General features: G+C 37.4%; 3 protein-coding genes across 4 annotated transcripts; all 3 read right to left on the reverse strand.

The window, feature by feature from the left end:
* Nucleotides 1-14,816: 14,816 nt before the first annotated feature.
* On the reverse strand, nucleotides 14,817-34,807 carry ptk6b (PTK6 protein tyrosine kinase 6b). The gene is made up of 8 exons (XM_059333285.1): nucleotides 34,267-34,807; nucleotides 29,032-29,153; nucleotides 26,531-26,694; nucleotides 24,640-24,805; nucleotides 20,018-20,179; nucleotides 17,271-17,452; nucleotides 17,027-17,180; nucleotides 14,817-16,454 (listed from the first exon to the last, which is right to left on the reverse strand). The coding sequence occupies exons 1-8, from the start codon at nucleotides 34,641-34,643 to the stop codon at nucleotides 16,261-16,263; spliced, it is 1,521 nt and encodes a 506-aa protein (XP_059189268.1). The 5' UTR covers nucleotides 34,644-34,807; the 3' UTR covers nucleotides 14,817-16,260.
* A 2,578-nt stretch (nucleotides 34,808-37,385) lies between these two features.
* srms (src-related kinase lacking C-terminal regulatory tyrosine and N-terminal myristylation sites) lies at nucleotides 37,386-63,921 on the reverse strand. Its single transcript, XM_059333286.1, has 8 exons — nucleotides 63,082-63,921; nucleotides 56,285-56,406; nucleotides 51,301-51,467; nucleotides 45,375-45,522; nucleotides 43,698-43,856; nucleotides 41,786-41,967; nucleotides 39,979-40,135; nucleotides 37,386-37,962 (listed from the first exon to the last, which is right to left on the reverse strand). The coding sequence occupies exons 1-8, from the start codon at nucleotides 63,462-63,464 to the stop codon at nucleotides 37,763-37,765; spliced, it is 1,518 nt and encodes a 505-aa protein (XP_059189269.1). The 5' UTR covers nucleotides 63,465-63,921; the 3' UTR covers nucleotides 37,386-37,762.
* A 13,319-nt stretch (nucleotides 63,922-77,240) lies between these two features.
* LOC131970991 (nucleolar protein 4-like) lies at nucleotides 77,241-91,605 on the reverse strand. Of its 2 annotated transcripts, none has more exons than XM_059332248.1 (6): nucleotides 90,026-91,605; nucleotides 88,161-88,352; nucleotides 85,280-85,468; nucleotides 80,932-81,045; nucleotides 79,714-79,939; nucleotides 77,241-78,307 (listed from the first exon to the last, which is right to left on the reverse strand). In XM_059332248.1, the coding sequence occupies exons 1-6, from the start codon at nucleotides 90,296-90,298 to the stop codon at nucleotides 78,069-78,071; spliced, it is 1,233 nt and encodes a 410-aa protein (XP_059188231.1). In that variant the 5' UTR covers nucleotides 90,299-91,605; the 3' UTR covers nucleotides 77,241-78,068. The 2 variants fall into 2 exon arrangements, with proteins under 2 accessions (XP_059188231.1, XP_059188230.1); XM_059332247.1 differs by having other exon boundaries at nucleotides 77,241-78,316.
* Nucleotides 91,606-107,740: the final 16,135 nt, after the last annotated feature.

Genomic DNA, 107,740 nt, shown 5'->3' on the forward strand with positions numbered 1-107,740 from the left:
CCAAATGGTGTGTCTCCTACCACGGCGCTCCGGGTAGGGGTAAAACATGTTACTTGCTGTTGCCAGCAGGGGGCGCTATGACTGTGTGTCAATATTGACATGCGGGTGTGTTGTGGGTTGGCCCCTAATCACATGTGTGAAATTTGGGACAGATTGGACAATGTATGGTCAAGTTATCCAGTCTGGTGTGTTATGGCGAGACACCATAATTTGGCGGCATGCCACGCCCACATAGTGTGACCGTGGGGAAAGATTTGAATAACTTTTGATCCCAAAGGCCTTGTGATGGTACCGACCAAGTTTTAAGTTAATCGGGTAAAATCTGTAGGAGGAGTTCGTTAAAGTCTGCGAGGTAGAAATGGGCCAAAACGCTGAATGTTGCGATATTCAAACCAGGATGGCGGACTTCCTGTTGGGTTTGAGGTATGGCTCCAAGAGGCTTTTTGGTGCGTCTCCACATGATTCATATGTGTACCAAATGTCTTGTCTGTACGTGAAACCTACTGCTGGGGCTAGGTGTAAAACAAGTGAGTTCCTGTAGCCAGCGGGGGGCGCTATGACTGTTTGTCAATATTGACACGTGGGCGTGTTCAGGGCTGGCCCCGCATCACGTGTGTGAAATCTGGGACAGATTGGACAATGTATGGTCACGTTATCCAGTCTGGAGTTAGATGGCGAGACACCATATTTTGCCGCCATGTCACGGCCACATATTGTGAAGGTCAGTAAAGGTGTTGATAAGTTGTGTTCCCCAAGGCCTTGTGATGGTACTGACCAAGTTTGAAGGCAATGGGATTAAATCTGTTGGAGGAGTTATGTAAAGTATGCAATGTGGTCATTGTGTGAAAGGGGGCGTGGATAAAGCATAAGGGGCGGGGCTTGATGAAAGATGGTTATTTAGAAGTGTTAAGGGCTGGACTCTGATGAAGCATGAGAAGTTTGGAGCAGATGGGACAAAGTATGTAAAAGTTATAAAGATCTGTTGTTTTTTGGCGAGACGCCATATTTTGCCGCCATGCCACGGCCACATAGTGTGAGCGGCGGTAAAGATTTGAATAACTTTTGATCCCAAAGGCCTTGTAATGCTACTGAGCAAGTTTGAAGTCAATCAGAAGAAATCTGTAGGACGAGTTCGTTAAAGTATGCGGGGTGGAAATGGCCAAAAACAGCAGTAAACGGCGTGTTCGACTCAAGATAGCCGACTTCCTGTATGTTTTCGGGTATGGGTTCTTGAGAGTTTTTGGTGCGGGTGCCCTTGATACACATATGTACCAACTTTCGTGTGTGTACGTGAAAAAAACCTATATTGTGAGGCTGTTTTGAAATTTTCAAGGGGGCGCTAGTGAGTCATTTTGCAACGTCCATTCCCGCGAATACCAGAATACGTAAATTTCACGGGAGATTGACGTATATTCCAATTTTGGTGAGTTTTTGAATATGATAAAGCCCCCAAAAAGGCGATTCATTTGGGCGATGAATAATAATAATAATAGACGGATGAAAAACAATAGGGTCCTCGCACCTTCGGTGCTCGGTCCCTAATAATTCCTTCAATTACAATAGGGTCCTCGCACCATCGGTGCTCGGTCCCTAATAAACGGACCAATTTCAATAGGGTCCTCGCACCTTCGGTGCTCGGTCCCTAATAAGAAACGGACCAATTTCAATAGGGTCCTCGCACCTCGGTGCTCGGTCCCTAATAATTCCTTCAATTACAATAGGGTCCTCGCACCATCGGTGCTCGGTCCCTAATAATAATAATAAACGGACCAATTACAATAGGGTCCTCGCACCTTCGGTGCTCGGTCCCTAATAATAAACGGACCAATTACAATAGGGTCCTCGCACCTTCGGTGCTCGGTCCCTAATAATAATTCCTTCAATTACAATAGGGTCCTTGCACCATCGGTGCTCGGTCCCTAAAAACGGACCAATTTCAATAGGGTCCTCGCACCGTTAGTGCTCGGTCCCTAAAAACGGACCAATTACAATAGGGTCCTTGCACCGTTAGTGCTCGGTCCCTAATTAACACGTTATCATGAGAAAAAAATATATGAATGCATGGCCGTTCACCTAATAAGGTAAGATATCTATCTACCCACCCTAGAAGAAGCAGCAAAAACTATGTAAGACAACCTGTTATTGTCTAGGGCAGGGATTCCCAAAGTGTGGTGCATGCACCCCTGGGGGTGCGCGAGCTGCCGCTAAGGGGTGCGCAAGATGAAAAATGTAATGGCGGTCTGATAACACAATTAAAATTTTTCCCCCCACACAATAAAGAAGTGTAAATTAACATTTTCTTTGTAAAATGTAAAATCAAAAACTGTGATATTAATTAATAAATAAATGCAGGCTATTCAAAATGCACTTCATCTTCAAATGAAGCGTAGAAGAAGTTATCTTCTTCCATTTTTCCAACCTGTGTTATTAATGATGATTATGATGATGATACGATTATGACGGGTTGTTTAGCTCCACGCTCATTTAAACTTGCTGCAATTTTTGTTCAACGCGGCTCAAAATATTATAACATTTTCCCCAACTTATGTGCTTTCTGCCTCTGATCCCGAGCCTGTCATCACCCTCTTTGCTCTTAAAAGTGTAAGCTTGCACATAACTTTGTTGCATTATATTGAAACTGTGTTCAGGTTAATTCAAATGGTGATTATTTTATTATATGTGTTCTCATTTAAGCATGATTAAACATGCCGCCTTCAATATGGCTATAAAAAAGCTTATTGCATTTTGTTTTTTTTGAAGGTGTGGGGGATTGGGGGTGTGTCAACACGGTTGGGACATAGAAGGGAGTGCGTGGCTAAAAACGTTTGGGAACCGCTGAGTTAGAGTAAACTGTTTTCAGTTAAGATGTCTGTGTTGGAGGAGGGCGGGCTTTGGTAGTTTAGCAACCAGGTGGCCAGGTGGAGTCGACCAATCAGAGCAGAGCAATCAACTGAAATTAACTGACGGTGGAGACAGTTCCGCCACACTGAGCAGCCAGAGGTCGACAAACTGGAAATTCTGGCCTCAAATAGAAAGCATTTTTGGCAAAACCATAATACCTATCATTGATCCGACTTCACTTTGAGTGTCCTCAGTTCTTCCTGAACGTCTACATGTTTTTTTTAAGAAAAATGAAAAAATTGCTTTGTTAGAGCAATCTAAAAAACTGTTATATCTCCTTTTTTCAGAAATCATCCTGCGTTTTTAATATGGGAGCCAATGAGGCAGTTGGTGCGTGTTGGTGGCGCTTCTGTGCGTCCTACGCCCAAACTATAACTCTGACAGCTTTACCAGAGGATTGTGAGTGAGAGGACAAATTTGCCTACGTTTCTATGTATGAATTATTTCTGTACAGTGAAATTTGCGGCCTGGAGCGCAGTTTTCAAATTTATTTTTTGACAATTCTTTCTCTCCCCCTACACTCTGCTTGATGACATCACCAATCTAGACTCTCCATAGGGTTACATTGGGGGGATTTTTTTTTATGTGTTTTTACCCAATAATTTGAAAACCATTTGTTGAAACCCTTAGAAAAGTCATAGCACACTTGTCATGGGCGAGCCGGTCTGTTTGATACCTTTTTTGTGTATGTGTAGCCAAAACTCTGGGAGGAGTATTCGACCGAAAATGACACGGAAGAAACGGAAGAATAAGAAATAAGCCCAATGCTTTTGCAAGCAAGCACACAAAATTAGGAATGTGTTAAGACATATACAGATCGTGGAAGTTATCTTATATGGATATATGTAACAAAAATATGAACATGAAATAAAGTAGTATACATTTGTCAGTGCAGATGCTTAACAGGAATGTAGTAAATATATAGTGGATGCCTTTGTTACATGAACTTGCTATTAGATTTATGTTCTGTTAAGTGGGTCAGATATAACTGATACATTTTATTCTGATTCTGTGGAGGGTTTTGGCAGGTAGGTTTGTGACGACTCAGATCTTAGTCAACCCTCAGGCTGTTTTTTTTATTTCTTGTGTTTGTTTTAGCCTCTCCTGTCCTGCTTCCCTCAGGCCATCAGCTCAGCTCTGTTTGCTTTCAGATAAAAATTCCTTTTTTTGGAGACAGGAACCCTCAAAATATTTGTTTTGGTGTTGAAATGGTCGGCAGCGTGGTGTCTGACATCCATGCTTTCATGGAAGCAGCTGGTCATTCAGTTTTACAGATAAGATAAGCTCCAGTTCCAGGGATCATGGTGCTGTTTTGAAAACCTTGCTGCTCTGGTTTGGGTTTGTTTTTGTTATTTGTGCTGTAAATACACTTTTAACTGTTGTCCTTGAACATAAGCTGAACCCCACAACCTGCCGGGGCTCTAAATGGATGCTTTCTTCTAAAAAAAATCATCATAATTATACCATTTATCACAGCTAGAAGCTGGAGGAAAAAAAATGTCAGATTTTTAAATCATGGATGATCCTTAAATATGTGATGAACACTTGCCATAGGAAAAATTCCCAATCTAACCTCAAAATTATGATATGTAATTAAAATAACTTAATCCTACATGTTTCATATACAATTTTTGCCCAAATAAAGCATTTGCACTAACCAGATCCTGTTAAAAACATTAAATTCTGCTCCTCAGAGACACTGTGAAGACATGATTGATTCTGCTGAGACCAACGGTTACGTAACAAATATTCACTGAAAATCTGTTTACACAGAGCAGAGAGGAGAGGACAGGAGAGGCTGTTTACATAGAGCAGAGAGGAGAGGACAGGAGAGGCTGTTTACACAGAGCAGAGAGCAGAGGACAGGAGAGGCTGTTTACACAGAGCAGAGAGGAGAGGACAGGAGAAGTTGCAAATGTAAACAGTTTAATATGCATAGCACATGGAGTGCCAATATTTTTTCCATATTTGTAACACTCCTGGGCACTTGGAAAAGTACTGTAGATTAAACCTCTAATTATTCCATTTTTTTATTTGTGTTTTTTTCTTATTCTTATGATATATGCCATTATAACTGTGTTATACTGCACAAAAACATCTCTGTGCTTTTTGCCACAATCTTGCTGTTTGCAGGTGCAGGATTTGTATATATTGTGTTTAAAAACAAGACCACAGTGAGTCAAACTCGACAGAAGCAAAAAAAAGGGTTAAAAGAAATATATTTATCAGGATTTTGTGACGCAAAAGCTTTATATATGTGCAAATATTATCTAAAGATAAGAGAAAAATAGAAAACCATCTGAAAGTAATGCAGCTGCGTAGACACATACATGGGCTTTGTATTTTGTATTTATTTGTTTCCATGTGTATTGTTCTGTAACACACTATAGTTACAAAAAGGTATTGTCATTCTGTGAATAAAATAGCCTGTATGTGCTGGAAAGATGAACATTTCACAGCTCAGAGTGTGGTATTTCATATGTAGGTGAGCTCTCTTCACACTCTGGGGATTATTGAATTTTCTTTCATGCTGCAGAACGGCGTTTAACAGCATGTGGAGGACGCTTTAACATTTTAACAGCTAATAATTGGTTAATGAAGGTTGACTATTGGTCATAATAAATTAAAAATTTAGATAATTTCAATACTGACTGTGAACAACTGTAGAATTTGGGTCACAAGATCTGTGACCAGATTTAAAATGTATGTAGAAGATGACAAACAAAATCTGACTAGATAAACTTAAAAATGCAGGGTTGCACCCAGTCCCAGTGTAAACTTTAAATTCATGAAGATCCAAGGACAGGAGAAACTATTTCTTATGTGACCGTTTTTCATTTCTGTGTTATATAAGAGGGACCTAAACACAGCTTATATAAGGCTGCTTTGTCTATGAGATGTAGGGGAAAGGTCTCTGCAGCCCACTGTTGATTCATCCTATAGAGTCTGATCTCCCTTTTCTTCAATCACACATGAGACCATGTGGCTCTCTCTCTCTCTCTCTCTCTCTCTCTCTCTCTCTCTCTCTCTCTCTAAGTAAAATAAGACTTTAGGAGAGAAATTAAGGGGGAGGAGAGAATTGAGTATGGAGGGAAGACAGAAGGAGGGTAACGAAAGAAGGGAGGAAACATGAAGAGGAAGAAGGAAAGAAAGAGACAAGGGAAAGAAAAAGAATGAAGGAAACAAGAAGGAAAGAACAAAAGGAATGCCTATGGAAAAAAGGAAGAAAAGCAAACAGGAAATATTTTAAGGAAATAAAGAAAGTAAGGAGAAATAGTCAAGGAAATAAATAGGAAAAAGAAATAAGAAGAAAGAGATAACTGAGGGAGGAAGGGAAGGATGAAAAGGCAGAGAGGGCAGAAGAGAAGTAAGGTAAAAGGAAGGAAACATGAAGAGGAAGTAGGAAAGAAAGAGACAAAGGAAAGAAAAAAGGAAGGAGGAAACAATGAAGGAAAGAATAAAATGAAAGAGGGAAAGACAAAAGAAAAGCAGACTGAAATGCAGTAAGACAGTACAAATAAGTAAAGAAGTCAGGAAAGGAAGAAAAACCATATCAAAGAGAAAGAAAGAAAGGAGAAAATTAAGTAAGGAAGGAAGGACAGAAAGAGGGAAGGAGACATGGAAAGGAAGAAGGAAAGAAGAGAGGAAAGAAAAAAGAAAGTAAGGTGGAAACAAGGAAGGAAAGAACATAAGAAAAGAAGAGGGGAAACAGAAGAAAAGAAGTAAAGGATAAAAAGTAGATCAGGAAAGAGGATGAATAAAACAAGTAAGGGAAATAAGAAAGAGAGGAAAAGGGACAGAAATAAGGAGAAAAGGAAAAGAAACAGTAAAGAGAGATAAAAAAAAAGAAATTAAGACAGGGAAAAGGTGAAGGAAACAGAGAAGGGAGGGAACAATTATTGGAAGAACAGAGGAAAGTTAGGAAGGAAGGAAGTAAAATAAGGAAACGTCATATCCTGAAGCTCTCAGACAGAAATGTGCAGGAAATGAGCCCAACATCTGCAGGTTTCCCTCTGAGGGGGCATGACTCTGCAGGTTCTGGCTCTCATGTGGCTTCTGTTTATGCCAGAGGGTCAAGTGACATCCAAGTCAAAAGGTCAGCAGCCGTTTTTACCTCTCAGACACACAGAGACTTCTTTTTAGCTATGTGACCTACATCTGAGGTGGTCATAGATCAGGGTCACAGCGGGGTAAACGGAGGGTCTCCTTCCATCAGCGTGACTGTGCAGAATTTTCAGCTACACTGAGATTATCAGTAATATTATTCATAGCCTCCTAGTTATAGATAAAGTCCAGCTTCACTACCTCACACATTACCCTCATAACTCCAACAAGCTGTTTCAGGGAGTTTTTTTCCTCACTGTGTCCTTGTATTTCACATATAAAATCTATATAACATAAGATATATATATATATATATATATATATATATATATATATATATATATATATATATATATAGATAGATAGATAGATAGATAGATAGATAGATAGATAGATAGATATATATAGATATTTACAATTTTTTGACAAGATTTTTCAGATTCACAATGGCCAGCAAAGTTAAAAAAACAAAAACAAAATCAAATTGATGCAGAAGAGCCAGAGATACCATCTTTTTTATTTTATAATATCTTTTTTATTGTTAAAAGGACCATGGACAATAATAAACATAAATGTTGCTATTTGATGCATTGCACCAGACAGAGCTTAAAACTAATTTCCATCTGCAGGTCCTCGGCAGGTTATGCCATAAAATTCTTCTTCAAAATGATCAATGGGTCATAAGAACAGGATCCAAAGATGCCGTCTGTTCAGCCCAATGAGGACTGTTTGCCTTGTGCATACATCATGTGCAGTGGTGTTACCCAGGCTCGATCCAGTTGCAAGTTCCCCACTTGGCCAATAGCTTGAATTACTGCTTTCCTACTTTACTCTATGTACTGCATTTTTAAAAAGGACCAAAGCTGCTATTGCACCAAGAGAAAAACGGTTATAAATAGTAATGTGAGGAGACCGAAGCAATTTTTCTAATTTGTGTGCTGACAACAATGTCAACAAGCATGACTCCAAGTAAATTGTTGCAGATTGCATGGACTCAAGCAATGGAGGAGAATTTAGTTGTGCATGGTATTAATATCATTTCTTATGTTGCTTCTGGCATGCTTATTCTCGTGGAGAACCGACATGCTCCTCTGGGATTCCTCCTGGTCACAGATCGTGCAGTGAGTGACCTTCTGCTGCTGGTCAGTCATGTGGTGTGAAAACCACAGCGACTCAAATCTCAAAACAACAACAAGTTGCTGTGTGCACAGGACTGTAAAAGTCCTGTAGTGTGAACCAGGCATAACACAGATCCTTCTAGAGACACTAAATGCTTTATTCAACTTCTTTTCATAGTACCAGCACCGTAAACAGACTTTTATTTTTTGATGTTGCAGTTTGTAAAAGTAAAGACTTGTTTAAAACTCATGTTTATGACTAGCTTTGCTGCCCTCTGCTCTAATGATGAGCAATCAAGATAGCGGGTAAAGTGTTATCGTAGCTGATAAAAGCTGTGTCAGTGACAACTGTTGTAAAGCTGAAATACCATTTCTGAGAGCTGCTGACACAGAAACATCGTTATGTCATCATTTACCATCTGTTGATCCTGTGACTGTTTGTGTTTCATGCCCTGGTTGGAAAATATAATATTTTGAGAGAATATGTGTCTTAAAGATGTCAGGACGGGAATGTTTGAAGGATAGTCTGAGTGTAACTGGAGCTGAGCTGTACTCAAGCCAAGAGCTTTCCATACAAGTCACACACCAAAGAGCCAAAGGGCAGATGATTACACTCTCAAACAAGTCCAAGTGTCATAAATAGATACTGCTGCTTTGATATGATGCAACAAATGAAACAAATCTGTCACATTTTAAGACCTTAGCTCAACATGAAAGTTAAAAAGTGATTGGTTTAGTCATGCTTTAGTTTATTTTCAGAGGTTTATTTTTTAGCAGCAAGAAACATGACGCACAAATTAGGTTATAATCTGCTTCAAAACTTCACCAGGTTTTGTATTAAAATGGCCTCTCTTTGAGTTTATGAATCAATTTTTAAAAAAATAAACCTTCCTTTCTCATCGTGTCTTTCATAATAAATAATATATTTCCTTGCAGTTTGCACATTGTGTTCAAACTATGCATCAATGAATCATTGGAGCATTATGTTTACTCTCAGCAACAGGCTGGACACCAGCTCTGTGAGTGTTTACACTTAACAGGAAGTTCACATGGGACTAAAGTAGCCAAGGTCAAGATTATTATAAGGACAGTTTCATATTTCTGCCTACACTGTTAAAAACTATGCATATAAACGAGCGAGAGAAGTTTAAAAGTCTTACCTTTACTCAATGAAATCAGGTGTTTAGATCCAATGCTTTCAGTGTTCAGAAAGTTCACATAAATCCAGAAATGTTGTAATCAGAAGTCAGCAGAAAGCAGGGACACCGTGAAAAACAGAGGGACGATATTGTTGATGGATGGAGGGATGATGGAGCATCAGGAGACTGATCAGTTTCTTGTTGCTTCTCTTTTCTTCTCAGCAGCGAAGTGCGTCTCCTCTCCGCACAACACAACTCCCTGCAGCTTTATTTGCTGAGGAGGCAGACCTCTCCCCTCCCTCACCCCTCCCTCACCCTTCCTTATGAGTCTATTACTCTCTCCAGTGTTCCTTAGCTGTTAGTCTTGGTCTTAAACTGGGGTTTTACAGGAGAAACAAAGATGCAGTCACAAAAATAAACCAGAAGTCTTATGGCACAGACACACTATTCAACTTAAACATTGCTTTGCTCCTCACAAGACATGACTGTCTGTCTTATTAAGGGGGTATCTAGAAGTTGTTGGGGTTTGTACATTACACGAATGATCAGTGACAGGACTATTTGCTGCAAGACATTTCACAAGGTGGAATTTCCAACAAGTCAACAAAGCAAACAAGAAGCATTACGGGAAATAGAAGCAAGACCACACAACGTGGAAAAACTGTGAAGACTAACATTGGTTAAAAAAAAAAAAACATCTGTAAATCAACAGATATTTTGCAGCCAACTGAGAAAACATCCCTCCATACACTTTTTAACATGAACTTTAAGCCAGAAGGACGTAATGCACGGACCTGACCATAGCCTTGATTGACTGCAGTGGGATTCATAATAACTCTGCTTCACAGGCTCTGTAGATGCAGAAGAGCAGAAGAAGATCCGGGTATTTTTTATGTACAGAAGTCAAACTTTTGCCTTCATGCTCCACTGAGCAGCTTTCATAGGGAATAAGCAGAAGCAGCCTCCGAAACCGTATCAGCTCTTTTTTATACATGCATGATTCAAGCTGGTTGAGCTCTGATTTGCAGCAAAACACCAAGGAAGAAAAATAAAAAAAGTATGGAGCAGGGAATGGAAGAAAAAACAAATTTTCACAGTGCACGATTTTGGCTTGCAGACAGATCCAGATATTTCACCTACTTGATATCTCTTAGCTTCCTGCAACACATCAGCACATCTCTCAGATCATGTCTTAAAAAATTCACACAAAGCGATATTTGCTCATCGAGTAGAAAGTTTTGCTTTGGCCCTCAAATCTACAGGTCATAACAACGTTGCAGTCATCAAAGTAATTGCTACAGTAATAAACGTCTGATAGATTACTTGAAACTATCAAGACGTACTTGAAACTTTTCCAGGTAATTTTGTGGTGATCTCTTATTGGATATAAGTCAAACAACTAGAATGCTGGTCTGTGAACTGTGAAGGATGTGAACAGGCAGTTTGGGGAGCGATTGTGTTTGAGCTATTCTGGGGGTTTGATTATATCCTGTACGATCGCCTGCCTGCTCTTGTCTCAGAGGGATGTTGCTGTGGCTCCCGAGAACAAATCCCACATAAGGAAACTTTGGTGAATGTCAGAAAACGGCATAAGTGGTCTTTAACGTTTTCTGAATGAGAAACTTCTGTTTACTGTCAATACTTAAGACTGCTGAACAGCTTTTTACTCAAAGCTCCTCTCTCTGGAAACAGTCTTTACAACTCATTACTCACTTTCTCTTTGGCTGCTTTTTTTGGTATTTTATCTATTAGATGAGAGTGATGCAGCTGTAGTTACATGTTCAGTAAATAACAGATCGTACCTGAACCCCTGTTAAGGACACAGTGGGGTGAAAAGAGCAGCTGGAAAACAGGAAGAGCAGGTTTCTGTGGGCACATTTGTTTCCACCTCACATGTTTGACTTTCAGAGAACACAGTCGGATCATTTTACATCCTGGAAAGTTTCTTTTTCTATTTTAACCTTCAGAGAAAGATGACCTGTTCGGTGTGTTCTTTCCTGTGATTTCTTGTCTTTAATTCCTGCTGACCTGATGAATGTCAAAGTTAGAAGTTACCTTTCAGAGTATCAATTCATCCAAATGACATTGAAAATATATTTTATTGCTTCCAACTTGCTCTACCTATTCATGCAGATAGTTTTGCTTTTATTTCTCCATGTTTTGAGCTCTAAATTTATTAGATATTTGCGTCAACCCCAGTTTTATTTATGATGCTACTGAGGCTTAAAAACTGCACATTTTTCTTTACTGTACCAATACACTGTAGAACAAGAGGAGCAGATACATGCATGGTTTACATTGACTAGTAGGAGTAAAGATGATTTATGACATTATGGCCTCAGGTTTGCACATGTTGGCTATTGTTACACTAAGAAAAACATTATTTTTAGCTTGCCAACCTACATTTTCCATTTTTGTTGTGGGCACAGTTTTAATAAAACAGACAACCACAGAAAGAAACAGAACAGAAACAAAACTTCTCTGACGGACTAATCATCCGTATTGAGAATTTAAGTGACATCTGGACAAGTCTTCCTACTTAAAGATGTTATAAATCACAATAGTTTTCAGTAATTTCCAGTTTCTGAAACTTAAATGTGCGCCAGATTTTAGTTTTTGCTTTGTTCTGCTGCAAAGCTCTAATGTTCTTCCTTAAAACCAGAAATTGTTGTTCCAGTTCCAGTCCAGTAAAACAACAAACAATAAAAGACATGAAATGACACAGTAGAAGTAGGATGCTCCACTGTGTGCCACACCATTACACAAAATGTGACACTCATAAATCAGTTGACAGATGCACATGTGTGCCCTGCTGTGTTGTGTTTTTCCTCACCTGGTATGAGGTTTAGTCTGTACAAAGGTTTCTCTGTATAAAGGTCACAGGAAACTGGAGTGGCAGGGAAAAGAATCTGGCAGGAGGAGGAGACAAGTCTGTTAAAAGATTCCTGCTTAAATTACCTCTGTCTGAGATCTGAGTCTCCTCAGACTTTCTTTAAATACAAGAAAAGGCTCATTTCTGTTCAAGCAACTACTTCACTTCAAACCTTTTTGAGTTAGGGTTGTAGCACATGATGCCCTTCTTAAAGTTTTTATTTTTATTTACAGTTTTTCCAAAGCTAGTTAGTATAAAAACTCATTATGCAGATGCAGGCATTTCAGAACTGTATATATTATCACCCGTTTTGATTATCAGATGATTAAATGGAGCATTATCAGCAGATAAAATTCCCATAATGGGTGAGTTGGGGCCTAGTCTGCCTGCTGGCACTGGACTGATCTCTGGACTGAACAATCTTTTGTTATCAGTCCAGTTAATGGTTACATGCTAACAACTAACATTTAGTTAAAAGGTTGATAATGCTACAAAACTACTTCTCTAAGGTTAGGTTGAACAAACAGCCGACTTTCTCCCAGGAGAATGGGGATCGAGTCCAGTGTAAAACAAAAGTAAAAAGATTTTTATCGTTTCTTGTGGTAGTCACATGACCCTTGTAACTACCTCACTTCCGGCATTTATGTACATTTATTTTACTGTTTAAACTGTCTTTGATAACGCCTTACAAGGAAGTAGGTCAGTGGTTTTGTAGCCTAAATTCACAGAAACTGCAGCTTTTCTAACAACCATGCATGTATGTTTAATCACGTATGTGCTGTTTTAAGAATGCGCCACTGTATCACGAGCTGCAATTCATACATACGTGTTGTAATGGGTGGTTCTGACGACCAATTCTGATGTTAAGGTTGGAGATCTTGTTGTGTAAAGATTGTTTAAAAAAAGAGGATTGCAAAGTGACATAGTTACGTTGGTCACTTAACATGATGTCTACACAATTCTACAATGTCATTTAGCAGACGCTTTTATCCAAATCGACGTACAAATGAGATGTGCGGATGTTTACTCATGTTTCGTTCAAATGACATCAACTTTCATTTTGACACAGGACACGAACCCTGGTCTGCTGGGTGAAAGCTTTGGGTTTGTTTGATCCATCCACCTTCCCCTCCATGCCGCCCAAGAGTGACTTTTCGTGCTTTATACTTTGTTTCCCTTACTTCTCCCTTTGCTTTCACTCCTTTACGTCTCTACAGCCTTGGCGTTGTTCAGAACTACCACAGCTTAACAACACACATTAATATATAAGCTCAGGATGATAACAACCTACTGGCCTACCAGAAGGTGGAGCAGCCCATAACAATGGAAGAGAAGGACTCTTCCATTGTTATGGGCTGATAACATTCAAACTGGTTGATCTCAAGCCATACAATATAGTGTTTCTCTGTCTTGATTCTTTTTTGTTGTGTGCATAGTTTGTGCAGAAATTGCGGGGATTTTCTGTTTTAGCATGGCACGTTTTTGCGTTGCATTGGTAAAAAATGGCTTTAACTTTTCACATATGGTGAGATTGCTTATATTCATTGCAGAGATCATAAGCTAAATGTAGAAAATTGTGCTCCTTATAACTTCTGATCTCCATTCTGTTCATCCCGTGCTTCACTCTTTGTTTTTTTGCAGTAAAGAGTTAGGACACAGTATTAAACAGACTCAGTTGTTATGCTATAATCAGTGTGCCGTCTCAGGGTGAGCGGGTTCAGAGCAGCTGCCTGATGGGAGGAACACTGGAACTACAGGCGATGTAGAAAAAAGTTTTGGCTGTTTTCCCGTCGGAGGTGGGACACTCCCAGAGCTCATGATCACACACTGAATGTGGGTCGGACTCTGTGTGTATAGAGCAACAGTTGCTACCAATTTTCCTGTAATCTGACACAGTTATATATATAAAAAAATAGTCACTATCTTTGCAGCATCTAAAGGCGTTTGACCTGTTTGGTGAGTGTCTTGCTGAGGTCACCGGGTCCTCCATGGGGTAAACTGAGGGTCTGACTCTATTTCTGACCGCCCCTCTATTCATATGGCTTGACTGGGTGCCATGACTCTGCAGGAGTCAGATATAGCATACTACAACACATTCCCACACATATACAGTTTGGTTGCAGCCGCACTGAACCAACAGACCTCAGGGACTGAGACAGTTGTGTGACTGTGGCTCTTGTGTTCTCACCCACATGTGCTTTCAGGTGTGCGTGTGAATGTGGGTGTTTAAGTGCATGTGTGTACTTAAACAAAGTAATTAATCAAGCAGCAATTGGAAGTATTCTCATTTTCGACCTTCTTAAAAATGACTATTTACTGCTTTTTCTGTGTTTTAAATAATTTTATACTGCATCTTTTTTGGATTCTACAGTCACCGTGGGCTAAAACCTACTATGGGGATTTTTCAATATTCTTTTGGCCATTTTTGACTAAAATTTTACAAAAAGTAATATATTAATCGATTACTTCAAATGATCACCAGGTTTTTTTTGGCTAATAAAGCTGCTTGAACTTGAACTTGAACAGCAGAAGAAGAGGATATTGGTTTCAAATGTTCAGCATTACTGACCCAGTTAACTCTAGCAGCAGGCAGGAGGGAATGCAACACACACACACGCACACACACACACACACACACACACACACACACACACACTACAGATTGATAAGAGTGCATTTCGTGTCATAATTATATTATTGATTGCACATTAAAAAACAGGCAGAATGCAAAAACAAGTCTATACAGAGGACTGTACATGCAGCAGAGAGTGATCATGCTGATCTATGGCATCAATTTTCATGTTAAAGCAACTAAGAGAAGGCAGGACTAAATGTGAGAAACTGTTGAAATATTGGAGGTGTGAGTGCTGCAGGAAAGCTACTGTTGAGACCAATTACTGCAAAGACAACTTCACTAGTTAGAAAAGAAAAGTAGGGTTCAGATCCTGTGACTGTGCTGCCCCCTGGTGGCCAAATGTTATTACTGCATTGATATTCTTCTTGATACGTCATGACTTAAAATTAATAGTTTAAACTGTTTTAAGACATTTGCTCTACTTTCATTTCAACCAGCAAATGATAAATGGAGACTGTCAACCAAACCATCAGAGCTAGCTTTGTGTAGCTTTTGATTATATCATATGATCTTCATCAGCAGAAGCAGCTTATCTTCCTAATTTCTTTTTTCAGTGTTCATCCTTGGCCGTGGAAACAGCCATTGACAAAGTGTGCGTTCATAAGTTGACTTCCAGTGATCAAAAAAAAAAGTTTCACAAATTGTACGGTTATTCTGGAGGCGTGTCAGGTGTCAGATGGTCACCGTTCTCAGTTTCCTGTGCTCAGTTGTGCTCATCACAACTCCTACCTTTACAACTTTACCTTTCTACTTAGACCGTAAAAATATACCAGGGAAAATAAAAAATAAGTTTGTATAAGATCATAGCCTTCACTTGTAGAATTGTATTATTTAGGACACTTTTTTTGGTGTTTCGAAGTTAATTAATTAACTTTTACAGTCAATAGAAAGTGATTTGATGCAAGATGAAGCAGTTCACATACTGGCTTCTCACGCTTTGCTGGCAGCTGTAAACCAACAGAAACCTCTTTGGAAATAATCCATATTTTCTTGGATTGAAAACACAGAAATACATGTGAAACAAACAAACAAACCCTTTAAGTGGTTTTAAATTGTAAAAATGCTAAAACATCTCTGGTTCCAGCCTCGACAATGTGACGATTTGCTGCTTTAAAAGCTGAATAAATGTTTGTTGCTTCCTTATTATCTCTGTTAACTGGTTAATTGTATTTATCTAAAGACCATCTCAGTTTCTTTTCTTTTTTTTTTTTTTTTTTTACCACAACCCAAAAGATTTGAGATTTTTCTATCACGGATGACTTAATAAACCTGCAAATGTTCACATCATGCAACAGGAACCATAGAGTTATTCATGTTTCAAATGGTTTCAGCTCTAAAAAAATCATCAGATTCAACGATAATGAAAATTATCAATAATTGCAGACCTAGTGGACTGAATAAAACACATCAGGCTCTGTTTGCATGATCCAAGTCTTTCTTTGCAAAAGCCTGTAAAACCAGTTTGTTAAGAGTCTTCTCCAGTGATCCGGATCACTCCGTGTCAGACTCCAGCTCGTACGAGCTGCTGTCCAGTTTAACCTTCAGGGTCTGGAAGTCTGGCCGGTCGGCGGGCTTGAAGCTCCAACATTTCAGCATGATCTTGTAGAAAGCCTCTGGACATTTGGCCGGCTGTGGCATCCTGTAACCGTTGGTAACCTGTTGGTACACTTCCTGGTTGCTGAAGGCTGAGGGAGAGCAGAATCAAGGTTAAATATTGACTTCTACTAAAATACCTTCAGAAACACCTGGATGCTTCTCGATTCGCGTGCAAACTTTAGTCTGTAAAAAACGATCTACTTTCACATCAACAAACAGTTTATGAAGGTTGATATTTTGTTCACACTGTGACTGCAGACTTCACAGTTAAACCACAGGCGTATCAGGCCATGTATAAAGTTATTTGTTAAACTTTCAGTTCCCTAAACACTTCTGCCAAAATGGTGCAACTTTATCAAGAAATTCTTCATCTCATCATCTTGTGAAAACTTGCAGTCTATAATTATATTCATATACCTTGGACATTGAAATGAGCAGAAAACGTTTTCAAGGCGGCTACAAATGTTATATCTACTGTAAAGTTATTTATTTCTCGATCCTAAGTGTAGATCCTAAGTTCTGCTGCTCTGATCATGCAAATCATGCAAACCCGTTCATGACAGTTTATAAGATGTCCTGGTCTCATTGCCAGGAAAACATTGCCATTAGTACTTTATTTAAAGACTTTTTTTCCTTAAAAAAAAAAAGTCATGCCACCCACCTGGGTAAGGAACGCCTCCGTAGGTGATAATCTCGTAGAGCAGGACACCGAAGGACCAGACGTCGGACTTGTTGGAGAACTTCCCATGGCTGATGGCCTCGGGAGCGCTCCACTTGTAGGGAATCTTTTTGTCTTCAGATATGTAGAACGGCTCCTGGATGACAAACCTTTGTCTTAAATAGCTGCAGAATTTAATTTGACTTAAAAGAAGACACCTGATAACGCTCCCTTCCTTCTCCCTCACCTTGATCACTCTGGCCAGTCCAAAGTCGGCCACCTTACAGATGTAGTGCTCCCCCACCAGGACATTCCGAGCCGCCAGGTCTCTGTGGATGCTGTTCTGCTCCTCCAGGTATGACATCCCATCAGCCACCTGGGCGCCCATGTCGATCAGTGACGCTGTGCTTTGATTCTGCCCCTCTGGACCTGAAACAGAAAAAACAGAAATCAGAGAGAAGGCAAGAACAGAGACCCGGATTGTGGTGCATTCACATGCTCCTGGGATCATCCCATTTCCTGAGTTGGGAAATCATTCTTCTGACTTTGGTGTGTTCATGAGCTATAATTCATAATGTGGAAACAAAACGGACATTACAACAAAGATATGTTACATTTTATTGCTCAGTGTTAAAATAAGGCTTTCTTATCTGTTTTTTACACTATTTGTAAGATAATGAGGAGCATTTTTCATATTTTTTAGACACCACATGAATGCAGCAAAATGTATTTTTGCAATGTTAATGAAAGTAAAAAATAGTTAATCTGCTCTGTAATTCAGATCTCTGATTTAACAACAGACAAATAAACTAACCAAAACATCCTTGGTAATGTCCTTGGTAAAAGTAACAATCAGCACAAAGAATAAGTCCCCAACAAAGTTTAAAAAACAACATGTACTTTACAGTTAACAAGTAAACCTTTATTAATAATAATAATAATAATAATAATAATAACTTTATTTATATAGCACCTTTCAAAAATGAGTTACAAGGTGCTGTACAACAGAAATAAAACATATCAAATACAATTTACTGACGACAAAAATAAAACCACAAAAATAAATGACATTGGACTTAAAAAAAATTAAATTTAAAATCACCATTCTCAACAAGGTAATCATACAATGATAATAAAAGGAAATTAAGAGAAGGCCAATCGATACAAGTATTTAGAAGAGATTTAAAAGAAGCCACTGAGCTTGCCTGCCTGAGATTGCTGGGCAGGGAGTTTTACAGCCTTTTGAGATCCACCGGCACAGCTTTGCTTATGGTCGGGAGGTCCCGTCTCATTAGACGGGACCTCACGACCATAAGCAATGTCTAGAATGTCGTGTATATAGGCAGGAGCCTCATTCAGGGCTTTAAAAACAAGTAATAAAATCTTAAAATCAATTCTTAAACTCACGGGCAGCCAGTGGAGGGCAGCAAGGGTTGGAGAGATGTGGTCACTTCTCTTTGTACCAGTTAAAAGCCTGGCAGCAGCATTTTGTATAAGTTGTAGCCTACGGATATGTCCCTTACTGAACCCAGAGGACAGGGCATTACATTAAGTTTAAGTCCTTTTTTGCAATTCCAATAAATGCAACTTTCAAAGTGCTACGGTCACACTTTTAATTATAACTGTCAATATCTATTCTTTCATTCATTCATTATCCTTAACCGCTTATCCACACTCACCCGAGTGTGGATAAGCGGTTAAGGATAATGGAGCCTATCCCAGCTGACATTGGGCGAAAGGCGGGGTACACCCTGGACAGGTCTCCAGACTATCACAGGGCTGACACATAGAGACAGACAGTCACGCTCTCCTACGGGCAATTTAGAGTCACCAATGCACCTAAGTGCATGTTTTTGGACTGTGGGAGGAAGCCGGAGTACCCGGTGAGAGAGAGACACGGGGAGAACATGCAAACTTCAGACAGAAGAGCTGCAGGCCGGAGCCACAGGCGACCCTCTTGCTGTGAGGCAAGAGTGCTAACCACAAGACCACCGTGAAGCCCTGTCAATATCTGTCAATATAACATTAACATACAACATAACTGAAAGAACGAAACTATGACATTTTATTTTAAATTATAATTTTGGCTTCCAACAAATATTAAACCAATTTTTTTAAAATAGGGAATATATGTTTAGAAGTTTTCATGAGGTTTATGGTGAACTAGAATTAGTTAGTTAGTGAATTAGAACATAATGATTACACATACACATTATGATTATTTTTATATATTTTGTTTAAACATTTATATATATTTATATGTAATTATTTTATCCATGCAGCTGCATGCTTCTTTCTTTCTTTAACTATTATTATTTGTGTAAATGTATATATATATATGTATATGTTATTATTCATGTGTCTATTTTCATTTATTTATATACATATTTTATTTATTTATATTTTACGGGGCGGCTGTGGCTCAGTTGGGAGAGTTGGTTGGCCCCCAACCGAAGGGTTGGTGGTTCGATCCCTGACCATCGCAGCCTACATGTCGAAGTATGCTTGAGCAAGATACTGAACCCCAAATTGCTCCCGATGTGCTGTGTTCATCGGTGAGTGAATGAATTCCCAATGGTGGCAGGTGGGACCGTTTAGGGTTGCCTCTGCCACCAGTATGAATGTGTGTGAAAGGGTGAATGAGCGCAGTCTGTAGTGTAAAGCGCTTTGAGTGGTCGCAAAGCGACTAGAAAAGCGCTATATAAGTGCAGGTCCATTTACCATATATTTTTATTTTATCCATGCATATATTTAAAAGAATAAATAAATTAATATTAATATAATAATATTGACCAAAATAGTCATGCTTATGATTTTTGCTGTAATGAAGCAGCCCTACCATAAAAGGCAAGAAGAAACCAACCACAAACAGAAGCTCTGAGCCTGAGTCATTACACCTGACGGAGACAGAAGGAGAAGGAGAAGAAGAAGAAGAAGAAGAAGAAGAAGAAGAAGAAGAAGAAGAAGAAGAAGAAGGTGAGGTGAGGTGTGTACCTCTGAGGAAGCTGAGCAGGCTGCCTTTCTCCATCAGCTCGGTGATGATGTAGTACGGAGCGGACGCCGTGCAGATGGCGAACAGAGAAATGAGATGACGATGGCGGAGACTCTTCAGGATCTGAACTTCCCTCTGAAATTCACGATGGTTCAACTCAGAGTCTGGAGAGACGAACGGAGGCAGGAAGAGGGAATTATAAACACAGACTGAGATTTAAAAAATAAGAGGAACAGAGATAAAAGACGAACAGAGAAGGAAGAAACAGACACGAAAGAAGGAAACCAAGGAAACCACAGTAAAATTTTATAAATGAAACATACTGTGGGGTTTTCTGTGTTTCATAAAGAGGCACTGACCTCATTTTAAACAGAAATGTTCATGTAGTGCAATGATATTCCCCTTTACATGTGCATCAGCGTTGTGATTGTGCGCCAGAAGTTTTATATGGTCTTTCTTTACAGTTTCAAGCCACATTTTTACAACTAACTTTTTTAGTTCTTGGTTGGTGACCAAAAGTTAGCAGCATCTTGGCTCGCAGCCCCTCCAATATGCCCTTTGTATGCCATACAGCAGCAGAGAAATACAGATTTTTTACCTGCTTTAGTCAGTGTTTTTACTCATTTTAATCATCTGGTCTGTTTTTTGGGGAGAGGACCTCTGTGGATTATTCTGCTTCTGTTAAAAACCTCCTGAAGCTCTGTTATCAGAGAAACAAGCTGAGAAAATATTAACAGCAGCTCAGCTCACAGCCCCTCCGGGATGCTCTTTGTGTGCCAAACAGCATTGAAGAAATGCAAATTTTTAACATGTTTGTTTGGTAGAGCAGGAGAACTCTACAGATTCAGCTTCAAGGGAAAAAAAAAAGGTTGGATATTAAGATTATCAGGGAAACGTTAACAGCAGCTCAGCTCGCAGCCCCTCCACGATGTCCATTATCTGCCAAACATCATTGGAGAAACATTAACTTTTAAGGTGAAACTGCTTTGTTCAGTGTTTTACTGGTTTAAAGTGCTGGGTCAGTTTGTTTTGCAGGGAAGGAGACCTCTGTGGATAATTCTGCTTCTGTTTAAAACCTCCTGAAGCTCTGGATCTTAAGTTATCAGAGAAACAAGCAGAGGAAACCTTAGCAGCGTTTTTGCTCGCAGCTCCTTGAATTTGTCCTTTGTATACCAAACAGCATCAGAGAAATACTGATTATTAACATAAAAACGACTTTAATTAATGTTATTAATCCGATTTTAATCACCTGATCTGTTTGTTTGGTAAAGGAGGAGAACTCTGCAGGTAATTTATCTTCCAGAAAAAAAAGGTTGTATATTTAGATTATCAGAGAAACATTAACAGCAGCTCAGCCCACAGACCCTCTGTTATGCCCTTTGTCTGCCAAACATCATTAAACAAACACTGATTTTTAAGGTAAACTGCTTTATTCAGTGTGTTTACTGGTTTTAGTCGCCTGTTTTTCTTGTTTTGGAGAGGAGAAGACCTCTGTGGATAATTCTGCTTCTGTTAAAATCCTCTTGAATGATGAACACCGACTGCAATAGTCGAGGTACTGGTACTGAGGTACGAGATACTGAGGTATTAACTCATTTGTTTATTAAGAATGATAGACCCCTAACGGAAGAAAATTACATTCATTGATTATTTACTTTGGAAAGCAATATCTCATCTTTGTTCCTTTTGCAACATGTTTGTCTCAGGGACCTTTAAATCCTATTATTTAGTTTAAGATCCTTTGTTTTATTACACTGGTAATAATATAGTGATAATAAATCTGAGTTAGAAACTATTGATCATAAATAGTAATTCACAAAAATCTCTTTCAGTCTAAAGGTATGCTTCGAACAGGAATTACGAGAAACATAAACCTTTAGTTCCTGTTAGGAGGAGTTTTACAGTATTACTGTACAGTGAGTCAGCAGGTTTATCAGATAAATGAACAACTCACCTGACTGCTCCCACTTTACTCTCCACAGGTGTTTCTAACACACACAACATATTTTGAGGTTATTTAAACAATGGCGGGAACATCGAACATGAAGAAGGTATTCTTGGTTTTTATGTTAACACACGCTTTGTAGCAAAACAGGATGATTATCTACTCAACCAGAAAGTAATTTTAGTTAATGTTGCACAACATGGTGGAAGATTTTTATGAACAATACAACTGTGTGTCACTGTAATTCCACACATAACAACGCTGCTGCAAGATCATCATTACATTGTCTCTCATCAGTTTCACACAAATGTGGTCGAACATGTTAGTGACAATGGATTTTTGTATTTTTGCACAACACAGGAAAGAAAACAAAGTCAGGTTCATCAGTACAGTAACTCGAGTACTGTACTTACAGCAGCTACAAGGAGTTTTACCTGGTTATGAAACAGTCTCAGCTTAAAACTGATGCCTCTGATGGACAGACAATAGCAAACGGGACAATCAGAAAGAAGATTTCTTTGTTCTCCTTTGTTAGCCTCAGTATCCGGAACTCTCAACATGACGTCGGATGAAACAATTTGTGGCATGCAGACCAGAAGAACAGCTGTTTACATTTTCCCAGAAGGCAGCGAGTTGCACATTAGCCAGTAAGAAGGAAGCTGGAGGGGATTTTCTTCTTCTTGAGGGAGTTTTTGATATTTTTTGGCAATGGCTGATAAAGAAAAGTCACCCCTGGTTGAAGAGATGGAGAATCTAGAAGCTGCAAAAGTACTGAGAGCTCAACACATACACTTTTTAAAACCTAATTTTTTCTTTGGTTTCCTGCACAGATGCAACATGCTTCTTTATTTGGGGGTAAGAGGGTAATCTCAGGTTTGTCCTGGTGGTCGACGAGGTTGCCGCTACGCAAAAAGTGCCAATGGAAAAGCCCAATAATATATCTATTTTATTTATTTTATTCTACCCTCTGGGAGGAGGTACAGAAGCCTAAAAGCAGAACTAGCAGGATGAAAAACAGCTTCTTTCCCTGGGCTGTCAGAACTCTCGACACACACACAGGATACATTAATTAAAATGTGCAATAAAACGGACACATGCAATACAATTGATATGTGCAAGACATACAATCTACCTCATTTATAATTTTGTAGCATTTTCAGTAGTTATTTATTTATTTTTATACTTATTTATTACATCACACAATCCGTGTTCTTGTTTCTGTCCTTGTTTTAGCTCGGTAGTTTTAAATGTTTTACTCATATTGTTTTGTGTTATGATTGTCTAAACTATTTATTCGACCACCTGTCATAAAAACGAGAAAACATTAATATTTTTAGAAATCTTTCAAAAGCCAGTTTAAATCTAAAATGTTATTATTATTATTTGACAAATAACAAACTGAATCGACCTTTTTATAGGCAGATTTGAGCCGGAAATTAATCAACACAACATTCAACAACTAAAACTAATTTTTCTGTTTAGGAATGCAAGTTAATAACTAATAATGCAAGTAAATAATTAATAAATAATTTGACTCTTAACCAAGAAATAATAATGTGCTTTACTATTTTTACAGTTTATTTGTTAAAAAAAAAAAAAAAAAAAAAACATTAAATTTTAAAATTCATGATTAACCATAACAATAATAATTATATTCTAGGCTTTGGGTTAAAGAGCTTCTACACACTGCTGTATTAACCATTACAGAAACATAAAACATGATTTGGGGAATTACTAATGCTGTTTGTGGCACAAACTGCTGCTCTAATACATTTGTTCAGCACCGTATGTGTCAAACAAAATGCAAACCTCTTCATAAAAACATCTCGTGGATAAATCTCACAGTTTTGTTATATTTTTCAGTGAAAGTTGTAGTTAACTGAGAAGTTAAAACCTTCTGTTTGCTGCATTTGACTGAACTTCCAATGCCTTTTGTATCACACAGGCATTTTGCATGGATCTTTGACTCCCAAAATGGCCTAATTTATGTTTGTAGACGCCAAACAACTGCTCATGATCAGAACTAGAGGTGGGGAAATTAATCGATACAGCATAGTATTGCGAAATTTTGCGTGGCAATATTATATGGATTCAGCTGTCATTTTCCGGGGGGGGGGGTTTCTGGAGGTTGCAGTGGGCTCACTTTTAGGAAGATACTAGAGATACTGGTATACTATGAAAGATCTTAGGAATCTATAGTCAGGATATCATATTGTGTAAAGCCTTTTTGTGTTTCATTCAAAAAAATTCAGAGCAGTGAGGCTTAAAGTTGAGGGAAGTTTGATAAAATGCTGCAGTTGTTGTCGTCCATACATTTATCCGTTCAGTTCAGTTTGACTGAATACTTTATTCGTCCATCTGTGGGTTTGACTTGTAGTGGAAAAATAAAAAGACTGTGAGATGAATAGATTGAGAATTTTCTCTTATTTGACAAAACAATTCTCGATTGAATTTAATTTTGTGGACCCAAAATGCCGTTAAACAGTTAAATTGCAATATATTGTATCACAATACTCACCATATTGCAAAATGCTTAAAATAGCAATAATATCTTATTGTGACTCAAATATCGGGATAAAATCGTATCATGGGGCCTCTGGGGATTCTCAACTCTAATCAGAACCCCATGTGTTATATTAAATGGAGCTTCATTAGATGGAAACAGAGAGAATGAAATACCGCTCTTAATGATCTTGATGGCAACGTTAATGTGGTTTTTCCAGCGTCCACGGTAAACGTCCGCGAAGTATCCGCTGCCCAGCTCCTCCTCCAGGCTGAACTCCTCCTTCGGGAGCTCCCAGTCGTCCACTGTGAAATGATTCAGGTCGGAGATGTTTGGCTTTTTCTGATGGAGGAAACAAATGTAGGTCATAAAGAGACATGAATAGAGTTTATACACTCTCATCCATGCATAGAGACAGGATTTAAATGGGTTTTGTGTGCCTGACACACTAAATATTCTGTGATCTATTAGTAACTCATAAGAATAAATGTAAGAGCCATAATGACAGTATGTGAAAAATGTGGAAATGCTCTTTTAGATTGATTGTTTGTGATGTCACAGCCACTTGGGCGTCAGTTGATTAAGAAGCGCAACATAGTTTTTTGACGGTCCGTTCATGATTGACTCTTGTAACTTTGTTTTTGCTTTTTTAAGTAAAGATTTTTGAACATTGTTACCTGGTCAGAAGATTAATTACCAGTCAAACTTATTGCTGAAGATTTTTTCTTTATTGTGGTGGTAAAGAAGATTATTGGACAGATTGCTGCTACAACAAATAACTCATAATGATTTTTCTTCATTCAACATTTTTGTTGATGCTGGTGCTGCCTGCAACTGATGTTACTTTTAATTTTAATCTGCCTATTATTTTCTCAGTTATTTCAGTTAATTTTTATAAAAGTTAATAAGTTTAATAATTGTTACAAAATATCTGAAAACAGTGAAAAAAGAATTAGTATTTTTCAATATTTGACACATTAAATTCACCAATTTAAGGCAGCAAACTGTAAAACCTACTAATAGCCTACTTGCTGTCATAAAGCTTTTGTTTTTTTATGTCACATGTTCATTATTACATTACTTATTACTGCATAGTGTCGTAATTCCTCAAAATATAAGGTCAATAAAAAGGCGACCGTATTTTCAGTTCCGACAGTAAAAAGCAAGAGTCTGACCTTGATATATTGTGTTTCCTACAGGTTTGTATACTTAATAATGTCACAAAAACTCACAAGAACAGATATTATTGGCTGATATTAACCCATCAAAGGCCTATTAGCATCGCCCTATAATCTGTCTGATATGTGCCATTACGAAAACTTTTTAGCACAATATATAATGCAGAAAATGTTGCTTGCCATGACTTGGAAATGTTTTATTTTTTTTATAGTCAATTGGCTGAAACTGATCAGTAACTATTATTATTTAGCTGTTTATTTTATTCCTATGTATTATTTATTTTCTCAGTTGTCAATTAGAGAATTGGCTGACAATGTGCTTGTATAGTAATAAATATGAAATAAAGTTTCATGTTTCATAAAGTTTCATGAGAAAGTAGCTCTCTGGGTGCATTTGCAGAGTGGTGGAAAATTGGTGCACAATCCACATAAAAAGTTGTATTTTCATTCCAGCTCAAAACATTATTTTATTGGTTATCGATGTATTATCCCCCTCTGAGATCAGCATCGGCATCTGTCTCAAAAATCCCATATCGGTCGGGCTCTTCTTTAGCCCAATATGATGTTTGAAACTTTATTTATTGAGGATATTTTAAAGTTTTCTTCACCTTCATGCGTGAATATTCTTAAGAATTAAAAGCTCATTACTCTTTGAAAGGGGGTAATTGCATTATAATAATTTTCTATTATCATTATAGTGGCATACATTGGTCTTAAATAATACAATAACATAATTTATCACAATCATTTCTTGGACGTCTGGAAACACATTGAAGCTTATTAATGTACAACGCTGCTCTACGTGAGTGAATTCTCTGTCCTCACTTCTTGTTTCCATATCAAGAGGAACAAACAAACAAACAGAAACAGAGCGTGTGGAGTGTCCTACCCTCTTGCAGGGGCTTCCCAGCATGCCGCTGGTGTTCAGGCTGTGTACGCCGTAGTGCTCCACCAAGTCGATTAGAGAGCTGAACTGGTTGTGGTGCTCCACATAAAAATTAGTCTCATCTGCTTGGATAACCTTGAAATGCTTCACCCGATCGTTTGACTTCACTGCAGAAAGATTCAAGCACAAGTTAAAGGAGTCAAACCTCAGTTGCATATTTCTGCTTTATATTTCTTCTAATGATTGTGGATGTCATTTTTTGCAGGTTTGGCTGTTTTCACTTTGGAAGTAGGTTATGTTGATATGTGCGGATTAGTACGCTGCATGAAATTATGGAAAACATAAATACTGACATTTTGTGTGGTTACGCTTGTGCTGTTGATCTTTGAAAGGACATCAGTGTTAAGTATCGTCATGTGACTGTAATACACAGACGGGTAGTGACAAGGAACCAAAATATGTTAAACATATGACATATGTTTTCAAAGTGGTCCCTTGACCTCTACGGGTAACCACAAATCTCCTCTTTACAGACATGTATTTTAAAAAAAATGTCTACCCCTTTCAGCCCGCTGGTAGGCCCCGGTGACTTGGGAAAGGAGTGAAATAATGCTCCAAAGTGACCTCTGACCTCAAGATATCTGAATGAAAATTGGCTCTCTGGGTACCCACATGTTTCATCTGTTTCATCTTTATAGACATGCCCATTTTATGCTGATATTATGCTGATGTTATTTTCACTTATTGCATATCAATTAATTTGTCCCTAAACAATCTGTGAGTTGCATAAATTGGGTATGAACTGGAAAGTTGAGACTCTTGTGGATTCAACAAAGTTACTGACATTCCCACTTTAGGTTCTTCATTTGTCCTCTTGTATGTGAATATTTCTGCACACTGGGGTCCCTAAAGAGCTGTGTGAGCTGCATAAATATCTGAGTGAAAATTGGCTCTCTGGGTACCCACAAGTCTCCTCTTTAAAGACATGCCCACTTATGCTGATAACATGCAGTTTGAGGCAAAGAAAAATGTTTTTTCCAGCAGTAAAATGTGTTGTTTTGTCCTCTTGTATGTGAATCTTTTTGCATCATGAGGTCCCTAAACAGTCTTTGAGCTGCATAAATTGGGTCTGACTGGAAAGCTGAGACTCTTGTGGATTCAATGAGCCCAATGTTCTTTATGTGTGATGATGTTAGTGAGTGAAACTTGAGCTCAGTGTATAAAATGAGCTGCTATGACCTCTGGATAATCATAGCCTCATGAAACTTTACAGCCCCAAACTAGAGACCTAGAGCATTCAGAGGATGGATGGGAGACACTAGATTCACAATAAGTGAGCAACACTTATTAACAGTGTTGCCATACAATCACAAAATACACAAATCTACTAAATGTCAAAAGTTTCTGAAACCAAATCACAGCATGGATTTTTCTCTGCTGTTCTAAAGGTCTTGGTGTCTGTGGGACACTAAAGGTCTTGGTGTCTGTGGGATTCTGGAGGGAGTTTTCACCATTTTTATTAATCCTTTAGGGTCAAAACTGTAATATAATCAGCACCTAATCTGGTTAACTAATAGTATCAACCCAGCCATAATTGAGCATCATAAACTCAGTATAATGTTCTAAACCCTGACACACTAATTATAATATAATACACATATATACATGCCCAGCTCTTGTCATAATATTTAGTACTTCCTTATTTTGTGAATAAAACTAGAAATGGATACAAGCTGTATGTGTTCGATCTGTCGAAGGGGAGGAACTACCTTTTTTACACCTGGAAGCAGTTTCCAGTTTAGTGTGGTGTAATGGTAACATAATATAAACAAAAGTGTAATAATTATCTGTTGGCAGACATGAATATGTTTATGAACTAGCCCAATACTACTCCGAGCCGCAACAGTAACACGAAAACTGAATTCCTTTTTCTAACTTTTCTATCTGTTTTAAAGGAAATGTCCAACATTCTACAAACAGCATTTATTTACTTTGTGTCTGAGTTTAATGAGAAGATTAAAACCAGCAGAAACTCTGAGAAGTAACCGGTTCCAGCCAGGAAATAGTCCGACACATGACCCTAAAAATCTGGGAACTGAAATGTGTCCACTTCCGTCTTTGTACTGATTAAACTAACATGATATAATGCATTAATGTGTGAGCTTCAGAGCTGCTGGACGGTGGATATTATCATTGAACTGGGCTTGCCATGTGGTTTGTTCATGTACTGCCTTAAATTTCCCCCCAGGGATAAATTCACGGTGTGCTTTTGAAAACCTCTTAGAAAGGTTTTAGTTTGCTCGTTCCTTTCTTCCCACAAGCTGCTTCATCTTGAGGCTGACTGTTGTGTTTTTTAAACATTTTTTTTACCCTGCACTTCTCCTCTGCTGCACTGTTTTTGAAGTGAAACTCCCTCATCTCTCACTCTATTTTAATCCACCGACAGCACACGCCTCTCGCTCTTTTTCCTCTTTCCTCCTTCAGCGATCTCCTTCTCATCTTACCTGACAGAACGTATCCGATGTCTTCTTTCTCACTCTGTCGGATGAGGAACGCTCCCTCGTCATTCTCCGGCGCCAGCAGGTGGCCCTGGGCCTCAAAGCGGTTCATTTTCCCAAAATACCACCTGGATCAGACAGAAAGCCACGAACAAAAGTGATTATTAGGAAGTTTTTCTCAAAAGTAATGATCTGAAATAATTACACGAGATCTGGCAATTTATTCTCCAGTGTTTTTAAATAATTTATGGTGCATCTGCTCTTTAAAATAACAAAAACCTGTAGCTGTGAACACCTGGGCTGAGTGCTGCTACATTGCTAAAAGTTATAATAATCATAATTATTTTAATCCATACGGAGATCACAATTATTTAACAGAATTACTCATTGACTTTAGTAACTCTTTTTAAGAGTAAATAAAAAATAAAAATAAAATCTTAAATAATCTGAAAAACAGAAAAAAATAAATGCAAATATATATATATATTGTATAATTTATGGAGAAAAAAATATATAAAATAATAATAAATAAATAATATATGTTGTAACATTATGGTACTTACACAACCTACTGAAAACTTTATAAATGTATAAAATAATAATAATAACTCAAAATGAAATAAAATATGTTGAACATTTTTTATCAAATATATTCAATTATATATTAATAATATATTCCATTCAGTTACAAAACAAGAGAATCATTGATATTTTTACAGAATGCAGTAAAAATAATCATTTTATGTTGTTTTTATGCTCATACACAAAACAAAGAACTCCCTCTGAAGTGAATGCATGCAATTATCTCAGCTCTGGATCGAATAAAGTGTATTTTCAGTCATAAGACTAAAGTCACCTGCAGAGCAGAAACTGCAGCCGATCTTTTATCAAACTTCTGTGGACTGTAAAGGAATTTGCTTGTGGTGATTTTATCTGTGCCTTTTGAGTTTGCAGTATGACGCTACAGACTAAAGCACATACGCTTAAAACAGTGTTCAAGATTAGAGCTGTTGACAGTGGAATTACCACGTAGGGCTGTAACCAACAGTGTGAGCTGCACAGCTTTTTCTGATTACATTAATTTGAGATCCAGGTCAAGTTGTACAAAAAAATTTACGAATGAATCAAATAATATTTTAAAATAATTCAAGTGAACATTATGTTATGGGTATATGAAGGCCACTTTAATGCTCAATTATGTCTGGGTCGATATGATTGGTTACATGGATTTTGTGCAGTTTAGCAGTAAATTTAGTATAAATGTGCTATTTTTGTTTTGTTTTTGAATATTTCTGCATACTGGGTCTCTAAACAGTCTGTGATGTGTGTTGCATAAATTGGATATCACTAGAAAGCTGAGACTCTTGTGAAAACTTGAGCTTGCCATACAATCTCAGAAAATACAGAAATCTACAAAATGTCAAAAGTTTTGGAAACCAATTTTTTCTATGTTGCTCCAAAGGTCTTGGAATTCTTGAGGTCAGTTGTGTCTGGATTGTTTCTTGATACCATTGGTTACATGGATTTGGTGCAGTTTAGCAGTACATTTAGTAAAATGTGCTTCTTTTTTCTCTTCTTCTTTTCTTCTTTAACATATAGCACTCCTGTAGCGATGACAGTTAGCTCTTAAAGTAATGTACTTACTTGATTCCTGTGGTCTATGTCTAGTACCATCAGGTTGAATGCACTTATTGTAAGTCGCTTTGGACAAAAGCGTCAGCTAAATGACATGCGTCAGCTAATGTAATGTAATGTAGTATAATTGTGTTATTTTTTGATTATTTTATGTGCATATTGTGCATCATGGGGTCCCTAAACAGTCTGTGAGTTGCATAAACTGGATATCACTTGAAAACTTGTGCTCACCATACAATCTCAGAAAATACAGTCGACAAAATGTCAAAAGTTTTGGAAACCAAATCACAGCATGGATTTTTCTCTGCTGCTCCAAAGGTCTTGGTGTCTTAATTTGGTGTTCTGGAGGGATTTTTGCCATTTTAATGCACAGTTATGTCTGGGTTGATACCATTGGTTGCATGGATCTGGTGCTAAATTATTTACGTTTCCTGGCTGGAACAGGTTACTTCTCAGAGTCTCTGCTGGTTTCAATCTTCTCATTAAACTCTGCAACACAAAGCAAATAAGTGCTGTTTGCAGAATTTTGTATATTTCCTTTAAAACAGAAAAAAAAGTAGGAAAAGGAGTTCAGTTTAGGTGTTACCGTTGAGGGTCAGTGCAGTGTTGGGCTAGTTTAAAAACATATTCATGTCTGCCAACAGTTCCTTATTACTAAGGCTGCAACTAACGATTATTTTCATTATTGATTAATCTGTCGATTATTTGAACGATAAATCGATTAGTTGTTTGGTCAATAAAATGTTGAAAAATATCAATCAGTGTTTCCCAAACCACAAGAAGTCGTCTTCAAATATCTTGTTTTGTCCACAAACCAAAGAGATATTCAGTTCATTGTCAAAAAGGAACAAAGAAACCAGAACTATTCACATTGAATAAGCTGAAATCAGAGAATTCAGACTTATTGTCTTTAAAAAACTAGTCAAACCAATTATTCTATTATTAAAATAGTTGACGATTAATTTAATAACTGATTATTGTTCGATTAATCGATTAATTGTTGCAGCTCTACTTATTACACTTCTGTTTATATGACATTTCCATAAGACCCCACCAAACTGACGCAATCTTGACAGACTAGGACTAGAACTACTTTTTTTTACACCTGGATGCAGTTGTATTCACAAAATAAGGAAGTACTAATATTATGACAAGAGCTGGGCTATGTGTATCATATTATAATTAGTGTGTAAGGGTTTAGAACATGAGTTTATGATGCTCAATTATGTCTGGGTTGATACTATTAGTTACAGATTTGGTGCTAATTATATTACAAATTTGACCCCTGATTATTAATAAAAATGGTGAAAACTCCCTCCAGAATCCCACATTAAGACATCAAGGCCTTTAGAACAGCAGAGAAAAATCCATGCTGTGATTTGGTTTCAGAAACTTTTAGTATATTTGTGTACTCTGTATGGCATCCCTTGTGTTGTGTTGCTGCTGAGAAAGCCCCTTATTGTGAATCTAGTGTCTCAGCCATCCATCCTCTGAATGCTCTAGGTCTCTAGTTTGTGGTTGTAAAGTTTCATGAGGCTGTGATTATCCTAGAGGTCACAGCAGCTCATTTTATACACTGAGCTCAAGTTTCACATACAAGAGGCAATAATATCACATTTTACTGCATGTTATTAAGTGGGCATGTCAGTTAAAAGTGAAATTTCGAACTTCCAGCAGCTGTTCACATGTAGGAATAACCTCACAGTGCACACTTCCCATTCTGTTGAAGCAATAAACAGAGAGAGAGACAAAACAAGAAGTGGTGAGGCTGACTGCTGCCGTGTGTGTGTCATAGTTTGCATCACTGCTAAGAGACACAGAGATGTGGACTGACATTATAAAAGGTGTTATTGACATTTCTCACAGTGTTGCTTTCAACAGAGGGCTGAGGGAGATGCATGTGATGCAGAAAAGTACAAAAAGAAAAACTGAAGGAGGAGATATGAAATTATGGATGTATGAAAGCTCACTTTGTAGCATGTTATGGACAAATGTCTGCATGGTTTTTCATCCAAAACTACAAAAACACAACATGAACATTTTAAATTTGTAGGAATGAGTGTCTCAGTTAATGGGAAGCTTTTGCTTGTTTTAGATCTCCTGTAGATGAATAAATAGCATCCAAATGTATTTTAATTAAAGTTATTGTTAGTTTTTTTTTTGTTTTGTAATGTATTTATTTGGGCTTTCTCATGCCTTTAATGGATAGGATAGTTTGAAGAGAGACAGGAAACAGGGGGCAGAGAGAGGGGAATGACATGCAGTAAAGGGCCGTCCGATGCGGGATTCGAACCGGGGCCAGCTGTTGCGAGGACTGTAGCCTCTACACATGGGGCGCCTGCGTAACCCACTACGCTACCAACCACTTTATTGTTAGTTTTAATAAAAAGACTTGCCTTAACTACAATATGATGAGTATCTTTGTCTAATCTTAATTTCCGCCACCAACATGTTATAATGTGACACATTATATTGCTGCCTTAAGATTGTAAATCAACCAGAACTGATAAATATTCATCAGATGTGAACAGGCTGAGAGTAAATGGTTGAAGTGTGCACAAATACACCAGTTTCCTGCAGTTTACAGGAACTGAAATGTTTAATTTGCGCATTTCCTCCTGTTTGACCTGTTTGATAGTGTTAATTATGCAGCTACAAGGTCTACGACGTTAAGTCACTACATAAAGTGTGTGTAACAGCACATGTTCACAGAAAGTTTTTTCAGAAATGCAGAAGATTTGAGCTTTACAAGGAAACTCAAGCAAAGTTCCACTTTTCATAGGTCAGGCCTGGACCAATATTGTTAAACAACAGCCAGGGTTCCATCCAAATTTTCAATAGAGTTTCCAGGTTTCTGATCATAAATTTCAACTGAATTGTACAAAAGAAAGTGCATATTATTGCTTGTTTCCATCTACAGCTGTTATGGGAATATTAGTTGGTTGGAGTTGGTTTATTGAGACAAGCAGTAGGCGGTGCCAACTCTCCAGTAAGAACAGCATTACACCATGACAGAAAAACAGGCTGAAAAGAGTGCCAGTCAAACTGTAAACAATGTAGAAAACTGGACAGAATTTGGGTTTGATGCATCCACTGAGCCCAACGCTGCGATTTTGCTGGTTAGGAGTTATAAAAGACTGTTTAGGGGTAAATATAGAACTTTTTACTCCACTACATTTAGCTAACAGCTTTAGTTAATTTTCAGGTTGACATTTAACATGAAAAATATGATTCATTTAAAATGATTGAGTAACCAGTATAGTAGACAGTTAAAATGAGCCCTACCTTGGCATCAATAATAATATTCCAATAGGCTAATATATTTGGAATATATAAAACAATCTGCATAACGAGTACTTTTACTTTTGATACTTTAAGTACATTTTGATGATACTTTTGTACTTTTACTGCAGTAAGTTTTGAATGCAGAACTTTTACTGCAGTGGAGTCATTTCACATACTTATTTCCAGCACTGGTTAGTTAATCAGTTGGATTCACTTTTTATGGGCCTAAGTTGCACAACAAGTTGCAACTTCACGTCTGACTTCAGTCAGAGTTGCTGAGTCAGACATGTTTTGAAGTCGCTATGGTCGGAAATGACTCACGGTTGCATCTCGAGGGACTCGGCTCGGCTCAGGTAGTTTTTGGGCACGATCCCGGTGTCGAGGACGCGCCCGTTGGTGTCGATCCTGCGCGCGGTCCACCAGTCTCCGCTGCGGCTGATGACGCTGAACAGGTCCCCCTCTTGGAAGGACAGCTCGTCTGCGTGCCGGGCTTCAAACGACCACAGCGCCGTGTAGATGGAGCCGCTCTCCGGCACCCTGTCCTGCGGTACCTGGACCGGGGCCGGTGCTATCACCACAGCGTCTCCTCCTCCTCCTCCTCCTCCTTCTTGTTCTCGAGGAGGAGGCTTTTTGTCGCTGAAAATCCTCTGCCATAGTGAGTCCAGACACGGGCAGGTTCTTTGCAGACACTCATCCATGGGTTACCATGAACGATCCGCTCAGAGGTGCTTCCGGCCAGCCTGCCTGAGCGCGTCGGCCGGCTACACCTGTCGGACAGGTAGACAGGATGGAGCGCTAGGAATTCACGGTATTCCTTCACAGAGACTTTGTTGCTTCCGGGTTTGTTCTGCCGAAAGTGTGACTCAAAGGATTGACAGTAACTTCCTTATGACAGGCAATAATAAAATGTGCGGAACCCCGCCTTTCAACGCGTCATAAATCTCTCAGTGCCAACAAGTTATTGATGGTCGGCAGAGATAGCAGCACACAGATTCCATATGCAAGACATATAATATACATTTATATGAACTAATGTGCTTTTGTACGTTTGGAGCAGTGGTGGAAGAAGTATTCAGATCCCTTAATTAAGTAACTAATAACCACACTGTGAAATTACTCCACTACAGTAAAAGTCCTGCATTCAAGAGACATAATTAAGCATGAAAATGGGCTTTAAATCATGATGTTCTAAACCCCGTTTATCTATTTACTTTGTTTTTATGACTAGATTTATGACAACTTGACTTTCTGTGCTGAGCTGTATCTCACATTAATCTTCAATTAAAGAGTTAAAGGCTTTAATTTTGCTCCTACACACAAATGTGTGTTACTGTAAATCAAAGATGAGTTCAATTAAATTCAGCGACAGTAGAAGATAAAAAACACACAGACACGTTTCAAAACAATACTTAAAATATTTTATTCTTTGCACTACTGGTGTTTGGTACCTGATGGCACTCAGCCTAAAACATACAACTCAGTCTTGTGATTTTGGTGATTATGGCTAAAGTTTCCTGAACTTGGCTTTGTTTGCAGTATATCATCATGCATAAAAGACAAAGTTGCATTGTTCTCAAATTGCATTGCATTGCAACATTGTTGTATAATTTTGTGTTGCAGAAATCCCCAACCACCCCACAGAAAAAGGGCCTTTTAGATACGGCTGATTCACTGTGCAGGTTTGTTTTTCCTTCATTCATAATTTTCTTTAATGAAGTGTAGTGTGTGGACAGTCTCTGTTGTAAACATAGGCACTCTAGTTGTAACAGGCCGTTGCTGTGGGCCCTTTCAAAGAGGTTTAATAACTTAGAGCCTGAACACATGGCTCTGTGGCTTTTCAAGCACTGGGTCAGCCCCCCAAAACTGGTCACATGAGGATAAAAACCATTCTAGAGAAACTCAGACATGTAACACAAAACCTCCTCATGTTCCTGTAACAGGTCGGCTGAATAAAATACTTTATGCTTCTGTTTAATAATGAGACTGACAGTGTGAAGCCACGCTGGAGACCCCTTGAGGCCGTAAAGGGATGAAAAATGGAAAGAAAACTTTGACTTTGATTGTAAAATGTTAACTTTGTCCTGAGCCATTTTGTCACATCAATCACAAACTCAGAAATGTATTTTCTCTGTAAAGCTAAACCACAACATGAACTAAAACTAAATGTGCTCATGATTTAATTTAGCATGTTAACATCAGAGGTGGAAGATGTACCCAGACCATTTACTGAGTAAAAAAAGTCTACAAGTAAAAGCCCTGCTTTGCAAATGTGACTTAGGTATTTTGATCTTTTACTGAAGTAATGTCAGTAATACCACACTGTAGAAATACTCTGTTTAAAGTAAAAAATCTTGCTTTGATCAGGGCTGCTGGTTGAGAGAGATCTTTGAACCTTAAAGACCAACTCAAGGCATTTAGTTCTCAGCTTTTGAGTTTGATCTTTCAATATTTTACTCCTTTTTTTTTAACATGATCCTCTAATATTTTATTGTGCTCTCTTTTTGCACATATTATAATACTGCCTTGAATTTCCATCACCATTTATTATTGTTTTATTGATGTTATTTTAACTTGCTGACTGTTTTAGCCAAATTTTGGCAACAGAAGTATTGTGGAAAACAATAGTTTGTCAAGCTGTGCAAGAGAATTAACCATCAAATTCCTAAAACCTAAACTGAATGTTTGCTATATATATATATATATATATATATATATATATATATATATATAGCCTTATTGATAACATGACATAACAATTGTTTTATTAATTGTCTTTTGGATTGTTGATCTTAATCAGCAAAGTAACTAAAGCTGTCAGATTAATGCAGTTAAGTTAAAAGTGCAACATATGTCTCTGAGATGTAGCCGAGTAGAAGGATAAAATAGCAGAAAATAGGAAATATGTTACTAAAGTTCAGTATTTGAGTAAATGTACCCAGATGCTTCCACCTTTACACTTGAGTTGAGTTTAATTTAAAAGTAATAAAGAGGAATGCACTCATTCCCTTGCTTTTTATGTCTATCTTCTTTGCAGACTTGCATATAATTTATACAGTGGAAGTTATTTGTTGATGTGGTCGATCACATTGTTTCATCTTAAAGTAGAGCTTGTGGGAGTTTGGTCATTAGTTCATAATAAGAGTGTGACTTTGTGGTGGAGTTACATGAAAAATCATGTGATCACCAAAGTTGTAATATTAATCCTTCGGGAAATGTGAAGTTGTGTAGAAAATATTGTTGCAATCACTTCAATCTGTGTGGAGATATTAGAGATATTACATAACTTCAGCTCCGGGGCCGCTAGCGTGGCTCAGAACCCAGCAAGCTCTTAATTATTGCACATAACCACATTATTTTTTAGCACTGGCTCTTGATTAACGTACGCCCTGACCAGCATCATTTCATAACATCTCAACGTGTGCATACACAGACATGGCACATACAGAAGTAATAAAATATCATTTATAAAACACAAAAAGGGTATAAAATTAAAAACAGTTGGTTCCGTGAATGTGCTGAGGGTTTCAGTGTTCAGTTTGTGTATTTACACACTTTTCTCAGGCTGATTTCAGTCTTTTACTTTTTGTCCGAGAGAGAAAAAAAGTGAAATAATTGTCATTTTTCTTCTTTGATTTGGTGAGCATCTTCTCCATCCTGAACATTTCTGATGCTCTCCTCCCTCTGTCCTTCACTGCTCGGTGTTTTTAAAGTACATATACCCTGTTGTGGATGTGGTTTGGGAGGAGAATATTCCTTGAAATTTCTCGCCCCCGTTTCCTTCCTTCCTTCACATTTGCAGTCCATCCTGCTCCTCTTCCTATACCTCTATAGTCTTGAAATATATCCTGGCGTAAATTGTGTCCAGCTGGCTGTGCAGAGCGTGGAAGGAGGGTCTCTTGGATGGCTCGGCGGCCCAGCAGTCCATCATGATGCGATAAATATTCTGTGGACAGCGTGTTGGACAGGGCAGCCGAAACCCAGACGACAGCAGATCCAACACCTCTTTGTTGCTTTTTCCTAAAAAGAGAAGGGAGAGATATAAAAACATAAGATTTGGAAGATTTTCACTAATTTCTTAATCTGTTTTTATTGCAGGCATCTTCCAGCATGCAGAGAGTCAGAAACCACAGCTGTGATAACATCAGGAACTGCTGCAAGGTAAAGGCAGCTCGCAACATAATGAATCAAGATATTCAGTTATCTTGGAAAGTGCATGTTAAAGTAAAAAAAAAAAGAAGTACTTGATAAGACTAATGTTTCTCAATATTTATCTTGTGACACATGAAAAGACCAAAACCTACTCTCAGATTCTGAAATATTTAATACATTTCTCTTGTGTTGTTCATCAAATAATTCCCCTGTATATTCACCATCTTGTTAAGAAAACGTGGCTGAAAAAAGATTAAGGACCTTTGCACCAGAGCAGCAAATGTGGATTAATCCGCCCCTGAAAATAGTCCCCAACAAGTGCACAATTTCTTTCTGTTTGAGTAACGTTTGCTGAAGTGCCCAGCTGTTTTAAAGAAATGTTTTACCCCTTTAAAATCTATACAAATTATATATCTATGATGCATTTTCAAACAACCACGAAGCAAATTTTCACGTTGGATTACTCAAGCAAATTTGACCGCAAGATAATTTGTGTTTATTTGCGTTACTTGCATGAGACACACAGGTGTAGAAACCAATATAGGGCTGGGCGATATGGCAAAAGAAAATGATCACGATATATTTTTTCAAATAGTCCAATCTCGATGATTGTCGAAATTTTTTTTTAAGTTTTAAAGTTCAGATGCTTACTTTAAAAAGCATCTGTACTGAAAACTAAAGAAACTAGAGATTAGTTCAATATTTTATTTACATACGAAGTAAATAACGCAGCAAATTAAATGCTTAACTGAGTTCCATTCAGTAATAACTTGTTTCTCTGTAAGTTTTCAGCTATGGTGCATTCAAGAGCATAGGACATATCCTATGCTCTTGAATGAACCATAGCCGTTCCGGCGCTATTGAATGCACCACACCTGTGTGTGAAGTGCCGTGCTGTGAATGTTAGTTTCCTCTCGATACAGCGGCAGATAGATTGTAATTTGCTCTTTCCCAACATTCACCTGTTCCTCCCTAGTTTATTGCTCCAAGTCATGGATGACATCTATTTCTCTGCCCTCAGCTCCGCGTTTAGTGGAGCAGGAAAAGGTCGACTCTGATTGGCTGTTGTCATTTCCGACATGTTTGATTGAGTAAATATGCTCACAGCTGATCAAGGTAATCCACCTGAAATTTATCGCGATCACTAATAACAATCAGATGATCACCCATGCCTATACCAACGCAGTGGCCAAAATAAATAAAAACTGTTGTGTATTTATCTTGATAAAATCATCCTGAGGTGCACACAGCTAGGTGAATATCATCACCATCTCCAGGAATTGTGTGTAAACGATGCTACTACAGTGGTGTATACCCCAAATTAACAGATCTTGCAATAAATGGATCAAAAGGATGCAGAACAAGCAGCAGCAAACAACTTTTAAAAAGCCTGTTTTCTGTATGCAGTTTGGTTTGATCGGAGAAGAATGTAAATGCTGACAGATTACTTGGTGTAGTTAAACATTTTCAACTTGTGTGAATTCAAAAATGATGCAAATATCACCCATATATAATATTAGTGTGAACACATGAATACTCTCTCATGGGATTTGCTGATAATTAGTCAAATAAAGGATATTTTAAAACTTTTCTCATGCTTTTTGGATAACAACAGGTTATTTAAACTGTATTCTCCAGTGACATTATTCTCTAACAGTAATCTTCTCAATGACAGCACATAATAAGCTGCAGGGTGTAACCACACACTGGTTATTAACACTCCTCTTCACACCCAGTGGCTCCTTTGTGTTTTACCACTCATGAGTGCATTGTGTAAGTGGGAGAGTTGTGCATATTTGTAATACTTTTCCACTGATTAATAAACACATTAAAACATGGGAGTCAAAGTTCAGGAGTTTATATAGCTGTCAGTGAGAACCGTACCTTCATAAGGCATCTTGCCGCGTGACATCATCTCGTACAGCAGCACGCCGAACGACCAGACGTCTGATTTCACAGAGAAACGCTGGTAGATCGCAGCTTCGGGAGCCGTCCATCTCACCGGGATCTTTGTGTTTCGACTGGCTGTATAAACACTGTCCTGTAGAGAGACACAAGATATATGTACTGTCACTTTAACAGTGCACCGTGGAACCTTGTGTGCTTCAACCAATATGTTGCCCAAAATATGATAAGGAGAAATGCCACAAGATTTTTTCTGATTGGTCTAAGAATCTGGTTTGGACTAGAGCGAGACAGATAAATCTGTTGACAGATATTATTGGCTGATATTAAACTATTAAAGGCTAATCAGTATCGGTGTATAAGCTGTCTGATAAGTGCTGTTATTGAAACTTTTTTACACAATATATAATAGAGAAAACGTTGCTTGGCGTGATTTAGAAATGTTTTATTTATTTTTTTAAATATTCAGCAATTGACTGAAACTGAACAGTAATGATGTTTAATTAGCTATTCATTTTATTCATATTTATTCTTTATTCTCTCAGTAGTCATTTATAGAATTGGCTGATAATGTATAATAATGTTACATATTATTAATACATTTTTTTATTTGAGAAAAATCGCTGCAAAATCAACATAAAAAAGGTATTTTTTCATTCCAGCTAAGAAAATGACTATCGGCCGCCATATCGGTTATGAATTGATGAATTTTCCCTCTAAAATCAGTATCAGCATTGATCTCAGAAATCGCATATCGCTCAGAGTTTAGTTTTGACACGTATCTTATAGTAGAAATTTGGAAACGTTTTTTTTTTTGAACAATCAAAATTTATATTTTTTTAAAAATTAGGAAAAACTAACATTATCTTTATTGAATATTTTCCATATATTTCTTTATACTGCATACATATTTATCAACCTTAAATTCATTATGAATTAATTAGAGCCCGACCGATATGGGATTTTTGAGAGTGATTGTGCGCCGATTTTTTACCAATCTGTAAATTTACCCAGAGAGCTACTTTCTCAAATGTAAAACTTTATTTAAAAGAAAAACTTTAATATATATTATACAAACAATGTTACACTGTCAGCCAATTCTATAAATGATCACTAAGAAATAAAGAATAAGAATTAAAAAAAAAGATAACTAAACATCATTACTGTTAAGTTTCAGTCCATTGCTGAATATTAATAAAAATGTGCCAAGCAACATTTTCTGCATTATATATTGTGTAAAAAAAGTTTTCATAACGACACATCAGACAGCTTATGCATCGATACTGACAGGCCTTTGATAGGTTAATATCAGCAAGTATATCTATATATTCAAACAGTTAAAGGAGTAAAACTGGATTTAAAGAGTTTATTTATCGCTAAACAAAACCTGTTCCTGCTCTGGACTGCAAGATTTGTTCACACGGTAAAAACCAGCAGATTTATTTACAGTAAATAATATTGTCTCTCAAGTTATGCAGTAATGATGTTTAAATATTACACACAGAAGCTTTATCTAAATTTTTTGTATGTCTATATGAGTAAAGATTTTCTGGTATTGTTACACACAGTGAATTATGCAGAAACAGACAGAGTGAAACATTAAGAATACATGAGTTTACACACGAACAATAGAGCACACGATGCATATTTAAAACCAACACGGATAAAGAATTAGTGTTGTTCTAAAATAAGAAAATGGTTTCTGACAGATGAGATGTCTCTTACTTACATGTGTGTTCACCTCTCTTACACACACGCACGCACACACACACATACAGCAGCGTACCTTGATGATCCGGGCCAGGCCGAAGTCGGCCACCTTGCAGACGAGGTCGTCCCCCACCAGGACGTTCCTGGCAGCCAGGTCCCTGTGGACGATGTTCCTGTCCTCCAGGTACGCCATGCCCTCTGCGATCTGACTGCCCATGTAGATCAGATGAGCTGATGTCAGCACCTGGCCTTCAGCAGCTGGGACACACACAGACACAGACACACACGCACACACACACACACACACACACACACACACACAGACACACAGACACACAGACACACACACACACACACACACACACACACACACACACACACACACACACACACAGACACAGACACACACTGTCAGCTAAACCTATGAACAGCATGGATTTATTTTTGATAACCAGAACAATAATGTAAAAAGTCTTTTGTAGAAAAGTGTTTTTTTGTTCTCAAACGTCACATTAAGTCCACATTTATGAGTTAGTAAATATTATTTATAGTGTTTTTTTAATAGAGGATGTAAAATTAAGTAATTTTAAATTTTAAGTAATAAAGGCTTAATTAATAAAGCAAAATAATAACTTAATAAGTAATTGTAAAAGATATAATAGAAGTAAAACAAATAAAAACTATAAAGCGTTTAAGGAAAGGAAATATAAAAGAAAAAATAATTAAAGAAAATATTAAAAATTCCATACTTTTTCTAAAAGGTAAAATGGTTAAATTATATGTATAGTTAGTATTAGATAGTAATAAATTATAAATTATTTAATATTTGAAGAGTAGGGGGGGTTATGAAAGTAATACGCTACATAATAATAAAAGCAATTTAATAAATAAAAAAGAAAAGAAAACATTGATAGTGTTAACTGTTAATTTAATTAATAACTTAATAATCTTAATACATTAAGTAAAATAATAAGTAAATAAGTAATTAAAATATAACAAAACAACAACCAAATAATAGTAATAATCATAATAATAAATATAAAAGAAAGCAATAGTGTAATTAAATTAAGTAAAATATTAAATAAGTAATTCATTTTAAACAGTTTTAAAAAGTAAAGAAAAATGCTACAAAAATATATTTTTACAGTAAAAAAATAAGTATAAAGAATAAAAATAAAATTTCTAAAATATCCTTTTAAAAAATAAAAAATAAATGAAAGTAATGCACAATAAAGAACAAAATAATAATGGTTTCATGAATAAATAGTTTTTTTTAATTAAACTAGTACAAATTAAATAAAAGAAAGAAAAAATAGAAGGTATAGTGTAAAAAAATAGGTTAAAAAAATGTCAAAGTAAAGGAAAAATAATAATAATAATTTTGTAAAAAAAAGAGGAAAGGATAAAGTAAAGTATTTATAGTGCCATACTTTTTGTCTAGTTGGTTGAAAATGATTTTGTTTGCAGAGTACAGAGCAGAGTAATGCTGCATGTAAACAGATTTTAAATGAATGAGTTTTTCTCTGAGCTGTTGGAGGATTTCAGTGGAAGAGTTCCTGCAGCCCTGAAGCAGATAAGAGCCATCCTGACACGCAGCATGAAGAATAAAAGCAGCTGCTGGAGTAAGAGACAGATCTGAGTCAAAGCCTCACACTCTGCTACTGAGACTCTCTGAGACTCGCTGTGATCAGAGCCTTTTGTTAAATGTCACAACAATATTTCTGTGCTGAGTGGAGCTGCCAGAACACAGATTATAATTCCATTTGCTTTGGATTTAAGAGGGGGAGAGACTTAACTGTCACTTGGCCTAAATACGGCTTCACAGGGCTTTCAAAGAAGAAAAAAAAAGAGGAAAATCTGAGGTAAGGGCTGAAACTCTCCAACAGCAAGAAATGCAAATTATTACAGCAACAGTGGAGTCTCAGGAGTTTAGAAACAGGAAATGGCACGTTTAGAGGAACTGAGAGAGAGCGAGAGGGAGCACTCACAGGCCAGGTAGGACTTGAGGCTTCCTTTGCTCATGAGCTCAGTCACGATGTAGACGGGCTCCCCTCTGGAGCACATGGCCAGCAGCTGGATCAGCTTTGGGTGGTGGAGGCTCTTCAGCGCCTGAACCTCCTTCACAAACTCGTCCTGCTTCGTGTCCTCTGCAGGAGGAGACGCACCAAAATCAGTCAAGTTGGACTTTATTTCATTATCACGGGTGTCCCTTTTGTTTAAGCTGCTACCGTGGGATCAGCCTCGTGTATATCAGTTAATCAATCAAACTTAATTTAAAAAACGCCTTTAAAACAGGTTTGTGTAGCTAAAACTGCTTCACAGATTTCACAGTTTTCAAATTATATATACAGATTATATGCTATAATTACAGCAATAGTAGCAAATAAGAGTTAAACAAATGGTAAATGGTAAAATAACGCTTCAAAGTTAAGCTATTTTTAGTGAGGAAAACAAACAAAAAACAGGCATTATAGGTACCAACCTCCTCTTGCAAATCACATGCAGTTTGAGGCAAAAAATTTGCTTTCTTCTGCAGTAAAATGTCTTATTTTTGCCTATTCCATACAGTCTGTGAGTTGCATAAATTGTGTATGACTGGAAAGCTGAGACTATTGTGGATTCAACAAACTAAATTTTAGCAAAGGAAAAACTGACATGCCCCCTTTATGCTAGTTTTTCTATATTTTGTCCTATTGTATGTGAATATTAATGCACAATGGGGTCCCTAAACAGTCTGTGAGCTGCATAAATATGGAGAAACAAGACACAAATCTGTGTTGGAACCCTGGCATCTTTTCTCTGTTTCATCTGATAAGTTATTGAATATTTGGGTTGTTTTTAGATGTGACATGCCCACTTTATGCACTTTATCAGATACTGTTTGGGGCAGAACCCATGCAGTGTTTCTCCTGCAGTAAAATGCGATATTTTTGGTTATTGCATATGAATATTTGGGCACCCTTGGGTCCCTAAACAGTCTGTGAGTTGCCTAAATCGGGTCTGACTGGAAAGCTGAGATTCTTGTGGATTCAATTAGCCCAATGTTCTTCATGTGTGATGATGTTAGTGAGTGAAACTTGAGCTCAGTGGATAAAATGAGCTGCTGTGACCTCTAGGATAATCACAGCCTCATGAAACTTTATAACCACAATCTAGAGACCTAGAGCATTCAGAGGATGGAGGGCTGAGACACTAGATTCACAATAAGGGGCTTTCTCAGCAGCAACACAACACAAGTGCTGCCATACAATCACACAAAATACACAAATCTACTCAACGTCAAAAGTTTCTTAAACCAAATCACAGGTTTTTCTCTCATGCACCAAAGGTCTTGGTATCTGAATGTGTGATTCTAGAGGGATTTTAAACATTTTTAACGATTCTCTACCAGTAAAAATGGTCAAATTTAGAACTAAATGCTCAAAAATTGCTGCAACAACTTATGAAACATAATTTACACACATATTTATGAGCAGAACATGTTGGCTCTGTGCTGAGCTGCATCTCAGATTAATCTTCCAGTTCCAGCTTTCAGATGATGAACACTTCTATGTGACATCTACTGTTGACCTGCTGTCTCTCCCTTAAAATCTACTACCTACAACCCCCAACTCTGTGTCCATTGGTTTAAATAAAAACTAGCCAGTATCTGCCTTCATTCGTACCTTGCTTCAGCGTCTTGATGGCAACTTTCCTATTCTCTGTGGTCCACAGAGCCTCCCACACCTCTCCAAAGTGTCCCTCTCCCAGCTTCTTGTGCAGCCTGAACTCCTCTCGAGGCCTCTCCCACGGCTCCATGTCGAACAGCTCCCGCTGCACAGAGACGACAGGGTGAGTCCACACAACTTTACCTCAGCACTGTTAGAACAAGACGAGGCTGCACAGCACAAACGCTGAGCATCAAGTGCATCCTGATGCATTCTGTATTTTACATACACAGCGACCAAATCACAGTAAACTAGGTCTCATTAAATAATTTTTTCTGGACACTTTGACTCACTGATTGTTGGTTTTCTGACATTATAAATATTCTCTTTAATGCTGGTTGTTTGTTTGTTGTTCACAGAAGACCCAACAGAAAAAGACCACAAGAAAATAAACAAATAATCGTCAAAATGCTTGAGTCGAAATTTCCTTTTCAAAATAATTATTTTCTAATTTTTTTTAAAGTATATTTATTTTATTTATTTCAGAAATTACAGATATTTAAAATCCCTCCATATACATAAAAAAACAGACAATTCAAATAAAAACATAAAGAAAAACATACATAAATAAAAATTGATTAAAAATAAATGAAATTTAAGAAAAAAAGATTTTTTCAAAAATGGCATCTCTATGTAATTAGAACAGATTCTCCTTGAAGAAAAATATTTAATTAAAAAAAAAACCTGGATCATGATGATAAAATCTTGAAATATGTAGTGAATCTTTTTCTCCACCTTTATTTCTTTATCTTCTTGTCAATTTAAAACAATTTTACAATCCCACTATTTTGCTTGTTCTTTTTTTCCAGTATGGACACAGTTGCAGACAGATACAGTTTCCCCTTTGTTGGCAGATCAGCAATGAGGTGAATTAAATGAATGAGTGAATAAAATAAATGAGCAACAGGCTGAATAAAAAGCAAAACTTTATTTATGACCAGAAACATCAGCTGCTACAAACGAAACATGTTGATGATCAAGTGCTTTAATCAACATAAAGTGAAATGAAATGAACAGATCAATGAAATGATTGGTTAAAAAACAAAAACATGAATAATAAATAAAATTGAAAAATCAGCCATTGTTCACATATAAACTCACTAAAGACACTTTGATTTCACAAAAAGGATAAATAATTAATAATGTACACAACAAATAGTTTAATAGTTGGGACACTAAATAAAAACAAAAAGAAAACAAACTGAAATAAAAAGGACATTTATAGAGAAAACCCTGAAAAATTATTCAAACTCCATTTAAGCAACGGAAAGGTCAGGCAGATAGTTTCCACTTCATTACAACGTTGTCTGACTTCGTTTATAATGGTGCATGACGACATAATCTCACTAATGGCTTTAAGTTTGACAAATGTTAAACACTCACAGTCAGTTAGGCGGTTGATGAGGCGTTAAAACAGCAGGATAAATCTGCTTTTAGACCCCGAACACTAACATCAGACCTTACTTTATCAGTGTTTATTGGCTGTGTAATTACAACAACAGGATGTTGTGCCAGGTCAATAAAAAGTGATTGAATGTGTCATTAATGAGTCTTTTTTACTGGGAAAACATTTAGCTGACGAAGCGTTTAAATCTAAATGTGTTTCATTTTGTAAAAGCAGATTTATTCTTGTGTTTTAATGAGACTGAAGCTGCAGAAAGACGATGAGTCGTTTATAAATGAAAGAAAACACAAGAAATTAGCTTATTTCAAGATTTAAAAACTGAAAATAAAAACATGTTGGCAGGCGTGAGGAGAAGAGCTGCTCAAAACTTAGTGGGAGTCATGAAGAGATGTCGTATCTCTTGTTAATTTTGCATTTTCAGCTCTTCATTGTAACCAATGAAGATTGGAAGATTTACATGCACAAATTATTACTTTTCTTTCTCCTTACTCTGAAAAAGACAAAGGCCTCATGCAAGAACCACTCAGACAAACAGATTTATTCTTAGGTGGCTTTTACAAGTGATCCATGCATAATTTTTTCTCATTTTCAGTTTTAATTATAGACAATATTTAGGTTATTTTATCACCTTATCTCATTGCATTTATGTAGGAACATGTTTTAATTGTTTTTATTTCACTTGGTTGTACTATAACTTCTCTCATAAGTGCTTCCTGTCTTGTGTTGTTTTTTTGTTTTTTCCCTATATCTTTATTTTTCTTGTGCATTGGTCTTCTTGGTACTTGGTTGGTTTACTTGTAAAATTTGACAATTTTTGACAAAAATCAACATGATATAGTATGACTTTTTGAAGGGGTCATTATGGTGTTGTTCTGTCATATTATGCTCTAATATGTAGCAAAAGACTATAATAAAGGCATTATAAGAATTTTATGCATTTTAAAATTTGACAATTTTTTGAACCAAGACTTTTTTTTCAAGGAGGTCATTTTTGGACATCCCATAATAAGGTGTTTTTTCCCCGCTATTTCTGGACAAACTAACCACATGTATCAACAGACTATAGTTGAGCCATTTTAAGCATTTTGAGGCATTTTAAAATTTGACAGTCAGTCAGCTGGTCAATTACCAATGAAGCTCTTTGGACTTGTGTGCAGTTTTCCACTAATGTAAAGTATATTTCATTACTTTGAAGTGATTTTGAGTTTGAAAGATCCATATAATTCATAAAATGTTCTTGCATGAGGCCCATACTAATCAGTTTGAAAACTGCAGCAGAATCATGAAATGCAAAATGGCACAAATACAAATCAATACTTACATATATGGTTACAAAATAATGGGAACTTTCAAAGTTGGACAACTATCATGGGAAATAACAGGAATTTATGGGAATTAAATACAATTTTTACTTAAATTTTGATTGTGATAAATGTCTAATGTTTTAGTTGTTCAATAAAATAATTAAAACTTCTGATTTCAATTATACTAACAAATAAATCTGTTGAAATGCTTTTAAATTGTATTATTTTACAGGATGTCTGCTGACAAAACAAAATGTCTATGTTGAAATATGACACAGTTTGTATAAATTACCACCACTCAATTGCCATAACTTCCCATAATTCCCATTTTTCAATATTTCCAAAATTCCCTAGCTTAACTTCCCGTGGAAAGTTTCTGGAAATTTAGCGGAAGTTTTCCACCCCTTATGACAAAACAAAATGTTTACATTTATGTCTGGATATGATACAGTTTGGTAAAGTTACCCCCAATTTCCAGTTAATTCCCATGAAAAGTTTCTGAAAATTTATCGGAAATGTATCGAACATTTTTCACCTATTTGCAACCCTTCTTACATACAATTAATAGATTAAATTATTAAAATGTATAAACACTTATAAATATAATTAAGTAAAAAAAAATCATTCAACAAAAATGAAATGGAAAAATTAAGACAAAACAAATGTAAAAGTGTTTTCATTCACTGCCTATTTGGTTCTCGTGTGAGAGAATGTTGCAGAAGTGTTTTGTGTATTAAATGTGTATGTTCATGTGTGTGTTTCCGCCTCAGTGTGTCCGTGGCCTCAGACTCACAGCTGGAAGGGAAAGAGAAGAGCAGGAGTCACTGAGTGGCGTCTGATCTGAAGAAATACTGTATTTAAACACTTTCTATCCAGCTGCAGCTCGATGCAAACATCTCCTACTCGTCTAAATGGTTCCTCACATTCCTCTTTCCTGAAACGTCTCTGTGTGTTTTTGCTGCGACTGTCAGAGGAGCGAGAGTCTGTCAGGTGATGCAGGTTCCTCCGTTTGCAGTGAGACGTCTCCAGATACTGAGAGACCTCGGTGAGCTCTGCTGTCTCCCACCGGCCTCAAACTGATGAGCCATGAATAAAGAATACAGCTCGCTGCAGCTTTAATATAAGCTGCAGTGCAGAGATAGTGCATGTAATTACAGCTCTGCCACGTGACGTTATGATACAAAAAAAACTGTTCCAAATATTTTATTCTCTGCCTAATTACACTCCAAATATGTTTGCCTCTCGGTATTAATTAATGCATCAGACGGCACTCATTAGGTCCCTGCTGCAGAGACACAATGGAGAGGAGTTCAGGGTCTTTGTTGCAGAGACAAAAGCAGCTCAAATTAACAGAGATACTGGAACATTCTGGATTAAAAACTGGAGCGTCCGCTGCCTGAAATGTGACTTTTATCTCCTGAATGATCAGCAGCAGTGGGAGCTGCTGTTAGAAGTCACCACTGCTGCTGAAATACTTCAAAACCTGATCTGTGTTCAGCAGATTGTGGCTTGACTTCACCTGCATGTGTTGTTAGTGTAAAGAGAAATATAAAAGCAATGAACTGATATTAATACAAGCTGCTGACATTATAAAAAGTAAAATATCCTTGATATCATTCAGTAACATTGCTTCCTCTTTGCTCTTGTTCACAGATTTTTGAAGCAGCAGCATTTTCTCCTGCAGCCTTATGACAGAAAGAGGCTGAGTTGAGTTTCTGCAGCGTTTGATCGCCAACATGAAGGTTATCGTTTTAATTCAGGTTATAAATATCTGCCGATGTGTTGACGTCGAGCAAAAGAGTCAGTTAGACATGATGACAGACTGAATCACAACCAGTTTGTGCATGAGAGTAAAAACTCATTCACCACGACACATTATTACCTGACCAACTGTTCAATGTTTGTTTTTTTAAACTTTTGTACTAAACTGTGACATTTCTGTCTTTTGGACAACAAACTATATCACTATTTCTGGCCGTATAATTGACCCATTTTAAAATGTGACCATTTTCAACAAAAATGGACATGCTATTATAGTATGACTTTTTTTTTTAGAGAGGGTCCTTTTTGGACATCCCATAAAATTCAGTTTTTTTCCCCGCTATTTCTGAATAAACTATACTACTAAATGTATCAACAGACTTTAATTGACCCATTTTAAATTTTGACCGTTTTTGACAAAAATCGACATGCTATACTATGACTTTTGTGATGAGGTCATTTTTGGACATCCCATAATATGGTGTTTTTCTCTGATTTCTCCAGGACACTCTCTAATCTCTGCAGGAGCACCAGGATGCATCTGGTACCACACCACCAGTCCAGGGACGCCTTCTTCATATTACATTTTATTTATTAGTTCTTATTATAAATGTGCATTTAACTGCAATATGCTTTAAATCTCTTAAATCTTTCTGCAGATAAAGGGTACCTTTAACATAGTCACTATTCTATTTTATAATGTTATATGTTACCAGTACATTTATTTGTATTTATTTTGTTAATCTTACTTGAATGATTAACACTTAATGAGCCTTGGTGGAGGGAGACTATAAAGACACAACAAATGTGATCATGGTTTCTGTTACATACTAGTATGAGTTCTTTTCACATTTTGGACATCCCATAATATGGAGTTTTTCTGTCATTTCTGTCCATATTATGCTCTAATATGCATCAATTGACTATACCATTTAAAGCATTTTGAGGCATTTTAAAATGTCACCATTTTTGACAAAAATCGACATGCTATAGTATGACTTTTTTTTCGAGCAGGTCATTTTTGAACATCCTATAATCTGGGGTCTAGGCTCGTCATGTGTTACTGTGACTATTTTATGTTCATGTTTTGTGATCATGTATCTCTGAACTGTTATATGTACAACCTGAAAACCAATAAATCAAGTATCAACAGACCGTAATAGGGCCATTTTTAACATTTTTGGGCATGGCAGGTATGTATTTTCACAGCATACTTTACCAGGACATTTTTGTGAAATGTTATGACACATTTCAGAGCTTAGTATACAGTGACATGTTTTAAAGCAGCCAATACTATGACATTTTCATAACATGCATAGCATGGTATAACATTATATAGCGTGTCATCGTACTGTCGTATGTTCTTGTACAGTAAGTGAACATTAGTTTAGAACATGTTTTCAGCGTGTCCTACCTGCTGGGCGCAGGGCTCCACCAGCAGCACGCCCAGGCTGCGAGGACTCTTCTGGTAGTAGGAGATCAGCTCTCCCAGCGTGGCGAAGGAAATCTTATCGGAGACGAAGTACGCCCCGATGGAGGAGCGCTGGATCCTGAAGTGGTACACCTTCCCCTCGCTCCGCGCTGCAGGAGAGAAACGAGTCAGACTGAGCTCACAGAAACATCGACCGATTCATTTCTCTGATTCCTGTATGTTTAAGTCTGTTTGTTTTTAATCAGTTCATTTCTGTGTCACAACCACAAAATGTTTGTTTGAAAACACAATGGTGCTTTATTCTGAAAAGGACAGCAGGTTATTATGATTAAATATGTGAAATTAAACTTTAATAAAACTGAGACGTCCAATAAATGAAACTTCACATATCACACTTGTCATTTTCTGTGTTTTGCATTCAGCTACATCTTATTCTTTGCACATTTATTATGTCACAAAACAACAACAACAGGAGCCGCTGGTGTCTTGTTAACGACGCCCTCGTTAACAGCAAGATTCTGATACGAGTTGACAAGTTTTCTTTGGACTGAATCATCTGGTCTCACTTCTCGGCTCCTCTCTGCAGTGATGACTTGTGTTTTCCTGTTACTTCTTGTCGGGGACACATCAGCGTTTACACGACAGAATAAATGTGAGCAAATCGACATGCTATAAGATTAGTTTTTTTCCTTCAAATTATTGACATTCCATACTGTGGTGTTTTTCTGGTGTCTTTGGAGAAAATATACAACCATATGTATCAACAGAGTAAAATAACACTATTCTGAGCATTTCGGGGCATTTTAAAATTGTATGACTTTTTCTTGAAAATTATGACTTTTTTTTCCTTAAAATTTTTGACATCACATAATGCAACATGGTCTCACAGAAATCCGTGAAATAGCCACAGATTTCGCTTAACTCAAAATCCGTGGAATAGCCACGGAATCGCTCAAATTTCCGTGAAACTGACACGTCACGTGACAAATAAAACATATATTTCTCGCTTGAAATGTGATCAAAATCCATTTTTATGCAGAAACTAAGTCAAAATATTGATTTTTCACTAAAAATGAGAGAACTGTCCGCCATGTTTTTTGTTCTGACCGCTGGGACCTTGAAAGTCACGTGACTTGGAACAAACCAATAGCCACGGGATATGACTGTCATTAACTTGCATTGTAGCGAAATCTGTGTCAGTTTCACGGAAATTTGAGCGATTCCGTGGCTATTCCACGAATTTTGAGTTAAGCGAAATCCGTGGCTATTTCACGGATTTCTGTGAGACCAGGTTGCATAATGTGGTGTTTTTCTGATGTCTTTGGACAGACTACACTACTGTATATATAAACAGACCCATTTTAAGCATTTTGAGCCATTTCCAAATTTGACCATTTTTGACAAAAATCGACATGCTACAGTATGACTTTCTTTTTTTCCTTCAAATTGTTGACATCCTATAATATGGTGTTTTTCTGTCATTTTTGATAGTTTGTGCTTTAACATGCATCAATAGGGCCTTTTTTTTTTTTGCATTTGTAGCCATTTAAAAAATAGGTGCTTTATTGACAAAAATCAACATGCTATACTATTATTTTTTTCAGTTTTTGGAAATCCCATAATATGGTGTTTTTTTTATATTTTTATACAAATTACAACAGACTATAAAAGGGCAATTTTTAAATTTTTTTAGGCATTTTAAATGTTGGTGTTTTTCTGTCTTTTCTGGACAGACTTAACAGACTTTAAATATCCAGGAGCTGTGGCTGAATGCAGAAGGTTCAATCAGACACTGACTGCAGCATGTAAACACACAAACGATGTGATGATCTGCTGACAGAACAAGAAGACACCATGTTTATCTGACAGACAGACTGAAAGTGAAGGTGTCCTCTCTCATGTGCTCACAGAGAACTGATGATGCACATTTCAGCACGCTGAGCTTCTAACTGCACCATTTTCCCCCCGGGACCTCAAGGACCTTGAAGAAGGGAGGAGGGAGGGACAGAGTGGTGGTGGACGGAGGAAAAGATGCAGATGCAGAAGATGGAGAGAGCAGACGACAGAAAGAAAGAAAGAAAGAAAGAAAGAAAGCCTGGCTTCAGGCTCATTCAGAAAAAAGTGTCGTTTGATGAAATGTAGGTCACTACGATGTCTGCAAACAAACACTCTGCTCTCATTTATTCAGCCCTTTTATTTTTCTAAGCTCCAATTTAAAAACAAAACAGAAATGTTTGCTCTGTTGGCTGCTGCACATGTCAGCTGGTAACATATTCAGATCTCTTCAGATATCTCAAACAAGAACGGCTCATTTTACCAAAGGAAGAGACCAACACTTTCATACCAAGCTTCCCTTTGTTTGTAAATTAAGTATTTTATTAAACGTCTTATCATTCTGAGCTGAGGTGGACGGTTTATATTTAGGGGGAGATAGCAGGTACATGTCACATAGAAGTGGTGACATCATCTGAAAGCTGGAACATGAAGATTAATGAGAGATGCAGCTCAGCACTGAGAGTCGACATGTTCACTTCATAAATCTCTGATAAAAATTACTTAATTAATCAGTAATATAAAAGTAAACATATTTAGATGTGTAAGGGTTCAAAACATTAATGTTTGGCTTTCTGATCAACTATGTTCCAGAAGTTGTTGCAGCATTCTGTGGGTTGATAGAAATCTCTGAATCAGTCATCAGTCATTAATAATAAATTAATAAAAGTATCTATCCATCCATCCATCCATCCATCCAATAAACAGCAGCTGCCTCCCTGCCCATTTATCTTCGTTGTGTTTTAATTTAACAAACTGTATCAGCCGCAGGAAGGCAGAAAATGTTTTTAGCTAAATAAACTAAAAAAAAATTTAATGGCATACTACAACAGTATACTGACATATTTGTGACTTTTTGTATGATGAGAGTATAATACTATGACATTGGAACAAACATCCAATTATGATTAATTAGATTTTTGTGATATTGGAGGAAATTGTCCTTTTGCATAATTTTTCTGTTTTACATTGAAAGATATATTAAAATCATTTAGACTAAAATTTTCAACATTTTAACTAAAATTGACATGCTATAATATTCCTTTTTTTGAGAAGGTAATTTTTGGATATCCCATAATATGAAGTTTTTCTGTCATTTCAGGCCATATTATGGTCTAATATGTATCAACAGACTATATCTGAACAATTTTAAGCATTTTGAGGCATTTTAAAATTTGGAGTTTTTGGAAATCCCATAATATGGTGTTTTTCTGTCATTTTTATACATATTATGTTATGTTGATACATATTATAGCATATAAGGGTCATTACTGCCATTTGACAATTCTTTGAGACAAAAATCGACATGCTATAGTATGACTTTTTTTCATTCAAATTTTTGGACATCCCATAATATTTTTTTCCTGTAATTTCTGGACAGATTATTAGACATATTATTAATATGTATCAACCGAGTATAAAGGGGATTTTAAATTTTTTTAGGCATTATAAATTGTTGATGTTTTTCCTGTCATTTCTGGACAAACTTTACTACTTCATGTAAAATATATAAAATTTTAAAATCATCATGGAATGTTTTTTATGATTTGTAGGCCGAGACGTCTCTGCAGCCCCACAACACTTGATCCAGAATGTGAAACCTGGATTAAGCTTTTTTCCCCCTGTGTTTTCGGTCATTAAAGAGAGAAACTTTCTATAAATAATCACTTCTTATGCATCTGATAATAATTACTTTCCGATCCTTAAATAATGAGCTGGCACCTCAAAATATGTTGTTATGTTCTTTAAAAAATAATGACTTCGTATCTGAAAGTAGTAAGAAACTCTCAAAATAACATAAAAATAAAGTTTCTCATTAAAATAAAAATACACCTCCCATCACCTCAGAGCTCCTGATCATTAGAGTAACATACTGCAACTATTCCTTAACAAACAACCAAAATTTCTTGAATCAAGATGATAAAGAGAACTCTGTAACGCCACACGTCTCTGATTCAGTGGCAGCAATTATTGAGGACACAGTGTGTCCCCTCCTGCAGCAAGAGGGGAGGAGAGAGGAGGTCGAAGGCAGATTAACAGAGACAGAAGAGACAGAAGGCCAGCAAGAGGAAGAGAAACAGAGGAGGAGAAGAAGAAACGCAGCGAGTAGATCACCGTTTAAAAGCCTGAAGCCATCATTTCACCATATCACCAAAAATACACCGTTTATTGTAGAAAGAAACTGTAAAAACAGGCTTTATCGTCAGAGTTTTAACTTTTAGACAGTCCTGAATGGATTATAGGTTGTGAAAGTTTCAGTTATAAAAAGTGACCAAAACTTTTGTTAAAATGTTGATATTTGTGTCAGAATCTCTTTATTCTAAATGTGTCATTTAAAATGAAGCATTTGCTCTAACCAGATCCTGTTAAAAGCATTCAATTCTGCTCCTCAGAGACACTGTGAAGACATGATTGATTCTGCTGAGACCAACGGTCACATGACAAATATTCACTGAAAATCTGTTTACACAGAGCAGAGCAGAGCAGAGAGGAGAGGACAGGAGAGGCTGTTTACACAGAGCAGAGAGGAGAGGACAGAAGAGGAGAGGCTGTTTACACAGAGCAGAGAGGAGAGGACAGAAGAGGAGAGGCTGTTTACACAGAGCAGAGAGGACAGGAGAGGCTGAAAACATGAGAATAGTTCAATATGTGGAGAAAACTGTTTTTGGTCATATTGTGAGTGTCATTTTTGGGTAATGTTGTGTCTCTTTTGTGTCGTATTTGTTCATTTTGTGTTTGTAACAACATTTGTGACACTTTAAAATAATTTATCAGAGAAAGTCAACTTTTTTTCCTGATTTCTGTCATTCTAACTATTATTCTGCACAAAGACATGTTTGAGTTGTTCTGATTGTGCTGATTCCATAGAGACTTATAGATTTATAGAGATTTTACATATTGATGGATCACTCACCAGAGATGGTGTACTCATCACTGTGACTCTCACTGATGCGAACCAGGAAGGAGCCGTCTTTGTTTTGGGACGCCAGCAGCAGCTTCTCAGCTTTCACTCGGTTTATGTTCCCATAGTACCACCTGCACCGAGACAGAGAGGACAGAGGACGAAAGAATAAAGACAGAGAAAAGACACAATCATGGGTTTAATGGGAGTAAATGAATGAATGAATGAATGAATGAATGAATGAATGAATGGGGAACAGAGAGAAGAATGTATTTTGTGTGTGCAGAAGCATGCTCACAAAAGCAGAACTTATATAGATAAACACACACATTTTATACATTTCTGCAGGCTGATGCTCAGAGAGGAGAAAAACACCATAAAGTGATAAAACACCATAAAGTGATAAACTGCTGCAGTGTCTGGACTTTAATAGAATATTTCCAGTTCATGCAACTTTATCATTTTACTCCATTACATTAATCTCACAGGTATTAAGGAGGTTAAATATAATGTTTTTGTACAGTTTTCATTGTGTTGCAAAGGATTAGCAAAAATATAATATAATAATAATAATTTTTATTTATATAGCACCTTTTAACAACAGCAGCTTACAAAGTGCTCTGACAGAGACAGAGAGAGAGCAGAATGATGTCATGAGGACTAAAACAATTCTTGCATTAAAAGAAAAAACAATAAAAGACAGAGCAGGAACAAAAAAAGTAAAGAAGTGAAAAAGAGTAGTAAGCTAGAAAGCATTACATAAAGGAAGTTTATTGAAGTTTTAAGAAGTGATGTAAAAGCTTTAAACTTCGAGTTATAAAGTTGTGACTTACTGTTGTAATAAACTGCCACTTTTAAAGCAGATGTACCTAATAAACTAGTAACTGAGTGTTTATCTTTACTGCTACAGTTATCAGATCATTTTTTATCTTTATGTTACAGACGTCAGTTGACTTTTTACTGTTTTCTAAAGGTGGAAAGGTAAAAAGGACTGTTTATACAGATAAAGGTGTTTTGTAGAAAATGTTTAACATTTTTGCTGACTGAAACATTAATCAAATTACTTTCTCCTCACAGTATAGTTTAATGTTTGTGTACAGCAGGACGTTTCTTCAGCTGCTTGTTGTTTGTGTGGGTGAAACCTGAGCGTCCTGCAGAGCGACACGCCCTCCTGATAACTCTCAGTAAACACAGGACAGTTTCTGTATCGACTCACTGAAACATTCACAGATCTCTAAAGGACTTTAACTTCTCAACAAACTCCTTCACAGTGTTCAAGTCAGAAACAAAGAGTAGAAACTAGAACCTGACCTGAACCTGATAAATCAGGATATAATCAGCTGATATTAACGATCAAAGTTCTGTCAGTATCTGTGCATATTCTGTCTGATATGGAAACTTTTTTACACAAAATATTATGCAGAAAATGTAGATTTTAGAATTATTTTTTTTAAATTATTTTTTCATATTCAGCAATTGACTGAAACTGAACAGTAATGATGTTTATTTTATTCCCATTTATCCTTTATTTTCTCAGTTAACATTTATATGATTAGCTGAAAATGTAGTACATTGTTTGCATAATGTATAATAATAATGTATATTAATATTATTAATACAGTTTTATGTTAGAAAAAGTAGCTATCTGGAGACATTTGCAGAGCGGCGAAAAATCTGTGCTTAATCCACATTTTAAAAGTTTCCATATTTTTCAATATAAAATATTCTACAAATTATTATTATTATTATTATTATTATTATTATTATTATTACAGCCACCATATTGCTTACTGATTATTTTTTTCCTCTGAAATCAGTATCAGCATTGATCTCATCGGACTCCAGTGGAAATACTCAAAAGTCTCAGCACCAGAATATATCTGAAGTACCAAAAGCAAACATATTAATTATGCAGAATGAATATAATATTGTATTATAACTGGTGTTTGAGGACGGCGGGATGTGTGGACTCTGTGGTGAAACCTGACGACTCTGCAGATGAATAATGAACGAGCTGCAGCTGCAGCCTGAAGCTACTTTTAGCTTCAGCAGCAGGACACTCAGAGGATGTTTCACTTCAGACTTTACTGGACGCCTCGAGGCTCCAACTTCAGTGTTTATGATTAGAAACAAACAGCCGTAAAACTGTAAACTGGACATTTAACACGCTGTGATGTCACAATAAAATGTACAAAAGCGGACTAATATACAACTCTGATGAATCATTAAAGTCAATTTATGGTAAAAAATAAATAAATAAATAAATAAAAAGGGGGGGGATCCTGTTTCCATCTCACACGTAAGAAGTGTTTTATTTTTTTCTTTGTCTAAATATATCCATGTTTCACACTGAAATTCGCAAAATGGTAATATTTAATTTAATTTATTTATTTAGAACCATTTTAGGCATATTGTGGATCAAACCATGAATCCAAGAAATAATTGAATAATTTATTCATTACGAAAATTCTTGTTAGCAGCGTGCATAATTAGAAAGAGCAAATTACTTTTTTGTCAAACCAGCCAAAAGTTAAAGATATTTGATTTGATATCATAAGACTTAAAAAAACAACCCAAAAAAACAAGAAAAGATTCACATTTGAGTCAGTAAAACCAGTGGATTGTTGCCAGATTTGCCGAAAGAAAATTACAAAAATTATATATCAATCTTTAAATTGTTTTTCTCATTAATAATTTACTTAACTAACTAAAAAGTACATTTAAAATGACATAAAACAAACAGCCAGGAGTAAATTTGTGAACTGATCAGTTATAAAAGACAGTTGTCAATAAATTCACACAATTTTTTCTTTTTTTACAGGAGTTAAGGTAAATTTACATTCTGACATTTAATGTTTGATGGTGAAAAATAATATTTAAAGAAATTATATTAAAATAAAACAAAAATCATAATATTGAAGAAAATATTAGTACAATTAAAAAAAGGAAAATATTGACAAAAAAAAAAAGTTTATTGCCTTACCAATTGATTGATGTATTGTTTCAGCATGAAATATAATTTACCTCAAGACCTGAATAAAAAATGAGTTTTATAGGAACCACAAGTCTCTTTACAGACATGCCCACTTTATGCTGCTAACATTCAGTAAAATGTGTTGTTGTGTCCTCTTGTGTGTGAATCTTTGTGCATCCTGGGGTCCCCAAACAGTCTGTGAGTTGCCTAAATCGGGTCTGACTGGAAAGCTGAGACTCTTGTGGATTCAATGAGCCCAATGTTCTTCATGTGTGATGATGTTAGTGAGTGAAACTTGGGCTCAGTGTATAAAATGAGCTGCTGTGACCTCTAGGATAATCTCAGCCTCAAGAAACTTTACAACCACAAACTAGAGACCTAGAGCATTCAGAGGATGGATGGCTGAGACACTAGATTCACAATAAGGGGCTTTCTCAGCAGCAACACAACACAAGTGCTGCCATACAGTTGCACAAAATACACAACTCTACAAAAGTTTCTGAAACCAGATCACAGTATGGATTCTTCTCTCTTGGTGTCTGAATCTGGGATTGTGGAGGATGTTTCACCATTTTTATCCATTTTCGAGTGGTAAAAAATTGTAAAATTTAGCACCAAATCAGAGTAACAAATTACATCAACCCAAAAATTGCAACAACAAAAACGTATGAGACATAACTGAGCACTAAAACAGCCAACGTATACTCCATCATTCAGTTCTAAAAACTTTCAAAGTATCAGAATAGGTGGAAGCCGTCGTTCTCTGTGGAAAAAGGAACTGCAGCCTGACCAGTGAAGTCAACATTCTTCACCAGAAATCAGAGGCTGAAAAGCTGGAGCTCAGAGAGATAAAGAAGATGAACAGAGCGGAGAGGTGATTGCAAGACAAAATGCAAGATGCACCAGGTAGGACAGACGAAGCTGAACATGGCGAAGAATCTCCACAGAGCAGAAAATAAAGATTCATAAGAAGTAGAGGTGTGAATCAGTGTATCGGCCCCACAATACGGTTTCATCCTGATACTTGAGTCACGATACAATATTATTGTGATTTTAATCATTGTGCGACATGGTGAGTATTGATACAATATATTGAGATTTAACTGTTTAACTGCATTTTGTGTGAAATAAGAAGTTCTGAATTGGGATGCAGCCATGTGTTTAAAGAGGAGACCTATGGGAACCAGAGAGCCTGTTTTCATTGAGATGGCATGAGATCAGAGGTCACACGACTGCTTTGAAAATCACCATGAAACATAAAAAAAAGCAGAACTTCGCATCGTTATTCCAACTTCCTGACACGATATCCTGACCACATGGAGCCTATAGATTCCTTACATCTTCTAGTTTCATGATACCAGGATCTCCAGGATATTCATATCAGTGAGCCCACTACAGCCTCCGTAAAAAATACTAACGGCCGTCGGAACGCTAAATATTGATATTTGGCAACCATGAATCGATATATCGATATATTGCAACACTACGCTGTATAAATTTTTCCCCACCAACTCTAACAAGAAACTATGAATCCATCGGTACCACAGAGGCCATGTCATCATGTTGTCGAGTGAAAAGTAGCACTGCTGTTTCTTTAACCTTCCCCTTGTGTTCGGGTCGCCACTGACTCGTTTTAGGTTTTAAATGCATAAAAGTACCACACAACTTTTGTTTATCGGATCAAGGCTTTTTGACTTTATCAGGAAGCTTCTATTGAAACAAAATAAAACATAAATCAATTTCACTAAATTATAAAATTCACTGGCGAAAATGATAACATTTGTGTTGTTTCAGTTATAATATAAGATTATTAAACAATATTTAGTGAAATATATACGGGTCAAAATTGAGCAATAACACCATAGATGTTACTATAGTTAATATTAAAATAAAACATTAATTTGAGCTGTTTTCTAATACCCCTCAGTAATAGTCATGTAACATAACAACCTATTATTTTAAATAATTCTCTTGAGGTTAATTTTACCTTTTTTAAAATCAAAATCGAGTGGTATGCTCTCAAAAAGTTCCAGGGGGCCACACAAGAAATATTAAGACTAATCTTTTAATGTATAAGGAAGCCTAACAAGGTCACCAAGAGGAAAGAAACAAATAGGATGATAAATAATTGTTTTAAGTGTATTTCATGGATCATTTAAGGGTCAAAACCGACCCGTTAACATAAGGGATAGTAACAGAAAGCTAACAGAAGAGGAAGGTCAAATATTAAGTAATATTTCTACATACTGAGGTCCTTAAAAGGCCCTAAGGTGCAACCAAAAGTTTAGCTAGTTTCAGTCGAACTCTGGTGGTTAAATCCTTGTTACGGTTCGTTTGGTCTCTTGTGAAGCTCCAAACGAACTCTAACGTTTTCAATCGAACCCTGGTGCTGTTTGATTCACTGTGAACTGACCCAGTTACAGGAAATGAACCAGAATACAGCAGATTGTTTGCGACCTGTGAGACGTTCACAGATCAACAGGACGACTGATGTTTGCTGAACATCTGGGCTGAAGAACACAAACAGGAGACGCTGAATGAAGTCACAAAACAATGACGTTTATAAAATCATTTGAGATCAACCGGAGGACGATTGGAGAGTTGATGTATAAAAAACAACCTCGACAGCAGTATTCCATGGTGCATTCAGCTCCATGTTGCTTTGTTTATTGTTGAGGTGTTTACATTTTCAAACAACAACTTTTCAACCAATAACAAATAAAACTGAGTAAATTTCCAGCCTTCCACCTTCGCACACGCCCCTCCACAAATCTTTTTATTTCCTTTGGTCTGCTTACATTCATGCAAAGCAGAATAAATACAAAACAAACCAAAAGCTTCAATTTCACTGATTCAGACGAACCGAACGACTGAGCTGCAGAAACTGGATGGGGTTGGTACACTGCCTATTGACCAACTGATCAACATATTGTTCATATTGGTAATTATTTTATACTTATTCTGGTTTAAATTCCTGGTTAACGATTTCCTGTTATTTATTGATGCTTCTTAAATCTTTGCTGCAATTTTCTGATGCTGTAACAATGGAAATGTCCTGTTGTGGCACTAATAAAGGATATCTTGTACTTGAATTTATCACAGTCTCACAGTGGGGAGGGTCACAGATAAAGAGGAGCAGGTGAGGTCAGAGGTCGGCTGTCGACCTTTTAATGGATCAAGCATCAATGAAACTAGACAAGATGACAAATCCATCGCTGCCAAACTTGTCATGTCATCATGATGGGAGAAAAAAAGTTGGCGAGGGAAAATATAGCACCGCTGCTTCTTTAAATGTAAAATTATTTGGATATTTCTACATCCTGAGGTTATTAAACTGTCTCTGAGCTGCTTAAATTGGATACTGTTTGAAACTTTTGGTCCCCAAATAGCTGATCTGATTGAATATACCCATATAAATCTATGAAGAATGACTTTAAACGTCCCATCAGGTCAAATTACAACATTTTTCTAAAAGATTCTTGTTCATATCCGACACTGAGATCACATTCAGCTTGTGTGATTTTTTGGGAGTTGAATGAATTATTTCATAATGACATTTTGATGTAAAACACTTTAATGTGTTTTTACAGCCGGGAGGTGAAACTCCGTGAGCTCTGATCTCAAAATGTCTCAGGGAGGATTTATCTTCATCTCATGTGAATTATTTAAACCTCAGTCCATTTTAAATCTCTTCAGTGTGTTTATGTAACATTTTGGCGGATTTAAAGATGTTTTTGACACATTCCATCAGATTAAAGAGCAGCAGCATCAGATCAGGTGAAACAGAGACAGAAGCTGTTCAGGACAAACAGAGGAAGAGGTTTGAAAGACTCACTTGTGTTTGGCGAACTCGTCCTGCAGCAGAGCCACGTAGTTGGCCGGGATCAGTCCGGACTCCAGGGACCCGGTCAGCTTCTTGGCCAGCACGTACTCGCCCCGCTTTTCGATCACCGAGAGCTTGTCGCCTTCCTTCACCGTCAGCTCGTCGTCGCTGCGGGCCTCGAAGTCGAACAGCGCCGCGTAAAGCTGCACCGGCCGCTTCTTGGGCGACGGGACGCGGATGTCCCCGGACACGGTGCGGATCTCCGCCGCCTGCGCGGCAGGGTTGGCGATGACATGGTTGTTGTTGTTGGGGACGTGTGGGTAGCGGAAGTCCGGCCATATGCAGTCCCAGAGCCGGCTCAGACACGGCATACAGGAGCGGCAGCAGCTCTCCATCCCGGGACATGAAGGAGCGCGGCGGCGTTAGTCCGGGTTTTATCCGATCGATCAGACGCGATTCAGGCTCTGTGAGTCCGCGGGAGACGGCCTACAGCAAACAGCCCTTCAGTCCTCCGGGTTCCCTCTCTTCCCCCGGCTGCACACATAATGCACCGCCAGCAGTAGTTGGGTAGATTAGCCGGAGGAACCGGTTTTTTCTGTTGAGATCATGGATCTGAGCTCCGCGCCTGCAGTGCGCACGGCGGCTGCGGGAATGCGGAAACGGCGGTGGAGGGCATCCAAGTCGGATCGGTCCCCCGCGAGGACTCGGCAGCGGCTCGACCCAACACGAACCGAGATGGTGAGAGTGTGAGCATGGCTGCAGCCAGGAACCGTTAATCCATCGTTATCTGCAGAGAAACGGCTGCAGGTGAAACACGGCGCGTCAAAAAGTTTGGGTTTGGCGCTCCGCACACCTCCTGCTGCTCACACACCTGCGAGCTGGAGGGAGGAGCAGGGTGTGTGTGTGTGTGTGTGTGTGTGTGTGTGAGAGAGAGAGAGAGAGAGAGAGAGAGAGATTTAAATAATAATGGGTGTGTGTGCCGCTCCGGCTCCGGGACATTTCTCCCTGAAGGTCACTGTTGAGTAAACGCTGAGTGTGTTTGTTAAACAGATTCTCATCTCGTCTATTATTTGTCTTTGCCACGTCATGAACTCACTTCACGCGGTGTGTAGGGGAGACTGGGACCGCGTAGCACACTTTCACTCTCTGATGTTTCATTAATGTCACAATATTCAAATCAGCAGCATATGAAAGGATATAAATACATTTTTCATGGTTAACCCTCTGAACCCCAACGAGCTGTTTCAGGGCGGTTTTGGTGTTGTTGCTCTTTCTACATTCTCCTCTCTGTGTCCTTGTTTTTCACTGCAACATATAAAATCTCTAAAAAGTCTATAAGTCCTGCAGCTCTATGGAATCAGCACAGTCAGAACAACTCAAACATGTCTTTGTACAGAATAACACAGTTAGAATGACAGAAATCAGAAAAAAGGATAGAGAGACGGTTGAGAGGTTCTGGGAGGGCACAGCAGCAGGTGATGATGCGCCACCATTGGCCAGTAGTGATGGTGAGTGTAGAGTGGACCAGGAGAGGAGCATTCCCATCTGGGGCCAAACCAGATCCACGGTAGTGAGACCAGCAGGAGTGATGCCGAGCAGGACCACAGCTCAGCCCAGCACAATCACTTCCGTTTTTTCCGAGTTTAACATTAGGAAGTTGTGGACCATCCAGGTTTTTATGTCTTTAAGGCATGCATTAAGTTTGGCTAGCTGATCAGTTTCACCTGGCTTGATTGATATATATAACTGAGTGTCATCAGCATAACAATGAAAGTTAATTGAATGTTTTCTAATTTTATTACCTAGAGGGAGCATATAAAGGGTGAATAAAATTGGTCCAAGCACAGAACCCTGTGGAACACCGTGGTTAACATCAGTGTGCACGGAGGATTCATTGTTCACATGAACAAACTGGAAACGGTCAAATAGGTACGATTTCAACCAGCCCAGTGCTGTTCCTCTAATGCCAATTACATGTTCCAGTCTCTGTAATAGGATATGATGGTCAATTGTATCAAATGCAGCACTCAGATCTAGCAAGAAACAAACCCCAAAAGACAAAATGACCAAAAAAAGACAAAACATTTCCAAAAAAGACACAAAAAGACCAAAACAGTCCTCACATATAAGTATTGTCATGTTCCCAGCCTCTCCTGTCCTCTCCTCTCTGCTCTGTGTAAACAGCCTCTCCTCTCCTGTCCTCTCCTCTCTACTCTGTGTAAACAGCCTCTCCTGTCCTCTCCTCTCTGCTCTGTGTAAACAGCCTCTCCTCTCCTCTCTGCTTTGTGTAAACAGCCTCTCCTGTCCTCTCCTCTCTGCTCTGTGTAAACAGCCTATCCTGTCCCCTCCTCTCTGCTCTGTGTAAACAGCTTGTCCTCTCCTCTCCTGTCCTCTCCTCTCTGGTCTGTGTAAACAGATTTTCAGACACACCTACACTGATAACAACATCCAACAGACTAGATTCACTCTCAGTGGTTTCTGTGGCATGAAACCATGAGCCAAATATACATATAACACAGCGCCCCCTAGTGGAAGAGATCACCACTGTCACTGATCATTTAAAATTATAAGGAGCAATAAGGTGCAATTTGAAAGATTTGGACAAATTTCACTTGAAACAGTGGAAAACCATACAAGGCACTCTCAAGGCTTTAATAATTTATGGCTATTTCATAGAAAAATTAAAAACCTGCCAAGACGTTTCAGCATGAAGAGCTTTTAATAAATGATTAAAGGCCTTTTAACCCTTTGACTGCCTCATGTTTTACTGATGGGGTTTACTGATACTTTCTTTACCTTCTGAGCAGCCCCACATGCAGATTTTGTTTCAGCACTGTTAAGAAAAATGAACTCACATCATCATCAGTGAAGCAGTGACTGTTGTAAATCATTTTATCTGTTCTATGTGGTCGTCAGTTGAACTTATTTGTGTTTTTGATAGTGAATTGGACAAAATAATCATTGTGAAGACACCAGCACAGGCCCTGGAACGTGTAATCAGCATTTTAACACTTTAACACGATTATCAGAAATCAATGGATGTAAATGAAGCAGAATGAGCTTCTTGCTCTGGCTTTTTATTTATAGTCTGTTTGTGTCTGACTGCAGCCTTCCTTTGTTCCTTTAATCTGCATCACTTCTGCATCATTACTGCAGGATACAAATAAATTACAGCCCTTCAACAGGATGTGAGGCTGAGAGTGATGCTGCAGCAGGAGAAGCTTCAAATCTTTAAATCATGAAGAGTTTTTGCAACAAGAAGCATCAAAATGCTTTTCTTCAGGATTCATCAGAATTTGATGAAATTCAGGTGTTTGCAGCTCCAAAACACAAACCTGGGAGGATTCAATTAGAACTTGCACTGCATTGATTTTCTGGCTAAATGAATATGGTACTTAAATAAAAATATGGAAAAGGAAAGAGAGCTTTATCCTTTAGTAAAAGTACCAATAAAATGTACTGAAAGTATGAAACATATCTGTTCTGTTCTGCAAGAATTATTATATCTGACTTTATGAGATTGTTTAGACTAATGTTACTGTTGGAGCTGCATATATATATATATATATATATATATATATATACATACATATATACACATATATATGCATACATATATATACACATATACATACATACATATTATATATATATATATATATATATATATATATATATATATATATATATATATATACACACACACACACACACAAATCTATTAATTGTCTGAATATGAATAATCAGCTGGGGAAGTATTATTGGGATATTTGTTTTTTAAAATGTATACAATTTAATAATTTAAAAAAATCATTTTTTTTCTCAAACTCTGAGCCAGAAATCTGTAAAAAAAAAAAATATATATATTTTACTATAAAATAAATACATATTATAAGCATTATTATACAATAAATACATAAATTTGATATTGATATTATATAATTAATTATATTTAACAAGTCATTCTATAGATAAACACTTTTCTAAATATAAATATTTAAATTATCTTTAAATGATTTTATATGGCAACTTTTGCTGCCAAATTTTTACTGTTTTTATTATGATATACATACACACACACACACACACACACACATATATATATATATATATGTGTGTGTGTGTGTGTGTGTATATACATTTACAGTGTAAGTAATCAACTGGTTTCATTTTGGTTGGTTTACATGTTTTTATTGTTAAATCCTAATTAAAGTAACTGCAGCTAGAATAGGATCAATATTTCCCTCTGAAACACACTGAAGTAGATTTAAAGTAAGTTTTAGTGTAAATGTGTCAGATGTCTGTGTGTGAATAAAGACCCGTGGCTCTGTGTGATAGATAGCACACCGTTTTATTAGTATATTTAGCTTTGTGACGTACAGCTCGGGAGAAAACAAAAAAACAAAACTAAATGGTCACAATTTTTTTTTTCAAAGTCCAGAAACATTTCAGCCTTAGCAGTGACATCACACAAAAGAAAGCTCAGTTTTTCGATCATTGGTTTCTTCGTCATGGACCGGAGTGATATGTTCTCGTCGCCGGGCAGAAAACAAACAAATAAACAAACTCGCCCGGCAACAAACAGAAAGACAAACAAAAATAACCCTAGATTTCTTTTTTTTTTTCTTCTTCCTCGATCGTTTAAGTTGCTTCACATATATTATCAACACTTTTCTAAAGAATCAAAATATTCAGCCACAGGTACTGGAAAAAAGGTATCCACTGTTATATATAATAATAATAATAAACACAATAAATATAAAAAGAACTTTTGATATAATTTATATGGTATCAAAGAGAGGGAAATGGGCCTTCAGTTTGTTTTTACAAAAGTGATGTCCTTTTTTTTTTCTTTACTTCCTGAGGTTTGAGTTTTGTTTCTGCAGTTTCTAAAGTTTTGCTAAATATACTAATAGACTAAGAGACCCGGCCCCAGGGTCTGGGTCCGTCATGGCTTATCATTCACTGAGGAATCGTCTCCGCCGGGTCCGGTTCACGCCGGCGGAGGGTTCGCTGTGATTTTTGTGTGCTGAGAGGTCAAAGGTCGAGCCTCCCCCTCTTCCCCCGCCCTCACACCAACAAACAATCGGTTTCATCCGGGAGAAGGCGTTAAAAATCTGTTTCTTCACCGTTAAATTCTGATAATCGCACCTGCAGCTCAGAAACATCAACAGGCCACAGGTGGAGAATGGAGAGATTTAAACGGCTAATGTGTGTGTGTTTGTGTGTGTGTGTGTGATAATTGTGTTTAGTCCCATTTCCCTTCAGTGTGTCAGGAAGGAGTCAGATTAAATAAAAGCAGGGGATGAAGAGAGAGGGAGGAGAGGAGAGATGAGAGGAAAAAAACAAAACAAAACCAGAAAAAAGAAATCGCAAAAATCTGTACATGTAAACATCACACTTCACTGAGTCAAATCATGAGGAGAAAACAGGTTTCACATTGGTTTCAGAATGAGCCGACAATCAGAGAGTCCGGACAGAGTCAGAAAAGATCAGAGCAGGGAAATTAATCTGAAGAACAGAAATAAAACAGGTTCTGACAGCAACTCGTAGAAAAATAATCAAATAAAAGAGGTCCATCAGTTTCTCCTTTCATTTCTTTTTCTTTTTTTAGATGTATGTATGTGTGTGTGTGTGTGTGTGTTGAGTTTCAGAACGGCTCGAGGAGTGTGTGAGCGTTTGAAGGACCCGACTGGCACCACAGCTCATCAGGTCTCTGTCCCTGCAGCGTTTTCTGTCCTGCTGGATTTAATCAAACCGCAGCGGCAGAATCAAACTTTTTGCCCGAGATCTGAAACTTTAAACGAGTCTGCAGCCGACACGTTTATCGTGTACGTTGTATTTGTGAATTTTTTTTGGGACAATTTTGGGAATTATTTACTTTCTTGGTGAGTTTGAGATGAGAATATTAACACCACTCACAGCTGGTTAGCTTAGCTTAGCATAAAGACTGGCAACAGGGGGAAAAGTTAGCCTGGCGTGCAGCAGCAGCTCATTGACACATTATATTATATTTGTTTAATCAGCATCTCATTTTTACAGTTAGTAAGTTAAAGAGGAGCTGGGAGTCTGAACGGAGACAGGCTAGCTGTTTCCCTTCGTTTCCAGTCTTTATGCTAAGCTAAGCTAACTGGCTTCATTTTTTTAACATGCAGACGTGACAGTAGTTTCACTTTTCTTCAATTTGGGTTTGTCTTCACTTCTTAACTCAAAATCTTTAAAATGCAAATAAAAAAAAGTTGAACTTTAAAAAAAAACAAAATTATATTCCAGGAAATGCTAGAATCAAATCATGCAATAAAAACAAAATAATAAAATAAAATAAACTATCAAATCAAAATTATATTCCAGGAAATGTTAAGAATGAAATCCTGCAATAAATATGAATTTAAAAAATAAATAAAAAATAAGCAGTTAAATTAACAAATATAATGTGGAATACATAGTTAAAATAAAGTTTTTAAAGTGTAGTTAGACATTTTTTTCAGTGGGGGAAATAGGGTTCCTGAGTCGGAATAATTGGAAAAATTTGTTTTGAAATACTCAAAAAATTCATGTGAAGGCAACAACTTAACTCGACTCAGTTTTATGTTTTTCTCTTTTAACAGACAGATTTTCCTCTCTTCTCGAGTTGGTTTAAACATTTAAAACATTTCTCCTACAGCTGACAAATGAAGATCTGCAGAAAGTTTTTGAGTAATATTAACAAAATTTCAAGTTTTTGCACAGTTTTTAGATGTTCTGCATTGACAGTTTTCTGAGCTGCAGAAATATCGCAGCAACTTTTACCTTTTCAATCAGTACTTGTGTTGTAAGAATGCTGTTGTTAAAAGGCTGCTGTTAACCTTTTAGAGAAATCACATCACTGAGGAGTTCAGCTGTCGGACAGTAAAGGTCCTAATAAAGCTGCTTGATTCAGAATAAGTAGATTATTATTTTGTTTATGTGCCGTGCTGCCAGTCGGGTCCTGTGTTTGGAATGTGCAGTAAACTGTTCAGGCTGTTGGAATATTGTACAAAATATCCTTTAAAAAAAGACCACTTTTACCACTACAAAAGATATCTATAAAATAATAATATTAAGAAGAATCGGAACACTGATAAGAGTTTCGAGCTTCAGATTATTATAGTGAGCAAATTACACCTTTCTAAAGATTGTCATTTGCCTTTTTTTTGTTTTTTTTTGTACAGTTTTTTTAAGTGGTGCTGATCTGCAGCTGACTGGCTCTGAAGTAAACTGACCCGGCTCAGATACTCTCATAGAAAACCTAACAGAGAACTTTTTAACATTTAGAAAGCAGAGAGATAAAAAAAAAAAGAGCCCCAAACGCTGATTATCACTTCACACCCTGACCCACACCTCAACTCGGGCACTTGGTTTCACTTCCTTCTGGGACGATCTTAGTGGTTCAGCTGTGCTTGATTTTAAAAACTGACTTTTTACGACAAGAAAAAAAAAAGTTTCCCAGATGCCGTTTCAAAGGAGCAGTTTGTCCCGCAGGAGCAAGAGACTCTTTACAGAAAAACTGCTCTAAAGCTGGAAAACTGAAAAGTGGATAAAACTAATTTTTCCATGTTAAACAGCCCTGTCTTATAAAAATTACATCCCCATTCAGCAAAACTGCATTTAATTACATTTTGAGTGATATTTTCTGCTGTTTCGGTCACTTATTACATTATAGAACAAGCGTTTATCAGCAGTTATCATCCCATAAATATGAGAAAGAAAGGGTTGAGTCTAGCTTCTAATAGGTTCAGCAGGTTGTTATCAGCTCAGCAATTTTTGTTGTTTGGTTGTGCCCTCTAGTGGCCGCAGTGATTGCGAATAACACCAAGGCGAAAGTGACGTATAACGAATATAAAGCACGAAAAGTGGCTTTTAGGGCCAACCAGAGGGGACGTGGACAGGTCAAACACACCAGAACAAAATAAATGTTTTTATTTGAAGTAACATCACTTTACTTCATAGCTACTTCACTTTTATTTGACTTTTAAAACTTTCTTTTATATTGCCCAACGAGAAACTTGTTCGCCCTAACCTTGGAGAAGTAGTTTTGTAGCCCAAACTAATGAAACTAAAGGTGGAATGTGACAAAGCAGTGAGTGGTAATAATAATGATAATATCTACGAGCGTTTATCAGCAGTTATCATCGGCAAGAAGGGGCTGAGTCTACCTTCTAGCAGGTTCAGCAGGTTGTTATCAGCTAAATAATTTATGTTGGTTGTTGGTGCCCTCTGGTGGCCACAGTAATTATGAATAACGCCAAGGCGGAAATGATGTATAAAGGGTATAAAGCATGAAAAGTCGCTCTCAGGGCGAACCGGAGGGGAAGGGTGAAACAAACCAGGAAAAAATAAATGTTTTTATTTGAAGTAATGTCGCTTAACTTCCTAGCTACTTCACTTTTGGCATTTATTTTACTTTCACAACTGTCTTTTATAACGCCTTACCAGAAACTCCCTAACCTTATAGAAGTAGTTTTATAGCCCAAACTAACGAAACTAAAGGTGGAATGTGAAGAAACTGCGAGTCGTTAAATGGGCTGATAAAAACCTGCTGCACCTGCAAGAAGGTACAATAATAATAATAATAATAATATCTACGAGCGTTTATCAGCAGTTATCTTCGGCAAGAAGGGGCCGAGTCTACCTTCTAGTAGGTTCAGCAGGTTGTTATCAGCTCAGTAATTTGTTTGGTGGCGCCCTCTGTTGGCCGCAGTAATTATGAACGATGTATAAAGAGCATAAAGCACAAAAAGTTACTCCTAGGGCGAACCGGAGGGGAGGAGGACGGGTCAAACAAACCAGGACAAAAAATAAATGGTTTTATTTGAAGTAATGTCACTTAACTTCATAACTACGTCACTTTTGGCATTTATTTTACTTTTAAATTGATCTTATATAATGCCTAACCAGGAACTTGTTCACGCTAACCTTATAGAAGTAGTTTTGTAGCCCAAACTAACGAAACTAAAGGTGGAATGTGATGAAACAGCAAGTCGTCGAATGGGCTGATAACAACCTGCTGCATCTGCGAGAAGGTACAATAATAATAATAAATATCCACTGATTCAATAGTGATAGTGTCCAGATTGGGTAGGAACATTGTGAAACTTGTTTTGTTTTTAGCAAGTAGCTCAATTTGTATTTATTCTTGTCTTTTTTTTAGTACTCTGCTTCGACCTGCTGGCTTTCCTATGTTCTTCAGGATGCAGATACTCTTAGAGTTAAGTTATTAGAAAATTTAAATAATTACATTCAAAACGTTTGCCTCGTTTGGTTAGATTTAGGCATCAAAACTACTCAGTCAGCTTTCGTAAAAGATCATGTTTGGGGTTTAGAGAAGTCTATTTGGTTAAACTCCTCCACCTACAGGCTTTTTGGAAAAAAAAATGAACTGAGAAAAAATTCATTTCCCATATTAACGGTGCAGTTCAGTTGCACAAGGACGTGATTTTTAGGAGATCCAGCTGCTTTAGAAAAATATTTAGGCTCCAAGCTCCAGTTTGAGAAACAGTCTAAAGATGATTTAATCTCCTGACTGTTAAAGAGGTTATTAACTGCTGTGGCTCTATTCCTTTGTTTTTGATTTGAAAACTGTATGGCTGTTCATCTGATGACGATTTCCTTCATTTCTTAAAAACACATTTTGGAGGTTTGAGGTTTTATCAGCAGCAGTTTGTCTAACAGGAGGTAAAGTACATGTCTGGATGCTGTGATTGAAATTCTTTCTGTAATTTAAAGTCAAACTGAAAATCACTGGATCCTGCTGTGATCTGAGGGACCAGGGTCACTTCACCTGCTCTAATAAAATTCACTAGTTATAGGTTGGGGAAACTGACAGACTAAAGCTCCATCCACACTAACATGCACAAGTGCTTTATCAGAAATAATCTCTGTCTATTTTAACACCTGAAAAAGTAAGTCACATGACCTGTGCATGCATGTGTCCGTTTGGGGTTAAAATACAGACAACAAAAGAAGAACAGCGGTGAAAAGAGACCCAGAGATTTCTTTGCTTGGATGTGCAACAAGTTTGAGCGGTTACTGGAATGAACATGTGAGCGTGAGGCGGTGAAGGTGGCAGAAAACACAGATTGTGAGTCATTGCAAAGCAAACTTGGTGACATATTAAAGTGCTATCAGGAGCTTCTGATAACGTATTTGTTTGCCAAGTCTAAATATTTGCCTGTCCAGACTGTAAAGCCGGAGATATACTGGCTGTTTAACCACACATTTAGTGCACAATCATCCAGATACTTCCCTGAGTACAACGCATTATACTGCAGGTTTCCACTAGAGGGTGCACCTGAGAAGAAATACCAGATTTGCAGGATGTAAATAACAAACCTGGCAACACTCCAGCAGGTTATTTTATTGTTAATTCAGATATCACGGCGTAAAAAGTGACAGTGGAGCCATCGAAGTCTGTTAAAATGATAGTGAGTACTGCTCCTACACTGCCCCCTGCTGCTCATGTGAGTATTGCATCTTGCAGTTAATTTCTAGCGACTTGCACAACCAACACTCGACCATGATGTGCACATGAGACAGTAAAAAGCAAGTTAATCTCCAGCCTGATGAGCTTTTAAACTAAAACAGACTCAGCTGCTTCCAGGTAACGTTATAAAACAGAAACATGTAAGTGTGGATGCAGACTTGAACAGAAATAAGCAGAGAAAATAAATATATCTGCACGTTTTATGAAGCGTTTTTGTGCAGCTGTGATCATCCTGAACATAAATAATACCTGATAATATTATCTGATAAGAGGACAAACTGTTTCCTGTCTGTGACTCCGGCCCCTCATAATGTGGATCAACCAAACGTTTTCTTTCTGAGATCGACTGAGCAGAAACCAGATTGTTGGCAGTGTGTGAGAGCACAGTGAGGACAGGACAGGAGAACAGAAGGACGGTCTCAAAGTCTCATGTCAGGGTTAAAAAAGGCATCAAAATAAAACAAAATTAAAATGTTTCCTACGTTAATTAACTGAATAAAATTTGGGAGATATTAGAGGAGGATTGATTGTACCTCAGTGGGTCTTTCCTCTAACTCAAAGTCCGATAAATCAAAACTTTAAGGTAATAAACTGAATTTAGTCATAGGTAAAGTTTCACCCCGACACATCTGACTCCTCCCTCCCTCCTTTTTTCCTCCTTCTCCTCGAGTCGGGTCATTAACATTTTTTTTTTTTGCATATTTCTCTCGTGTCATTCAGTTATCACAACACTTCAGAAAAGAGCTTCCCGTTTTGTGAAATAAGAAACAAAAACAATTTTTTTTTACACTTCTACATCTAATCTGCCATAAATTAAATAATTTACATTTTTCATAATTTCAAACTGATCTGAAGTCGATGCCGTTACACACGTTTAGTAAACCAGTGACAGTTCTGATGGAGGTTCTGTGTTATTGGTACAAGGCGTCCAGGGCGTGATGCAGATTTTAGACCCGAAACACCAGCGAATGCTATGATTATCAACTGCATTGCAAAAAAACAGCCCGCACCTCTTCACTGTTCTCGTCAGGAAGGAGGGGGGAGCATGCATACACACTCAGAGAGCCCCCTCCCCTCCCCCCGCCTCTTCTAATCACAGATGAGTGTCGCTCAGTGTGCAAAAAAGGGAGCAAATCACGGTGAGAGTCGAACAGAGTAGAAAACACAGTAGAAGCACAGCACACAGAGCGATGCCTCGGAGGAATTAAGTCACGTTTTGTTCTTTTTCAAACCTCTTAGAGACACAGGCGACCAATGAGACTAAGAGCAACTCAGAACAGACAATCTGGATTCTTTTTAGCAAGAGAAACAAAAACTAGAGTTGCTTCAACATCACAGCTCCTTAAAGCAACAGTTTGACATCAGTTCTGCTGGTTTTCTGCTGAACGGTAAGACTCGACTCAACTCAACTCAACTCAACTCTTTTGGATTTGCATCAGTAGAAGTAGTGGTTAGCACCTGCTGTTTGTATGGTTGTGACTCCAGGTGAGCTGTGAGTTAAATCACTGCAGGTCACTGATTGGTCGAGCATGACACAGGACATCCTGCATGAACCTGCAAACAGCGGCTGCAACTTTTTAAAAATGGATTTGACCCAGATTTGCCTGCAAACTGCTGCGTATTATTAATGCAGGAGTGTCTGGTTGAAGATGGTGGGTATTATTATTATCTGCAATGGAAACAAAAGAGAGTGGGAGCAGAGATGTACGGTGCAGGAGAAACCAGATAGATAGTTAGAGCCAGATGATTGTTAGCTTAGCTTAGCATAAAGACTGGAAACAGAGGGAAACTGCTAGCCTGAAAAAAATCTGCACCTTTAAAGCTCACCAATAACATGTTATATCTTGTTTTTTAAACCATAAAAAGGTGTAAAAACAACATGTTGTAAAAACAACATGTTGTTTTTACACATGTACACTCAATCACCTCACTGTGACTCAAGGAAGTCTCACAAATTATTGTCTTTAAATCTGTATTTTTAATTAAACAAGTAAGATCATCCACATATCAGTGTCGGGGATGCACCGTTAGGAAAACTTTGTTTACTGAACATATAATTCAGAAAATGATGCTCAGTTGGTTTAGAAATATTATTCCCAGTGTTTAAGAAATCATCATATCGGTGCAAAATCCATAAAGAAAAGGTATTTTTTTATTCCAATTCAACTCTTTCCCAAAAGTCGATATCTGTTAACCTCCAATATTAATAAACAAGCTTTAAAGGTGAGGTGTGTTTAAAGGTTTTCCATTCTTTGTGCTAAGCTAAGATAACCGGCTACAAGAAAGCAAGCAAGCATATTTCCCCAAAGTCAAACTATTCCTTTAACAGAGAGGCTGATTCAGGACTCTGCAGGACTCTGCAGGACTCTGCAGGACTCTGCAGGACTCTGCAGGACTCTGCAGGACTCTGCAGGACTCTGCAGGCTGCAGGAGCAACCAGGCATCTAATAAAAATAATTTTCAAGCTTTTATAACAAAATCTACCTTCATAAGGTGAAACATCAACACAGCGGAAAGCAAAGGAACCTGATTTTAAGATGAAGGATTAAAAGTTATCTGCAGTAATTTAGTGCCACAAATCAACATTCATCATGAAACAAACAGTTAATCAGGTTCTGCTCCCTGCAAGACGTTTCAGTGAGCACACGGGAAGAAACAAGGTCGAAGAGGATTCACAGTTAGAAAGTCACAATACACAACATGAATCAAGCCCTATGAAGCAAAAACAAAGAAGCCAACCAACCAGAGAGAGAGAGAGAGAGAGAGAGAGAGAGAGAGAGAGAGAGAGAGAGAGAGAGAGAGAGAGAGAGAGAGACGGGCTGTGAGTCCTCCTGTGAGTCTTTGTTGGTTTTTGCTTTGTTGTCGAGGTCTCAGGAGGTCTGTTTAGTTCAGTTCAGTCAGTCGGTTGGTCGTCGGGGCGCTGCCCGGCTTCGTTGAGGTTTCAGGTCTATGGCAGAAGGTCCGGTTTTTTGTATAGCAGCAGCAACATGAAAGTTCATCATTATAATCGTAATAATAATAATAATAACAATAGTAATGGCCATCTCAGAGTTTTAACAGACAAACACAGTAAGACAGAGCAGTCCTCCTCGTCCTCTGAGACCTGGGCCGGACCAGGGAGAGGGAGGAGGAGCAGGTTTAGGTCCACGATGAAGAGGTGAAGAGTAGGTCCAATGAGGAGAAGAAAGAGGAGGAGAGAGGGGTGTAAAACAGGACAATGCTGAGGTTTTGTTGGCATTACATCTACGTTTTTAAAAAGTAGAAGCGGGAGGTAAAACTGCCACCAGAGATCAACATTAAGAAAAGCCCCCCCCCCCCCTCCACACACACACTCCCGTCAACTCTAATTCTTCTCAAGTTTTTCTTCAAAATGAACTGATTATATACAGCAGCACACGAATGAAAACCTGCACAAGATGAAAGAAAAATGTTCTGAAAAGTTCCTCGACATTACACTTCGTCTTTTTGCGCAATAATATAGTTTGATTCTTCCCCCCCCCCAAAATATATATAAACCTTGAAGACATCAGGTGGTAAAGAAGTAAACTGGCTTCTGGTGGGAATGTTACCATTCTCTTGCAGAGTGTGTGTGTGTGTGTAAATGTGTGTGTGTGTGTGTGTGTGTGTGTGTGTGTGTGTGTGTGTGTGTGTGTGTGTGTGTGTGTGTGTGTGTGTGAACTGAATTGGCAGGTTGGATCTGAGGTATTTCCTGGCGGTCAACATGGCGTCTCGGATGCATAAGTAGCGAGTAGCTCCCTGGGTAAAGGGGTGAGGAGGAGGACGGGGAGGTGAGTGAAAAGTGCTATAGGACACAGAGAGCTTATATACAAGCGAGCACAAAAAAAGTTTCTCTCCTTTTCTTTTCTTTGCTTTTCTTTTTTAAACCAAACAACTCCTTTTTTTTCTCTTTTCTCTCCCAGTTTCCATCCTTTCTCTTTCGGTCTTTAGTGCTTCTTTCCGATTCGTTCTATCAGTCACTTGGGAAGAGAAATTAAAACAAAAATAAAATGCTCACTGGACTCCCGGCAGAAGAAATTAAATATTGAACCAAATCAAAAACACTTGTCATCAGTAGTACGAAGTCAGGGAGTCGATATTTATTCTTAAACTGTCTCGAACGAGAGATGGCAAAAACTTTGTGAAATCTCTCCGTCCTCTCCTCCTCTCCTCCACACTCGTCTCCCAGAGTGCAGTGCTGATTGTGAGGTGCTTCCAAAGAGGAGAGGGTTGAATTCCTTCCAAAATAATTTCTCCTCCTCGTCAGGCAGAATCAGGATGGGTCGAGGTTTGTGGGGGATTGTTTTGGGAAAGTCGGGGCGGGATTCAGTTCCCCTCCCTCTGTCCCAGTTTCCCACTTTCTCCTCAAATAAAAAAGTGGCCGATTAAAAGAGAAGGCAGATTAAAAGGAGCAAAAACAAGAGGAGGTCTGGTGGATAAGGAGAGACGCAGACAAACAGAATGTATGTGTGTGTGTGTGTGTGTGTGTGTGTGTGTGGGATCAGTTCTGCTGCAGGATCAGGTTCTCCAGCTCGTCTGCGGAGCGCAGCAGGAAGGCGGCCGACTCCCGGTAGCCGGCGATCAGCTGACGCACGGCCGTGATCTCCGGCTGGCTGAGCTGGGTGGAGGCCCCGCCCCCTCCAGCACCCCCACTGCCCCGCCCACCCAGGCTGCTGTTGGCGGAGGCAGCGGAGGAGGAGTTAGTGATGTTGGCAGAGGACAGAGATTTCATGCTGAGGTCTGTGGGGCCTGAAGGAGGGGGGAGAGGAGGGGGGATGGATGGATGGAGAGAACAGAGAGAGGTGGAGAGGGAGAGAGAGAGAGAGAGAGAGAGAGAGAGAAATAACAGGAAATGAAGAGATGGAGAGGAGGAACAGGGAGAGAGAGTAAAGGAGAGAAAGATCAGTCAGATAAAATGACAAGAATATCTTCATCTGTGTCTTCATCAGGAAACAACGTTAACCTTCTGAACCCCAACAATGTATGTTTTCTTTAGGTACTTGCCAAAAATCAAGCCTTTATCGTAGAAGCAAACTGTAAAAACAGGCATAATTGTCAAAATTTGACCTTTCTGACAGTCCTTGAACGGATCATCGGAAACAAAAGTTTCAGTTATAAAAAGTGACCAAAACTTGTGTTAAAAAGTTGATATTCGTGTCAGAATCTCTTTATTCCACATGCCTCAATTAAAATAAAGCGTTTGAACTAACCAGATCCTGTTAAAAACATTAAATTCTGCTCCTCAGAGACACTGTGAAGACATGATTGATTCTGCTGAGACCAACGGTCACTTGACAAATATTCACTGAAAATCTGTTTACACAGAGCAGAGAGGAGAGGACAGGAGAAGCTGTTTACACAGAGCTGAGAGGAGAGGACAGGAGAGGCTGGAAACATGACAATACTTCAATATATACAATATGTAGAGAAAACAGTTCTTTTGTCATTTTGCGTCTTTTTTTTAAACTTTTTTTTTAAAACTTTTTTCTCTTTTTGTGTCTTCTTTTGTCATTTTACATATTTTTGGGGTAATTGTAAGTCCTATTTTGTGATAATTTTGTGCCCTTTTTGACATTTTGTGTATGTTTTTTTTACAATATAAGTGACACTTGGAAAAGTGTTTATATATAAATTCCATTTTATTCCAATTTAGAAAAATAATTTATCAGAGAAACTCAATTTTTTTCCCTTTTCTGTCATTCTAACTGTGTTATTCTGCACATAGACATGTTTGAGTTGTTCCCACTTCTAGCCATGATTGTGCTGATTCCATAGAGCTGCAGGATTTCTAGATTTATATAGATTTTATATATTACAGAGAAAATGTAAAAAGAGTGAAAAAAAACCCCACCTTCAAATGTCTCGTTGGGGTTCAGAGGGTTAAAACTGTAATGAAATCTGCAGCTGACGCAGTTTTGTGTGTCACTTAATAATTAAGATGGATTAAACCTTGAAGTTTTTTCTGAAATAATCAAATAATTATCAAAACTACGATTGGCCTTCAAACAGCCGACCGACACTAAAGAGACAAATGTAACCAGTTAAAAGTGATTAAATGCTGTAATAATAGTGACATCATGTCGCTGCCCTCTTTTCTTGTTCATCTCCTCATCCTCTCTCCTCTCCTCCCTCTAACGTTCACTCACCGTTGCTCTGAGCCGCGGCGCCGGTCGTCAGGGAAACGGGGTGTTGCATGGCAGCGCCCAGGCCCGGGTATCCACGGTAACCGTAGCTGAGGCCGGCGCCGTTGATGTAGAGCTGCGAGTCCTGCGAGGAGAAGGCCGAGGCCGCCAGCGAGTAGGCGGAGTGGGCGAGGGACGCCGGCTCCCGCAGGCCGCCGCTGGACGGCTTGTCCAGAGAGATCTGCTCATCCTGGAAGTTAGGGCGCGGATTTTCAAAATAATATACAGCAAGTACAGCACCTGTAGTTACATTCCATCACTGATTTTAATAAAATCATGTTGTTTTTCTTTTCACATAATACTGTAAAATTATATATTTTAAAATAGTTTTACTGCTAGGAAACTAAAAGTTGTCTTTACATTCAGGAAAATAATGATTCTTTTTTGTATTTTTTTTACAAAAAATTCACTGTTATTTTAACTGAACAATCCTGAAGAAAAAAATTATATATATACATATAAATTCTATAATGTCCCATTATATTAATTTACAGATTTCAACTGCTATTTTATGGTTAATATTTGTAATAAAATGTACCTTTTTTTATGGCATTTGCACATAAAAAAAGAAACCCCTGTTAAATAATACAGTAAATTTCTGGAAAATAACTTTTTAAACATTTTGTTTACAGCATAAAGCAAACAAAACATTTTTTTTTTGTCTTTAAAAGTAGTTGTAGTCACAGTATTTGTACAGTGTTTTATTTGATATTATTCTATTTGAAAAGCATTTTAAAGCATTTAGAATGGTTTTAGCTGCAGTTCGTCATTTTATAACTGATTTTAATTAAATACTATAAAAAATCAATATTGTCCCATAATATTTATTTACAGATTTCAACTTATACTTTATGGTTAATATTTGTAATAAAATTAATTTACCATTCTTTGTACAGTACATTTTTGGAAATAACAAAACAAAACATTTTTTTGTCTTTTGAATTATTATAATAATTAGTAGTATAATAAGCAGTCTTAATTTGGTATTATTCTTTTTATTTTGTATTTTTCTTTTTTCTTTTCTAAATAACATAAAGACAGTTGGCTGGAGAAACAGGTGCAACCGGTTTTAAAGCAACAGTTGGTCAATTTCATAACTACACAAGTAATGCTTTTTTCTTTTACATAATATTAGGCTGCACACACACACACACACACACACACACACACACACTCTCTTACGTGATAGGTGTCGAGGCGCATCCTCTTGGCGGCGTTGCGTGACTCGCTCTCGCAGGCAGCAGCCAGGATGTTCTCGGCCATGGCTGAGGTGAGGTGAGGAGGAGTCGGACGAGTCTGCAGACAGAGCAACAAAACAAAAAAAACAGAGAATTAAATGACTAAATTAGTAAAACAGAGCGACAGGAGAGTTCAAACAAGAAGTCAGACATGTCTTTGTGCAGAATAACACAGTTAGACGATAGAAATCACAAACACAAGTTAAATTTATCTGATAAATTAATATTTTCAAATTGGAATAGAATATAATTTATATATAAACACTTTTCCAAGTGCCCACAAGTGTCACAAATGTTAGAAAAACGAACAGCTGCTGATGCTGACAGTCTGTTTTAACACATATTGTAACTGGATGCTTCACCACCGGGGGGCAACAGAGACATTTCACTGTTCCTCACAGTCAGTGAGCTTCTGTGTGTTTAGTGACTGATCAGCTTCACCAGTCTGACTCACAGGATGGTTTGAAGGAATACAAACACGACCATATTGTTTTCACTTGTCACAATAGATAAGATCATAATTCTGGTACTGTGAGACTATTTTATGTTATTTTTTCAGGTATTATGAAATGGTTTTACTGGTCCAGCTTGTGATCAAACTGGGCTGTTTGTGACCCCTGAAGTGAGACGAATAAATAAAAATGCCAAACAAATGTCAAGAATATTGGAAAGAAAAGTTATCTCCACATATTGTACAGTATATTGTATTGTATTTAAGTATTGTCATGTTTCCAGCCTCTCCTGTCCTCTCCTCTCTGCTCTGTGTCAACAGCCTCTCCTGTCCTCTCCTCTCTGCTCTATGTAAACAGCCTCTCCTGTCCTGTCCTCTCCTCTCTGTTCTGTGTAAACAGCCTCTCCTGTCCTCTCCTCTCTGCTCTGTGTAAACAGCCTCTCCTGTCCTGTCCTCTCCTCTCTGCTCTGTGTAAACAGCCTCTCCTGTCCTCTCCTCTCTGCTCTGTGTAAACAGCCTCTCCTGTCCTCTCCTCTCTGCTCTGTGTAAACAGCCTCTCCTGTCCTGTCCTCTCCTCTCTGCTCTGTGTAAACAGATTTTCAGTGAATATTTGTCATGTGACCGTTGGTCTCAGCAGAATCAATCATGTCTTCACAGTGTCTCTGAGGAGCAGAATTTAATGCTTTTAACAGGATCTGGTTAGTGCAAATACTTTATTTTAAATGACACATGGAGAATAAAGAGATTCTGACACGAATATCAACATTTTAACACAAGTTTGGACACTTTTTACAACAGAAATTGTTTAAGGACTGTTAAAAAGTTCCAACTCTGACAATTATGTCAGTTTTTACAGTTACTTCTATGATAAACGCTGTATTTTTGGCGATCTTTTAAAGAAAACATACACTTTAATCCTGCAGCTGGGAGGTTCGGACTGTTAATAGTAAAGATTTCTGTGTTTTGGGTCCAAATAACATTTTAAAAGTCTGGGCCCCAAAGTACAGAAGAGCCAAAGAAGATCTGGGTGATTTTATAGATAGAATATGATACATGTGCCACTGAGTGACCTTCATAGGAATGAACAGGACCCATCTGCAGGTTCCCATCAATATACATGAGTTTTAAACCTCTTTACTGGTGAAGATCGCAGCGTTTTAACTGTCCTGATATTTTGCATCGCATCACATCTGCAAACTGAAAATAAAGCGTCTGCAGCGTGTTGTTTCTATAGCTACAGCACGTTTACAGGCTCATTTTATCTTCTTTCACAGGAGATGATAATTGTTTGTGTGCCTGTCGCCCAGAGAAGATAAATACCTCACATTATGAATATATATTCTATTACTTTGACTTCTAGAGATAACACCGAGGTTATTTTAGTAAAATGAATATCTAGAAACTTTTATTCTGCATCTGAATAAACGTAGGAAAGGTAAACAGAATCATGATGATTGTTGGAGGACATGTTAACACTTTGAATATCAGGATTTGTTCAGCATGTCTGACTTCTGACTGAGCTGTGGACAGTAAATTATAAAAGGAATAATCAGTCATTTTGTTGATGATTAATTACTTTTAATTACTTCTTCTTACGTTTGTTACAATAGTAGTGAGGTAAATATTACTTCAGTCCCAAAGAGGATAATTTTGTCTGTCCGTAATGTGCAAACATTTGGTGCAAAAGCAGCTGCTATCTATGCAAATGAGCCTCATTGCAATAAAAAGTCCAATTGAGAAACAACACACTAACTTGATATTTATAGACTTTTTTTTAAAGTCACATGCATTGAAATTTGGGGATTTTGTTCCATTTAAAACAGGTACAACAAATTATGTATAAAAGCGAAGAATAATTTACATGAAAAGTATGTGTGTTTCAGTGTGTGGGATAGGCTGGAGGTGATAAAGGGGAGCATGACTATAGAGCACAGACAACACAACAAAAATATTTTTTTTAATATTATTTAATATTATTTTTAAATTATTGATGTTTCGCAAGAAGGGGTGGAATATATACAGTCATGGTAAAAATTACTAAACCATTGTTTTCCTCAATATCATGTTCATTTTAATGCCTAGTACAACTAAAGGTACATTTTTTGGACAAATATAATGATAACAACCAAAATAGCTGATAAGAGTTTAATTGAAAAGCTGATATCTAGACATTTTACATGGTTTTCTTGATAATAACCAAAATCATTAGCAATTTTTTCCATGACTGTATATATATCTTTTATTTTGGCCATGTATGCATGCAGCGATGAATCAATTAATTAACGTTATAGATAAATTAGTTGGCAGGTTTCCCCCTAGCGGTCGCATTCCATTCTTTGTGAATTCACCCTTCATTGTTATGTATTTGTTTTAGGTGCTGTACTTTACACCATGATTTTAAACTGCAGTGTGTTTCTGTTCTGGATCTGAAGGGTTTGTCAGGAGTGTGCGAGAATCCTCACACTGAGGCTCTTACACACATACATTTATAAAGGACATGTTGTTGAGAGGAGCACGTGTACGAACTGAAAGGTTTGTACATGGTGACAGAGTACAGAGAGAGAAAAGCTTCAGGAAACAAGAGAGGACGTCCTCTAGCTGTCTGCGTCTCCCTCAGGAGCTCACGGAGCCACAAAGGAAGCAAGGCCAGCAGTGCATTATGGGAGTGATCAAACAGCCCGTATATAAACCGTACGGTGGAGGAAAGAACTGGATGTTCAACAAACAAACCCACACTCCCAACAGCGTCCATATTGGAGTTATTACTGGATTTATCCACATACAGTCACATTTAATCACACTCATATGTGCCCCAAAGACCAATTAAAAATGAAAAATCTTAATAATTTTTAAAAGATGCAGATGAGACTGACTCAGTTGGTGCAGCAGCTAAAAAGCACATTTCTGCACATTTCTAAAGACATTTCCAGAAATGTACTGCATTATTTCACAGGTTTTTAAAAAAATAATAATTTTGTGCAAATGCAATAAAAAAGGTAAATAACTTTTACTACAAAAATCAACCACAACATGTAAATCTTTGGGTGGATATAGTGGGACTGAAACAAGTCTTACCTCGTGTGGTTTAAATACAAACAGAGAAAAGTTTAGTTTTTATTTTATTTTGAAGTTTCATACCTGATATGATGATTTACTAGAGTTAGCCACCTTCTTCTTCTTTGCCAGCATCTTGAATGTAAAGGAGCCGAAACTGAATATATTTATATATATATATATATATATATATATATATATATATATGAGTGTGTGTGTGTGTGTAAATATAAATCATATATTATATATTTGGGTCGTTCATTATACCGTGTTTTTCCACTTTATTCAGACATTTCAGGGAAAATATATCCATTTATTCCCACTGATTTTATTAGTCACATTATTTTTTCCAAATATATAAATAATAACCTGCAATATCGAGAATAAAATTCTACTGAGAGCTCTTTTCTTGTCTAATCATTGTTCTGTGATTCTAGATCTTTTTTGCTTTTCTCTGTTATATATCTTTCTAAACTCAATATACATAAACATATACATCAAAAATGTCTAGATATCAGCTCTTAAATTAAACCCTTATCAGCTATTTTTGTTGTTCTCATTATATTTGTCCAATCAAATGTACCTTTAGTTGTACCAGGTATTAAAATGAACAAGAAATTGAAAAAAACAATGGTCTAATAATTTTTTCCCTTTATCGCATTGTTACAATCGTTTCCACGTTAATATTTGATTCCAACTTTCTGTTCGACCGTGTATATAAATTTATCAGCTGACAGACAGACAGACAGACAGACAGACAGACAGACAGACGTTGAGTGGTGGTTACCTCCATGCCGCTCTTCTTCATGCGTCGGCAGGATTTGAGGTAGGTGCGAATGCGCTTGCGGGCGCGTTCCTGGAACTCGGGGAACTGTCTGCTGCAGGATTCGATGATGGCCTGGATCTTCTCCTTGGGCTGCTTGGAGATGGGAACCATCCGGTCCAAGTTCTCATCCACAAACAGACGCACAAACATCTGCAGGAAGACGAGACGCCATCAGTGAGCAGATCTGATCAATTTATATGTGTGGAGCCTCGTTATCATTGTTCTTTAACATTGGAACTGTTTTTATAGTTTTACTTTGTTTCCTAAAAACATTAAGCCTCCCCAGTCTTTGGCTATTCCTTAACCTTCCTCTTCTTTTAGCTTTCTGTTACTATCTCTTATGTTAACGGGTCGGTTTTGACCCTTAAATGATCCATGAAATACCCTTAAAACAATTATTTGTCATCCTATTTGTTTCTTTCCTCTTGGTGACCTTGTCAGGCTTCCTTGTACATTAAAAGATTAGTCTTAATATTTCTTGTGTGGCCTCCTGGGACTTTTTGAGAGCATACCACTCGTTTAATTTAAAAAATGGTAAAGTGAACCTCAAAAGAATTATATAAAATAATAGGTTGTTATGTTACCTGAATTGCTGCGGGGTATTAGAAGACATCTCAAATTAATGTTTTATTTTAATATTAACTATAGCAAAATCTATGGTGTTACAGGTCAATTTTGACCTGTATATATTTCACTAAATATTGTTTTATAATGTTATATTCAACACAAACGTTATCATTTCCAGGGAATTTTATAATTTAGTGAAATTGATTTTTTGTTTTTGTTTTATTTTGTTCTGCTTATCCTGCTGCCCCCGCGACCCGGCCCCGGATAAGCGGCCGAGAATGGATGGATGATGGATGGATTTTGTTTAAATAGAGGTTCCTGACCATTTAAAAAAGCCTTGATGCAATAAGCAAAAGTTGTGTGGTACTGTGTGTGGAGGCGACCCGAACACAAGAGGAAGGTTAAAAAGTGTTAAAATTGTCAAGATAAAGACAGATTTTTCAAAAATGGCCATTTACACCAAATTTTTACTAAATTCACCTGATAGAAAGTGCAGGCGTTTTCATGCTATTGATTTTGTATGTTTAGATAAAAAATGATAATATACTTTGATACTGCTGTGTGTAACAGAGCTACATCATAAATCACAGGATAAACTTTGCTGTGAACAAGAGAAATATTTTTTTAATTTATGAATACATCAGAGATTAGATTAGAAGTGAAAAAGAAAACTTTATTTCATCCCCTGATGTTTTATGATCCCTGTGTTGTATTTACTTGCAGTTCCTCTTAAATTGTTCTTTAAGGAACGCTCTATGTAAATAAAGTTATTTATTATTTAACCGTCATTTTGTGAGTAGAATAAAGAACAACAAATAGCCTTTCATTATAGAAACTTATGAACATTTTACCCTCTAATAGCAGGGATATAAATTTTTTTCGACCCTTTGGCAGTTCTACTGTTAAATTGTGTTCTTTAATTGTGTTTGTATGTATACTGCCCTACAAAGCCTAACTGAAGTAACTACATTTTGGGGCAAAATATATATATTATATATGCATTTAAAATTAAAACTAAAGCAGTGTAGCCTTGTATTACTTCATTGTGTTATTGATTGTGTTGAATAGTGGAGACAAGAATAATATAAATTATAAGATGGTGATTAAGTAAAAAAGGTGAGATAAAATGATATTAAGATTACAATATATCATTACTTCATGATATTAGGTGTAAAATACACAAATATTTGAATGGAGTTGTTAAACACTTTAAATGCACTTATAACAAAAGCACTTTGGAAATGTTTATTAACTGAAAACAAAATATAAGAACTGAAAGAAGATAACAACGTTGTAGCTGCATCTGTACTCTGGTTTTGCATTGCTGTAAAAGGTTTTAATAGTAATGCAAAAGTGCAGTAACTACATTTTTGGGGTTAACGGTCATATAAATCATCATGATTTTTTAGCATAAAAATTACATCATCAATATGTAGAAATAAGTGTCATATCACTTACCTTCCTATAACCCATGGCTGGCCAGTTAGAAAACTTTAAAGCAGTTTTTCTCAGTTTTACCCCTTGTGTAGATACTGCAGTTAGGCTTTGTAGGGCAGTATATTTCCTGCTACTTAAGTACAATTTTAGGTCTTATAATAACCTTTTTTTGATTTATATCACATGGAGTTTCAATTTTTTTTCCAAATATTGTTAACACTTGTGGTTGCTTTGCAAATGTTTTGGTTATAGATTTTTTTTCCAATTTCCAATTCCAAGAAATTAACTTGTGGGTTTCTTGAAAATAATTTATTGTTCTCCTTACTTGTAGCCATGGTTGCGCTGATTCTATAGACTTATTGTATATACTGCAAATAAAAAATGAGGCCATGGTAAGAAAACAAACAAATATTGGTCTGGATTTAGAAGAAACCTGAATAAACTTTGTCTCTGTAACTGTCGATAATCCACATCAGAACAACAGTGACCAAAAGAAACAATCCCAGAAAAATAAGTATTGCAACAAAAAAAAAATGTGCATGGAACAAAATTACTTCAAGAATTAAAATACAATAAAATATTGAGTTGTGATTTGGGTGAATTAACCATTCAGCATGCTACTTAAGTACAATTTTAGGTATTTTAATCAACTTCTATCAGAGGGAGATGCTGAACTTTGTACTGGACTACAGTTACATGATAACTTTACACTTTTGTTGAGTGGAGCCTTATTTTGTATTTTGAGCCTCTTTCTCGTCTGTTAGTGTTTAATGATGACAGCTCGTTAAAATTTTGTCTTTATGAGCATCAGGAGACGTCTGATTGATCTCCGACTTACATTGAAGGCCTTTAGTCTCTCGGGGTCGACCCCCTCCGTGTCGTTGATCTTGTCGTTGTCGTCGTGGTCATCATGGTCGTCGTCGTCATCGTCAGGGGCAATCTGGCTGCCGTGGCGACCTGTGGTCAGGTCCTCGGCTCCCAGGTCCATCTTCACACTGTCGTAGCTGCCACCGGAGCTGTACTGAGGGGACTGAACACACACACACACGCACGCACGCACGCACGCACACGCACACGCGCACACACACACACACACACACACACACACACACACACACACACACACACACACACACACACACACACACACACACACACAAAGCCATCCATCAGTCTCTCTGTCTGTGTGTTTCTAACTTGTAAGTGGTTCATTGTTCCTGCGTGTTCTTAATAAAACACTCATTAAAAGTCTGACAGCTCGTCAATAAAGGCTCTTTAAACACACAGATTTAGCTCTGTGGTGGAGACACTCGACTGACGCCATGGAGGAAAATATCAGGCCAGAAACATCAATGATAAGTCAACGGACAGAATATTATTTAGTTGTTTAATTGTTTTGAGTCATTCTTCAAGGAAAAAAGTGAAAACTGGCTTTCCAGTGTGAGAATTCACTGTTTCTCTCTGTATGTTATCATTTTATTATTGGATTTCAGACAAAACAAAGTTTTCACTGTTTTCGTGGCTTTCATAGAGTCAGTGATTAAATGAAAAGATAACCGACATACATAAATACAAACATAATTCATTATAAGTTTAAAAATTGGCATTAAACTGCCTTGTTTTGTTGTGTTTTGTGAATTATGGTGGCCAAATATGTTAATTTGTCAATGTTTGTAACATATTAATATGATAAAAATATATTTTTAGTAATTTTGCATCATAACCACAGCTCTCTTGTTTAAAATCTGTGCTGGTTTTCTCTGAACAAGTGTTAAATACAGACTAATTTGTCTGTAGGCGTCAATGTTTTTTACTGTATGAAAGAAGTGGACGTGGCTCCCTGCTGGTCAGGAGAGAGAATGTAGGTTTGACCTTCTGAACCCCAACGGGCAGTTTCAGGGTGTTTTTTGGCTCCTGTCACATTTTACTCACCACTGCCATATTTTCCACTAAAATATATAAAATCTACATAAATCTGTAAGTCCTGCAACTGCAGTGGGAATAACTCAAACATGTCTTTGTGCAGAATAACACAGTTAGAATAACAAAAATCATAAAAACAGATAAAAGACAAGCTGTAATTTCCAGATAAATTATAAAAAAAAAATAAAAAACTGTAATTAAATGTAAATTATAAATAAACACTTTTCCAAGTGCCACAGATGTTGGGAAAAACAGCGTTTCTGTGTGTTTAGTGTTTTTCACTTGTCACAGAATAATAATGGTTCTTGTTACGTCAGACTACTTCATGTTATTTTTGACTATTTTGAAATGATTTTACAGGTCCAGCTTGTGATCATACTGGGCTGTTTGTGACCACAAGTGTCACGAATACTGGTAAAAAAAAATTGGGTCTCCACATGCTCAACATATTGAAGAATTGTCATGTTTGCATCTTCCTCTGTCCTCTCCTCTCTGCTCTGTGTAAACAGCCTCTCCTCTCTGCTCTGTGTAAACAGCCTCTCCTGTCCTCTCCTCTCTGCTCTGTGTAAACAGCCTCTCCTGTCCTCACCTCTCTGCTCTGTGTCAACAGATTTTCAGTGAATATTTGTCTCTGATCGTTCGTTGGGGTTCAGAGGGTTAAAGGCACTTTTCAGACCCAGATTCTGTGGTCGACACTTATCCACTTCAGCCCTCAGATAAGTTTGATGATGTCAGTTTAACTCCTTCTTTACTTTGTGTGTGTGTGTGTGTGTATCTCACCTTGCCCCCGTAGTCCCTGCCGTCTCGGTCCAGTCGCAGCTCGGCGGTGTGTGCGTTGGGGGTGTGTGCGTTGTGTGTGTGCGGCAGCGGCAGCGGCAGGGCTGGGTGCGTGGGCAGCGGAGGCTTGGCGGCCAGCGGGTACTTCCTGCGGAGTTCTTCGGGCGCGCTGGGGTGCAGGGCGCCGAGCAGCGCCGCGGCCGCGGCCGACACGGTGACGGGCAGGTGGGAGGAGGGCAGCGGCAGCCGCTGGGGGGGCGGGTCGCTCAGGTTCATCGGCTGCTGGTCCTCGGACGACGAGGACGAGGAGGTCGGCGTGCTGAAGTCCAGCGGGGCGGGGCCGCCGTTACCGTTGATGACCTCCGTTTCCCTGACGATGGCGCCGTCCGTTACGGCGGATGAGGGCGGGGTCAGCGCGGGCAGGCCATTCCCACTGCCACTCTCTGAGGACGAGTCCTCTGAAGACAGAGAGAGATAGAGGGTAAGTTTCACAATCACATTTTTCTGTTTGTTGTTTGTTTGTTTCACCACACTGATCTTGTGTTCGGTGGTATGTGAGAAGAGAAGACAGACACTCCCTCACAGCAACAACCGATCAAGTTACAGACAAAATGACAACATGAACAAACCACAGAGTGGAAGAATAGAAATTATTGTCAGATTTTAACATGTCCGATGGCTCTTGAACTGATCCTGTGTGACTAACGCTTCAAGTAATTCACCAAAACTTGTGTTAAAATGTTGACATTTGTGTCAGAATCTTTTTATCTCCATTCTCCAGATCAAATAAATCAAATAAATAAATTAAATTCTGCTCCTCAGAGACACTGTGAAGACATGATTGATTCTGCTGAGACCAACGGTCACTTGACAAATATTCACTGAGAATCTGTTTACACAGAGCAGAGAGGAGAGGACAGGAGAGGCTATTTACACAGCTGAGAGGAGAGGACAGGAGAGGCTGGAAACATGACAATACTGCAAAATTTATAGGACATGGAGCTACATTTATTTAAAAACTTTTGGTAACATTGGTCACTTGGAAAATGTTATTGTAATTATAGAGATTAAATATGTTCCAATTTTTTTTTTTTAAATCTAAGAAATTCAACTTGTGTGTGTTTGTAATTAATTAATGAGTTATTGTGCAGAAAATATATTTTTGAGTTCTCCAATATATTCCATATATTCTGTTGGAGCCATATTGAATACTTAAATATAAATCGAAAATATGTAAACTTGTTTTAAGTTAATTATGTCATTTTATTTGTAAAATAAATTATTATTAAGTAAAGAAACAAAATATGGAGCCAACCTAGTTTAAAACTTGTAAAGGAATTTAAAGACACTTATTTTATTTGTGTTTGGATGGTGACGTATGTAATGCGCCTCCCACGGGCAGGTGGCTGTTCCATTTTTGTGAATGAAGTTTTGGAGGGTTAGGAGGCGGAGTGTAAACAGTTTTCCGACGGCACTCACGCACTAGAAAACACACTTAGAAACCAAATGTTTTGGATCGCATCAAGTGAATTTAGTTATCGCATTAAGTGTTTTGTTTTGTATTGAAATTAAGGAAAGTCAGCCGGAGTTCTGTTCAATGAACATCACAAGTGGATGAGCGTCTCTGCGCGTGCTTATTATAATGTGTGTCAGCACCTCTGCAACCTAACCTGAGCCGGCTAAAAGGAGAAAAAGGATTAGCCAATTCATATTACAATTTAATTTTATAGAACAGATTGATTTATATATGGCAAATGAAAAAATGAGGCCACGGTGAGAGAAAAAAACAGAAACTGCTCTGGATTTAAAGGGAATTTGAATAAACTTTGTATCTGTAACTTTTGGATAATCCACATCAGAACATTAGTGAATACATTAAATAAATATTGCAATAAAAAATAATGTACATGAAACAAATGCTTCAGGAGTTCAAATATTTTGTTGTGATTTGGGTGAATTAACCATTCAGTATATAATAATATTAATAATGCATTTTTAATGAGAGATTTTTCTTCTGCTTTTTGATGATTTTATAGCTTTTATTCTTTGGTTTGTCCTATTTCCTTTCTCTTTTTATCTATAATTTCTGTTCACAAAATAAACTGTTTGCCTGCTAATGAAAAACACATTGCCACTGTTTAAACCCCTCCAGACTGTCTATAAGAATAAAGGAAGCTTGTGATTGTTTTCAGGTCAGAATAACTGAAAACATCAACAAGAATCCATAAAAACAACATTTCTATTATAATCATTATTATTACAATTATTATTATTATTATTACTGTTAATATTATTATTACTATTATTTGTATTATTGTTGTTGTTATTGTTATCATTATCATTATATTATATATTATTATTATTATTATTATTATTATTATTATCATCAAGTTTTTTTGTTGTTGCAGAAAATGAATAATGGATTAAACATAAACAAACACAGAGAGCTATAACTCTGTTATTAGTCATAAACATTACAGAGTGTGTGTATTTTCTATATAGACACATAAACATGTATATTTAAACTATATATTAATGTTTATATTTAATGCCCAGCAGATGGCGGACTTCATTCATCTGTATAATCTGTTTCTGCTCATTAATGCTTCATGAAAATATTATTTCTCTGTTCTTAAATCAAGGCTGCTGCTATTTATTTATTCAAATTATTAATTGTTTTCTTACTATTGTTGTATTTTATACCTGTCTTATTCTATTTTCACTTGTTCTTATAAACTCACGACTCTTTAATGACTGTTTTTAATTGTATTTTTGTACATTATACATTTTATGGCGTTTTTGATGTTTTATATGAAGCCTTTTGAATGATCTTTTAACATTTAAATGTTTTGTATGAATAAACCTGCTGTTTTTTTTATTATAAGACCACTCTTGCTCATTTCTTGTTCACACTGTAAAAATTTTTTTGTAGAAATGACAGTAAAACACTGTCAAATTATATCAGAAATAGGGCGTGAAATTAAAAATGTAATATCACCGTAGTAGACACTTTTAATTACCGTAAATCAAAGAATAGCACAAAACTTTTACTTTTTTCTGTCATAAACTTTAGAAAACACAGTTTTGCTGTAAAAAATATTAGATTTTTCATTTAAAATGTATGGAGAAATACCATAACGTCACAAGGACATAACTACCCTAAAAATAATAGCAGACCAAAGGACCTAACAAAGGACCTAAAATGACCAAAATAGTCACAAAACGACCAAAAAAAAGACAGAAAACAACCAAAAGAGACACAAAACCATCAAAAAAGACACAAAATGACCAAAAGAGACACAAAACTATCCAAAAAGACACAAAATGACCAAAAAAAAAGACAGAAAACGACCAAAAGAGACATGAAATTATCAAAAAAAGACACAAAATGACCAAAAAAATACGTAAAATTATCAAATGAGACACAAAACACAATAGGGATAAAATGGCAAGTGATTTTTCAGTCTAAATGACAGATTTAGCTGATATTTACATTTAAATTTACAGTAGAAAACCCACTCACTGTATTTTTTTACGGTAAAGTTCTGGCAACCACAGCTGCCGGTATTTTACCGTAAATTAAACAGAATATTTTTTACAGTGCATTTTATAGCCTGGCACATCTAAAGGTACATTTGTTTGGACAAATATAATGATAACAACAAAAATAGCTGATAAAAGTTCAAGTTAAGAGCTGATATCTAGATAATTTCCATGGTTTTCTTGAAAACAATTTTGGTTATTATCAAGAAAACCATGGAAAATGTCTAGATTTCAGCTCTTAAATTGAACTCTAATCAGCTATTTATATTGTTATCATTATATTTGTCCAAACAAATATAATATAATACCTTTAGTTGTACCAGACATTAAAATGAAGAATAAAGTGAAGAAAAAGTGTGGTCTAATAATTTTTTCCATGGCTCTATTAATAACATGTTGGAGAGACAACAACACAAACTACGGCCTCACAGATCAGAATAACTCAGCACCTGTCTGACGTTGTTTCAACTCCACACTGATTCTATTTGTTGCAGAACAAATCAACACTATAAAAGATGCTCGTGTTATTGTTTAAACTTGTGTATTTTCCTTCTCCTCTCGTGTCTCCCAGCTGCAGCAGGACTAAGGGACAGTGAGAGTTGCTGCAGGCAGCGATCGCCTAAAACTGTCTGCTGCTGCAAGGGAAATAATTTGTCCTCACATTATTAAAGTACTTTGAAGCCACGGGCTGTTTACTGACTTCTAACATCTCTACAGCAATTATACAGAGAGAGACTAAGCTCAGAGTGAAGCCAGGATCTGTTCCTGCAAAGAGAAGCTGCTGCTGAAGATGCTGAGGAGTTATTGTTCAGCTCATGTGCAGGAAAGTCTGTTTATTTGATTAAAGCAGTCCAGTCTGCAGCCGGACAACAATAACAGTCAACACCCCGCCCCTCCCTCCCCTCCCCCGCCTCAACACACCACCACCGCCTAGGCCTGTCACGATAAAACATTTTTTACGGACGATATATTTTACCAGAAACTATAATGATAAACGATAGTATTGTTGTTGGTTTTTTTTAATTTTTTTTATGCCACTGATATAATGACATTAGAGCATAATAATTCAAGTACATCCTTTTTAAGAGAAATTAACTTTAATTCTCAAGAATATTTAACATTGGCATTGGAATGTAGATACATAAAATATCTTGGATAATTAAAAAAATATAAATAAAACAGACTCAGGTTCTGTTAGTTTTTATTAGGCAGTTCATACTGCCTATCAAAAGTCTGCAGCATTTCTCTAAATGCTGGTTTCTCCACAGTGTTGAATGGCTGCATCTCTTTCACTATAAAGCCAGTAACGCTATCTGTGAGCGTGCACCATTTAGTGCTGTCACCTTTATATTTGCATTTTTTGGCAAAGATATCCTTAATTGCAAGTTGTGACTGACAGGAGAGGGGAGGAAGCAGCGCGACTGAATGTTGATGACTTATTTAAACAATCACACATGTAAACGACAATTTATCGAGTCTAGAAACACTATGTGTCCACTTTTGTTGATTGAAGCGATAAGTCGATATATTGATTATCGTGACAGGCCTACCACCGCCTCATCATCATCATCATCATCGTCGCCATCATCATCACCGAGCTGCTCTTGAATCACAGCAGCAGCGTCTTCCTCCCCCCTTTATTATTATTAATGCCACATAGTTACAGGGACAACCTTTATTTAAAGCTTCAACCACAAACTTTCCTCTTTCAAACTGAAAATTTCTATTTATTTAATTGTATTACTTATTATTAAATCACTTTTCCTCTCGTTATTAACAATGTATAGTTATCTCACTTCAACATACATTTGTTTGGATTAGTCTGCATTTATTTCATTTTACCTGTTATTGTATCTCTAATATCTTTTCTGATTTTATTATTCTTTGACTTTTTTTTCATTTTTATATATTTATAGTTTATGGTCTTTTTTGCATTATATAATAATAATAATTATTATTATTATTATTAATAATAATAAATAATAATAATAATTATTCACCTAATAATTAAATAATAATAATAATAATTATTATTATTATTATTTATTCCTGTTTTGTCTATTTATCTTATTTATAATCTAGTCTTTCTTTGACTTGGTATTCCTGTTATTCCTCTTCTTAAAGCTCTTGTGTGTATAAGTGTTTCTTTTCTTTTAAAAAAAATCTATTTATTTATTTTGTTGAATTTTTATCAAGATTATTGATTTTGTGCATTGGTCTCTAGTTTTTAAATTGCCCTTTCCTTTCCTCTGGATTTTATGGTTTTACTCATTTGTTCTGTATTAAAACCAGAAACTTTTCTCTTGAAACTTTTGTGTGCAGTGAGCTCCCTCTCTCTGTGGTGTGAACATGAGTCCAGGTGATCTGATCACAGGTGGACAGCTCTCAGTCCAGGTGTGAACACACCCAAGACACACTGAGATCGCTCAGACCACATCAGAGGCTCAGATTCAGCAGCATGTGCATGAATATTCTGTCGCGATTTGGGTGAATTAACCGTTAAGCGCACGCCCAAACATCATCTAAAATCAGATTTTTCTTCTGCTTTTTGGTGACATTATAGCTTTTATTTTGTTTTTTTTCCACTCTCATTGTTTAAAACCCCTCCAAACTTTCCATAAGCACAAAAACAGCTTGTGATTCTCTTATGGTCAGAATAACTAGAAGATCTAAAAACATCAACAAGAGTCCATAAAAATAACTCAGTCCACATGAAGGACATTAAGCTCCACATTAAGGAGCAAATTTGTTTAATATCACCAGAATCAGAATTTTTTTAGAATTAATTTTAAAACCTAGTAATTACATACAAGGCTTTGCATATTTTTCAGAGCTGTTCTGTTGCACCTCTGATTACATTAACTATGACTTAATTATTTCAAGAATTCAGCGAATGTAGCGATTTCTTCTTTGTTTTTACTCTTCTTTTTCTTTCTGTTGTCTTTTGTTTTTATTGCCACACTGTGAAGAACTTTGAGCTGCGTTTTATGTATGAAAGGTGGTGCACAAATAAAGTAATATTTACTTTACTAATTTAGTTATTATTATTATTATTATTAATATTATTATTATTATTACTTAAGTAAATGCTCAGAAATATTATCAGCATGCTTGTCCTGCAGACCGCTGCCTCTTGACTGAAGTATCATCAAATTAATACATTTCAAATACTACAAACACATCAATAAATATGTTCACTGTTAGTGACAACAAACTACAGTCAAACAACCAGCTAAAAAGGCCTTTGAATGCTCCACAAGGGGCCAATATTTTTATTCCAAATGTGATAATAGTGCCTGTGCTTTCCATGTATCTCTGTCCCATTAATCCTGCTGGCTTTAAACAGACTCCAGTCTCATGAAACTAGGGTTTAACTGGTGTTAATTGCTTCAGTATTTATCGCATCCTTCTCTCTCCGTCTCTGTCTGTATCTCTGTTCACACCGACCGGCTACTGAATAAGTGATCGTGTAATAAATGGTGTGTGTGAGGCGACTGGCAGGCAGGATGGATGTGTGACTGTCAGTTTTTTTACACACACACACACACACACACACACACACACACACACACACACACACACACACACACACACACAGACTTGGTGAAGATTCCTCACTTCTGAAAGAGAAACAGAAGGAGACGTTTAAGACATTAGACCACTTCTAATTTTACCCAAATGTATGTTTAATTAGAGTGGCGTTTAGATGTTTAGATGCTCTGCAATTTTCACAAACAGACTGAAAGAGATGAAATGAGACAGAAAAGAAAGAGAAACGGAAAGAAGCTTCAATTGAGGATGATTGGAGGGAAGAGAAAAGGGAAGAAGAGGCAAAAGAGGAATGACTCAACAGCAGAAAGAGAGAGAGAGAGAGAGAGAGAGAGAGAGAGAGAGAGAGAGAGAGACAGGGAGAGAGGGGGGGGGGAGAGAGAGAGAGAGAGAGGAAGGGGGCTGAGGATGGTATCGGCTGTGTCATTTGTTCAGTGGGGGAGGGAAGGAGGGGAGGAGCCCAAACCACTGCATGGAGAGAGAGAGAGAGAGAGAGAGAGAGAGAGAGAGAGAGAGAGAGAGGTGATACAGTGCGGAGGGATGTACAGTCAGGCAGAAGGAAAGAGGTCAGGAGGGGGTGGGAGGAAGGAGAGGGAGAGGGTCATGGCTTGAGGGCGGGGGCAGCAGGAGGAGAGAGAGAGAGAGAGTGAGGGAGGATGGAGATGGGGGATGGGAGGGGTGGAGAGAGAATGAATCGGAGGGACAGGCATGTGGGGGAGATATTTAGATTTGTATCTCTTTTCTTCTTTGGATCTGATCATTTATATTAAATAATAATAATAGTAATCTCACTTTAACAAATATATCTGTTGGCTACAATTATTAATTATTGTAATTATTATTATTATTATTATTATATTTATTTTATTTAAGTGTTTCTAAAATGTATCTTTTTAATTTTTAATTATTTCTTTAATTTTTTTTATTAAACATTTATTCGATATTGTATCATTTATCCATCTTTTTGATTTTATTTTTTATGAACTTGGTTTGATCTATATTTAAGTATATTTATCATTATTATTATTATTATTATTTATTATTGTTTTGTCTTTTTATCTGATTTGTAAACAACTTTTATTTCACTTCAATATCATGACTCTTCTTAAAGCTCTTAGGTGTTTCTTTTATTCACTTTTTTATTTTTTATTTTAACTAACTATTACATTTATTTAATTTTTGTGTCATTTGGCCCTTTTGATTTTTTAAAAATTACTTTTATCTAGTTTTTAGTCTTTTATTGCATTTATCATTATTTTCTTCTTTTTTGTATTTTTATCTAATTTGTAATCAAATTTTTATTTCACTTGGTTTTACTATACATAGTCTTTATTATTTATTTTTAAATTATTCCATTTCTATTTTCTAATTAATCTACTTACATCTCTTAAGGGTTTCTTTTCTTTATTTAAAAATATAACATCTATTTATTTATTTTACTGCATTTTTATATTTTTTATTGATTCTGAGCATTGCTCTCTGGAATTAAAATGGCCTTTTTTATTGCCTTTTTATGGTCTTCCATTGTTCTTTTCTGTTATCTGCTGTATGAAATGTGATGTACAAATAAAGTTTGACTGATAGAACAGAATAAATCTAATAGTGCTGTAATGTTACATTCTTTAATATTACACTTGGATCATAAATATGGTTGTCTGTATGTACTTAATTATGGTTGTGCTATTAAATTATGACTTTAAAGGGTTACAATTATTTAAGAAATGCATGTAGATTGTATAGTTATGATCAGGACTGAAGTTGGTCAAAATATTTAATGCATTGAAAGTGCTATAAAAATATCCATATATAATATTTTTATAGCACTTTTTAAGAAGTGAAAATTTTTTGCACCAAGGGTAATCCACTGACATTTTCTGAAGGGGTGCACAAGGGTTAAATTAGATAGAGAGGAATAGATAAAGGGTGGAGGAGGAATGAGAGGAGAGGAGAGGAGAGGAGAGGACAGGGAGAGGCAGAGGGAAGCCCTGGGAGCTGCAGGAGGAGCCTGGCACAGTATTTATGAGTGTGAGGAGTATTCATGCGTGAAGGCCAAGGCCAACCTAATTCCTGCCGCTTTGACACAAATCCCCCCTCAGCAGCACGACCACCGCCTCTGCCTCACCCTCCACAGTGACGGATCCTGCTCTCCTCTCTGTCACTCTCTATTCTTTCTCTCTGACAAACAGGAAGCACCTCCCCTCCTCTCTCTATCTTCTTCATATTCAATCTTTCAGGCACAAACAAGCTGCAGCCCTCCTCTTCCTCCACCTCTCTTCCCCAGGGAACGGTCTCCCTCTCACCTCTCCTGCCGACATCGCACTACGTGATATCAGAGAGAGACAGCAGCCGGGTTAACTGGAGAAAGCACAAACTCTCATCTATACTGTAACTACATACTTTTGTTGCTTTTGAGACCCTAAAAAATATTTCTCTATTGTATCTAAATGTAGCACCTAACCCTTTAAACCCCACCAAGCTTTTTTAAGCGCTTTTTTTTTTTACATTCTCCTTTCTGTGTCCTTGTGTTTCACTGCAATATATGAAATCTCTAGAAATCTATGAGTCCTGCAGCTCTATGGAATCAGCACAATCATGGCTAGAAGTGGGAACAACTCAAACATGTCTTTGTGCAGAAAAACACAGTTAGAATGACAGAAATCAGAAGAAAAACAGAGGGGGAAACAAGTAGAATCTCTCTGTTTCTCCATATATTGTTCATATTGAAGTATTGTCATGTTTGCAGCCTCTCCTGTCCTCTCCTCTTTGCTCCGTGTAAACAGCCTCTCCTGTCCTCTCCTCTCTGCTCTGTGTAAATAGCCTCTCCTGTCCTCTCCTCTTTGCTCTGTGTAAACAGCCTCTCCTGTCCTCTCCTCTCTGCTCTGTGTAAACAGATTTTCAGTGAATATTTGTCACGTGACCGTTCATCTCAGCAGAATCAATCATGTCTTCACAGTGTCTCTGAGGAGCTTAATTTAATGTTTTTAAAACCATCTGATTAGTGCAAACACTTTATTTTAAATGACACATGTAGAATAAAGAGATTCTAACACAAATATCAACATTTTTGCTCATTTATTATAACGGAAACCTTTATAACCGATGATCTGTTCAAGGACTCTTGGAAATTTCAAACTCCGATGATAATGCCAATTTTTAGAGTTTCTTTAAAAGATATTGTGTATTTTCTGTGTGTGTGTCCTTGTGCAAAGTCACAGCACCACAAACTCCTAAATCTGACAGAGTGCCTGTCTGGAAATGTCACAGTCAGATCCTGACATTCTCCAATTCACATCTTGTTATTTTACCTCCTCTGCCCTCCTGTTTCTATCCCCTCCCTCTCCTGCCTGCCTGCTGTATGAAATCACAGAGCCAGGATCACTGCTGTACGTACAGTAAACTGCTGTTAGTTCATGACCTTTTCTAAATGCAGCAGACAATGGCAGCACACATTTGCTCAGCAGAGTGACTGCACTCCTGCAGGATTAACCACTTGAAAAGGCCGGCCGTAAAAAAAAAAGAAAAAATAAGCGAATAAAATATTATCTTTCACTCAAATCTGTTTCTCCACATGAGAGTCATGACACCAAAGTTCAAGAGTTATGATGCAGATAAAACAGACTCATTCAGCCTCACAGAAGAGCTCAGACAATGCTCTCATTCATGCACACGACTCTGTACTCAGTTACACATTACATGATGCTCACACTCAGACTCTAACTAATGTGTTTACATCAGTTCACACGTCAGCTTCACAGCTTCAAAGGGACGAGGTGCTTTCCACAACCAGACATGGAAACAACAGCTCTGGACCACTGACTCGCCACTAGTGAGGCCAAAACATCTGGATCACCCCCTGGTGGCTGGCTGCAGGTTATAAGCCCCGCCCCCTCCATGTTAGTGGATGGGACATGAAACTAAAAGTAGAGGTCAAATAAATGTTTCTGTCAGGTTTCAGGTCGTTCTTATCACTCTGATATTTGTTCAAGTGTGTATTTCATTCTGCAGTCATGGAAAAAATTATTAGACTGCCTTTTTCTTCAGTTTTTTGTTCACTTTAATGCCTGGTACAACGAAAGGTACATTTGTTTGGACAAATATAATGATAACAAAAAAAATAACAACCAAAATCATTATCAAGAAAACCATGGAAAATGTCTAGATATCAGCTCTTAAATTAAACTCTTATCAGCTATTTTTGTAGTTATATCATTCATTATATTTGTCCAAACAAATGTACCTTTAGTTGAAGTTGTAGTTAAAATTAACAAGAAATTGAAGAAAACAAGGGTGGTCTTATCATTTTTTTGCATGACTGTAAATGTTTCTGTCAGTTCAGGTTGTTCTTATCACTCTGATATTTGTTCAAGTGTTCATTTTTCTGATTACTTCGGTTTTAAATCGTTATTTGATTCTATAAAACAGAGCTGTGATGTCATGATTGACAGCTGTAACTGACTCCTGATTGGTTGGCGGGTGCAGCATCATTCTTTCTGTAGTCTTTGGTCTGAAAAGTGAAGCCATTGTGCCTTAAGTCGCCAGAAGTCCGATTGTATAGGAGTTGATGAGAAAATGAGCCTACTTCTCACTTGATTTTGTGACCTCAGTAAAGATTGTCATGATTTTTTTGGTCTCAATCGTTAATTTCAAGTGCTCGTAAACACAACATGATGTTAATTTTGTATATTATGGTCCAATTTAGAGTAAAACAGACAATAAAGTAGAGTATGCATCACAGTGCATTTGCATGTTTTTGACCTTTTTGCAATATTTTGAACACAAAAACACACACAAAAAAAACAGCATTTGAATGCTAAATGAAACATTTTAAATGTTGGTTACAAATGTAACATCTAAGAGATAAAATGAGTAGAACATCTAGTTCTATATGTTCATACTAAATATATTTTACCTTATCTCCGGTTTTAAATGAATAAATGAATTTATTTAGAACTAACTTTATATATTTATTTATACATTCACTAACTAAATGAATAAATGTATAAATTAATGCAAAAAAAATGAAGTCCTATTTTTTACATTTATTGTAAGATTTATTTAAGTTTTTCTGAATGTATTTATTATACATTTTAATTTATTTATTTAATTATTTCCCCATTTATATTTACATTTTAACATGTATTTATTTATTTATTTATTTATTTATACATTTATTTTTTTCTCAGTGTATGTATTTGTACGGTTTTAAATAACTAACTAAATTAATTAATTAATTAATTAATTAATAAATGCATAAATAAACATATAAATTAATGCAAAAAATCTCTCTCTCTCTCTCCATGTCCATCTCGTGGTGCAGTGACTGTGATGCATGGAGGTGTTTAGTGGTTCCCTGCAGCCTGAGGGGCACCTGGTCTGTTTAAGAGGTCAAATGTCTTCTTGCTTCAAGGGCACGCACGCACGCACGCACGCACGCACTATCAGGGGTATTTTATGCCAGCACACTACACTTAAACGCCTAAAACGCGTCGCCTGTGCCAGCATAAAGTCTGATTAATAGGCGTGCTTACAGACACGCGTATTGCGAGTACACCAGATAACATGGGTGACGGGTGAAAAGTGCCACGAGCGAACGTAGTGGACGCCTGTGTGTGTGTGTGTAACGCGTGTACGCCTATAACAGTTCAGCTGTTACACAGAGTCTCAGCTTCATATGGTATTGTTTATAAGAAAGCACAACTTATAGATGAACTCCAAGCCCCCACAGAGCTGTCAGGATATTTCTATTATTTTCAGGCCAGTTTTTATTTTCTTGTTAAGGAAATCTCTCTCTCTCTCTCTCTCTCTCTCTCTCTCTCTCTCTCTAGGTTTGAATGATATCGAATTGATATTTAATGATAGCAAGGGTGAAAGGGATAATTAAAATAATTTCAGCTACTTAAAAATAGTAATAGTAAAGTGCGACACTCACAGACAGTTCCCAGCTTAGCACGCGGACATACAGTTCATTACGCACCAGCTGTAATTAGGTAGGTTTACCTGCCTGCAGAAGCCGTAATCGCTGTCACCCCTGAATATTAAGTAGCCATGCGGACCTATCTAATGAATATTCAGTAGCCATGTGGACAGCAGTCCGTTCACAATATGATTCCATCGGACCTTATATCTACACTGTTTAACCCAATTCGGCACTTATGCTCAGATCCATTATGTTTTACAGACATTCGTAGTTAACTAATGAGGTAAAACATTTTGTTTAAGCTGTTACGTTAAGTTTATCTGGTACCTACGAGATAGTCTTTCTCTTCATCTATAAGTTGTGCTTTCTTATAAACAATACCATATGAAGCTGAGACTCTGTGTAACAGCTGAACTGTTATAGGCGTACACGCGTTACACACACACACAGGCGTCCGCTACGTTCGCTGGTGGCACTTTTCACCCGTCACCCATGTTATCTGGTGTACTCGCAATACGCGTGTCTGTACGCCTATGTAGAATTGTACTTAACAGTCACGCGGGTCTTCATGTCACGTATTTGAGGCATAGTTCACCCGTCACGCAGCCGTCACGTAGGCGTATGTGCAACAACGCGTGTACAGCGTCTGCGTGACGCCTGCGTGACGCCTGTCTGTCCATTGAAAGTGAATGGAATTTACACGCGCACGTTAGACGTTTGATGTCATCGCATAGGCGCTGTACTCGCGTTTTAGTATAGTGTGCTGGCATAAAATGCCCCTCATACACGCACGCACGCACGCACGCACGCACGCACGCACGCACGCACGCACGCACTCACTCACTCACTCACTCACTCACTCACTCACTCACTCACTCACACACACACACACACACACACACACACACACACACACACACACACACACACACACACACACACACACACACACACACACACACACACACACACACACACACACACACACACACACACACACACACACACACTGAGCAAAAAGACTGCATATCCCCAAAGAGCAGCAGTACAAGTGGACTGAAACTTTGACAGTCAATCATTGTTCGAGCGACGTTCCACTGGGAGGAGGAGATGCTGCATCAGCTAACCTGGCAGCACACATCTCCATCACCGTGTGTGTATGAGTCATTAGCATGAGTGTGTGTCCGAGAACAGGTGTGTGTCTCTGCATGTTTCTGTGCTTACGGCGAGCAAGCGAGCGGTTGTATTAACCCTCAGGCTGTTAGCTCAGGCCGGGGCCTTTCACACGCCGTAAATCACCATCGTTTCCCTCTTTTCAATTCACTTTGTCACTCATGTAAAAAGGTGAAAACACACAAACATGAGGTGGGAAAAGCATCAGCCTGTTGACATTTAGTTAATTATGTGAAGAAAAGGAAGAAGAGATGCAGAAGGAGTGGAACAGAAACGTGTCAGATCTAGAGACCTAGAGCATTCAGAAGATGGATGGCTGACATACTTGATTCACAATAAGAGCAACACAACAAAAGTGCTGCCATACACACGCACAAAATACACAAATCTACTAAATGTCAAAAGTTTCTGAAACCAAATCACAGCATGGGTTTTTCTCTGTTTTTTTTTTCTCAAGATCTTCCAAAGAAACCTGTGATACTGTGCACATTAAACCTGTGTACATGACATATAGGTCTACCTGGCCTTTACTCCGGTAATAGGGCATGAAAAAGTCCCGCCCTTTTTGATCAGCCACGCCCCCTTTCCTAACTAATGAACCGTTTGTCGTAAAGACTTGCATGAGGTGTCAGTGTACTCAGCAGAGAGTCCTTGATTACCTCGCCCCTTCAACGATGGCTGGACCCGGTGTGGCCAGCTCCCCCGACGGCTCCACTCTGCTCAGGCCCATTCATTGCTGCTTACAGCTTTAATTTTGAATTTGAATTTGAATTGATCGAGAACACCGACAGTAAAATAAAATAAAATAAGATAACAAAAGTAACATTAAACATGTGGTGAATTATTCAAAGCATTTAAAACAAGATGAATGAATGAACTGCTTTGGCACAATTGGCAGATATAATGTGATAAACCACAGATGGTCACTGTTGCTGTTCATCCACAGTGGACTGAAAACTCCCAGCATGCACTGCTGGTGCTGTGAGGCCTCGTGGAGCCAAGGTTCCACCAAATGGCACGTGTAAAGTCAACTGGCAGTCACTTCTAATTAGACAGAAGATTTACGTGCTGGTGAACTTGAGAGCAACAGCCCTTTAATTAAAAAATGAGACATATATCACCTGAGAGCAGCTCTGAGCGCGAGCACGCTTCAATCAATATGATTTAATAATCGTCACAGATATTTTGCATTTGAGCCACACACTGAGGAGAAGGCAACAAATCAGCCTCTCTATTGTAGTGATGGGGGCACTTGTGCATTGATTTAAATAGGGCAGATTAAAAACCAGGGCATTAATTAAGCAGATTGTTTCTTTAATGCGGTGGCCGTGTAAACAGTAGCCTGGGGGGGACAAACACACTCCTGCTGAGGTGGAAATAAACTCTTCGACCTCTCCATTTATTTCTCCTTGTGTCACTTCTCCTCTCCTCCGCCACAGCTCTCCATTTGCTCCAATCCTCTCCTCTTCCTCTCTCTTAGCTGAGCTTCTTTCTCCACTCCTACACTCTTCCTCTGACCACAGGAATCACATGAGAGTAGATATGTTTTAAATCTCAAATAATAGCCTGACTCAAGGGCACTCGACAGGCTGCAGCAGGTTGCCTATAGCCAACATTTCATGCATTATTATTTATTACTGTGAATGTACGAGTTGCTCTGAACACAATGTGACCTTGTGTGTGTTTACTCACATTGTGCCTGTGAATAGAGAGTTGTCTGTCACACAGGCAGCATTATGTGACCTGCTCTGCGCTGTGTGTGCATGCGTGTGTTCATGTGGGAGTCTGTATGTGGTGTGTGTGCGTCACGCGGTCGCATGGTCGCATGGTAAAGGACGCAGCAATGACCCCTGGGAGAACAACTCGCCCTGACCTCGCCAGGCAGCAGAGAACTGAACTTCTGACCTTCAGTTTCACAGTGTGAATGTGTTATAAAACTCTCTGAGAACATTATTACAGCCCCAACTCTCAGAATATTATTATATTTACTGTGTTTTTAAAGCCGCTTTGAACCAAAGCAGTTTGAAGAGAAATGAGTCCTTGAGTTTTTGACTTTTCTCACCATTGTGCTCATTACAGTAACAGCTACACAGGAGGAGTTATACAACCATGCATTTGTGTTTTCATATATTCACACACTGAGGTTTTGTTGAATGGGTTATTATGTGAAGGTAAATTATGCTGATGTCATGAAAACAAGAAAGGAAAAACGATTTTAGAGCTTGCAGGTGGAAGAAGGGCACCAAAACTACATTTATCAAAGAAAAAATATATATAAAAACAGGAATTATCATCAAGTTTTTAACTTTCTGACAGTCCTTGAACTGATCATAGGTTATGAAAGTTTCGGTTTGGAAAAAATAACAAAAACTTATCTTAAACTGTTGATATTTGTGTCAGAATCTTTTTATTCTCCATTCTCCAGATCCTGTTAAATAAATTAAATTCTGCTCCTCAGAAACACTGTGAAGACATGATTGATTCTGCTGAGACCAACGGTCGCGTGACAAATATTCACTGAAAATCTGTTTACACGGAGCGGAGAGGACAGGACAGGAGAGGCTGTTTACACAGAGCAGAGAGGAGAGGACAGGACAGGAGAGGCTGTTTATACAGAGCAGGAAGGAGAGGACAGAGGAGAGGCTGGAAACATGACAGTACTTCAATATGTACTGTAATTTATCACATAAATTCAACTTGTTTTTTCTCTTTTTTTTCTTTTGTCATTCTAACTGTGTTATTCTGCACAAATACTGTTTGAGTTGTTCTGATTGTGCTGATTCCATAGAGCTGCAGGAGATTTTATATAGACACTTCCATATGTAGAATATGTAGGATTGTTGTTGTTGAAGGTGAACCCAATAAATAAAATGATACCTGTATATAAAATCTGCTACTTATACATGTACGGACACAGAGGTATCTCTCATTATTCTCTTTTCATTGTTCATATCAGAGAAAAAAACCCATCACACACACACACACACACGGCCTTGCCTGATACAGGAAAATAAAATGGAGCTGTGGTGCTTTTTACATTTCTACAATTATCTGTCAGCTATTAAGAGCGCTGAATCGATTTCTGCGTCATTAGCAGGCTCTGCGTTGTTGAGTGGACTGCAGAGGAGGAGGAGGAGGAGGAGGAGAGGAAGGAAGGAGAGAAAGACAAGTAAAACTAAAGAAGAGAAGAGAAGAGAAGAGAAGAGAAGAGAAGAGAAGAGAAGAGAAGAGAAGAGAAGAGAAGAGAAGAGAAGAGAAGAGAAGAGAAGAGAAGAGCTGCAGGGGGAAGAAGAGGAATATGGATATGGGACTAGAGAGAATGAGACAGCAGAGAAAGAAGAAACCTGAGGAGGGATGAAAGGAAAAAAGAGGAGAAGCACATGACATGAAGAGGAAAAGGAGGAAAATGGATGGATAGAGGGAGCAGGAAGCGGAGGAGTGTGAAGTCTGGAGGGTGAGAGGGGAGTACAAAGGAGCAGGGAGGGATGGAGAGGAGAGAGAGCGAGGGTGGAGGCTCTAATGGGTCGTCCCCTGTC

The sequence above is a fragment of the Centropristis striata genome, chromosome 5 (genome assembly GCF_030273125.1).
Source record: "Centropristis striata isolate RG_2023a ecotype Rhode Island chromosome 5, C.striata_1.0, whole genome shotgun sequence".
Lineage (NCBI taxonomy): Eukaryota > Metazoa > Chordata > Actinopteri > Perciformes > Serranidae > Centropristis > Centropristis striata.

Bases quoted from the DNA above. Each gene is read 5' to 3' on its own strand.
- srms (XM_059333286.1), bottom strand. From the start codon at position 63,464: ATGGAGAGCTGCTGCCGCTCCTGTATGCCGTGTCTGAGCCGGCTCTGG. The intron at 45,523-51,300 runs GTAGGACACGCT...GTCTCTGTGCAG, and splicing joins TGGAGCCCTGCGCCCAGCAG to CGGGAGCTGTTCGACATGGA. The intron at 41,968-43,697 runs GTGAGTGCTCCC...TGTGTGTCCCAG, and splicing joins CCTCAAGTCCTACCTGGCCT to CTGCTGAAGGCCAGGTGCTG.
- LOC131970991 (XM_059332247.1), bottom strand. From the start codon at position 90,298: ATGAACCTGAGCGACCCGCCCCCCCAGCGGCTGCCGCTGCCCTCCTCC. The intron at 85,469-88,160 runs GTAAGTCGGAGA...GTCTTCCTGCAG, and splicing joins AGAGACTAAAGGCCTTCAAT to ATGTTTGTGCGTCTGTTTGT. The intron at 81,046-85,279 runs GTAACCACCACT...CTCTGTCTGCAG, and splicing joins TGAAGAAGAGCGGCATGGAG to ACTCGTCCGACTCCTCCTCA.
- ptk6b (XM_059333285.1), bottom strand. From the start codon at position 34,643: ATGGATGAGTGTCTGCAAAGAACCTGCCCGTGTCTGGACTCACTATGG. The intron at 17,453-20,017 runs GTACACACCTCA...TTTCTGTTTCAG, and splicing joins CCTGCTCAGCTTCCTCAGAG to GTCCAGAGGGGCAGAATCAA. The intron at 16,455-17,026 runs GTGGGTGGCATG...GCTCTCCCTCAG, and splicing joins CGGAGGCGTTCCTTACCCAG to CCTTCAGCAACCAGGAAGTG.